Raw genomic sequence first — 144,179 nt, 5'->3', positions numbered from 1 at the left:
GCTCCAGTTTGGTGTCATCTACAGCAACAACATACTCCTGTCCGTAGTGCTTGACCGGCAGTAGCTGGTCATACACAGTGTACTTGTAGGCATATTCCATACCACTATAGACGGCTATGCTGTGTTCACTGTTAATGACCGTTCCATTCAGATCATGTGGAGTGAAAATCTTCAACGTTTGATACGGAATAAGTTTAAGGGATAATACATCGCCGTCACTGTAAACGTACCTGTCAAAGTAAATATCGTGCCAGTAGTCAGAACTGGAAAAGTAAATACTTCCTCTGTTAATTCGAAAGAATATCTCAACAGTAGTGCTCATGTTGTGTGCAGCTATCAGTAAAAAAGACTGATAAATGCTGCCAGGCGCGAGGCTTGATGGTAAAATGTACTTGGTATCAAGGGCAGATATAGGAAGCGGAGAGAATATACCGTCAGCATCTACTATAAAGTTTACATCTTCGTCACTTCCGCTCACAACAATAGCTGCATTTTCTAAACCACTCGTGATTTTCATCTTATCGTCGACACGGAGTGATCCATAATAAAAGGGGCCCATTACATGAATTCTTCTGTAGGCAAAGCGTGGATACTGTATCTCCGCCAGGCCCCCGGTTTCTCCTGCTGAGTACCTGATGTACGAGTATTTGCCTCTATATGCCACCGCCACCAAGTAGTTTTCACCTGTAAAGTCAATTCAACACAACATTACATCAATGCATTATGTTCTAAATCCTGTCATTGTTAGGCCAAGATAAAAAGAAGCCAAGGTAAACGTGCAGCACCAGAGACAGTCAGTAGGACAATGTGCAAAACATTATTACCTGTGCCCCGAATAAAGCTGAAAGTGGCGTAAAACTCACTCACTGACTCTGATCAACAACGCCCGTGTCACAACTTCAATCTCAGTCAGTGTTCAAAGTATTTCCAAAGGGACAGTAGCTCACCTCTCAGGGCTGTTTGTACTACAATAAGGATGTCAGAATCACTTTCACTTCAATCTCTGGATATTCAGCGAGAGTGTTATCTGACAGAGACAGTGGCGGTGCTTCTAAACTCGTCAGTGACCAGATGTAATATATTTGTGTGTGTATGTGTAAATCAGGTTTCTCAAACGATGATACACTTTTGGTATACCAAAGGGAGGCAACTCCACACAACGTAATGTGACGACCGAACAACTATACGTGTAAATGCAGGTTAGTATCCCGTTGCCTGAATATACACGGACGACAAAGGGCCACTGCACCGTGCCACACCTCAGAACATACTCGAAAGAGATAACATTGCTCTATTGACCGGTATATCTTTTGTGAACGCCATTATCACTGTGGTTTTCAACGTTCTTTATTGTGTGTGCTTCCCTTGAATATGAGCTACTCAAAAACTAACAGCTATGCTATGCTACGCTATGCTATGCTGAACCCGTGAAGATCCGGGTTAGAATTGATCTTCAGTAACCCATGCTTGTCAAAAGAGGCGACTAGCGGATCGGGTGGTCAGGCTTGCTGACATGGTTGACACATGTCATCGGTTCACAAATGCGTAGATCGATGTTCCTGCTGTTGATCACTGGATTGTCTGGTCCAGATTGCCACCATATAGCTGGAACATTGCTGAGTTCGGCGTAAAACTAAACTCACACACACACATATGCTATGCTCTGCTATTGGTTATATTTGTGCGGGGCTTCTGATGAAATATAAGTAGGTCCCAAGCAAGCTATGCCGGCCGTGGGATGTGACAAAATGGGGCTGGAGGTGTTCTGTGTCTAGGTTGTATGTGGTATCCCGATTGCGTTCCACATACACAAAACCTGACAGCATAATACAGTCCCACTTTAATATTTCTATCACCAACTATTCCCTTCTTTAATCTACACAGGGAACATGTACTTTATGTCGTTTTAGTTATGTTGTTCTGATTCCAAACAGCACCAGTTATTACTTGGGAAACACAATATACACACATGCGAAAATGTATTGCAACACCTATGACTTTAAACCTCACATAGCCGTTTATATTCATATCATGAATATGTTTGTGAGTATGATTGTCTTCGCTCTTCGGGCGCACCATACGCTAACTTTAGATATACACGTGCTGCAATAAAAGGGGATATGACGTGCAATTTTTCTCTCACAGCTGGATAATCAATTGATGTCGTTTTTGGTACGCAAATTTTGGTTCTCTTCAACTAACAGCTGTTATAAGATGGCACGTCATTGGTATGTCATTGGTATGCCAGAGATGTTGGTTGCCATCAATCGACAATCAACCGATTGGTCAGAAAACATAATCAAACTAATTCGCTCGTGCCAATTCAAAATTTAAAAACAGGCTCGCTTCCACATCGTCGTATGTCCAACAGAAAGGTGCGAAATCGTCCCAAATCGGTCTTGCATTGAACCAGACGACCATTGTTATCCCAAATAGTCCAAAGCAGGACCAGGGACTTATGGTACCGCAGAAGTAATGCATATGCTGAACTGAATATGCTGGAGCCTCGCATATGAAATCGCCAGACCAGTATGTTCAGTATGTTCAATGTTGTTATTATTTGTTCTTAGATTTGATATTTAATTATTCCCTAAGTGTCAGTTCCTGTATGGTTAATGGTAACATGTACTATGAAGAACATGGGGTGTTTAAACTATATTCAATGTATATATGAATTTTTGCTTTTACCTTATTCTTATAACGTGTACAAAGAAGTATCATTTTGAATTCAAATCAATGATTTCAGAATTAGTGGTCAAACACCGAATGGAGATATACCCACATGATATGATATAAGGACCATTTGATTCAAGTGATGCATTTGAGAACTCTCTGGTATTTTCAAGTGTTTATATTGTGCCTAAAGTGTTGAACATAAAATATTCATTGATAATCCGACAAAAGAGCTGACGAGATATGTTCAATGCACTGCAAAGGCACATTGCTCAGCGTGCTGTGTGCATCGCCCAATGTAAACATTATAAACACAAACCAAAAAGGATCTGGTTTACGTTCCATTTACCTTTAAAGTCTGTTTTTATCAAAGTCTGAAAATATATCATGCGTTTAGAAATTAGGGGTGTCTTTGAGGACAGAGAACCTACTCCTATATGTGAATGTTGCTGTTAGATCCTTAACAGCAAGCTTTACATGTTCTTTATCCCCTCCGTTGAATTTCTAAACAGGAATTTTCATGAATATTAAAAACAAATAATCAAGTGAGTGTGAAACCGACGGGTAACTGGCCAGGATTTCAAGTGTCATTTCATATTATGTGTCAGATAAAGTACAAGGGTTCGTTTTTCTTTAAAAAATCTTATTTCATAGTATGAGTCAGAAAAAGTACAAAAATACGTTTCTCTATTCCAACACAGCGACAACGTAGGTGTCTTACATCCCCAAAGTTAATTCACTAGGTCATTATACGTGAAACGCAATGTTGAAGGAAAAACTGATCAGACCCTACGTCGTTAATATTCATAACAACTGAGTGAGTAGATAATTTTCTAAACAGATGTATACTTTGTGAAAGAGTCATTACTTGGCTGCTGATACAGTGTAGAATCGTTGATATTTGGGCAATAAGAAGAGTTACTTACCCTTGCCGCTTTGCAGGATCGTCAACAGAACAACCAAACAGAAGCCCTTGCAAATCATCCTCTCCGTGGACAGTTCTCGTTTCCTGTCAGAACAAAGGATGAAAATCTGATAATCAGAACTACTCAAAAGGTAAGGTAAAACAAATTCCTGAGCTTTATCCATAAATACGTTGTGCATTAATATGATCCAATTCTCCTGCACCCAAATGTCAGCCGCCTTTTCAAAATTTAAGAAAATACTGTTCAACATCACATTCAGAGAAAGGAGGAACAAGTGTAATCTTGCTTCAAAATATCAAACGATATATCAGGACAGGTCGTACTGACAGAGACAGTTCTGTGAATCACTTGTTTCAGCTTAATTTCTTAGTCAGTTTGATCAAATTTGCTTTATCTTTTTCCATAACCGACCCGTGATGATCCGGGGTAGAATAGGTCTTCAGCAACCTATGCTTGCCACAAAAGGCGACTATGCTTGTCGTAAGAGGCGACTAACAGGATCGGGTGGTCAGGCTCGCTGAGTTTGTTGACACATGTCATCGGTTCCCAATTGCGCAGATCGATGCTCATGCTGTTGATCACTGGATTGTCTGGTCCAGACTCGAGTATACAGACCGCCGCCATATAGCTGGAATATTGCTGAGTGTGGCGTAAAACTAAACTCACTCACTCACTTTTCCATAACCAGATTTTCCCATTCAGAATTTATTAGAAACTATATCATCAAAATGTTTCATATATATAATCCAAAGTATCACCAGCCACATTTCTACCTCAACCAGGTAACTCATCACTACTTTCATGGCATCGGCCATACCTGATCTGATATCAAACGTGTAATATTTGGCCGGTATTAATTTGTGGTGTCGTTAGAGACTTACTTCAATAAGCTTCTTTGTCTCCTGAAACGAGACATAAGTAATGTGTTCATATATGCCTTGTATACTAACGGGAAAATGTACCTGTGCATAACATAAAATGCATAAAATAAAAGTTCTTTGAAAAGTTTTCAAATAACCTAAATAAACATGCAGGAAATTGATATCACGTATCGAGAGTGGCACGTGCACTTTGTGCACAACGAACATACTTTTTTTCATGCTTTTAACGCCTGAAATTAACTCCTGATATTGAAAATTAAGAAGGGGTGATTGGACTGTTGCCTCTGAATGTTGTGGAAGACGCGTTAATTTCAACCTAAACTGCGTGTACGTCATGCCACGGCTTACAGAAAATCAACGTCTCCGCACCGTGGATATGAGACTTGTTGTGATACGAAATGATTGAAGCCAGTAGACAAAGGGTGGGCTATTCTTGATTAGGCTTGATTAGTTGACCGTAAGCCATGGGGATGTAAAAAACCTTGATCTCTGTTGATTGCCGGGTTGAGTCTTTTGATGGTGATTGCATCTAAGAGGTTTCTTTTCTTGTAGTCTGACCGGTTGGCTTCTAGAATGCTTATTTTGTTCCAAAGTATGGTATGGTTCGGCTGGGCTTGGGTGTGGTCGGAAATGGCTGATGGCGCGACATTTACGTCAAATTAACCATTGACAGTAGCTGAATTGGCTCAAGCGTTTGTTCAGACACTCAACAACATTCCCCAAGCTTTCTTCATTCGCTAAGTGTCGTCTATCCGCCATCGTTGTCAAGCCTGCATCCACACCAATCGCTGACTCCTCTTATAATGAATTTGTGAACTGACTTTTGACACCACATCTCTTCAAGGGTGTGTCGCGATTCCTAGTGTCAAATCATACAAATTTCTATATTTCCCTGTCAAAAGTTAAACAGTGATTAAGGAAAACACGATAAATCATGTTATTATATTTTTGCATTTAAAAATTGCATTACACCAAATAATGCGCAGTTCAAGTAGTATATATACTTTGCGTTCGGTAAAGTGCTTCTGTGACATGGACGTTTTTCATTGGTAAACTTGTGAATGATTTTTTTTATTTGAACCAGAGAAGGAGTGTGTTAAATGGTCTAAGAAACGCAGCCAAACGTTTGCTGTTCGAACTGTTCGAAATGCAAGAAGCATGACCTATTCGAGAATAATGACCAGCAATGTTTACTTTAAAGGCACAATGTCACACAATTACGACAGTAGTTTGGCCTATATTATACATACTGGGGCATGTGCACTCACTTTAGTTTCCTTTCGAGGCGTATAGCTTCCAAAAAGAGGACATTTTCGCCGGAAATAATGTTCGGCCGGTAGAAGGGGTGAGAGTAATCTTATTTGGAATAAGTTATATGGTAGCTTCCATGAGGGCTGATAGTAAGTGTTATTGGGGGAAATGCATTACTTTTTTTTCAGAGAAATGTGGTGTGGCGCCTTTAAAAGTCTAGACAACCAGATTTACTTTCTTCAGAGGTCACAAAACACGTCAATTCAGCGTTCTGGAACAAATTGGACATAGCCTAGGGAAAACGACAGATGGAGCCCTGCCATCTAGTGCCTCCCTGTGTGTTTTATTTTTGTTCAAGAAATGAATCGTAAATGAAATATTGTGTAAAGGCTTTAATACTCGAAAAAAAAACCCACACGAATGTGTCATTTAAAAACACCCAGAACCGTCGATGTGTAGAGCCATTTTCCTTTCGATATTGCAGGATTCCCAGATACTAAGATTTCACCCAGTGAGATTGCAGTTCTCCCTTAGTTTTAGCTGTCTGACATTTTTGTGTTTAGGGAGTAGCATTCAACATTGAAATACAAGTAGCAGCACTTGAGCATGACGGGCAACTGGCGATTAAGTGTCGCATAAATACAAACATATAGTCTGTCAGGTAGATCAGGAAGTAGCTGATCTATGACGTATTCTGTGAACACTGTGGAGTTCATCTCTGTGTGGTAGTCACGACCATCAGTAGATTTGGGTCTGAACACCAAGTCACATGTTGTTAGGAAACCTAGATGAGAACCCGCGTGTTCAATGATAAGTCTCTCACCCTTGCCTGGAGGAATCCTCCTGTTTTCGTTAGGGTCAGAGTGCTGCCACTGATATGAAGGGGTGAAGTTAACATTAATCCACGTTTCATCCAAACAGACTACTTAAAAGCCGTTTTGTCTTTTCTTCTGATATTGTTCTCAGATAACTGACCCTAAGTCTCACGAGATCACCGCTTTCACAGAGTAAAACTTTGTGCTGGATATTCATTAATAATAAAATTCGAATTTCACTAATAATTTATGTATTCTAAATCTGGAAATGCAGATGCCTTGCTCATCTTCAAGAACTTTCTTCTGTTTTCTTGACGAGAAGTTGGTTTCTCTGACATAAACGGCGAATTATGTCCCCGGTAAGTCTCAAATTAAAAGTGTCCAACTTTACTGAAGTCTTTGATTTTGAGACGGTCCCTAAATGACTACTGTCAATTACCTGATCGGGGAGATAACAAGATAAAGTGCTGAACGCGTAATTTTTAATGCTGCCACTGTTCTTCCTGTAAACTTGGTGATAGATTGTAAGGTATATCCTCTTTCGGCTTCATTCTTGAAAACAAATATACACATTCTTAAACAAAGTTTGCATATCTTTGCTTAACATGGGGAAATTATCCTGAGGGTAACAACTCTATCCTTGCCAGTCACTTGTTATCATGATCCCGGGGTCATGCACGTGAATTGCGCGCTGACATAACCCGTAAGCTGTTACGTTTACTGCGACTACACCCCGTCTCTTGACACCAAAAACTAACAGAAATTTTAATGATAGTTACTTAAGTAACCTTTTCCCCAAGTAACCAACAAAGTTAAAACTATTTTTTCTTATTACGTCAGGGGGTCTCATTAAGATATACGTGAATGGCATGTGGTCAGTTGGTGTCATTTGGAAGACATTTGACAAAAGCCCATTTCTGGTATCCCCCGCCGTGATGTTGCTGGAATATTGCTAAAAGCGGCGTAAAACCAAACTCAGTGAGTGAGCAGTGTGTCCTCACGCTCAGCCAACCAGTATATGTGAACCGTCTAACAAACGCACACGATGTGGTCGGTTAAATCTGAAAGAGCAGATATCAGTATGGAAAAGAAGACTATTCACATCATTTAAGACGAGCATTTTGTCCGTTAGACTGACTGAGTTTGGTTTTACGCCGCTTTTAGCAATATTCCAGCAACATCACGGCGGGATACACCAGAAATGGGCTTCACACATTGTACCCATGTGGGGATTCGAACCCGGGTCTTCGGCGTGACGAGCCAACGCTTTAACCATTAGGCTACCCAACCGCCCCTGTCAGTTAGAGGTATATGAATCAATACTGTTTTGATGATTTTGGAACACCAGGGAAGTGCTATTAAAGATATATCATCTATGCTAATTTTATAAAAAGATTGCTATATGTTAGATAGGCATAATGCGAATAATTCAACTTTTCATGAGTTACTTATCTAGACTGCATCATGTGTCACACAGTGTTGCCACATGAATGAACCAGGTAGTCTTTTCCCAAACGAGTCAAGGGGCGTCGACGGGGTCTAGCTATCTAGGCAAACGAGCACAAGACAGCCCTGTCTCTCCCGGAACGTTTAACGCATACATGTACATTGAAAGAAATACACAGCATGTGACCAGACTAGATTCACTTAACGACTTGTGACTCCATGTTGTGTACAAGTAATATAGTCGAGAAGCTTTTTGTTAATACGTTGTCAAAAGAGAGTGGTATTAATTCACTTTGCGACAAATGTAATCAAATTTAACCATGCAAAGTCTATACAGGAGAAGAAGCAACGTATAATTTTCTATTATCTAATAATGTATGTGAACTAATTAGTCACAATAAGTGACGATGAATTGTCCCAATTGTTTCCGGCCATTTTTCATTAAAGGAATGTGGAATACAGACAAATTAGCCTTTTCAAATGAAGGGTAGCGATCTTAAATCCACAACCAGCATAGCTGTGGGAAGTAATAGCACAATGTATCAATGTCCTCCTGTCAGTAAATGATGATCTCGTGTCTTATAAAGTGATCTCTCTTGTTATGGACGATCACGATTGTGTCAACATAACTAGATTATATTATTGACAGTTGATAGCAAGCAAACTCAATATTCCTAATGATAAACACATCACAGTGCAGATGTCACCCATTTAAGGACTAAGCCAAAATATAAATATTAAATAATTTTTTTATATTATTTTGTTATCACATGCTGAGGCATACATATGAATAACAGACATGAATAACAGATAATTTTTGCCACCTTTGCTAAAAGCGGCGTACAACCATATTCACTCATTTGCTGATTTAAAGAAAATCAAAGTTGTTGATCTAGATGCTAGATTTAATTGTCTGTTAGTCCTGAGTTAAATCCTGATAAGCATATTTATGCTACTTTAGATTGCCAGAAAGAGGAGCTTTAAAGAATTTCAAGATGGAATTTAAAGACTTTGCAACTCTCTCTCTCTCTCTCTCTCTCTCTCTCTCTCTCTCTCTCTCTCTCTCTCTCTCTCTCTCTCTCTCTCTCTCTCTCTCTCTCTCTCTCTCTCTCTCTCTCTCTCTCTCTCTCTCTCTCTCTCCGTCAACGAAGGACAGTAAAATAACAAGAGGATCGATCACAGATATAGATATAATACTAGTATGAATAACTAAACTTACATGGGACTTACAGTACATTTGCTTCCTGCATGGGCCCCGCGAAGTGAGAAAGGAGTTTAGTTACATATGTCACTTTGACTTAACAATGTAATGTAACATGTATGACAGCTTTAACAAATGAAAAGAGTTTATCTAATTTCTTCACATATTTCTGAGAGTTATCAAGTTACTAAAACGGATACTTACATGCCTCGACTGTGATGGCTGTGATATCAGAGCCAAGGAAGATGTCAGCGGCACAAATGCGTTCGGCGTAATGCCCGCTTACTGGCCGTTATGCAGCTAGTCCTGCAGCTACTACAAATCTTGCCTTGTTACAAGGTTCTCTGTTCCAACTGGTGATATATTTAAGTTTGTTAACGCTCACGCACCTCCCATTCAAATGACATTTGATCTCACGTAAAGTGATCTCACGTATGTTTACTCGTCGCGCGCAAATGCGTGTCGCCTCAGTGAGCCTTAATGCTGCGCAATGTATAGACGTCACGTTTATGTACTGCAGTTAGCACTACTGTTAGTTAAGAAGACAAACGCTTTTACAACAAGTGTGTACATGCCGTTGTCAGTAATATCCATTACAACTCCTATCAAATTCCTTTGAAACTGTTGTTACAACAAGCAGAGTTACATGACCAAGATGTAAAAACATAACGAGTATTGTAAACTTCCTTATATTCTTTATGTTTGGTTACTGTATACACAAGTGGGGAGGGGATCAATCTACGCTCTTGCATCTATATAGACTAATGGTCCGCTCGAAGCTTGATTATGGCTCCATTGTGTATGGTGGGGCCTGCAAAGGCAAACTAAAACTACTTGGTTCTGTCCACCAACAAGGCTTAAGACTTTGTCTTGGGTCTTTTAGAACTTCTCCTGTTGACAGTCTCTACGTGGAGGCAGATGAGCCACCTCTTGCACAACGGCGTATCAAACTGTCTTTACAGTAAATTACCAAACTGTACTCTAACAAATCTAACCCTGCATATACCTGTGTCTTTAATCACCAAGAAACCTTCTCTTGTGCCACCTCTTTGGCTCACAATTAAACCATTCATTTCTGCTGCCAGCATTGAGATGGAAAATATAGCTCCTTCCCGTCTTCTTTTTTCTCCTCCTTGCAATTGGTTAGGCCACACGTTGACCTAGCATTAACCACTTATAAAAGTCAGAAACTAATGAATTACAGTATAAACAATAATTTAGTCAATTTAGAAACACATATGATACTTACAAATCCTTATTTACAGATGGGTCCAAGGATGGTGGCGCAGTTGCTTGTGCCACTGTCATTTGACCCAGAACAGTCTCTTCTAGATTACCAAATAACAGCTCTATTTTCACAGCAGAAGCTACCGCCACATTAACAGCGCTTAAATATTTTTCAAAAACACCCTAAATATAAACAATATATAATATTTTCTGACTCTCTTTCGTGCCTTCAGGCTATCAACAGTCTTTCTTGAAAACATCCACTTTTAATAAAAATAATAGAATTATACAATGATCTTGCTACTGGCCAATATGACATCGTCCTTTGTTGGTTACCCAGCCATGGCGGAATTTCTGGTAACCGATTTTGCTGCCAAGGCAGCACTCAACAAATTTCTGACACCACTTCTTATTCCATACTCTCATTACCGAGCTAGCATTAAAACTTACATCCGTGATCTGATTCAAAAGAAATGGGACACCCAAGTAGGTATTAATAAATTACATGAAATAAAACCCTATACTGGTAACACCTACTTATGTTGTCAGTCCAGATTTGAAGAGGTCATCATGCGACGATTTTGCATTCGCCATAAAGGGTATATTCATGAATATCTGTCAAAAGGTGAGGATCCTCCGTTTTGTATCCTTTGTGATGAAAGAATGACAGGCAATCATATTTTGCTTGACAGTATTGATTTTGCCATCACAAGGGATAACTTTTTTAATGTCAAAACAGTGAAGGATCTTTTTAATGTTAATCATCATTTAATCATTGAAATTTTTAAAGAAATAGAATTGCTAGATAAATTTTGATGAAGAGGAGCATGAATATATATGTTATAATTGGTATTTAGATTAGTAACTTAGATTGTTAGTGGTTGTGCCCTCAAAGGGGGTTAAAGTACTGTAAAATTATTGTCCTCCTGAGAAGGTACGTAAGTCCCAAAACTTTCAAAGTAAAATGTAAATTTACCACCTTTTAATCGTAGTATTTTTGTTCTTTTAACTGCCGGCTGAATTTTCTTACAATTGATTTTGGTGACACCACCGAGTGAATCAGGAATTTTATACAAAATCGCCGATTTAACATCCCGTGCTGGGATTCGAACCAAGGACCTCTTGATCCAAAATCGGTCTCCTTGTCCACATGACCAAAGAGGTTAACCCCGTGAGCAAGCTGACAAGGTAAGGATGTCATCTGTGACTCCAGGCCCTGCTACATTAGTGATGTGCCGAAGGAAGGAGAACGGGATGTAGAACACCTTTCATTGATCAGTTTATATAGAATTCGCCGCTCTTTTTCTTTTTCTTTAGACCGTTGATATCAATTAGGACAACTGAATATGAAATATTGTTTTCCATTATTACAGTTACATTTGTTTGGCACTTCTGAACTCATGTTTCATTTGTGTTATATAACATCTAAACCGAAATAAATGGCAAAACGCTAAATACAGTAAACATCCATCATTTAGTTTGTTATACACATGTCTACTAAACTATCCAGTAAGTGTTCATGACCTAAACATGGTTCGTTATATCTGTCAGTTTGTTATAAGCGTGTTCATTAAATGTAGTTTGTTGTATACATGCGATGTTCGTGCTGAAAACAATGTACTCAAATATTATATGTTAATACAAATTCACATGTATTGCACAGATTTTAGATAATTAGGTTCGCAAAGTATTACAGATGGTTGAAATGGATATCATGCCATCCAGTTAGATTCTTATCGAAAGGGGGAAAATAACAATAAATCACGTGTTGGATCGGACTGGGGAACATTGTGGTTAAGGAAATTCAGTACATCTACTTTGCCCTTTGTTAAAGTTCAGAAGTTGAATAAATAACCATAGAAATAGCGATTGGACTAGGTATATATGCTGCACTGGAATGAAAGCAGAAGAACCTCAAATTCAACTCAATTCAATTCAAAACACAGCATGTGTAAAGGACCTGTTCTGTGCAAGTAACATGCTTAATTAATTCTTGAGTACACTCAGACAGACAGGACTAGATATCCAATGCTTTTTCAGTACCAGCCTAGATGTAGCTTAGGTGTTTCAGAGAAATAATCTCCTTGGTTTGTGGAACCCATACAGGCGTCCATGATTTTCACCTTCTTGGTTATTATCTTCATGCATAACGTAGGACTTTCGTAACAAATCAATATTGTTTGCAGTTTAAGGGCGTACAGAGCAATAGTTCATCATTGACGTCTGTGTTAAAATATTTCGAAATGATGGAGGCATGCCGATCTCAGAAGATGCGGACATTGGTGTTTTGGAGACGCTTGGCCTTTTGGGTGTATTTTCAGATTGATGTAAGGTCTATTCTGTTCAATGGTTCATTTCAAAATAGGTCCACCAGCACAGCGCTATTCAGAAATTATGTTGTTATTAAAATATGTATCAGAATGAACAAACAGATTTGTTTCATTCCATGAATATTCAAAGGGCAAATACTACATGATGAAACAAGCAAGATAGGAATCTACTACAACTTGAGCAAAGTACAGGCATAACATACCCTTCTAAAGAAAACATGTGGATCTTTTGAAAGCTTTTATCAGAAAACCTAGCAATACTTATCAAAACATCAACCTTACATGACACAAGTCTAACAAAACTATCCTTACACGGGTTACCAATATATTGGTATGGTGGAAAACATTCAATCTTTTAAACATTTCGTTAGAAGGTTATATTATGCCTGTACATTGTGCAAAAATGTTTCCATAGTTTTCAAAGGCAATAATGTATGACTGTTACTGGTTTTACCAGCATCAAATAAAATGTAAAATTATTCTGTAATGTGGGTCATGGCCTTATATACTGAAATAAAAACTGTCTGTCTTTAAAAACATAAACATGTGTTTATAAATCAGTAAAAACTCCTTATAATACAAGGCCCGTCCGATGTCACAAACACATGCAGTCATGTCATGTTTTCACCTAACAAACACATGAACATGTTTTAAAGTCAGAGAACAATCAATCTCCAATATCTATCGGATTCCATCAGGCGTGAAAGGCAAAATAGTTGTGAAAATTAATAGATCATTTGAATAGATCACTCAAAGATAAAGTTGTTTGCAAGTTGGGTTGTCCGCCTACGGATGACTGACTGACTGAGTGAGTTTGGTTTTACGCAGCTTTTAGCAATATTCTAGCAACATCAGAAATAGGCTTCACACATTGTACCCATGTGGGGATTCGAACCCAGGTATTCGGCGTGACGAGCCAACGCTTTAACCACTTGGCTACCCCACCGCCCCCTATGGATGAAGCATTATGTTTTTCAATAAATATATTTGGTACTCGGTCAACGCACTCTATGACAACACAACTTTTAACAAAAATATTTACATACTGGCACAGTACCAAATAAATTCTAGGAACAATTAAATCATACACTCATTATATAAAACCATCAATATATATATTCACACTTCTCACGTTTCACGTCCTTTATACACACCCCACCCTTACAGTTGGAACATGCATATAAAGAATTAAATTTCTTTGTGAATTCTGCTACATGCAGTATTTTTCAAAACCCCTGAATATTTGTATGACGATTTCTTTTCGGTGAATTAAAACAAAACGCACACAGATCAGTGTTGTATCAGCAGAGTACTGCAAATATGCATGTACTATAAGTAGTCTCAACGCTAATAGCATTGTGCACACGCTTTGATGGCGTCATCTGTGACATCATTACTTATCAGGTCACTTTTGCCGGGGAACCAACATGGCCGTTGTCTGTATAATCAAGGTCACATGAAATCATATATCAACTGATAAACCTGCCTCCATCATCAATCTAACATGGTGTCATAATTGTGAAATGAATCTACAACAGCTGAGTAAGCCATTTATTGACATTTGAATGACATAAATGACCAATATTTGTTAGATTTTTCATGTGTATTGCAAGTGATAGTGCAAGTTTGAATCTCATCTACGAATTTGTGTGAGAGAACTGTGGACTTAGTTTTTACCCATCATAAAAGCAGTCACAATTGCTGAAGTTTATGCCTGTGTTTATGTCTCAGTGAACTTTGTCATCAGATAAATATGGCTACATTCCAAGTAAACCCTCCAGATCGCTTTAATTTCAAGCAACCTGATGAGTGGCCTAAATGGGTCAGAAGATTTGAACGTTTTAGAGTTGCATCTAAACTCAGTACTAAAGATGAAAACCTGCAAGTTTCAAACCCTATTTTATTCTAAGGTGGACGAAACAGATGATATTTTGTCAACTTTCAATTTGAGTGAAAAGCAGTTAAAATTGTATGACACTGTGAAAGAAAGTTTTGACAATTATTTCACTGTAAGAAGAAATGTGATCTTTGAAAGGGCAAAATTCAATATATAAGAATTCAGAGATCCAACGAACCAGTCGATAGTTTCGTCACTGGATTATACACGTTAGCTGAACACTGTGGCTACGGTACTCTACATGTCGATGTCATCCGTGATAGAATAGTAGTTGGAATCCATGACAGATGCTTGTCGGAAAGATTGCAATTAGACAGTGATTTAACAAAGCAATCAAATTGGTTAGAAACAGCGAAGAAACAGCAGACAATAGTTCGAGGTTTCGGACATACTGCAGACAGTGTTGATCATGTGAAACGTCACAAAGGTAGGAACATTAAGTCTGGGCAGAAGTGGATAAATCCACACAAGGCACAACGATGCCACAGATGTGGCAAAAACCAGCACAGTAAAATGGATTGCCCGGCTTTATCTTCAACTTGTAGGAAATGTAAGAAGGGACACTGGGTTGTTGTATGCCAAAACTGTGACAAGACTGGCCGAAAACAGTACAGTAACAGTTCAGTGAGGATCATAGACGAGTCTGTCGTGGAAGAAGAAGTATCTTACGCTTTTCTTGGTGCCGTTGAAAGAGATAGTTCACATCAAAGCTTTACTAATGATCCACAGTCCATTGTTTTGTTTGTCGACAAGTATGGAGTCATTTTCAAGATAGATATAGGAGCAGATGTAACTGTGATTCCAGAGACTGTGTAGAGAGAAATAAAGTCTCTACTTCTCAGAAAATCCAATCGCATTCTGCGTAGTGCAGGTAAAACAAGACTGACAGTGCTAGGGAGATTCTCAGCGACACTCAAGTCATCAGATAGATCAACACAGCAAGAAGTGTATGTCGTGAAAGGACTTTCTTTTTCCTTTACTCGGAAAACCAGCAATCAGCGATGTTACTCTAATTCGACGTGTCGAGCTGATTGTTAGTACAGTATCGCCAGGTGAATTTTGTAGAGCTAAATTTCCTACATTGTTCACAGGTCTAGGCAGGATAGAAGGACCAGCGTACGACATCAAGTTAAAAGAACACTTCACGGCACATACCACTTCCACTTCTTCCTTACTGTCAATTTTACTCTCCAAAATGTTTACATTTTTTATTGTATAAATTGTTTTCGTCACGATATGGCTGAGATCTTGCCGATGTGACGTTAAATATTAACTCACTCACTCACTCCACTTCTTCCTAAAGTGAAACAAGAACTGGAAAAGATTGAGAAAAGCGCTGTGATATCAACAGTTGATCAACCAACTGACTGGTGTACAGGAATAGTCGTTGTACCAGAAACTTCGGGTTCTATGAGAACCTGCGTGGACTTGACGAAGTTAAATGAGTCAGTTCGTCGGGAACCTCATACAATGCCGGCGGTGGAGCAAACGATAAGTCATCTAAGTGGGGCCAAATTCTTCACAAAGTTGGATGCCAATTCCGGCTTCCATCAGATACAACTCACAGATGAATGCTCTCTCCTCAATATATTCATCAGTCCATTTGGACGGTTTGCATTCAAGCGATTACCATTTGGAATATCATCAGCTCCTGAACATTTCCAGAAACGCATGAATCAAGTCTTAGAAGGCTCAGATGACACGCCGTGTCATATGGACGACATACTTGTGTATGCTTCAACTCAAGCTGAACATGATGCCAGACAAGAGGCAACATTGTAGAGACTAATGCATGCTGGAATAACTTTGAATGAGAAATGTGTTTTCTCCAAAACTTCAATTAAATGCCTGGGCTACGTCATTGACTCTAACGGCATTCAAGTGGATCCAAGCAAAGAGAATGCAATTAAAGAAATGGTTGAACCTACCAACGTTTCTGAGGTACGCAGATTTATGGGGAAGGTCAGCCAGTTAGCGAAATTCCTTCCCAATCTCGCCGAAGATCAACTATGGGTTTGGGATGACCCCCAGCAATCAGCATTCGATCGCACCAAACAGAAACTTTGCTCAGGTCCAGTGTTAGCTCACTACAGTCCAAGCGCTAACATCATCATCTCTACTGACTCATCATCCTACGGTCCTCAAGCCAGTGGCTTATGCATCACGTGCTCTCTCTCCTACTGAGCAAAGATGTGCTCAGATCTGAAAAAGAAGCTATAGGAATCACATGGAGTTGTGAACGAATTCGAGACTTTCTGATTGGTTTGAATTTCACTGTGGAAAACGATCATAAACCGCTGATTCCACTCCTAGATTCTAAAAACTTGGACGAACTCCCTTCAGGAATTCAGCGACTATGTATGTGCGATTGATGGCATACCAGTTTTCCATTGTACATGTTCCTGGTAAAAACATGTATTCTCTCGACACTCTATCCAGAGCACCACTGACATATGTGCACTTAAGTGACACGAAACTGACAGAAGATGTAAATATGTATGCTGACGCCGTTATCACAGGCCTTCTAGCATCACAACACAAGCTGTCAGAAATCAAGAGAAATCAGCTACAAGACAGGGTTTGTAATCTACGCATGCAACACTGCACTGACGAGTGGAACACTATTCACCAAATTTCATACTCTACACGATTGTATCGGCCTTATCAAGGTGATCTCACAGTCATCGATGGTCTTCTTATGTATGGACAAGGTAGTCATTTCCCATACAATGCGGTCTAGTGTCCAAGTTGTCGAGTACGACCTCCGAGACTTGCATGAATCAACTTAAATCTATTGTTGCCCGACACGGCATACCAGGAATACTGGTGTCAGATAATGGGCCACAATATGCCTCTGAAAGTTTCAAGACATTCGCAGAATCATATGGTTTCATCCATATTATCAGAAGTCCTCACTACCCTCAGTGTAATGGTGAGGCAAAACGTGCTGTGCAGACTATCAAAAACTTGCTGAAAAAAGCATCCTCTCGCAAGTGGATACAGTCCGTCCGAACTCCTGATGGAGTGTTGATTCAGGTGTACCGTACCTACACATCCTTCTCAGCTGGAACCAAAGCAGCCAAACTTCTACAAATTCCATGATGAGGAACAGATGAGAAAAGAAAAAACGGAAAGATCTTTTCAACTCAAGACATCGAACTAGAGAAATGAAACCACTCCAGCCTGGTGATCATGTGTACATCAATGATACTGATGGTACAAAGTCAGGCATTATACAGATTCAGGCTAACACTCCACGCTCTTACAAAGTTGAGACAGAAGGAAGAGTGATCCGGAGAAATCGACATCTCATTCCATCACCTGACAACTCAGCATCTCCCCTGTCGAGTCACCCAAGTCTTCTCATAAAATTAATCATCACGTTTATACTGTCTTAAAGTTTGAGCGGCATTGTGTTTAACTATAGTCCTAAATCAGCAGTTCAGTTTCTCATATATCATAGACTCTAAAAGTTAACAAGCTGAACTCATCACCGGCTTTATCTTTGAACATCTCAAAAGGACTTTTCAAAGGGAGATGTTGTATCAGCAGAGTACTGTTGACGATGTTGTTGTTGATTGGTGTAGATTAAAATCTCAGTCCCTTGACCTCAATTGCTGCACCTCCAGTGACACTGTCAGGCACCGTGTAAATGGCCATTGAGGTTGAGATAGCATCGGCACCTTCTTCTGTAGCTCACGTAAATGAGATCTTCTTCCTTCGGCTACTGTACTATTGAGAAACACATAAAATTATTTTAGCTGGCCGAATAGTTAGCCCATATTCGAATTTACATCAATCTTAAACTACAATAAAACATCGAAAAAAAGTAGTTCGCAATGTCTAAGATCTGCATTCCTTAATATCCTCTGAATGTTGCTAAAAGCGGCCTACAACTAAACTCACACACTTGACGTTATGCATGGATGCGTTTCCCACAAAGGAGAAATCCATGGACAGGTGTATAGGTATCACAGACAAAAGATATTCTCTCTGTAACACATCCTTAGTCTACGACCGCCATAGCACTGCGTGTTTTCTCCTGTATGAGTGTACCCCACACTCAATTAAACATGAAACCTGACAAGGGCAAGATCACTCTTTAAGTTGTGTGAGTGGCCTTGAATTTGCGTTTAATGCTTCATTGCTTTTCAGGCGCAGTGTACATACTTAAGACGCCCTGTCCAAGCAGTGAGTGAGTGAGTTAATATCTAACGTCACACCGGCAATGTCTCAGCCATATCGTGACGAAAACAATTTATACAATAAAAAGTGAAAACATTTTGAAGATTAAAACCTGTCGACGATTGACAGTAAAAGTACTAGAAAATCACAGATATGAATATAAAACTAGTGAGCAAAGCTAAAACATTCCAATGAAAGAAGACAATACAATATAAAACAACTGAAGGTAGATCACCATACTAGGAACCATGGGGACTTACAGCACTTTTGCTATTTGCATGGACCCTAGTTGGATTTACACCATCCCTTCAGCCGCTGGTGATGGTAGGAAGGTTAAGCCGAAATTTAAAATCACAAAAATACTACGATTAAAAAGTATGGTTGAGCAAAATTGACTTGGAAGGTTTTGGGACTTACGTACCCTCTCAGGAGGAAAATAATTTTACGCTACTTCAACCCCCTTGAGGATACAGCCACAAACAATCGAAGTTGATAATCTGAACAACCAATTATAAAACTTTCTCTATTTACAAAACATATATCAAAATCCATTTAACAAATCTATCTCTTTTAAAAAATCAATGATTAAATGATAATTATTAAATAGGTCCTTTACTGTTTTGACATTGAAATATTTATCTCTTATGATTGTCCAAGCAGCCAACAATCATGATGATCTGATGGTTACAATAACCTGAGTGAGTGAGTTAAGATTTATCGTCACATCGGCAATATTTCGACCATATTATGACGAGAACAGTTTATAATTATATTATAGATCAATAAAGTAGGACATTAAAAACCTGTTGACGAAGAACAGTAAAACTACTAGTGTATCACATATATCCATTTAAAACTAGCATTTAAATCTAAAATATTTGAACTATAAATGACAATACAATATAAAAACATGCTATAGATTGCCAACAACTGAAGGTAGATCACCATACTAGGGACCATGGGGACTTACAGTACATTTGCTTCCTGCATGGGCCCTAGCTGGATTTACGTCATCCCCTCAGCTGTTAGCAATTTAGATATATCTAGCCATACATTAAAATTACACATATTCTACGATTAAAACGGAAAGTTGAAATTTGCTTTGAATGTTTTGGGACTTACGTACCCTCTCAGGAGGACAATAATTTTACAGTACTTTAACCCCCTTCGAGGATACAGCAACTAACAATCTGTGTTACTATTTCAAACTTCCAATCATAAAATATTTAGCTATTTACAAATCTGTGAACAAATTTAATTCTTTTAAAAATGCAATAATTAAATGAGGACTTATATTAGTAAAAGGATCCTTCATAGTTCGGGATTTGAAATAGATATCCCTTGTGATGGAGTACTCAACACAGTCAAGCAAGACATGCTTGACCGTGATTCGTTCATCACAAGGGATACAAAAAGGTACTCATGCGTATATCTTGTGTGGCCAATACGACATCGTCGCATGATGACCTCTTCAAATCTGGAATGACAACCCAAGTAGGTGTAACCGATAGTTGGTTTTATTGCATATAATTTATTGATGCCTATTTGGGTGTCCCACTTCTTCTGCATCAGATCACGGATGTAAGTTCTAATGCAAGCTTTGTAATCAGAGTATGGGATAAGAAGTGGTGTCACAGATTTGTTGAGTGCTGCGTTGGCAGCAAGATCGGCCATTGTGTTCCAGAAATGCCAACGTGGCTGGGTAACCAACAAAAGACGATGTCGCATTGGCTAGTAGCAAGCTCATTATACAATTCAATAATTTCTAATAAAAGTGGATGTTTACAAGAAAGATTTTTAATAGCCTGAAGACACGAAAGAGAATCGGAAAAGATGATGTATTGTTTATATTCACGGTGTTTATTAATATATTTAAGAGCTGTTAATATTGCGTTAGCTTCTGCTGTGAAAATAGAGCTGGTGTTTGGTAGTCGAGAAGATATTCTTCGGGATCCAATGACAGTGGAACATGTCACCGCGCCACCATCCCTGGACCACCATATACGATAGAACCGTAATCAAGTTTCGAGCGGACGAATGATCGATATAGGCGGAGGAGGGTAGTTTGATCCCCTCCCCACTTTGATTTGGAAACAACTTTCAACAAATCGAGTGCCTTCAGGCATTTGGCTTTAAGTGATTTAATATGCGGCAAGAAAGTTAAATGGGAGTAAAAAATTAGGCCCAAGAACTTGGCCTCCTTTACAACTTTGATTGGAGTGCCATTTAAAGATAGTTTTGGATCCTTATGAGGATTATATTTTCTACAAATGTGTAGACAATTAGTTTTTTAATTTGAAAATTTAAAGCCGTTTTCAAGACACCATTTATTTATTTTATTTAAACACATCTGCCGTTGCCGTTCAATAGTATGCATATTCTTACCGCGACAAGAAATATTTAAATCATCCACAAAATGTGATCCATCGATTGAATCGTTTAAAACCTTGGATAAACTGTTGATCTTGATACTATATAAAGTGACAGACAAAATACTGCCTTGAGGGGCATCCTGATTGTAATGATCAGACAGGGTTGAACCCACTCGGACTTGAAATTCCCTGTCTTTTAAAAACTGTGATATAAAAAGAGGCAAACGGCCTCTCAAACCAAAATCATGTAAATCCTTCAAAATGCCATGCTTCCAGGTCGGATCATAAGCTTTCTCAAGATCAAAGAAAATTGATACAGCATGCTGTTTATTTACTATAGCATTCTTAACAAAGGATTCTTAGCGTACCAAATGATCAATGGTACTACGATTTTTCCTGAAACCACATTGAATATTTGTTATAAGGTGATTGGTTTCATGATACCAAGTTAATCTATCATTCACCATACGTTCCATGGTTTTACAGACACAGTTAGTTAGAGATATTGGTCTGTAATTCGACGGATCTGTATGATCCTTGCCAGGTTTTGGAATTGGGACTACAATGGCATTACGCCACGAGGGAGGAAAATTTCCGGACGTCCATATTATATCTAAATATTATATCAAATATATCTAAAAGTGTGACCAGACATGGCTCAGGCAAGTGTTTCAGTAGCTGATAATCAATGTTGTCATCGCCCGCTGCAGTGTCATGAGCTTTCTCAAGAGCTGTATATAGCTCATGTAATGAAAACAGTTCATTATAGTCTTCACCATTATTTGATTCAAAATTAACTTTTGTCTTTTCCTGTTGTTTCTGATATCTCTGAAACACAGAGACATAATTTGCCGATGAAGAATTTTTGGCAAGAGTTTTGCCAATTTTATCTGCAATTTGAGACTTGTCAGTAATTAAATTTTCACCATCTTTAAGATGGTGAACAGCAGATGTTGACCCTTTGCCCTTAATTCTTTGAACCATGTTCCATACCTTGGACATTGGCGTACGTGAGTTAATTTTGGAGACATAGTTCCTCCAAGATTGCCGTTGATTTTGTTTGAAGGTGCGACGCATTGAGTATTTTAAATTTATTTAAGTTGTGGACAGTTGGGTGATGGCGGAAATATTTCTCTGCCTTTTTCCTCGCTTAGCATTTTTACAGTCTGCATTAAACCATGGCTTTCGTACATGTGGAGTTGTAGAGGACTTTGGTATACACTCATCAGCTATAACATTTAAAACGCCAGAAAATGCCTGAATAGGATCAGCAATATCACTGAAACATTCGGGTCTTAGTGCATAATGTGCATAATGTTTGAAATAAGGGCCAGTCTGCCTTCGAAAAATTCCATCTTGAAATAGATGGAGGATCAGTTGGATAAGTTTCTGATAGTATCGTGGGAAAGTGATCATTGTGTACATTAAGTAGATTTGAGTCTGAAAGAGACAAATCCAGAGAAGAGTAGGTGCCTGTTGCAGGATGCAGATACGTGCTTGAATCATCATTGAATATGCACAATTCATTATTTGAGATAAAATCTTCCAGGATTTTGCCTTTAGTGTTAGTATTTGTACCACCCGAGAGCGGATTATGGCCATTAAGATCACCCATTATCATGCAGGGTTTCGGAAGTTGATCATAGAGAGCTTGAAGATCAGTCAGGTGAAGTGTTGAAGAAGGCAGAATATACAATGAGCATAATGTAAAGACAACATGACGTGTAAGTCTCACTGCAATCGCTTGAAGATTAGTTGTAAGTGGGACAGGGCTGTGACTAACATTCTGCTTAACAAGGATTGATGATCAACCAGTGGCTCTATCAACCGGAGGTGAGAAGGAATGCTATGTAACGTACTGACGTAGATCTGTCTGTTTCAGATATGATTCCTGCAGACAGAATGCTCGTGGTGCAAAATCTTGGACTAAAAGCTGCGATTCATTAAAATTAGTCCTTAACCCTCTACAATTCCACTGTGCTATATTTTGTGAATGATTCATGATTTGGGTGCACTTATTGGTGATCTACCACGCCTTGACTTAGAAGGTGATGAACTCCCTGACCGATGATGGATAAGTTCGGATGTATCCATATCTTCGAGAGACCCATACTTGTTAAAAAGCTGGATCTCATCTTTTGAACCTTTAGCGAGTCTATCGCTTTGGTTGATTCTATTTAGTTTTTGATTTCCTTTCACAGTTTGTGTAACTTGAATTCCATGAACAGATATTGATGGACACGAATCTGATTTGGATTTGAATGAACGGTTGTACCGGAGGACTTCCCTTTATCTGGTTGAGTCTTTGGACATGCAGAATCCTTCTGTGAAGAAGGCATAGACTGAGGTTGAGATGACGTCACTGTAGCTTGTAACACGTCTGCAGTCTGGGTAGCAGATTCTCCTCGTGTCAACAATTCTTGATTTGGGATGGGTTCAGGAGAAGTAGATTTTTATCCATGTCAGCTCTGTCTGACATTCAACTGAGGCTGTGGTCGTGAGTGTTTTTTTAATAACAGAAGTATAACAGTTATTTGGGTAAACAGATGGAACAAGTTTCTTAGCTTCAGCATAGCTGATGTTTTGAGAATGTTTTATTTTATTGACTTCCACTTCCCTTCTTTGATGAGGAGGAATGTTGACCTGAACAATTGACACATTTTTTAAAGTTGTTTGTACAGTCTTCTGTGACATGAGATTGCTCCCGACAATGAGCACAAGTTATAGGGTTTGAGCAAGAATTTATCCCATGACCAAATTTCTGGCATTTAAAGCACCTCAAGGGATTTGGGATATACAATTCAACTTAAAGATTGCAATACCCGGCTTTGATGGATTTTGGTGCCGTTGGAGAGACAAATGAGAACAAATATGTGTTTGTTGGAACCTTTCTGAATTCTGACGCCTCGTAAAACGTTTCAAGTACGTAACGCCTTGATCTTTGAGTTCAAGCATGATGTCAAGCTCCGTCATGTCCTCCAAAAGATGATCTCGATCCCTGACTATGCCTTTACTTGAATTCAGTGTACGATGGATGGGCACTGAAAATGGGAATCCAGCTAACGTATCAATTGACTGCAGGTTAGTTGCTTGTTGTCGTTTACTACATTCTATGAGTAACGACCCAGATCTCATTCGCTTCATATTTTTAACATCTCCTGCTATACCATACACTGCTTTAGAAACAGCAAACAGATTCAGTTTAATTGGTTTTTTATCTGGAGATTCTATCACTGGAAATCTTGGCCAGTAGTCTACCTGTTTCAATGGTCTAAAACTATCATTTGTGCTTTGATCATTATCAAGCTGACGTTTTTTTTCTCAGGGGGTTTTCAAGTTCCATGTTAATGTATAAAAGATTCATCAACCCAGCTCCCCACCCACCACGGAGTGTCATAAAGACGATGCTATATACAAGTGGATCTTCGACTTGCAGCACCAAGGATACTGGGATGATATACTCCAGCAGAAAGATTAAACAAGTAATCAATCTACCAGATTGGCCCATGAGCCATCGCCTTCTGGGCATAAGACTCTAGGCAATATAAAAAGTACATATTTCAAAATCAAGTGATGTTTAATAAACAAAATTGAGCCAAGACCTAAAGTAAAAAATGTAGTACATAATATAACTTTTGTGCAAATACAAATAATGCACAGGGCTCGACATGACCAGCCGATTGGTAGAACCGGGCCCATTCTACCACCCATCTAGGTGAAGTTAGGGTCGAAGTGGTGTGTTGGGCAAAGGAACACTGTTCCTGGAACCAGTGCCCTCAACCACCAGACTCCCTTCCTCCACCGACACAGGGGCGCAACCCACGGCAAACGGGTTGGTGGACCAAATATAGCCCCGGGTCCACAACGGGGGCTTGAAGAGCGCTTAGCGCTACCCAGCACCCACCACGAGGAGGTGGCTCTTCACGGGTGCCTACAATAACCTGAATGATTCTTGCTCATACTCTCAACCAGGATGACTGACCATGTCTTTATATTAAATTGCTATGGTAAATTGCTCCTAGCTCTAAGTACAAAAGCATTCGTCTAATTTTGTTTGCAATCTTACGTATTTCTTGCTCGCTGATTGTTCTCAACAATCCCTTGCATTAACTGTTACCAGTTCACCCTTGAAATAATGGTTAAATGTTACTACGAATTGAATTTTAGAGGTTATGAACATATTCAAGAACTAAGAATTATGTATATACAGTCACCTTTTCACCAGGCTTGACAAAGCTCACAGTACCAAGGAAGGGACCATAACTTCATTGCCTACTTGCGCGTAAAAGAGTGAAAATGATAACAAAAGTGAAGAAAGGGATAATACAAGATGGTACAATTGGTTGAATGGTTGGTTGGTTTATTGTTTAACGCCTCACTCAGCAATATTCACAGCACAAGAAACTATGATTGTTGGTTTCCTGTAGTTTTCTGTTGCTGAAACTAACAAGGTTAGTTTCAGTGACTGGAAACTGCCGGAAACCAACAAGGTTAGTTTCCAGAAATGGAAACTGACAGTAAAGTATCATTGTTAGTTTCCATTGCATAAAGCAACTGGAAAACATCACTGATGGTGTCCATTAATGAGAACTTGAATGAACCGATTGTAGAAAAATAAATTTGATTCCATATGCATATTTCCAGAAACCTACATTAAGCTCCATATGCATATATCAAGAAAACTGCCTATGTATTACATTGGTTTCAGCTTAGTGATGTTAGTGTTTCAGTACACCAGAATCCAAATAAAAGATATTGTCATATGAAATAAGATTAATTTCAGTACAACGGAAACCTAATTGAAAGAGAATGGAAATTTAAGATTCTGCTCAGTCTCCTTTACGTTTTGTTTGGTAAACTAACGGATGCTGTATAGGGGTTTGATTCGTCCTAAATCCGCCATTTTGATTTTATGACGTCATCACCACCTGTGTGAACTCATTAGGCATAGCCTAGAAGCATGACCTCACAATGACCTTGGAGAACACAGTCCCAAATCCACAATGTTGTGACCTAATTGAACACCTGGCTGACACCGCGACCGTGGGTAAGCGGATGGGGGCAATGACCTTGTACTGAGCTGACCGTGGGAAACGGATCTGGCGTCACATCATACCATCACACCATGACATCTCACCATTACTTTGGACCAATTAGCGTAGAGCAACTATCGAATTCAATGGACCACTGACCACAAACTAGTTTCATCCGGTTTAAATTTCAACTATGAAAACCCCCTCTGAGAATGAGTTGAGGTTATCACTCGCTACATGTCTTTTTACAAAATGTTTACATTTTCCACACTTTCTAACATTTCCTGTCGCGTGTAGAGAAAATCTGTTATCTCAAATGTCAAAGTGAGCACCCGTTACCACAGTATCAATTACCACACCATCCCTGGTTAAACGCATCCCAAACCTCCCACCCCACCCCACCCTAGTCTCGCCTCACTCAGCCGAGATGTAATGGTGTAACGTGATACCACCTCAGCTCTGAATCACTGGCCTAACAACAGTCATGTGCAACATTTGTTGAATGCATCAGGTCCATTAAGTTCAGTTCACAGGTTTTATGACACATTTGTTAAAATGCGACATAGATCAACGTTCAGTTTACCGTATCACTAAATATAACTAAACTATTGAAATGTGAAATTCAAATGTATACAACGTCCTACCTTCAGTCCATGAAACACACATGGTAAAATCCACATGAAATCCGAAGCACATTAAGCTTATACTATAACCTCATGCTTTTGTGATTAAGTTAATTGATTAACCAACAAATAAGCATGAGATTAAAATGTAAGCGTTTATTGTGTGACCCACATTTTCTCCCGTCTCGCCTCACAGCCGTTGTTGCAAGTTTTAACATTGCTGACCTACATTTCATTGCGTCTGTGTGTAAAATAGCCTGGAGAGGCGACACACTGAGATTCAAAGCATTACCATCGCTTTGGGAATGTGGACAACCTATGTTAATATGATGGAATTATCAGCCCATGAATTATTCCCTACTCTCAAACTAAATAGTATGATTTTGTATTGAATGAATGCATCATGATTCGACAATTCTTGATGTATTTTAAAATAAAAGCATGCATAAATGAAGGCTACAGTATGCTCGAGTCAACATTAAGACTTGCTGCTCAGTGGGGGAGTATCATGTTTCGGCTTAGGGTGAAGTAATGTATTAGGGACAGTGAGGGAATGCCGGCGTTTGAGTGTAGAAAAGACTAATGGGGGTGAGTTCACATCTCCAAGGGATAAACTTTTATTTTTTAAATTCCTATTAGTGATATATTTTATTGGTTTACTATGAGTTATGTCACCCATTCAGTGTATATGATATATTTGAACATTCACAAAATGAAAACTTGATATAAATAATAGTTTACTTGCCGATATTAAAGGGTGTACATGGTTTAATTGTCTTTCACTGGATAACACTATTGTATATCTAGTGTCAGCATTAAGGTAACATTAACATCTAACTTAGTCAATAGGGTTTTGCCTTATTGTCAATCATCATGTATCCGCTTGAACAGAATTGCAAACACATAAACCGGACAATAACAACTCATTCACATTAAGTCTTGGTGTGTATACATTATAGCACAAATCTGTAGACATTCTGCCACAAACAAGCAAGAGAGATACTGATTTCATTTTTTTATTAGCTCTGTTTCAAATGAGTAGAACTACGGGATAGGAGCATGCCCAAAGTCTACTGTACATTGTCTTTATCGCTATCCTGTCCTTCATTCTCTTCATCATATGTTATGTCTTCATCATTATCTTCAGTCAAGCCTTCCACCCACGATTTATATTGGTATAGTTTTTAAAACACGTCATGATACAGATTATTTGTGTCTCCTGCTTGTTTCAGTATTCCTTGTGTCTTTGGTGAGGTGAGGTGAGGTGAAATTGGGTTCAACGTCGTACTTGAGAACATTTCGCTCATATGACGACGTGCATGCGTGTGTATGTGTATGTGCGGCTGCTTGTACTAGCCCAGACTGAAGCTGGTTTTATAGTACTAGCCCACTGAGATACCATGCCGCAGTGAAGCAGGAATACCACATTCAGATACATTATACTGATTCAGAGCCGACCAGTCCTTGTTGTACTCAGTAATGCCAAGCGCCAGGCAGGGACCAACAAGTACCATATTTTAACGTCTTTTGGTATGACGCGGTCGGGGATCGAACCCGCGACCTTCCGCTCTCTGGTCGGACGCTCTAACCACTACACCACGGAGGCGGTCCTTGTGCCTTTGGACCCCACTGCATATGATACAGATAAGCATTAAATCGGGCATACCTCTCTATAAACGTGCTCCAGATAATTTGTTCAGTTTGGCTTGAATCATGTCTTCGTTTAAACCTCTTTTCATGTACAGCTGTCGTTTCTCATCCAAAAGGTTCAGCTCACGTGTACGTGAATACATTTGTCTTATACGTTGCTCTTCGAGATCAGCCATCTTTTTTTCCTGTTTTTTTGTGTGACATCACTTAATGATTCATCATGGTCATCATCGTCCATTTCTGTAAGTTGTGGTTATCGTTAAACTTGTCCACAAAAATCACAGTCTACCAGAGGACGGTGTGCTTTCACAGTGTCTTCATCCAACTTCCTTTTGACCCCCACTTGGGGCATCCCCGGTGGACCCACTGAAGCCTTTACGGGACACCAGTTTCTTCTGTGTTTTTGCAAATCATGCACGTCTTGAAACATGAGACCACAAACAAACTGAATGTTTGTCAGACAGCTGAACATGCTCCTGTGGAAACACCTGAGAGGAGTTCCTTTATTCCATTATTTCCTTCAGTGTCTTCTATATGATAGATTTAGATTTAATATGTAAGAAACCAGCTCTTCAGGATAACACTGCTGGTAGGGGTGAGGACATTTTATTTCTTGGGGTAGTCAGCGGTTCACAATCCACAAGATTTCACAAACATAATCACCCTGAAACATTTGACCCATTATTAAATGGACAGGAAAATCAATCATTCTAGAGACCCATGAAGATCCGGGGTAGAATAGGTTTTCAGCAACCCATGCTTGCCACAAAAGGCGACTATGCTTGTCGTAAGAGGCGACTAATGGGATCGGGTGGTCAGGCTCGCTGACTTGGTTGACACATGTCATCGATTCCCCATTGCGCAGATCGATGCTGATGCTGTTGATCACTGGATTGTCTGGTCCAGACTCGAACATTTACAGACCGCTGCCATATAGCTGGAATATTGCTGAATGCGGCGTAAAACTAAACTCACTCACTCACTTAATCATTCTAGAAGAATGTTCCATGTTACAAATGTGTGTCAATATGTTACAGGTTGCATTAATTAAATAACAAAATATTCATGTTACACAAATACACACACAAGTCAAAAGATTCACACAATGTATTGAGGAAAATAAACAGTGTACTGAAGGAAAATAAACCTTACCCATCTGTGGAATGGAGTTTACAATTTCTACCCTGTTTGGCACCTGCAGACACCATTTGCCAATTTTACACCACTGCAAAAGCATACACAAGTGTATACACTACAGTTACCAGTTATGCTAGAAATAATTTGCTAATTATTTATTTGTAATATTTTCTAAGTTTTATTCAAACATAATATAAATAACAATTTCCAACTTTAGTGTATTTCAACAAAAAGAATATCAATAAAAACTAACCTTCTGTGGCAATTAACCGTGCTGCTGCTGTGCAAGGCCGGATGCTAAGTGCCATGTGCTTGGACGCTCAGGGTATTTAATATGCCTAAAAAAACTTGTACCCAATCAGAGACCTTATCTCTGGTCACATTACACACAATATGAAATTGAGGCCACCTCACTTCCTTAGTGATGTAAATATTCCACAAAGGGGCATAATTCAGATGCACCTCGACCACATAGAATTTTACAAACAAACCCCAACAAAACCTTTTATGAGGTTTGTTAATTCGATTTCATACTACCACAATGTGTATTAAATAACCCTTCACCAAAGAAAGTTAAACATATTTTGGGAGTTTAGCAGTTTATACTTTTTAATTGCATAATTTTCTAACTACAAAGAACACCTTCACCTGATAACAATAAAATCTGATATGTCTCAATTGACAACATATCCTGCTTTACACTTCCTCCTTTCACAAAATAGACGTCTTCGTCTCATAGAAGAATCCGCAACTAACCTCAAAATGGCTGTCCTTACCTCTGCAGCCAACTCGTGGAAAGCTTCTGACAATGTCAGAGCGTGAAAACACTGTGATGTCTAACCACTTTGGAACTGGTGTAGTGTGAGATAGCATGAAATCACCATCTCTCATCCATTGTGATTTTTTTCTGAGGCGACCTGAACGTCGAACATCTGTATCCTGTTTATCAGATTCCACAACCAACCAATACTTACTGTGGAAATATCTTCATGTAAATCACTGGCGGCACCTGATTCGTCAATTTCTTGCTGGGAAGTATCACTCACTTCTTCAGTATCTTCTTTGGCATTCGATTCGGTGCCATTTACTGAAAGAACTTCATCCATAGCAAGAGTTTCAGAAACCGACACAATGATTTCAGAGTCACTATCATCCTGATTTGGTTCAGATGATGACTTCATTTCCACCAGTTCAGTTGGAATTGAATAATCCTTATACGTTTCAGGTTTACTGGATATGTTACTAACAGGCAAAAGATGATTTCTGTGCAGTGTTCTAGTTCGTCCAATTCCTGATTCTGGTTTCACCACAAATGCTGGAATTTCCCAATTGGGTTGATCTATTCACATCATGGGTTTCATTTTCTAAGGGATCAGCTATTTTGTGCTTTCCAAAAAGCGAACTAACACTCTGTCACCTATCTCTAAGCTTGATCCTCTTGCCTTATAATCAAATCCCCGTTTCTGCTTACCTTGAGCCTTTTTCATAGCCATTGAAGCAAGCTCATATGATTGCTGTAGACGGTCTTTCAGATTCCGCGTGTTAGACCGTAGAGAAATCTCACCATTCTCCAGGTTTACACCAAAGGCAAGATCAATGGGAAGGTGGGGGTGCCGACCAAATATGAGAAAATGAGGTGAGTATCCGGTGGTTTCATGTTTTGTGCAATTGTACGCATGGTCTAAAGTAGCTACATGTGATTTCCAATCCACTTTCTGACCCGGGTGCAATGTACCTAACATATCAAGTAAAGTCCTATTGAAACGTTCACACTGACCATTACCCATAGGCTGACATGGTGTTGTCCTAGACTTCTTGATTCCGGTGATGGTACACAACTCATTAATGAGACGACTCTCAAAGTTTGCTCCCTGATCAGAATGTATATATATTCTGGATGGGAACCCATAATGTACAACAAAGTAGTTGTAGAAAGTGAGTGAGTGAGTTAAGATTTTAAGTCACATCGGCAATATTTCAGCCATATCGTGACTATAAACAAGTTATGAATTCACCATAAATACATATAAATTAAAAAAACATGCCGACGAAGGGCAGTAAAATCAACTAGAATATCACAGTATCAAGGAATAAAACTAGCAACTCTCTCTAAATTGGATTTCAAATTAGGACAACACAGTATAAAAATGTGCTATATATCGCCAACAACTGAAGGTAGATCACCATACTAGGACCCATGGGGACCTACATTACTTTTGCTACCTGCATGGAGCCTAGCTGGATTTAAACCATCCCTTCGAAATCAGCTGCTGGCGATTGTAGGGCAATTCAGCCGAAATTTAAAAGAACAATACCACGTTTAAAAACTTGGTACGTTGAAATTTTACTTCGAATGTTTTTGGGACTTACATACCCTCTCAGGAGGACAATGATTTTACAATACTTCAAAGCCCTTTGAGGGTACAGCCACGAACAATCTAAGTTACTAATCTAAACTACCGATAATAAAATATGTATCTATACTGGCCACATAAAGAAACTGTGCACACAGAAAATATAAAGATAGGCAGACAGCGTCTTTATGCATAAATAAAGGTGTGAACATAGCAAGTATTGGAGACAATCAAACGCTCATGCAGGTGCCAGGCGACGTGACGTCATTGATGGTGGCATATGGACTTGCAATGTGTTACTGCACGTACAGCCTGTGCAGCTGCACACAACATGTGAAACTCAGAATTTGATGTCACTGTCGAATGCTTGATCTTTGGTCATTCACACGTTCACAAATTCACATGAAAAGTCACATGCACATCATGCCAAGATTAACATCTGCTCAACGTCATGAAGCCATTGGAATGGTTCGAGCAGGCATGAGCCAAAAACAGGTGGCAGCACATTTCCAATTCCGTTGTAACACGATATCTGCATTGGTCAGGCGTTAGGGAAACAGTAATGACGTCGCCGACCACCCACGTTCTGGGCGTCCCCGAGTAACGACGCCAAGACAGGACAGATGGATTCGGGTGACTCATATCAGACACAGGTTCCAGACTGCAATGCCACGTCCCAAACCATTCCCCAGGCCTTCATTTGGAAAATTTGGTTGCCTCTATGCGTCGCCGATGCACTGCTGTGCTTCACGCGCATGATGGTCATACCCGTTATTGACTTTGTGACTTCGACTTGTGACCCCCGACTCAATTTTGAACTTCTGACGTCATCGTTACGGATATTGTTCATGTTCTTTTGTCAACCTGTGGCCTTACAAACTGCCAAGGAGGAGAAGAAAGAAGGCGGGAAGATATATTTTCCAGCTGAATGCCGGCAGCAGAAATGAAAGTTTTGACTCGTAATCCAAGAGGTGGAACAAGAGAAGACTTTTTGTTGTACAGGTTCTCATAAAGAGGATTAAAACACAGTTAAATGCAAGATTTGACTTATTTGAATATAGTTTTGTTACATACTGTAAGGATAATCTTATACGGCGATGGTTTAGAGATGGCCCATCGGCTTCGACGTAGAGACTGTCAACAGAAGTTCTAAAGGATCCAAGACAATGCCTTAGACCTTGGTGATGAATAGAATCTAATATTTTTACGGTTGCTCTTACAGGCTCCACCATATATGATGTAACCATAATCACGTTTGGAACGGACCAATGATCGGTAGAGGTGTAGGTGGGGAGCCTGATCTCCTATCCACTTAGAATTGGAAAAAACTTTTAACAAGTCAAGTGCCTTCAGGCATTTAGATTTAAGGGATTCAATATGAGGCAGATACGTTAAATGGGAGTCAAAAATTAAACCCACGAACTTGGCCTCCTTGACAACTTTGATGGGAGTGATATTGAGAAACAGTTCAGGGTCTTTATGCGGTTTATATTTTCTACAAACATGTATACAATTAGTTTTGGATTTAGAAATTTAAAGCCGTTTTCGAGACATCATTTGTTTATCGTGTTTAAACACAACTGCATTTGCCGTTCAATAGTTGCATATTTTTGCCACGACATGTAATATTAAAATCATCCACGAAAAGCGACACATCAATTGAATCGATTAAAACCTTCGATAAACTGTTGATCTTAATGCTAAACAATGTGACAGACAAAATACTGCCTTGTGGGACACCTGATCCGGATTATAATAGTCAGACAGGGAAGAACCCACTCGGACTTGAAATTGCCTGTCTGTTAAAGACCGTGAAGTAAAAAGAGGTAAACGACCCCTCAAACCAAAATCATGTAAATCCTGAAAGGTGCCGTGCTTCCAGGTGGTATCTCGAGATCAAAGAATATCGATACGGCATGTTGTTTACTTACTATTGCATTTTTAACAAAGGATTCTAGTCGTACCAAATGATCTAAGGTACTACGATTTTTCCTGAAACCACATTGACGATGGTTATAAGGTCATTGGTTTAAGATACCATGTTAATCTATTGTTTACCATACGTTCCATGGTTTTACAGATTCAGCTAGTTAGAGATATTGGTCTGTAATTCGACGGATCAGTATGATCCCGCCCAGGTTTTGGAATAGGGACGACAATGGCATTACCCCATGAAGTTGGGAAATTCCCTGAAGTCCATATTGAATCAAAAATATTTAGCAACGTTTCCAAGACATGATTCGGGCAAATGCTTCAGGAGCTGATAGTGGATATCATCAGCCCCTGTTGCTGTATCATGAGCTTGCTCAAGGGAGGTATGTAGCTCATGTAGTGAAAATAATTGATTATAATCTTCACCATTGTCTGAGTTAAAATTTAATCTTTTTTTCTCTTGTTGTTTCTGAAACTTTTGAAACTCAGAGACATAATTGGATGAAGATGAATGCTTGACGAGAGTTTCACCAAGTTTATTTGCAATGTCAGTTTTATTAGTTAATAAAGCATCACCATCCTTCAGATGGTGAACAGTAGATTTAGAACCTTTGCCCTTTATTCTTTGAATCATGTTCCACACCTCTGGCATAGGTGTGCGTGAATTTATTTTAGAAACATAATTTCGCCAAGGCTGACACTTATTTTGTTTAAACGCACATCTAGCCTTAGCATTTAAAATTTGTACTTTGTCTAGATTATGTACGGCAGGATGTCGGCGAAAATACTTTTCAGGTTTCTTCTTACACTTTCTGGCCTGTTTACATTCATTATTGAACCATGGCTTACAAATGTGTGGAATTATAGAGGACTTTGGTACAGTTTGGTTAGCAATGTTGTTCAGTATATCTGAAAATAACTGTATAGGATCTTCGCTGTTCGCAAAAATGTCATGTTTTATGTGATCAGTACATAGTGTCTGATATAATGACCAGTCAGTCCTGGCAAAGTTCCGTCGGGATAAAGGTGGATCATCACCAGGGTGGACTGTTTTGAGAATGGTGGCAAAGTGATCACTCTCACATAGGTCATCATCTACACACATTCACATACATTACCACCCCCACCCCCATAAAATTATATAGCTGATTTAGCATTGAGAATACATAGATTATTATCAGCATTGAGAATACATAGATTGTTCAGAGAAATGAATTCTTTAAGGTTTTTACCTTTAGTATTAGTATGGTCACTTCCCCAAAGCGAGTTGTGACCGTTCAGGTCGCCTATGATGAGGCATGGCTTTGGAAGCTGGTCATATAGATTTTTAAGATCCGACTGTCTAATACCAGAAGAGAGAGAAAAATGTATACAATGCACATAGTCAATGCAATATGCAGCGTGATACGAACAGCAACAGTTTGAAGATTTGTACTAAGATGGACAGGGTTGTGTATTATACCTTGCCGTACTAAAATGGAAGCACCTCCAGTTGCTCTATCTCCTGGAGGGGAAAAAAGTGATAATCACTATACCGTCTCAGATTAAAGTTATCTGTATTTTTTAGATATGTCTCTTGGATACATAAAGCTGACGGTTGAAATTCCAACGTTAGTAATTGAATCTCGTTGAAACTATTTTTGAGTCCTCTCCAATTCCATTGAATTATAGTGGACAATTGAGTCATGGTGCCTCAATTGGTGATCTTCCGCGTGAATGTGAGGAAGTGAAGCTCCTCCGTTTGTCCTGAGAGGACAATGACACCTCCATATCTAAAGGTTCAAGGGGTTCTCAAAAGAAACCTCTGAAGGTACTGGGGCAGTTGGTAATTGTTTCTTGGTGATTTTTTTCCTTTCTGTTTTGGTGTGAGACTGTTTAGCTGACGTTTGTGATGTCTCTGGTTGAGTCTTCGTCTGAGAGTCTGATGAGGACTGAGAGGCAGATGAAGTCTGAGATCCAGATGAATCCTGAGAGGCAGATGGAGACTGAGTGGCTCGGGATGTCGATGGTAAGACTGAGGCAGAAGTCATGGGCTTCTCTGACTTGACCCACGTCAGATCTGTTTGACAGGTAACAGAGGATGTCACTACAGTCCGAGTTACTGCAGCAGAGTATGACACATGTAATGGAGTCGAATCCTCACTTTTAAAGAGCTTTTTCGCGTCAAGGTATGGGATATTCTTTTCGCATTTCAGCTTCATTATTTTTTATTCCGTTTGCCAAACGGGACATGATTTGGATGAAGAATCATGTGGACCAGAACAGTTTGCACATGTAAACTTGTTGTAACAGTCTGTGTTTTCATGATTGCCACCACAGCGATGACACACCACAGAGCCACGACAAGAGATGGACCCATGACCAAAGTTCTGGCATTTATAACATCAGAGTGGACTGGGGACATACACGTCCGATATTAAAGTAGCCTCCTTTCATTGACTGTGGTAAAGATGCACGGGCAAACGGCAGGAGATAGGTATTAGTTTTCACAAGGGTACCCTCTCTCTTGACGGTGAAACGTTTGACAGCGGTTACACCTTGATCTACAATCTCTGCAGCAATGTCGTCCTCTGACATGTCGAACAGACAGCGAGCTTTGTTGCGAATGATTCCTCGACATGAATTTAATGTTTTGTGCACAGACACAGAACCTCAATGTTGGCAAATGTTTTGATAGACAAAAGATTGAGAGATTGCTGTCTCCGTGGACATTCCACGAGAAGTGAACCACTATGGAGACGGGTGACGTTCTTAACATCTCCACAAATTCCAGAAACATCCTTTGATATCGCAAAAGGATTTAGGTTTACAGGCAGAAAATCAGTTGCCTCAATCACAAGAAAGCGAGCGCATGAGTCAGAATTCGAAGAAACTGTTTTTGAAGAGTCATCAATATTTTCGAAACGTCGCTTTTTTTCATTTCGAAATGAACCAGATGGAGTGGGGTCCATGACAAGTGTAAATAGATTCAGCACCCCTGCTCCCCACCCACCATGGGGTGTCAACAAGGACTCTAGGTATAAGACTCTAGGCAATTTAAATTAATCAAAAGTTTTAGTACATTGTAAGTGAAAATAAACAAGACCCAATGATAATGAATTGTGCAAATATAGTCACTATGCACAGGGCTTGGCGTGACCAGCCGATTGATTGAACCGGGCCAGTTCTATCACCCGTCTAGGTGAAGTAAGGTGTGTTGGGCAAAAGGAACACGGTTCCAGGCTCTCAGTGCCCTCAACCACCACACTCCCGTCCTCCAACGACACAGGGGCGCAACCCACGGCAAACAGGTTGGTGGACCAAATATTGCCCCTGGTACACACGGGGGATTGAAGAGCTCTTAGCGTTACCCAGCATCCACCACAAAGAGGTGGTTCTTCACTCGGTGCCACCCAAAGATCTAATTTAGAGTTGGTTCAGGGGAATGTGACAGCAAATCGGTACATCAACAAATTCCTTGCACGTCGCATGTTTCAGATTATTGACCGACAGGGGTGGTTTTCCAGCAGGATAACGCTACTTCACATACAGAACGCGTCATAGTACCTTGCCAATTCTAACGTCAATGCTTTGCCAAGGCCTTCCCGATCATCAGATCTAAACCCGATAAAACATCTATGGGATGAACTCGATCGACGCCTATGTCAACGTCAACACACGCTTCAGACACTTCCACAACTGGCCATCGCATTGAAGGAAGCCTGAACCACGGATTCCTGCTTTCTACCACCTTCCTCGCAAGACTGTGCATGCTGGGTACACTTTAAAACGCTTGACGTAATTCTCAAAACAACAAACTCACTGGTCATAAAAATCACTTCGATTTTGAAGGATTCAAAGTCGACAGTCACTCAAGTATCCTTCATTGTTACTTCAGATTTCAATCTTATACAACACGTAAACTTTGGCAGGTCAACCTTCTTCAATCAGCCATGTAACCGTCAACAACTACTTCCAAGAAAATAAGTAGGTCAGGACATTCAATGTAGTGTTGGCAGGTAGTAGAGTACCACAGCACACAATACAGTACAGTGGTGTCTGTCGTGTTGCGAAACACTTATTTACATTGCATTGAACAACTACAGTCTGTTTGATTTCATTTGAGGCCGATGAATTGCTCACTAACACAAAATGTAATAACTGCAACAAAACCAAATTTTGCACAGCCACATGAAATTGACAGACCATCTCTGATGATTTGTCTCATAATTTTGGACACCCGAATAACAAAGTTGTTTAACAAACAATCATTATTTTGGTGTCATTTTTCACTATTTATTACGAGGGGGTACCACTTACTGGTAGAACAGCAGGTGTGCGAGTTGCACGTTTGAAATTGAAATTTCACTGCACACGCGTGTTGATTATCCGGCTGTTCTACCAGCAAGAGGTCCCCCCTCGTAAAAAATGTAATGACAGACTATAGTTGTTTGTTTTATTACGTCACAATGTTATGAAAATCCACTAATTAAGACACCTACTGCCCCTTTCACAGACGAGTTCGTTTTTAAAACGGCCATGGTTAAATGGGCATAAATGTAATGTGTTTTAAAACTGGCATTTGCACAAAATGTGAAAACGGGCAGGTCCTCCTCTTTCCCAATTTCAGACTGTTGCGTTACCGCCAACTTCTTCCAAGAAGGGGCGATAGGGTAGCTTAGTGGTTGAAGCGTTCGCCGAAGACTCGGGGTCGATTCCCCACATGGGCACGATGTCTGAAGCTCATTTCTGGCGTCCCCCGCCGCGATATTTCTGGAATATTGCTAAAAGCGGCGTAAAACCATAGTCACTCACTACAAGAAGACACTTGGAGACACTTACATCTCACTGTCATAATGAGTTTACGTACATTTATTCATCGCAAACAGAATTGTGTCGTGCCGTTCACCATTGACAACCTTGGCCTTAACCTGCCCCGCACTGAAAAGAGTCAGCGATTTGATGGGACATATTTTATTTTTAACCAATGAGCTCCCTTGCTCTTTTAAGTGCGGGGCAGGTTAAGGTGTATGTCGTATGTGTATTCTGTGAAATAAACAAGAAAATGGGTGAGTTACCCCTACAAATTCTGAGCAGGGATTTTGGCTCGGAATCGAGAAATCACGATTTTTCGAGCCTCCGAAGACCCTAGCTCCCAAAGTACCGCTTCGATTCTTGTGCTGTATGTCTCATTTTGTAGGTAAATCTATTAGCTTGAAATGGGTGCATACTTCAAATGGGATAAATACAGTGAGCATTGATGAATTCGCCCTGAAACGAACTTGGTGTGTTGACCTCGTTTCATCCATTTCCTTTTATATAGTACTAAGACCCCGTCTGTGACAGTATATACCCTGATGGCAGTGTTTAGCGTTACAAGCCCCTGTGGAAGGAGCAAGCATACACTCCGAAAAGTCACAATAAAGAAGTTGACTTCCATAAATCTTGCTTTTCTTGTTTACAGTGAAGCTGCACGGTAAACGATTCTCCGTGAATGGTAAGCGTTTCCCTGAAAATGGTATTTTTCGATCTTTGTTAAATAAACTTCAATTATGAGAGGTATAGATAATAAATAATTCTAACAATAATTCTAATATCCTCTGCAATATTATTTTCTCACATTGTAGTAGATTCTATTTTCTTTTTATCTCGTTTCATCCCATATGATGTAATTGTCCTCTGAATATGCATGAAATGAATCAGATCTGTCTGTGTATTCTGATACATATTTAAATGACACCATAACATCTAAATAGCCACCTGCTGGTAGATCTCTTTTCGGGAAAATGAATCATAAAGTTAGCACAAAATCTGCCTGACATCCATCTAAAGAATCTACGGATTTATTTGTCCGAAGTGATATCAGTGGTCTAAATGAAAAAGGAAAAAGAGCGGCGATGAATGAACGGTGTTCCCGAACAAGAACGTAACCTTGCAATTTTACTCCCCGTTCGCCTTCCTTCGGCACATCGCTAATGTACTGCCTCAATACTACCAGATGTATACACGCTGTTGTCTTCACAACTAGTGCAGTACATAAACGTGACGTCTACACATTACGCAACATTTAGGCTCACTGAGGCGAGACGCATGTGCGAGCGACGAGTCAACATCATATCACTTTATGTGACACCAAATGTCATTTGAATGGGAGGTGCTGTTAGCGTCAAGGAATTTTAATATTTCACCAGTGGTAATGCTGTGACAAGGCAAGATGGGTAGGAGCCGGACAAGCTGCATAACTGCAGGTATTACGCCGAACGCATTTCGCCGAACCTTCCTGGGCTCTGATATCGCAGCCATGGAAGCCTTGACATGTAAGTTTCCGTTTTCGTTTTAATAACTCTCATAAATATGTGAAGAAATTAGAAGTTTCAAATGAGGGACACTTCACTGTCATTTACGATAAACTCGTCTCATCTTGTTAAAGCTACCACGTCACAGTACATTGTTAAAGTAGTCACTATACTCCTTTCTCACTTCGCGGCTATTAAAACGTTAAAGCCAGTCTCGCTATACGGCTCCCGCTGAAGCGGAACAAGCTAGTTAACCGCGATGTCAACACAACCAATACAAAGAAGTCTACAGTCAGAAGTCGCGCCCCGTCCCTGCATCAGTAGTCGAGAAGTCACTGGGTAATTTTGTCCTCTCTCTGCCTCTGAATCTTGACACCATCTTGCCATGATCTCCACTGTAATGCTAATTGTTAATAGCAATAAAGCTTCCACATTTCCTGTGTAAAATTGAATCATGCCAGGATCCTTGGTAAATATCTCGATACAAAACTTCCAGAGTGAAGACAGCAACGATGGCTTCCAATTATTTTGTGTATTTCTTTAGAGTGAGTGAGTGATCCAAAACACTTGCAGGTGTTTCACTATAGTCATAAACTGCTGTTGCTGCAAAAACTGGAAGACACATCACCCTTGTGTAAGAATCTGACACCAGCTAATATCTTTTTAAACTTAGTTTGAGTGTACAGACATGAGATGTATTAATGATCCGAATTGAGGAATAGGCTCATTTAATTCAGAAATAAGTCAAAGTGTGACACGTCAAATGTAGTATCATACACTGACCGAAATGTCTAAAATATACCATCTTTCAAGAAATCACAAAATCATGTAAGTGATCTGGCCTGGCACCATTGTTTCATGATCCTGTTATAGTGACTAATTTAGGACAGCCATCGTCCAAATATTTAAAAAGTCCAAAACTATGTACTCAAGACATGTGAGACTTTATTGTAATATATAAATGACGCTAAGCTGTATTTTTAATCACTACTGTACATCCTTATCACTACCGCATTGTAAATTGACTTGTCAGCCCATTAATTATTGTATAAGACATTTATAACCTCCATTGGTAATCCCCCTTGGCCGTGTCTGCCATCACATCTACTGGTCAAGGAAGTACTATTGTTTTTCTTTCTGTCCATTGATGAGTCGTCGCCTGACCATTGTTGTCAAAAGCTGTATATATATATACTAGGTATGCTCACATCTAGACAGCGAAGGAGTACGAGTCCGGTATTTGGACTGTCTGTTGAACGACCACGAGCAGGATAAGCCGCTCGTTGGAAACGCCCTGTGGTTGAGCAGGTACTCCGCTCTCCCACATGTATTTCTTGTGCATTTGTTTGTCATGTACTAAAAAGTTTGAACTCAACTATGCCTTCGTCTTCATCAACGCACACTTCATCTTAAAATATGAGCTAATACCCCAGTCGACGCGTACACCACGCGTTGACAATCCCATAATTCACGTCTGAATGGGAGAATTGTTCCTCTCTCGTGTTTCTGTAGTCTTGTCGGACGAACGGACCTTTATGAGACATGGAGATCGGTAAACCAGCTCTGTACATGTCGAGTTGCTTCGTAATAGGACTTCGTGAGAGGGCGATCTCTAGCTCGTTCCAGGTCTGTCCTGACATTGCAAGTCAGCACATTGATTACACAACAGTCTCGTTTCCTGCTGACTGGGTTCCGTCCTACTGCGCAACTTAGTCCAATAACCAGTCCAGAATTCTATTCTGAGATCAATTCATTCAACTGGATATATACATATTAATCAGTATTATTCGATACATCTAAGCACTTGTATATTGCAACGCTACGCTCCTTCTAATCCTTGCAAGACACGTCGTGCAGCGTGCTAATTCGTACAGCGTGCTGTGACAAACGGAGATCTGGAAATCGTCGAAATCTCTAAAACGAGGCTCGGCCGCTAGAAAAAAAAGTTTGGCGTTCTGGTACGGACTTCATATTATATCAATCACATTGTGCGTTACACTAATACATTGAACAAGCGCAAAAAACACAAAACAGGTGTAACCAGTGAGCCAGATGGATTGTGAATCATTTTACGACCTCATCAAACAGCGGCAGTCTGTGACGTCTTAGTTAAGGTCATGCTGCCTAAACCTCGCCATAAAATATAGAAATACGATTTTATTTAAGTTTAAAATCAAAATTCATTTATAAATACCATTTCCTTATGAAAAAAGGAATTGGAATTCAGTGTAACAATAGGTGTTTGTAGTGTCTCTTTTCACTTTCACTCGAGAAAATTCGGATCGGCTAGACCCTAGTATGGTGATCTACTTTCAGTTGTTGGCGATCTATATAGCCCGTGTTTTATATTGTATTGTCTTCTTTAATTACAATGTTTTAGTTTTACAAGCTAGTTTTATGTTCATATCTGTGATACTCTAGTATTTTTACTGTGCTTCGTCGACAGGTTTAACTCTTCACATTGTTTTCATTTTTGTATTGTATAAATTGTTTTCGTCACGATATGGCTGAGATATTGCCGATGTGACGTTAAATATTAACTCACTCACTCGGATCGGCTTATTATGAGATTCATGTTTCGGTTTGTGACCCGCGTTAGAACATGGAGATCGGTTCTTCCAGCTCTACCACTTCGGATCGAGATTGAGCCTCCTCCAGAGCCACCTGTATGTCGGTAGGTAGGCGAATTAGGGGTGGGTATTGCAGAGAATTTTCATATTGCGATATATTGCGATGCGAAAGCATATATTGCGATATGTATTGCAATATATTGCAAGAAGTATTTTTAACCAAAAAACTACGTATAATCAAGTTTATGCTTGATTTATAAAGCATGAACACAACAAAATCACAATGTTTGATTAAGCTTTAATAAAAACTTTTAATCATGACAAAATAAAAATGAAACTAATATTTGGCACAAATGAAAGAAGGAAATATCCGAAGATTTCCGAGCGTTACGAAGTTTTCCGAATGCAAGTTAAAATACCGGTTTTCGATCAGCGTATCGCAATACGTATCGTTTTCATGTCTGAAACAGTAAATTCTGATTATATAAACGACCCAAACGTCTGGTATTGTTATAAGGTAAAATGCATCCCTAAAACCATGAGAGAATTACATCACATTCCGTATTAAGATTTGCAGTTTTGCTCATGAGTCATAACGGTTAGACACGGTATGGAGACAGAAAGTCTCTATAGAATGGCGTTTAGCCGTTGGCTATGGAAACAGAGACAGAACACATTCGTCGTGAAATACATAACAGATTAATCTTCCATTGAAACAATAACAAATCAATTAAAAGAGGTGAGTCACCGAACGGTGCTGCCCGATATTCATCCAATCAAGAGGGGCGGTGGGGTAGCCTAGTGGTTAAAGTGTTGGCTCGTCACGCCGAAGACCCGGGTTCGATTCCTCACATGGGTACAATGTGTGAAGCCCATTTTGGTGTTCCCCGACGTGATGTTGCTGGAATATTGCTAAAAGCGGCGTAAAACCTAACTCAGTCAGTCATTCAATCAAGACACACGATATTCATCGAATCACAATACACAATACTCATCCAATCACGACATACACGAGTGCAAGGTAGGATTGAGGATTAACTAATTAAAACGATTAGTGGAAACATGTGACCAAAAATCAGGCTAGTTTCGCCCCATTGAATTTAAAAAGACATGTTTGGCACTACGAGCTCAGTGTGCGGGTTGTTCGAGCTCAACATGTAGGAAGCTAATCAACGCCACTCAGTTGCCCGTGTGGTACGAACCTGCCCTGTCTGTTGTTGAAGTTGTATTTAGAGATGGACTGAGACAGAGTAAAAACCATGTGAGTATAACCTTGGTGTTGCGTTTATTTTCGAATGTATGTGTGCCAGTACATGAATGTTACGTGGCTAGTTAGGAGTCACGGTCGTCCGACCTCTCACTCCGTGACTTAGCATCCTGCAAAGGACCAAGCGAGTGGAGCGCCAGAGCTACTATCTCCCCTAACAATATCGAACGACCATACTTAGTAGGTAACTGGGGTAGGGTTTACTGAAGCCCAATCGCCACTTACGACAGTATCATGCCATGCTCTGTTGAACACCAAAGACGTTTGCAGCGAGACTTTGTGTTGACCCAGTTTCAAGTATACCGATGCATTAACCCACTTGTTAGGTCGTCAATCGACTTCTGTGTCGCTGAGGGAACAACTGTTACAATCCCAAAAATGAAATGTCACTGTTACAATAGATTCAAACACAGTTATATGAAAAAAATTCAATATTCACAGGGTGACCCCTCCGTTGTCTATAACGATCACGTGAACGCACGTGCAAGTTGCGACATTTAAGGTGAATATGATTCTGCATGCAGATGTTTGTCCCTTTGGAGGACAATGCGTTCAACATGTTTTTGCAATAACACTTTAAATGTGGCGGTGCAATACTTTTGACGATGTGTATATTCAGATAGTAGGTAGCAATCATGATCCGTTAGTCATATGTATACCGGCATGTGATCGAAAATGATGTGCATGTTTCTAAACTGTTCAATATGTTTCTTTTGAATATGCCAGCTTTCACTTTGACTCAGTCGTTAAATGGTTGGCAGCTGTACTGTGATCTGTTTATTGGGAGGATCTCTCCTTCCCGCTTGCTTTCATCTCCTCCTTGGCAATTAGTGAGGCCACAAGTTGACCTTACATTGACCACATTAAAAAAAAAAACTAATGAGTTACAATATAGACAAGTATTTAATCAATTAGGAAGTAAATATTATACATACAAATCGATGGCTGATGTCAACGAATGTGTGATACCACTTCCTATTCCATACTCTGATTACAAATCTATCATTAGATCTTACATCCGTGATCTGGTGCGGAAGAAGTGGGACACCCAAGGAGGCATCAACAAGTTATATGAAATAAAGCCAACTATCGGTTACAACTACTTGGGCTGTTAGTCCAGACGTCATTATGAGACGATGTCGCATTGACCAAACAAGATGTACTCACGAATACGTATTAAAAGGTGCGGATCGTCCGTTTTGTATTCCTTGTGATGAGAAAATAACGGTGAAGCATGTCCTGCTTGACTGTGTTGATTTTTCCATCACAAGGGATAAATATTTCAATGTAAAATATGTTAGTGATCTTTTTAGTGTAAATGGGCGATCTTTTTGTTGCGAGGGGCGATAACTCTCCTTTTGAAATGATATGAGCGACGGTCCAACTTCTCGTTTCTGGTCTGGTTCCAGACTCAATGTGCGCTGCGACAACTTGCTACATGTTACTTAATGTACCATCCGCACCTATTATCCAGGTAGTTGTTTGCAGCAGAAATACCAGTCATAATAGTTTGAAATAAACGATTTACCCCTTATAAAATGTGTCCATCAGTCAGTGCTGTGAGTCATTTTATATGTTAATTTATTGATCCATTTCTTACAAACGTTTAACTCCATTTAAAGCTCTTAGAATAAGTAGTCATTTACAGAGATTTGTCTCAACAAACAACAGATCATTCTGGCCACCCAAGAGGATGTGTAGGATAGAATTACATGGCATATGTATCATCTTGTTTTGGTAACGTTATATTGACAAAATATTTCATGTGGCAGACCATATACTATCTAGCTATAGCTGTATACTCTAATTTTCATTCAACAGTTCTCAAAGAAACATTTACAGTTATGTCTGTTTGTTAGGACTTAACATACAAAGTGAGTTTAAAATCAAATATGTTTTTGATGAATTTAACCCTACAATCGTTCCATGTAGATATGTTTATGCATTTATAAATATTTTTACAAATGTAACAGATAATACTTATGTACATTGACTGAATAAAGTCATGCATGTGTAATGTAATACACACGCACCATCAGACAAAAATATCAGATAAAATTACAGCATTGTACAGTGCAGATGTCTATTGATGTAAAGAGAAAAAATATACTGACTTTATTAATTTAATTGTGTTAGAATTTGAAAAATCAGTTTACTCCAATGAAACAAAACACTAGGTCTGTAAAATATAATAATATGCGCTTTTTCATGACTATTATAATCATCTGATTATTGTGAAGGCAAGCTGTATCTACACACTTCAGCAAAATGTAAACCATTTGATGTTGACAACACTTCACAGTGCCACTTATTGTAAAGATTTAAACAAAGGATATAATCTACCACATTCATTCCTTCGTTTGCTGTACACGTGATCATCCCGATTCCATCACTGTCAAACAGTCTACCATTACCTATGCGTATCCCGTTTGGAAAGGAACTACAATCGCCAGCGGCTGAAGGAATGGTGTAAATCCAACTAGGGTCCATGCAGGGAGCCAAAGTAATGTAGTATGGTGATCTACCTTCAGTTGTTGGCGATCTATAGTCGTTTTTAATTGTATTGTCCGAATTAGAAATCCAGTTTTAGAGATAGATACTAATTATATTTTTGTGTCTGTGATAGTGTAGTTGTTTTACTGTCCTTTGACGACAGATTTTATAATATATACATGTTGTTTATATATGTCCAATTTATTCTCGTCACGATATGGCTGAAAAATTGCCGATGTGACGTTAAATCTTAACTCACTCACTCACTTTTGGAAAGGATTTTGAAAAGTGCCCTTAAATATGTAATTATCCTAGTATAGCTTCTACTGTGTCTGGAATATTATATTTTATGAATGAATATTTTAATATTATTTCCTTCTATTCAAAATTATAAGACAAACATTTTAGTATATATGTTTAATTAAAAAGCAGTCATTGTATAAAATTTGCAATATATATACACCATTTATCTATACAGTCATTTTGTATATCATGCACCATAAACCCTTACAAAAATAAAAAAATAGATTTCAGTTATGCCCATGTTTAACATTCTATCCATCGTATTTGAACATTGGCTGCATGTTACCGTTAGTTTACAATTACTCGAAAATTGTTTCTCACTTCTCTATATACCTGCTAAATATTTGTGTTGTTAAATTTTCCATTATGTACGATCCGACGAAATTCACATGTAGCATAACATTAATAAGACTTTCACATTCGCGCACCGCATCAGCTCCCCGCCGTACTGAATTACCTGAATGCTGCCCAATCGGCGTAATACTATATAGATTTGAGTACATGCAAAACTACACTGCAGGCTTAAAAGTATGATATTCAGACATCTAGTGCCAGATTTGATTTACCGATTGCAAAACGTCAACAAAACGACAAAATATGACCTGAAAACGATCAGCTGATTCCACCACCGCCTTTCTTCGAATGGCCATTTTGCTATTCATTAATGCAATATAAGCAGTCATGGCTATTCCCGGTGTATCATGGAATCACATAACAGATATTTCAGGATATCACGCTTGATATATCATTGGTCAAGGGAAAAGATATACAGTCCATATGCACCAGCGTGAACGTTACCGGTGAAGGTGAAGGCAATAATGGTTAACAGTCTCTAAGTGTAATAGTAACTCGTAAAGCTCCCATCGCGTATAGGACATGCGATGGACCGTCCGATTCAGCGCACCTAGCGGATTAGTGAAGGGAAGATAAATTCAAAAAGAACAGAACAGATCACTTTATCAGGCACGAGTTCACCGTTAACTGACAGGAACACATTGACATATATTATACTATTACTTCCCAGTGCTATGTCGAATGTAAATTTAAGATCACTACGTACCCTTTATTTGACCAGAGACATTTGCAGGTTTAATTTTCTGATTCATCATCACTATTTTGAGTAATTAGTTCACAGCAATTCAATATTAAACAACAGAAAATGTTCCAATGTTTCTTCTACTGGTGAAATTTGTTCACAAGATGGCGTACTACCACTCTCTCTTGACAACGTATTAAGTTTGTGACAAATAGCTTCTCGGTTGTATTACTTGTCACATGTCGTTAAGTGATTCTTGTCTGTTCACATTCTGTACATTCCGCTCATTGTGCATATGTGGGTTAAACGTTCAGGAACAGAGAAGGCTTGTGCTAGTTTCCTCAGACAGCAAATCCCCCGTTGACATATACAAATTGACTCGTGTTGAAAAAGACTTCCTGGTCTTTTGTGCTTTGTGTTCACTGCATTCATGTGACAACACAGTGTAATACATGATGGGGTCTTGATAATTAAAGCATGAAAGGTTTAACTGCTTTCAATTCATCGTAATATGCCCATCCAACATATAGCAATCTTTTGAATATATGTTATATCTGGAGTAGCAGCTCCTTAGTTTTCTGAAATCATCAAAACAGCATTGATTCATATACCCCAACCAGACGAAATGCTCGTCTTAAATGATATGAATAATATTTTCGATACTGATCTCAGCTTTTTCAGTTTTAGCCACTGACTGTAATTCGTACACTTTTGTTAGATGGATCACATATACTGGTTGGTTGATCGTGATCCAATCCAGCTATCCGGAGACAGCTATTTACGTGTCAAGAAGCGAGAGAAGGAGGAAGTGAGTTGTTTTTGCAGACGATCAACAATATCTGAAAAGACCCTGTAGAATCACACAATTCGTGAATCATTTCAAACATCACTTGTAGGTCCCTCATTTGTATTTTTTCAAGTATTCTAACTATAATTACTGTTGTAACGTAATCACACTCATGCAGGCATCCTGGTCTTTCTCAACTTATGGAATCCTAAAATAGCTAACGTTGGGCAATCAGTTGCCATGGGTATTCGCCCTGCAGCGTTGGTTGGTTGGTTGATGTGTTGTTTAACGCCGCACGCAGCAACATTCCAGCTATATGGCGGTGATCTGTAAATAATTGAGTCTGGACCAGACAATCCAGTGATCAACAGAATGGGCATCAATCTACGTAATTGGGATACTGTGACTTGTGTCAACCAAGCCAGCGAGCCTGACCCACTTCATCCATTTAGTCACCTCTTACAAGAAGCATGGGTTGCTGAAGACCAATCATAGTCTACATTTGGGTCGGCAGCGGTAGTTGCCAGTTTTCTAGCCGCACAATATAGCGAAAACACTAGTCTGTCTGTAAATCGCCAGTTGCTGGTAATGCTGTAGTGCTGCTGTGTCATTGGTGACAGTGTTAAAAACTGTGCAATATCATAGGATGAGATCCTTGTATCTGAGAATCCTGCAATATCGAAAGGGTAAAGGGCCCTTGTTGTTTTAAAATGACACATTTGGGTATGTTTTCTAATGTTACAGATTTACACTATATCTTATACACGATTAATTTCTGAAAGAAAAACAAAACACACTGCGAGGTACCAGACGGTAGCTCTCCATCGGCCATTTCCCCTAAGACATGTCCAACTTGTTCCTGAACGATGAATAGAGTTTTTTTCTGACTTCTGCACTAATTATAAGCATCTGGTTGTCTGACCTTTTAAGTAAACACTGATGAAAATTCTTCTCGAATAGGTCATCCTTCTTTTTTTTGTTCGAACAACACACGCTTTTCTGCGTTTCTTCGATCATTTTACACACTCCTTCTCTGGTTCAAATCCAGAAAAGCATTCACAACCAACAAAAAACATCAATGATATACAGAAGTACTATAAACATATCACTTGTAGAAATCTCGTTTCAGGAGGCAAAGAAGCTTACTGAAAGGACGACTCTAACAACTCCACTGACTAATATCGGGCAAATAATACACTTTTGACATCAAATAAGATATTATTAAGGTCGATGCCAAGAACGTTGAGATGATTATATTATTATATGGGTATTTATATAGCGCCATAGTCCACCCCATCTACACGCATGCTCAAAGCGCTTTGTTTTTATTCCCTCGAGTACTTGATGTCAATCTCAACGACACATCGTATTTCAATCTCAACTCCCGGGGGACCATACAACTCGTATAGCGCACAACTAGGCGCACCAAGTTAATGTGGCTTTCCCATTTTTTAGAGGTACCCATTCACAGCTGGACGGACAGGTACACATAGTCAAAGTACTTTGTCTACGTTTTACTGCACGTTGCTGTACCCGCATTGCCGTACTAGGTGTTTGCACGTATTCAAGTATTCATTTGGCCACCATCTGGTCATTTACCAGTGTGTGTGTGTGTGTGTGTGTGTGTGTGTGTGTGTGTGTGTGTGTGTGTGTGTGTGTGTGTGTGTGTGTGTGTGTGTGTGTGTGTGTGTGTGTGTGTGTGTGTGTGTGTGTGTGTGTGTGTGTGTGTGTGTGTGTGTGTGTGTGTGTGTGTGTGTGTGTGTGTGTGTGCTTGCGCGCGCGCAGCGTTGTGTACTGTGGGGTTGTGACAACACTGAAAGAGTCTGCACTCCAAAGATTTTACTCCCGGTGACATGTTGGCTCGATCCCGGCACCTCAAAGCTCGCTGGACCACTTAAGCCTGGCGCCTTAGACAGCTCGCCCATCATGCCCATCGCGCCAACTACGGCCCCGTGGTTGAGGAAGAAATTGTGGCTGGTGATACTTTTGAATAAATTTATGAAAAATCATGATGATATGGCTTCAAAGACATTCTGAAAGAGAAAATCTGGTTATGGAAAATGATTAAGCAATCAGTAATCAAATTGACAAAGAAACTCAGAAGACACTGTCTATGTCAGTGCAACTGCTGATATATCGTTTGATATTTCGAAGCAGATTACACTTATTCCGCCTTTCTCTGAACCAGTTTTTCTTTAATTTTGAAAAAATGACTGAAAGATGGGTACAGGAGCATTGGATCATATTATTGCACAACGTATTTAAGGATAAAGCTCAGGAAGTTCTTTTACCTTATCTGTTGACTTGATTTGATTATTAGATTGCGTTTTTGAAGGCTTATGAATTAGTTCCTGAAGTTTATAGGCACAACTTATAGTGTCAATGTTAGACAGACCGAGGTTTCGGCCAGGCATGCTCGGGTTTATAAATCAGGAAAGGGTAGTTTAAACCACTTACGCACGAGTCGATTCCCCAATGCTAAAGGATATTGGTTCTCTTCAAACTCTGCTTTTGTGTTCTATTTTGCCACTTACTTGTTGGAGGTTTTATGTGATGTTAATAGTGCGCCTTTCCTATTTGTGAATTTGAAGACAGATTTGGTGTCTGGGATAGTTACGCTTTAGGTTGTTTGGTTTATCCTGATGTTTGTCAGAAGATTACCACTTCGAAAAATACTGAAAATCTAGAAAAAGAAATTCAAGGTGGTTTTCCTTTATGTGTTGGTGCTCGTGCGAAGGCTTACCAAAGTAATTACCAATTACGTAATTCTCTTGATCATTCTCTTGACCTGTCTAAACTTTCAAGGAATAGCACAGTTTATGCACCAAGTCTGGGTGGGAACCTGCTGGTTAATTTCAAAGGAGAAGACCAAGAACTCAAAACCTTTGCCAATAGGGCAAACAATTGACATGGTTCTAGTTTGCTACTAATTCAACGAAGGCAGTTCCTGTTGATACTGAATAGAAGTGTCCTTTTAAATCTATATGCTTTGAGGCTAGCATTTGTTAGATAGATAGTTAGATCATTTGGGTGTGAACAAAGCTTGTAACGAAATTCAAACTCATTCCAGCCTTTGACGAACCTTTCAGCAGAGTCCTTTGCCCTCAACTGGATCAGGAAACCAGTGGACATGATCCAGCTTGTGTGCGTCTACGAAGTGGCAAGAAACTAGTCCTTCAGTGTCATTTCAAGACTCATTGATATGTGATTTATTTTAAGTGACATAAGGAGTCCCCTGTGAAAAAGGATGTAAAATTATGGTGTTTGTAGAGAGCCATTGAGTCGATAATTCAGGCGATGATTTTCGCCAACAGACATCTCAGCAAACATCTGGGAACTTCATTTTTTGTTCTGGCAGGAAACTGGAACAGTCCATGGAGAGGATGGTTTACAAGGGCTTCAGTTTGGTGGTTCTTTTGACGGTGCTGCAGACCGGCAAGGGTAAGTAACACTTGTTATTCTCCCAGGATCTACGTTTAAACACTTTATCATAAAATGGAGGTGAAGTACAAATTCTAGTTCTTTTTGAGTTGAGTCCCTTTCGGGATTCGAACCCACACCCTCAGAGTCAGGCACCTATTCGCCAGCACACAAAGTTAGCCGCCTAGCCCGCTCAGCCACTGCGACTTCCACAAAAATGGAAGTCGGACAACTGGTAGTCTAGACTGTGGACTTTGTGTACCCCTCTGATAAGTGTTAATTGGCACGGCTCCCACGGCCGAAAGCTATGATTACATAATGCCAATGCCCTATGCAATCAACAAGGTGATTGAACTGATGTCTCCTGTAATGAGCCTTGAATGACTGGATAATTCCAGCGTCTAGGGGCTGCAGGTGACTTGTTGTTGTAGGTGGCAGGAAGTGTATTATCACATGTGTTATCCCAAGACTACTTAAAGCTTTCATGAGTTTGGTCAATTAATGTCATGTCAATTAACCAATTAAGGTATGTATCCTACATGCAGTCAGTGTAATTGGCATTATAACCTGGGGAAAATGACTTTGAAAATGACTTTTGTTCTAAAACCCTTTGGCAACTGGCTTTATATCCAATTTGGCATTATAACCAGGGTATTATATAGGCAGGAAATCCGTTATGGCAAAAACATGGCATTATAGCCAGGGGGCATTATAACCAGGGGCATTGTAACCAGGGATGCACTGTATAAGTACAATTTTTATTCCTATCATATGATATCAATGATATGGAAACACACTCGGTTAATAATCTCTGTGTATCATCAATATGATAACAAAGTAAATATGTTTTTGAAATTTTCACTGTTAGCAACGAAGACCAAAGACTCATGAATTGATCAGTTTTACATTAGTGAGTGAGTGAGTCAGTAAAGGTTATTTCGTAAAATCTGTCAAAAAAGGTTATCACAGATAGAAAGTTAAAACTAACATGTAACCATTAAAACAATAATTACAATACTGGACAATGCAATATAAAAACAACCGTAGGCAGATCACTTTACTTTGGACCATGAGTTTTACATTAAACATCGAGTTCCACACATAACAAACTCCATGAATCTGATGACACTGGAGACGCAGACACATATGTTAATATTGTTTTTTATAAGAATGAAAAAGACATACTCGTCCTTGTAAATTTTCTGACACATAATAGAAGATGAAACTTGAAATCTTCGCACAAAACCCGTCAGCATCACAATCACTTGATTAACTGTAACTAATATTTATTAACAATCACCTTTAAAACATATCTTATAATTATAATTGTTAAAAGTGTACCCTGTTAGAAAATTTACCACAGGCAAGACTTGTTTAAGATACGATTTAGCGGATTTTATCTGAATACGTTTAAAATCAATATGCACCTACAGTGCTAGAATTTCTTAATTACCCACATGGGTACAATGTGTGAAGCCCATGTCTGGTGACCCCGCCGTGATATTGCTGGAATATTGCTAAAAGCGGCATAAAACCCGACTCACTAGAATGTCACATCACTTCTCCGCAATCAAGCGATTAAAATACATCAAACCTTCTTTAACATTTATAGGACTTTAATAAAGGGACCCGGCCGAGTCATACCAAAAGACGTTAAAATATGGTACTTGTTGGTCCCTGCTTGGCGCTCGGCAGTAATGGGTACAACAAGGACTGATCGGCTTAGTATACTGTCAGTATACTGTGTCTGAGTGGGGTATTCATGCATAACTGCGGCATGGTATCTCAGTGAGCTAGCACTATAAAACCAGCTTCACTCTGGACTAGTACAGGCAGCCACACATACACACGCATGCACGTCGTCATATATGAGCGAAATAATCTTAAGTGCGACGTTAAACCCCATTTCTCCTCACCTCACCTCAATAAAAGGGACAAGAAAAATGTTTGAAAGTTTGTGTGAAGAATCGAAAAAACAACATTAGCATTAAGAAGATCATAGCATTGACATGCCTGCTGTCCGTCTTAAAACTCATTATAGATAAGATACTTTAGGAATGAGTTGGTTGTTGTTAACCGTCGCACTCAGCAAGGTTCTAGCTATATGGGTGGTGGTCTGTGAATAATCGAGTCTGAACCAGACAATCCAGTGATCAACAGCATGCACATCGATCTACTCAATTGGGATACGATGACATGTTCAGCCATGTCAGCGAGCCTGTCCACCCGATCCCGCTTGTCGCTACTTACGACAAGCATGGGTTGATGAAGATAAGTCTAAACCGGATCTTCACGGGTTGATACTTTAGGATAAAACAGACATTCGAGTTTAATGAAATGTAAACCAGACCCCTTCATATTTTGTGTCAACATTGGGTTATTTTGCACAGAGTGCTGAGCAATCGTTGATTTGAATTTCAAAAGCTTCCTCCTGAGGTGCACCTAAAGTCATGATCATTAAGATCCCTGATTCAAAAAGACTATTTGTTGCCTATTAGACGAATCATTGTAGCTTGATTACTAGGACAATAACCAGAGTATTATTGTCTTGTCCTGAAAATTGATTTTATTACAGTTTACATGTTTTACTATCACGCATCCACATACAGCTCCGTGCAGCTATTGAAGGAATGTAACAACCATTGGCTATTACGTTAATTAACTTACAGTCAGAAATTCAAAAATGGGTTATAGCAACACGACAATGATTCACTAAACACGTCAATCCACCAAGATCTATTACACATATTTCTGGTGTACATAAAACATATAGGGACCAGAAAGCACTTGAAAATGCCAAAGGTTCAAGTGGTCTGACTAAGCAAGTTGTCTCCACTAGATTTCCACTTTCTTACTCCCTTGCTGACTATACAGAGGTTGAAGCGGAAGTGTTAGGGACGTATTGAGTAGCTTAGTGCAGTATCTGCAGCCCTGAGATGTAAGCTGGAGCCTGGTGGATATTATCAGGAACACTAAGATTACAGCAGTGACAAAGGCGCTGTGGTTTAGAGCAATGGGTAACATGATTATTTGACTGGCACTGCCACTGACACTTTCTGGATTCTTGCCAGAGACAGATGATATTCAAGCTGTGTCATTATTGACCCCGTTAATGTTGGGAGACATAGTCGTTTGTGTTTTGTGCATCGAGTTGATCATAGTCCAGCAATAACACGATCAAGACCATAGTGCGTGGATGTAATATCGTGTTGAATTGACTTTACAGGTGAAGACTACTTGGTGGCAGTGGCATATAGAGGAAACGACTCGTACATCAGCTACAGAGCAGGAGAAACTGGGGGCCTTGTGGAGATCAAGTATCCACACTTCGCTTATAGAACATCACGTCAATTAGGTCCTTTCTTGAATGGATCACACCTGATAGGTGATAAAATGCAAATCACGAGTGCTGTAGAAAATGCAGTTATCGTTGTTAGCGCAAGTGACGAAGAGATAGACATTGTAGTAGATGCTGACGGTGTATTTGTTCCACTTCCAGTATCTGCCCTTGGGACGAAGTACATTTTACCTTCAGGTCTCGCCCCAGTCAGTGGTTATCGATCCCTGTTACTAATAGCTACACACAAGATGAGCACTACTGTTGATATATTCTTTCGAATGAACAGAGGAAGTATTGACTTTACCAATCACCGTTACAGTGACGGCGATGTATTATCCCTTAAACTCAATCCGTATCAAACTTTGAGGATGTCCACTCCATATGATCTGAATGGAACGGTGATTAACAGCGAACACAGCGTAGCTGTCTATAGTGGTATTGAATATGCCTCTGACTACACGGTGTATGACCAACTACTGCCCATCAAGCACTACGGACAGGAGTATGTTGTTGCTGTAGATGACACCAAACTGGAGCTGCAGATCATCAGTGAACACAGCCACGTGCAGATCACCTTCAGTTCTGGAGCCACAGTCTCTACTGGCGATCGTCGTGTCTATAACCGCTCACTTGAACGGGGAGAGAGTCTTCACTTCACCGCCACAAGCCCGATACTGGTGACACTCAGTCGAGCAGATGGTTACAGTAGTTCCTTCACAACTGTACCACCTGTACACTCGTACGTCACACACAGATCACTCTGGTTATATCGTAACGGTCTAAGACTAAACCTGAAGATACTAACTGACACTAGAGCGACCGTGAACGATCGTCTGACATGGAGAGGTATAGCGGGCAGCAATTACAAAGTTGGCACACTGGTACAGTCACAGTCACGACATTCATTTACATTCATATCCAGCGACTTCCCCTTCACTGTTCTGTCCTTCTATAACGGATCGGTCTATAACAGCGGCTACAAAGTGTCTGTAGATGAACCAGTACATTATACAGGTATGTGGAAGTTTCCTTAATTATGTTATGGTTATTAGCTCATAATGTCTTGAATATAATTTCACACCCAGTTGATTCTGTAGTTTGTACATGTGTGCCATGTTTTCCTGGTCGATCCAGATATCTGAAGCACCGCTGTGGGAAGTATACTGGACAAAAATAGTGAGGGATATATGTAAATTTAAAACAATTATGAATAATGATCTATTTATTCATTGACATACTGATAAAATGATAATGATAAAAATACCAATATCCCTAACTTATTTTGCCAGCATGATAATGACGCATCTTTGTCAGTACCATATCTCCGCGTATGGGTTGAATTCAACTTGGATACATCTAAAACCTGTAACACTTTGAAATTGCTTCCAACAATTTGCTTACATGCCATGGCGTTACTAAACTAATTTTCAAAAGGTTATAAGACATTCACTGTTCTTTCGACGTTGATAATGGCTTCACTGACCTATGTCAAAGACATGCTCTCTGTTTCTATTGTCTGTTAGTGAGTTTTACTTTGAATTAACCGGCCCAATCATTCTTATGTGTCAGAGAAAGATATTGTGATAACCTTGTTAAATTTAGTTATCAGGATATCAAGTACATGAATATTACTATGACTCACAGGTCCAACGTACTTGGTGGCACTGGCTAAGGGCAAACACGGATTAAATCCTCTGATACTCGCCAGTGCTTGGGAGAATGGAGGTCAATGGCGGATACAGGATCCAAACTCTAGGTTCCGGGTCTGGTCCCGGTGCTTTAATCCATACAACACAGACTACTTTTACCCCATTGTCCAAGCTTACGCAGTAATTCTTGTGCTTGTGTTGGTCAGAGATGATGCTGTTCAGATCAAAGGTAACCTGGACTTTTACGCCTGGTTCTCTCCCCTTCCTGTGACGGCACTAGGCACGAAATACATCATGTCTTCCTGTCGCACACCGAATTACATGTCCGTCTTGCTGATAGCCACACACAGCAAATGGGCGGGTATTGACATCATCTTTAGACTGGAAGGCTACGTTGCCTATAAAGGCAGGGAGTACACCAACGGGGACACTCTCAGAATCACCTTATATAGCTATCAGACTTTCTCCTTAAACAGTAAATCTGATATGACAGGAACCATCGTTATGTCAACGGAGACACTAGCGGTCTATAGTGGAACATACACTGAGAGGTATGACGTATTTAATACTTTCGAGCAATTACTGCCTGTGAAACATTATGGAAATGAATATATTTTCTCTATCCATGATTATGACTCTCGAAGATACTCAAGGACCTCTTCTTACCAACTTCAAGTTGTTACTGACCACAGTGACACCAGCATCATGTTTGATGACGGTGATATCATATCAGTGGGTGAAGTTGGAGTGTATCGCAAAGAATATGGACATTTGGAATCGTTCTACTTCAACACCACAAGACCAGCCATGGCCACATTGTGTGCTAATAAACGCCTTGGCAGTGCTGCTGGGTTAGTTGTAGTGCCCCCTGTAAGCCTCTACTCCAAGTTAACAACGCAAGAAGCCCCAGGTACCATGCAGATTTTGACAGACCAAGAAAACAACAATGTGGACGTTCAACAAATCCATGACACTGGCTCTACAGTTTTCATCCCTCCGGTGACATGGAAGAATCTGTCAGGTACAAGATACAAAGTGGGAACATTGAGAGGTAGTAGTTACACAACAACAACCATCCGTTCTAATTCTACCTTTGCTGTCCTTGGATACTATTACAAGACCATATACAACGGAGGGTACAGTTTTAGGACATATCGAGATACAGGTTTGTCTGATGTACATATATATGTAGAGATTAACATCCTACATTTCAGTGTTGCATTTATCTCAATTATAGGTGGACACTTGATTTCTCTTCCTTCTGTCTATAATCTACCCATGTACATGTCCCCATAGATATATAAAGATGATTCTTTAAAGCAAAAGAACAACAACTGAATTAGCGTGTCGATAAGCTTTTACTTCCTATCCAAATTGAAAGTTCAGTTTCCGCTACTTTTTGTAACAGCATATATCTATGTGAGAAACTGTAAAGTGAAAAATTGCCAAAATTGGCATAAAACAACTCCATCTTCTGTACTATGAGAATATATGTATTACTTGGTATACTGTAATGCCTCGTTCGTCTCAAGATAAGCTTTACCGAATGATTCCAGAAAACTCTGCACCAGATGAAATTGGCAACTTAAATACCAGTGGAATGTTTCAAGGTGAGGAATTAATGTGATTTTCTTGTTTGTTTGATCACAGCTCTATCACAGATTTAACTAACAAAAGCAAATTGATGGGTGATATGTTTTCACTCTGTGAAGGTTCAGGTTCCACTACTTTTTAAAGATTATATATCTATGTGAGTAGGCAACTGAAAAGTGAAATAATGCCAAAAATTGGCATAAAAACAACTTCATCTTCTGTACTGTGCGAATATATGTACTACTTGTAAAGACTCGTTCATATCAAGACAAGCTTTACCGAATCATTCCAGAGAACTCTGCACCAGATGGAAATGGAAGCAACTTAAATACCAGTGGAATGTTTCAAGGTGAGGAATCAGTTTGATATTCTTGTTTGATTGATCAGCTCTGTCACAGATTAAGCTAACCAAAGCAACTTCACGGGTGATATGCTTTCACTCTCTGTCTTTTCGCCCATCCTAGCGGTGTTTATACTGGTAGTATATCTGTGTACGATTACCACTCTTGATACTGCAAAGACGTCTATGTTGTTTAAGATGAAGGAAAGGAATTTGCATCAGTATACAAGTAGAACTTTTTCAATAATATACCAATCATGCAAAGGTTTATATTTATTTCCCGCTGTGAAATTATGATTACTGAGATTATATTTGCTAAACGAAACCTAGTCTCGTGTACGTTAGAATATACTAATATCCTACCGAGACAACAAATTCTGATCGTCATGGTCCTACGTCTCCTTTGTGAAACTTGTCAAGGACTAATCATATATGTGAAAGATGAGAATACGTTATAGGCCTGTATCAAAAGGAATGTGTAGAATATTCTCTCACTACATGTTAAACAATGCATTTCTATAGTACTCTACTAGTTTTACTGTCCATCGTCGACAGGCCTTAATCTTCAAAATATATTCATCGTTATTTTATAAAATGTCCTCGTCACGATATGGCTGAAATATTAACTTACTCACTCATTTCTATAGTGCCTAAAATCGATCACTAAGGTGCTCAGTGGCGCTGTACAAAGTTAAAAGAAACACGTTGTAAAGACAGAAACACAGATATAGTCAGTTTCTGTATACTTTAGAGCTGATTTGAAGTTTGTGTTGCCAGTGCTGATCTGAGAGATAGGGGAAGACTGTTCCAGATGTGGGGAGCTGCGGAAGAGAAAACTCTGTCATACTACTATATGTTACCGCTCTCCAATGCTCAGTGCCATTTCATGCTTTGATTTGTGACCGTGTGAACGACGTGAAAGAATATATTTCCACTTAAATGCTAGAATGGACATTGCTGTCCTTAATGTACAAAACATGTTTATGCTGTTTGTGGTGACAATACCTTTACACGGACGTAACAGAAGGCAATAATGTAATTTCCCTCTTGGTCACCATAAATATCCCCATGTCAAACCTGGCCAGAAAGTTACTGTATATGTTAGAGATAGGCATACATCCCAGGCTGTCATTCTTTGACTATATGTTGCCTCTGCTGTGCCATTTATGCCCTTATAACCATGTATAAGACGTGAGAAAATATGTTTCTATTCGAAATGCATGACTCATAGACATTCTTAATCTTAAAGTGAGTGAGTATGGTTTTCGCCTAATCTTAAAGAAGCAACTACGTCAATGTATATTTTGTGATGCACTTGACGTTGACATCACTCAGTAATGACTGCCAAACGTTTGCTAGCACGGCAGTGTGTCTGTATATCTTGACGTGTGAATTCTACAGAAATATCACAGTCCTTCGTACGTAATATATCTCTTTCTTTCCTAAAACAAATGTGTAAATTTCAGCTGACAGTCCAAACAACGCTGCAGTGATTGTGGGTGTAGTCTGTGGGATTGTCATTGTGGCTCTCCTGGTCGCCTTTGCGGCATATGTGTTCTACACGTAAGTATTTGTCTGCTTACAGTAAATGACAGTTCTTAAAAAAATGACTTGATAACACTTTCTGCAAGCATCGCTGATAGCAACCTTACAGACACATAATACAGTTACTACTGCAAGCAAAACTAGGTGCTGCCAATGGCAACATTCTAACTAAATGTACCTTCACGGACATGGAAGTAGTGATTGGATGCATGAGCAAGATAATCTGTTTAATCTCACCATCCGGTCCTCATTTTTTTTGAGAATCCTTGACAAACAGCGTGGCATAAGGACATACATTGCGCTTGGAAAATTTCAGAAGAATCTTAAATTCTAGATCTCTGACACAGTCCTAGTCCTGATCTAGTCCTGTCCAAGTAACACGCTTCAGTTGTTGAGGATTACACTCACACAGGACTAGATATATGGCACTATTGCGGTACTCGGCAACATTATACTATTTGGCGGCGATCTGGAAAAATCATGGATCAGACAATCCAGTCATCAACAGCAAGGACATCGAACTATGCAACTGGGATACGATGACATGTGTCAACCAAGTCAGCGAACCTGACCACTCGATTCTGTTAGTCGTGTCTTCCGGCAAGCAAGAAGACCAATTCTACCCTGGACCTTCACGAGTGAAGTCTGTGGACCCCATACACGTGTCCAATGGTTTCGCTTTCTCGGTAAGCGTCTTCATGCATAACGCAGGACTTCATTACACATCAACATTGTTTGTTGTTTGACGGCGTTCTGAGCAATATTGCATCGAAACGACTCATTATCCTAAATAAATCATCATGTCTTGCCCAACAAGGAAGATGCAGACTGGGTATATTTTTAGAATATGTGCTGTTTGGATGTATTTTCAGATTGACGTAAGGCTAACTATGGTCATTACAATGTGTTTCAATATATTATTGTAGGCGGAGGAAGATGAAGCCAGTTGCAGAACAAGGAGCTGATGCTCCTTCAATCTCCAGGAACATCTACGCGGAGCCTGATATTGTCGCTGGAGGTGCAGCAGGTGAAGACACGTGCATGGAGACTTACATTTAACTCCACACCTTGCGACATCAACATCAACGACATTACTGCCAATATGTCAATTTCGAATGTTAATCAAATTAAGCATGAATCGGAAGTTTTAAGAAAACATTGAGACATTATCGTGTCGTATTGTAAAAATCGTCATATTCCAACACTTTGAAAATTCATGTTGTACTGATTTGCCGGCGTGGTTATGGTTCATTTCACCCAAACTACTTTAAATAACCAGCACGTGAACATCCAAAGGATATGTGCAACTGCTATATATATCAGAATACAAACAGATTTGATTCATCACATGCACATCCAAATGACTGTCGTATATCGATGTTGAAACTAGAGATTTACTAAATAGAATCTGCTACAGTTTGAGCAAAACATAAAGCATTGCACAGAATATTAGAATGGCTTTCTTCACTTACATATCTGTTATATATGAATTTGTTTAGACTAAAAAAACATCGTTGTTTTCTGAAAAGCCTAAAGAACAGGAAGAATCATTTACCATGCCCCTTCTCTGTATATCTTTTTCAGGTGTGGTAGTATATATAGACACGGGAGTACAATTCATTCCATAGATTGTACTCGTGTGTCAGGGCGTTTGTATCCTTATTACAAATACATGTGGTGGGTGCTACCATTGGGGAAACATGCATACCTTTCGGTGTCATTGCTTATTTTTAGTGATCCTGCTATTTTGCACGTTCACACTGGAATCCATAACTTCAGATAACCTAGACTGGTTCAAGTCTGAATTTGACGTTGTGTATCTATCTATGTGAATGAATCGGGAAAGACGAGAGTATGTGAGTAGAGATTTAACTCATTTGTGTTCTATTTCTTGTGAACTTTATTTGTCGTTTTATTTTTGTTACAAATATATTGTTTATTGTTCCGTTTATTAAGTACACAGATGCATATGTGATTGGAGGTTTCAAATGTATTTTATCTTATGTTCATAGTTAATAAATGATTGAACATGCTGTACTATTCTGAATGGTCACTGTATATATGATTAAGTTTGTCAATATTAACAGATTATACAAGGGCTTTAATACAGAATCTACATATATTCCATTTCAATGTCAAATACGTTCTCGTCACGATATGGCTGAAATATTGCCGATGTGACGTTAAATCTTTACTCACTCACCCACTCACTTTCATACAGACCTTTTCAGACTGCACAAACGGTGTTCCTCAAAATAACAAAACAACATCCATAAATTATCCTCTTTATGTGTACCACTTCCAAATACCATTGAAACGCTTTATTTTTTTTATTGTTCCATTTATTAAGTTTGGTTTGGTTTGGTTTGGTTATTTTTCAACGCCGTAGCTATATGACAGCGGTCTGTAAATAATTTCGTCTGGGCCAGACAATCCAGTGATCAACAGCATGAGCATCGTTCCACGCAAACGGGATCCCATGACATGACTCCACTGGAGTCTGGAATATTTATGAATAGCTGCTATGGAGCCTGCAAACGCAATTTAGAAAAAAAACTTGATTCTGGCAACCACCAAGGCCTGAGGCTCTGCCTTTGAGCTTTTATGACCTCTCCGGTAGACAGTCTGTATCAGTAGGCTAACTAACCTTCCCTTGAACAACGCCGCATTAAACTTTCACTGCAGTATGTAACTAAATTACGTTCCAATTAGTCGAATCCAGCATACAATTGTGTTTTCAACCCTCTCTATGAAAATCTGTTTCCTAATTTGCCAAACCTGGTTCCACCACTCAGAGTCAGAATTGAACCACATATATATGCAGCTAAAATTGATCTCGATGTCATAGCACCTTATCGACTTCTATCTTCGCCACCGTGACAGATGGTGAAACCACAGGTCGACCTTACCTTCTCCAAATTTAAAAAGTCTAAAAAATGCTTTGGCGTTCCTACAGTAATACAACCAGTTATGTTCCAAGTATAACACCCATAGATCCATTTTCAAAGACGGGCCCAAGATGATGACCAGTGCTACAGTCATTGGATCCAAGAGTGTCTCCTCCAGAATTCCCGACAATAGTTCCATTTTCACTGCTGAGACCGAAGCTATCTTCACAGCTTTGACCTATATTAAACAACAGAACCGTTCTAAAAACGTCATTGTGTTTACAGACTCATTATCTTGCCTTCAAACACTTCAAAATGTTACTTCAAGTCACCCTATCATCCTAGACATTTTGGAACTTTACAACAATCTTTCTACTGGCCAATGCGACATCATCCTCTGCTGGTTACCGAGTCACGTAGGCATAACAGGTAACACAAATGCCGATGCTGCAGCTAAAGCAGCTCTTGATAAGCCCTTATTTCAACTGCTAACCCCGTACAGTGATTTCAGACCCACTATCAAAAGTTATACTCGGGACCTTATGTAAAAAAGGTGGGACACTCAAGTAGGAAGAAATAAACTTCATGACTTGAAGCCAACAATTGGCTATACCTACTTGGGTTGTCAGTCAAGACGAGATGAGGCAATTTTACGACGATGTCGTATTGGTCACAGTCGCTTTACTCATGACCATCTGCATAAAACTGATGGGGATGGACCTCCCAAGTGTGTATCTTGCGGTGAAGTGTTCACCATCAAACATATTCTGCTTGATTGTGCGGACTTCTGAAAGATCTGTTTTCTCGCGTGAGCGGGCATCTCATTGTTAACTACCTGAGGGAGGTTGACCTTTATCATAAATTGTAGTTATGTAATGTGGATAACGAACTGCTTGCGTTCGAATTTGGTCCTATAACAATGTTAATAATATGTATGCTTTTGAATAACAACTCATGTGTACTTAAAACGTTTATTAATTCGCACTTGATCTCGACACTATATGGCTAGAATAGTGCCGATGTGACGTAAAACACAACTCAACTCAACACAGCAACATTAGACAGTCTTACAAGAGTTAGTGAGGGGTTTGATAGGCATACAATTATGTCACATGCCCTTATGAGTGAGTGAGTGAGTTAACATATTTAACGTCACATCGGCAATATCTCGGCCATATCGTGGCGAAAACAATTTATACAATATAAAGTGAAAACATTTTGAAGATTAAAACCTGTCGACGACACATGCCCTAATGTATGAGGGTACTTATCAGAGAAAGTGGAAGAGATTTAACATTTCACTCATGTAGCTCATTGTGTTTGTATCTGTCACATGTTGTTTCTTATGATTGTAAAGTTCACTGTTCACTGACATCTTTTTAAAAAACTTTGTTATAGTTATCGTGTTGTATGTCCAAATGTTTATATCTTTATATTGGTTGCACTGGGTATCTCTCTTGATTGCCTTACGTTGTTACTTAATTTTAAGAATTCCTGTTAAAAGTTATTGTGTTGTTTTCGTAATAACGGTGTTGCTTTTCAGGTGATATTTGGTAGGAGATATAACACATCTATATACGTGATTTCAGTAAATTTCAATAAAGTAATAAATTGCTGATGACGTGATGTTTCATTGAAGATATCTAAATATTTATTGTACTACCTATCGCTACCTGCATACACCTTACCCTTTTAACATTTTGTCTTTTTTAATAATTACGTTGTTAGCATCATTCAATAAATGTCTTCACACGGCTTGAGGGTTTGATGTCCTTTTACGCCACTTGTAATAGTGTTCGAAGTATACCTTTGCATGACAGATTTACGTTGAGGAAAGCCCGCAGTGATGTAGGTCTCTGGCGTTTACCAGTTTGGGTCACTCCCAGGACAGGAGCTGAGAACACTTGAAACATTATCCCAGGGAACAAGCATTTCAACCCACGATAACGAGTGTCTGGCGCTCCACAGGGACGAAACTCAGCACAGCAAATTGCGTCAGGTAAAGGGGACTGGGTCACCTTTGACTCCACAGATATAAAATAGTTTTGGCGCTTATATTTTATGGTTGAAAGATTAGGGATGACACTGTGCAATATATAGTTCAACGTGTGACGTGGTTGATTCAGTAAGCGTCCTACAGTTGAGTCTGTCAATCCTAAGTTTGTTGTTTCGAAATCCTGCTTGTGTAAGCAAATGCATCCTGTTCTGGTCAAAGTTGACCAATGCTAACCTTCACTGGCTCAAAATACACATTTGAACACAAAAACAGCTAACCAATTGATAGCACGATCAGGGTTATATCATAAAACATATATAAAAACACGTTCGGTGACCATTTCGTGTGAAATTGATAAAGTCCTGAAAACATTTTAAAGACAAACCTAACGACTTCCCCCTTTTGTGTGAGTGAGTTAAAATTTACAGTCACATCGGCAATATTTCAGCCATATCGTGACTTAAACAAGTTTTAAATTCACCATCAGTTCATATAAATAATAAAAATTCGATAATAAAATGATAATTAACATTATGAAAAAGATCCTTAATAGCTGTAACGCTGAAATATTCATCCCTTGTGATGGAAAATCTTCCCATTGTGATCACAAAGCATATTTCCAACGGTTCTAAGGTGTATTACGCGAGTGCGTGAGTGATTTTAACGCCACTTCTAACAATAAAACTGTTATATTACCCCATGTCGGCTTCATGCGAGAGGAAAGATCCAAGTGAAGCTGATCTCAGATGTGAACCATTTGTGAACACACGAACACTCGTTCAGGTTCACAAGGATTTGAAATATTCATAATTACTGGAAGGTGAAAGGTTTTGTTTTGCCGTTTACTTACATCCATTTTGGTATCGTTTCTGTATCAAGGGTAAGTATTTGAACAGTGTTAACATGTTTACGTGGCCTTTACTAGAGAAAAATATGTGATATGTTCCTTTTGGTTTTATTTATTCTCAAGCATGTTGTTCTTCAAAATATTGTTTATGCGTTCGGAAACAAATACATGGATTTAGGTATGTGCTTTCTTTGCGGATTAAGGTATTTTGATTCATTTGCAGAAAACACAAACGGAAAATTGACATGTGGTGAATTAAGGTTGCAATATGCTTCACTTTCGAGTGATTGTAATTCGACAGTACTTGACAGTACTTGGGAGTGATCACATTCCAACGCTGCCGACATCATCAACTCTAACCTTGCGATTCCAGGTTCTATATGAACTGTCAAAAAAGCCGTCGGATGTGTAGATGACCATATCATATTGACTCATTTTAAAAGGATCTCATAAATATGTCCATTGCAACTATGCATAAATATTCCAGATGAGTCATGTCATCAGATCCCATTTGCGTAGATCGATGCTCATGCTGTTGATCACTGGATAGTTTGGCCAAGACTAGATTATTAACAGATCGCCGTCATATAGCTACGGCGTTGAACAACAACCAAACCAAACCAAACTTAATAAATGGAACAATAAAAAAACATAAAATCTTTCAACGGCATTTGGCAGTGATGCACATAAAGAAAACAATTTATGGATGTTAATTTTTTATTTTGAGGAACACCTTTTGTACAGTCTGAAAAGGTCTGTATAAATCTCCTGTATAATCTGTTGATATTGACAAACTTAATCATATGTACATTGACCATTCAGAATAATACAGTATGTTCAATCATTTATCAACTATGAACAGTATATGAAATACATTTGAAACATATGCATCTGTGTACTTAATAAAAGGAACAATAAACAATATATTTGTAAGAAAAACATAACGACAAATAAAATTCACAAGAAATAGAAAACTAAAATGTATCAAAACTCTACTCACATGCTCTCGTTTTGACAAAATTTATCATATGTACATTGAATAATACAGCATGTTCAATCATTTGTTAACTATGAACACAATATAAATACATTTGAAACTTCCAATAGCATATACATCTGTGTACTTAATAAACGGAACAATAAACAATATATTTGTAAGAAAAACAAAACGACAAATAAACTTCATAAGAAATAGAAAACAAATGAGTTAAATCTCTACTCACATACTCTCGTTTTACCCTATTCATTCACATAGATAGATACACAACGTCAAATTCAGATTAGAGTGAGTGAGTTAAGATTTAAAGTCACAGAGGCAAAATTGCAGCCATATCGTGACTAAAACTAGTGAGAGAGTTAAAAAAAAAAATACATAATAAATAAAACCCTGCCATCGATGGACAGTAAAATTACTAGAGTATCACAAACTTAGGTAAAACTAGCTACCATATATCTTTAAACAACTATTTCTGACAATACAATGTACAAATGGGCTATTTATCGCCAACAACTGAAGGTAGATCACCACACTAGGGTCCATGGGGACTTGCATTACTTTTGCTACCTGCATGAACCTTAGTTGGATTTACACCATCCCTTCAGCCGCTGGCCATTGTAGGAAAGTTAAGCCATAGTTTAATACAACGAAGATGCTATGATTAAAAGTTCGGTAGAGCGAAATTGACCTTGAAAGTTGGGGACTTACGTACCCTCTCAGGAGGACAATAATTTTACTGTTCTACAACCCCCCTTTGAGGATACAGCCTCTAACAATCTTAAGTTGATAATCTGAACTTCCATTATAAACGTCTCTATTAACAAGACATAGACAAATTCAGATTAGAACCAGTCTCGGTTATCTGACGTTATGGACTCGATTGTGTATGAAAATGCAAAATAGCAGTTAAAAAATACAAAGATTACGAGGATAAGCAATGACTCTAAAAGGGTAAGCATGTTTACCCTAAAGGTAGGAACCACCACATGTATTTGTAATAAGGATGCAAACGCCCTGACACACGAGTACAATCTATGGAGTGAATTGGAAAACTGTGTCAATATATACTACCACACCTGAAAAAGATATACAGAGGAGGGGCATGGTAAATGATTCTTCCTGTATTTTAAGCTTTTCAGAAAACAACGATGTTTTTTAGTCTAAACAAATTCATATATAACAGATATGTAAGTGAAGAAAGTAAATCTAATATCCAGTGCGATGTTTTATGCTTCGCTCAAAACGTAGTTGATTCTGTTTAGCAAATCTCTGGGTTTAACATCTGTATACTACAGTCATTTGGCTGTGCATGTGATAAATCATATCTGTTTGTATTCTGATATATATATATACACATCAGCAGTTACACATATTCTCTGAATGTTCACGTGCTTGTTATTTAAGATATTTTTAGGTATTTTGGGTATAATGAACCATAATCACGCCGACAATTAAGTACAACATGAATTTTCAAAGTGTTCGAATATGTACGAATTTACAATACGACACGATAATGTCTCAGAATGTTTTCCTAAAACTTCTGATTCATGTTTACTTGGATTAACATTCGAAATTGAAATATTGGGCAGAAATGTCGTTGATATTGATGTCGCAAGGTGTGGAGTTAATGTAAGTCTCCATGCACGTGTCTTCACCTGCTGCACCTCCAGCGACAATATCAGGCTCCACGTAGATGTTCCTGGAGATTGAAGGAGCATCAGCTCCTTGTTCTGCAACTGGCTTCATCTTCCTCCGGCTACAATAATATATTGAAACACATTGTAATGACCATAGTTAGCCTTACGTCAATCTGAAAATACATCCAAACAGCACATATTCTTAAAAATACCCAGTCTGCATCTTCCTTGTTGGGCAAGACATGATGATTTATTTAGGATAATGAGTCGTTTCGATGCAATATTGCTCAGAACGCCGTCAAACAACAAACACTGTTGATGTGTTATGAAGTCCTGCGTTACGCATGAAGACGCTTACCGAGAAAGCGAAACCATTGGACACGTGTATGGGGTCCACAGACTCGTGAAGGTCCAGGATAGATTTGGTCTTCTTGCTTGCCGTAAGACACCACTAACAGAATCGAGTGGTCAGGTTCGCTGACTTGGTTGACACATGTCATCGTATCCCAGTTGCATAGTTCGATGTCCTTGCTGTTGATGACTGGATTGTCTGATCCATGATTTTTCCAGATCGCCGCCAAATAGTATAATGTTGTCGAGTACCGCAATATAGTGCCATATATCTAGTCATGTGTGAGTGTAATCCTCAACAACTGAAGCGTGTTACATGGACAGGACTAGATCAGGACTAGGACCGTGTCTGTGATCTAAAACTTTTCTTCCGAAATTTTCAAAGCGCAATGTATGTCCTTATGCCACGCTGTTTGTCAAGGATTCTCAAAAATAGGGGACCGGATGGTGAGATTAAACAGATTATCTTGCTCATGCATCCAATCACTACTTCCATGTCCGTGAAGGTACATTTAGTTAGAATGTTGCCATTGGCAGCACCTAGTTATACTTGCAGTAGTAACTATATTATGTGTCTGTAACGTTGCTATCAGCGCTGCTTGCAGAAAGTGTTATCATGTCATTTTTGAAGAACTGCCATTTACTGTAAGCAGACAAATACTTACGTGTAGAATACATATGCCGCAAAGGCGACCAGGAGAGCCACAATAACAATCCCACAGACTACACCCACAATCACTGCAGCGTTGTTTGGACTGTCAGCTGAAATTTACACATTTGGTTTAGGAAACAAAGAGATATATTACGTACGAAGGACTGTGATATTTCTGTAGAATTCACACGTCAAGATATACAGACACACTGCCGTGCTAGCAAACGTTTGGCAGTCATTACTGACTGATGTCAACGTCAAGTGCATCACAAAATATACATTGACGTAGTTGCTTCTTTAAGATTAGGCGAAAACCATACTCACTCACTTTAAGATTAAGAATGTCATTTCCATGAGTCATGCATTTCGAATAGAAATATTTTTCTCACGTCTTATACACTTTATGAGATTTTGAACAACGCTTTGACATGAACGATGTCAAGGCGTTGTTCATTTCGAGAGTTTGAACAATGCACAAACATCGTTCACAGTTCCTATAAAGACATTCAATTCCTATAATTTCGCACTTTGATGTTTACACATACGTTTTTTCCACCCACTTCTACATGATCATTGTTTACAGTGATGTGTTTTAATACCTGTAATATGTTGTAATGCCATTCTGTTCAAGACCGTATTGTAGCGGATGTTTGTATACTTGGCGATTTTTTTTACACATGTATCCCAACCCTTGAAGAAATATTTCTAAAAAGTATTCCTTAATATATTACAACAAATTCGTCAATAGGTTTGAAACTGCTTTAATATGCATAACATCAATAAAATTATCAAGCAGAAACAAATATCAATAACAATATCAGTTTAACAAACTGTGATTGTACCTATAAAACTATGACGGATTCGTTTGACCGCGTAATAATACACTGACCGACTTCGAAGTTGTGCAGCGTTTAATAGGAAGCAGTTGGTGTATTCTATTTATTTGTGATTGTTTATTGTGAAATTTAATGAGCGGTTTTAAACAGATCACGGGGCATAACCCGCAAACCGCGAGAGATTAAACTCTTGTGATAAGGAACAATGCTCGGCAATTGGAAATCCGTTTGGTCGTGAAGAAGCGACATTGCCAAAATTTGGGTGACTTGAAACAGGATCGCTCGCTAAATTGTCATCACGAGATACAGCAAGATCATTGGGGTTCCGGAAATTTGAAAATTAGGTCGCACTGGCTGGGACTTGTTGTCGGACTTGCTGTCGGACGCGTTGTCGGTCAGATTTTTGCAAAGCTGTGCTCAGTTGGTGCTTTTTGTTACATACAAAAACAATTAAGTGATATGTATAAATTAAAAGGAGTATGAATGCAAATGATTTATTTTGTTTACGTCAAGCTGGACAGCGAGTATCCTGGGGAAAAAAACGGAAAGTAGTTCCGGCGAAAGTTCACATGACCAAGATCGGCTCGAAAAGTTCACACATTAGAACGATGTTTATGAACGATTTGAAGGGTTCAAGGGAAATGAACCTTGAAATTTAGATCACATGACCGCTCTCTCAGCCCACCAACATGTCGGGAACCTGTGTAAACTTCAAAGTACGAAATTACATGGTTATAAAGGCATAAATAGCACAGCAGAGGCAACATATAGTACAAGAATGACAGCCTGGGATGTATGCCTATCTGCAACATATACAGTAGTTTCTGGTCAGGTTTGACAACGGTTACATAGGGATATGTATGGTGACCAAGAGGGAAATTACATTATTGCCTTCTGTTACGTCCGTGTAAAGGTATTGTCACCACAAACAGCATAAACATTTTTTCTACATTAAGGACAGCAATGTCCATTCTAGCATTTAAGTGGAATGGCACTAAGCATTGGAGAGCGGTAACATATTGTAGTGTGACAGAGTTTTCTCTTCCGCAGCTCCCCACCTCTGGAACAGTCTTCCCCTATATCTCAGATCAGCACTGGCAACACAAACTTCAAATCAGCTCTAAAGTATACAGAAACTGACTATATATGTGTTTCTGTCTTTACAACGTGTTTCAAGGATATTAAAACTCCAACTTTAACACCAAATGTTTTCCAACATAGACTTCCCATAGTAGCCTATATATTTTTATATTTTTTAAAATAATCCAGGCTATCAACAGCCATTCCATGTGCACATGGGTACACTCTGGCCTTTAAACTACCATAAAACACACTATCTGGCCAACTTGTCCGGCTCGTTTTATGAGCACAGGAAGCGGAACACATCAACCCCAGATCCGCACCAAATGTCACCTACTGGAAAATATCTGTACACACAATAAGCATAAGTCATGGTGATGGAAATCACAGCACTGAATACTTAAAATTGTGGTCAGTTTTAATTACTGGTTGGATATGCTTTTAAAAACATAAACATCTTACACTATTTCATCCAATCACAGCTGTCACATGTCTTTATCTCTTCATTTGTTTACATACGCATCTCGCTCAGTGAGCAAGCGATTCTCATTTAGTGTAGTATAACCTGTAGGAAAATTTAGAAACATTTGCCCTAGGCAAATCTGTGACTTATGTACTGTATATACATGTAACTTCTCAGAAAAAAATATAAAACTGCATGAAGCTTCAATACTTTTTCCTGTCCAACATATCTATATGGCACAAGAATATATGGATTTGCTGCACTGACAGAGCTGTAAGAGTTATATCATGTCTATTTCACCAAAGCTATACAAAATGCACTTCTGCATTAATAGAGAAAGTTTTAAATCATACATATACCATGGGAGTTTACTCTTATTTCACAAAAAAGGGGGGCCATGGGTTAATTCCATGCATGACTGGGACTGCCTTGATCATATCAATCCAAACTATATTTTGAACGACAAAAATCATTGAATTCAGGCCAGAAATTGGACAGGTTTAACATTAAGCAGCTTTAACATCCTGACATATGTAAGGCTGGATGATGAACTTTGCCAGAATGTAATAAGTGAGGGGTTGGATTATGCCTAGCAGTCTGAAACACTGACCACAGTACCCCTGCCGCCTGTTAGTCGATCAAGGCAAATGACCCTTTCAACAGATGAAATCACTTTTAGACCACAGCATGATAAGAACTTACATTTGAATCTATTGATTCATCAAGCTAAGACTTTGAAATACTTCCAGAAATTCAAAACTATTGACTGTGTATTGTTTTGAGGCTGTTACACTTGCCAATTTCATGTATAAGCCAGTTTAGAGGGAACAAAGTGAAAAATCCACATAACTTTGGAAATTTATTGGTTACCCTGCCCTAAACTGAATATTTTTAATTACAATTAACAGTATTTGACAATATCAGCTAAAAACAGAGCTTCTCTGCAGTAATTTATGGGTTACTGGGTTAGAGAAAGACACAATGTATTTGGGTAAACAGGGGAGATAATTTTAAGATATCGAACACTCTCATGTCAATAAAATGTGAATTCAGACCCATAATATTACATTCCACAAGGGTCAGTTGTTATTATTTACATCTAAGCAGCTTCTGGGATTGATGTACAGCCCTTATTTCATGTCTGGGAAGCTGAAATACTACACACTGAGGCATTAAGGGGACACTGTCAGAAATTTCTAATGTATGAGGATGACCGAGTGATGGAATTTGGTAGTGAGACATTTTGGTGCCTTAACTGGACTGGGACACTTAAATGTACTATATGTACCTACATGTCCAAGTACTGCAACTTCTACAAGGCGGTGAAGCATATCGAAGCAAAGGGAGTATGCTTGATTAGACACTGCCAACAACAGACTTCGGCCGGCATGTCGAAATACCACATTGGATGTGAAGGCTTCTTTTTCTGCTGTATTTGTGAAGATACACCTCCCCATTCACCAACAGGCATTCTACAAGCTGAAAATAGTGTTGAGATTACATTAAATGTCAAATCATAAAATCTATAACAGCAATGAGACAGTTGTTAATAAAACAGAAATTCATTTTGAAAGTCCTATGGGTGAAAAAAGGGGTATATTTTTAAAAAAGGAAAAGAAAATTAGGTCGTTGCATATTCAAAAGGGGACAGGCAGAAAGAATTGATCATATGCTACACTGTTTGCATTTAAAACAAGGGTTTGTGACATGTTCTGCTGTCAGCAGTGAACAAATTTCATGATATTCTTATCATTTGACTTCAAATTGACCCTCAGGAGATTAACTTAGACACTCACATTGTTGTGGCAGTGGTGATTTTAACCTAATTTGTTGTCAAATTCATCAGTTCCAACAAATTTAGAAGCCAGGGAACCACTACTTGATGGTAAGACTCACCGTGAGGGTCTTTTCCCACTGTTCGACCACAAAACGAAGCAACGTTCATATTCTGGACACTAAAACAATCTATTCCACTCAAAACAGCCCTATCTTTACTCCCAGTACCTTTAAATTTGCCTCTACATTAATGCTAACATGTTTCCATGGTGAAATAAACACAGGAAATCATGTAAAGTATGAATTACTGAAAAGTGCTCGAACCCTACAGGTTACACAACACCAAATGTTTTCCCATAGACTTCTATAGTAGCCTTATATTTTTTTTTAAAAAATAATCCAGGCTATCAACAGCCATTCCATGTGCACATGGGTACACTCTGGCCTTTAAACTACCATAAAACACACTATCTGGCCAACTTGTCCGGCTCTGTTTTGCGAGCACAGGAAGCGGAACACATCAACCCCAGATCCGCACCAAATGTCACCTACTGGAAAATATCTGTACACACAATAAGCATAAGTCATGGTGATGGAAATCACAGCACTGAATACTTAAAATTGTGGTCAGTTTTAATTACTGGTTGGATATGCTTTTAAAAACATAAACATCTTACACTATTTCATCCAATCACAGCTGTCACATGTCTTTATCTCTTCATTTGTTTACATACGCATCTCGCTCAGTGAGCAAGCGATTCTCATTTAGTGTAGTATAACCTAATAGCAAGTTACTCATTTAGTGTAGTATAACCTTTGACACTGTTTCAAAAGATTTTATCAACCTGGTTTTGCATAAACTTGAATTTGGCCCTGAAATGATAAGATGGATAAATATATTAACCTATGAAACAACATCTTGTGTTATCCAGCATGGTAATCTATCCGAGTTCTTTGCAAATGAAAGGAGATGTAGACAGGGAGACCCACTATCCCCATATCTTTTCCTTTTTGTGGCTGAGATTCTCGGTTGCATGATAAGAAATAATGAAAACATCAAAGGTATTGTCATCAATGATAATGAATATAAACTGGATCAATATGCCGATGATACTGAACTATTTCTTGATGGAACTGAAGAGAGTTTGTACTCTGCTATTGACACAATTAATAAGTTTTACAAAATGTCAGGCTTGAAAATTAATTTAGACAAATCAAAAGCAATCTGGATTGGATCCAAAGCTAAATCTATGGATAAAATATGTAATGATCTGAAAATTGAATGGGTAATTGGTGAATTTGATGTACTAGGTATTAAATTTACACCAGATCTTAAAGACTTATGGGTAATCAACACAAGAAAGAGACTGGAGGGAATTAATAGACTCTTAGCATCTTGGAGAAAAAGAAATTTAACACTTATTGGTAAAATAACAGTAATAAAAACTCTAGCAATCTCCAAATTGGTCCATATTTTCAATTCCTTGCCAAACCCACCAGCAGAATTTATCACGTCCCTTGACAAAATGTTTTTTAAATTTATTTGGAATGACAAGAATGATAAAATAAAAAGGAATGTAATTAAAAACAACTATGAAGAAGGAGGTTTGAGAATGATTGATGCAAAAACATTTATAGACGCTTTGAAATTATCTACTTTAAGACAGTATTTCAAAAGAGGTGATAAGAATAATCCATGCAATATACCTTTTAAAGACATATTTAATTTTGGAGCAAATTCTGAAACTTACTTTAAGATTGAAAATCCTTTTTGGCGTGATGTGCTAAAAGCATGGCAACTATTCCACAAAAAACATTATATTGACCCTAATAACATTAATGAAATTCTATCCCAACCATTATGGTTTAATCATAATTTTAAAAATTCATTAAACTTCATAAAGAACTGGGCAGATAAAGGGATTATAAATATTAGGGATATTTGTGATGAAACTGGATTATTGTCAATAGAATCTTTAAAAGAAATATATGGTATCAAAGGCACTTTTTTAGATTATGAATATTTACTACATGTATTACCTGACTCTTGGAAAAATACTCTTAACCACTGTCATTTAATACCAGTCAGGGATTTAAATATTAACCAATGTCAGATATATCTAGTAAAAACATCTAAAGACTGCAGGACTTTTTATGATAAACTTCTTTCCAATGATATACACCCAAATATGTGTAATAAATGGCAGCTGTTATTTCCTGAAATAGACTTTGATTGGAAAAATATATTTACAGCAGATTTACAGAAAAGGATTGCAAGACACAAAACTTTTAGATTTTCAATATCGATTTCTACAAGGAGTTATTTATACAAAAAAAGAGTTGCTTAAGATGAAGAAGGTTGATAGCAGTCTATGTTGTTTCTGCAATGATCTAAATGAGAGTGTTTGTCATGTGTACTGGGAATGTCAGGAGACACAAACTTTTTGGAAAAACCTACAAATTTGGCTTTACAATTTATACCCTCATCCACTGCTATTATCAAAACATATGGTTTGGTTTGGTACTCTACATCATAATATATTACTAAATCACATCATCATTGCAGCAAAAAGACACATTTACGTATGCAGTATTAAAAATACGCATCCAAACATAGCTCTATTTATAAAAACTTTGAAAGAAATATTCTTTGTGGAAAACCATATATGCAAAAGAAATAATAAAATAGAAGATTTCAATCATAAATGGGGTCTTCTCTTCCCAGTACTTTGATGAATTTAAAATGTATCCAATTTACCTGAGGTCATATTTCTCTTTTATTGACTTATATATGTGTATTAACATGATATTGACATAATACCTGTACATCATCCATCTGTCTGTACATCACTGTTCTACATATCATGACATTGTAATCCTGGGAACCAATAAAAAAAAATAAATAAAAAAAAAAAAAAGTTAAAATCACATATATGATTAGTCCTTGACAATGTCCTTTACATGATTGGTATATTATTGACAAAGTTCTACTTGTATACTGATCCAATTCTTTTCCTTCATCTTAAACAACATAGACGTCTTTGCAGTATCAAGAGTGGTAATCGTACACAGATATACTACCAGTATAAAAACCGCTAGGATGGGCGAAAAGACAGAGAGTGAAAGCATATCAACCATGAAATTGCTTTGGTTAGCTTAATCTGTGACAGAGCTGATCAATCAAACAAGAATGTCAAACTGATTCCTCACCTTGAAACTTTCCACTGGTATTTAAGTTGCTTCCATTTCCATCTGGTGCAGAGTTCTCTGGAATGATTCGGTAAAGCTTGTCTTGATATGAACGAGTCTTTACAAGTAGTACATATATTCGCACAGTACAGAAGATGAAGTTGTTTTTATGCCAATTTTTGGCATTATTTCACTTTTCAGTTGCCTACTCACATAGATATATAATCTTTAAAAAGTAGTGGAACCTAAACTTTCACAGAGTGAAAACATATCACCCATCAATTTGCTTTTGTTAGTTAAATCTGTGATAGAGCTGTGATCAATCAAACAAGAAAATCACATTAACTCCTCACCTTGAAACATTCCACTGGTATTTAAGTTGCCAATTTCATCTGGTGCAGAGTTTTCTGGAATGATTCGGTAAAGCTTATCTTGATACGAACGAGGCATTACAGTATACTAAGTAATACATATATTCCCACAGTACAGAAGATGGAGTTGTTTTATGCCAATTTTGGCAATTTTTCACTTTACAGTTTATCACATAGATAGATGTTGTTACAAAAAGTAGCGGAACCTGAACTTTCAATTTGGATAGGAAGTAAAAGCTTATCGACACGCTAATTCAGTTGCTGCTTTTTTTGCTTTAAAGAATCATCTTTATATATCTATGGGGACATGTACATGGATAGATTATAGACAAAAGGAAGAGAAATCAAGCGTCCACCTATAATTGAGATAAATGCAACATTGAAATGCAGGATGTTAATCTCTACATATAACTTGTTTGAGTGGCATTTTTACAAGTTGATACGTACAATATAGAACAAGTTTTTATGGATAACAATTTCTTTATTTCGTGAGTGCAACGTTTCTATACAGTGTCACTCTTGCTTGACAACGGTACAAGAATCTGTATCGAAACGTCTCACTCACGAAATAAAGAGTGTCACTCTTGTTCTATATTGTACGTATCAACTTCGACGTTTCGATACAGATTCTTGTACCGTTGACAAGCAAGAGTGTCACTCTTGCTTGACAACGGTACAAGAATCTGTACCGAAACGTCGCACTCACGAAATAAAGAAGTTGTTATCCATAAAAACGTGTTCTATATTCTCTAGATATATATGTACATTAGACAAACCTGTATCTCGATATGTCCTAAAACTGTATCCTCCGTTGTATAGGGTCTTTTTATAGTATCCAAGGACAGCAAAGGTAGAATTAGAACGGATGGTTGTTGTTGTGTATCTACTACCTCTCAATGTTCCCACTTTGTATCTTGTACCTGACAGATTCTTCCATGTCACCGGAGGGATGAAGACTGTAGAGGCAGTGTAATGGGTTCGTTGAACGTCCACATTGTTGTTTTCTTGGTCTGTCAATATCTGCATGGTACCTGGGGCTTCTTGCGTTGTTAACTTGGAGTAGAGGCTAACAGGGGGCACTACAACTAACGCAGCATCACCGCCAAGGTATTTATTAGCACACAATGTGGCCATGGCTGGTCTTGTGGTGTTGAAGTAGAACGATTCCAAATGTCCATATTCTTTGAGATACACTCCAACTTCACCCACTGATATGATATCACCGTCATCAAACATGATGCTGGTGTCACTGTGGTCAGTAACAACTTGAAGTTGGTATGGAGAGGCCGCTAAGTATCGTTGAAGGTAATAATCATAGATAGAGAAAATATATTCATTTCCATAATGCTTCACAGGCAGTAATTGCTCGAAAGTTTTAAATCGGTCATACATGTATGTTCCACTATAGACAGCTATTGTCTCCGTTGACATAACGATGGTTCCTGTCATATCAGATGTACTGTTTAAGGATAAAGTCTCATACCCAAATAATCTGATACTGAGAGTGTCCCCGTTGGTGTACTTCTTGCCATTATAGGCAACGTAGCCTTCCAGTCTAAAGATGATGGCAATCTCCGCCCTCTTGCTGTATGTGGCTATCAGCAAGACGGACATGGAATTCGGTGTGCGACAGGAAGACATGATGTATTTCGTGCCTAGAGCCGTCACAGGAAGGGGAGAGAACGAGGTTTCATAGTTCAGTTTACCTTTGATCTGAACAGCATCATCCCTGACCAACACAAGCACAAGAATTACTGTGTAAGCTTGGACAATGGGGTAAAAGTAGTCTGTGTTGTATGGATTAAAGCACCGGGACCAGACCCGGAACCTAGAGTTTAGATCCTGTATCTGCCATTGACCTCCATTCTCCCAAGCACTGGCGAGTATCCGAGGATCTAATCTGTGGTTGCCCTTAGCCAGTGCCATCAAGTACGTTGGACCTGTAAGTCACAGTAATATTTATGTACTTGATATCCTGATAACTAAATTTAACAAGGTTATCACAATATCTTTCTCTGACACATAAGAATGATTGGGCGGGTTAATTCAAAGCAAAACTCACTAACACACAATAGAAACAGAGAGCATGTCTTTGACATAGGTCAGTGAAGCCATTATCAACATCGAAAGTACAGTGAATGACTTATAACCTTTTGAAAATTAGTTTAGTAACGCCATGGCATGTAAGCAAATTGTTGGAAGCAATTTCAAAGTGATACAGGTTTAAGATGTATGGATTCAACAAATACGCGGAGATGTGGTACTGACAAAGATGCGTCATTATCATGCTGAATCTTTACTTGACAAAATAAGTTAGGGATATTGGTATTTTTATCATTATCATTTTATCTGTATGTCAATTAATTACGGAAGCGTAGTAGTGCCACGGTGAAATTTGTTTTTGGGTCTCACTATCTCCTACGTAGTACTTAATATCTCTTACGTAGGACTTAATATCTCCTACGTAGGACTTAGTATCTCCTACGTAGGAGTTAGTATCTCCTAAGTTGGTATCTCCTACGTAGGACATAGTATATCCTACGTAGGACTTACTATCTCCCACGTAGGACTTAGTATTTCCTACGTAGGACTTAATATGTCCTACGTAGGACTTAATATCTCTTACGTATGACTTAGTATTCGCCACGTAGGACTTACTATCTCCCACGTATGACTTAGTATTTGCCACGTAGGACTTAGTATCTCCTATGTAGGACTTAGTATCTCCTACGTAGGAGTTAGTATCTCCTAAGTGGGTATATCCTACGTAAGACTTAGTATCTCCTACGTAGGACTTAGTATCTCCTACGTAGGACATAGTATCTCCTACGTAGTACTTAATATTTCCTGTAGGAGATGATCGATATACGTTTATATGGATTAATCTGAAACGGTCGACTTAAAGCCCCAGACACGCACACAATCTCCTGTTTTACTGTTTAAGTCACTGTAAGAGTCTACAGTCATTCGTTTCATTGACTATTAGAGTCTACAGTTATGTGTTTCATTTACTGTTAGAGTCTACTATCATGTGTTTCAATTTAGTATTAGAGTCTACTGTTTCCTCACTATTAGAATCATGTGTTCAACTAATTGTTGCACATTAGTACTGTGTTGGACCGACTGTTATACTTTACTGCCTTGCTTTCAGTTTGCTCTACTATTACGCGTTGCAGTTAGTTCACTGTTATATGTTGCACTTTGTTACACTTTACTATTATGCATTGGGTATTTCAGAGGTCGTTGCACATGAATCATAATCTGCGTGTACAGACGTGTCTTAGACTATAGGTGGCAATCTGTGTGCACGTATCCCCTTATATTTATACAAATAACTATAGTGACAATTCTTTCCCTTTTTCAATTTCGTATTGTTTTACGCCGCAGTCAACACTTGTCCAGTCAAGTCAACCTGTAAACAATTACGAATAAAACCCAAACGAGCGTTGCATCCGATCCAGCCTAGCCTTATAAAGACAAGAAACAACTTGCAGAGGTCGTGTTATAACCCGAGTTTCATATCACACCCCAACCATCCCACCCACCTCTGTCTCTGTGTGTGTGTGTGTGTGTGTGTGTGTGTGTTTGTGTGTGAATAGATGTATGTATGTTAGATTAAACATAACCATACCCAAACCTCCATAACTGCAATTAGAACAGGGTCCACGTCACCCTAACGTAATACACACACAATAACACTGTACAGTAACACTGCGTTAGTGTCATGAATATTCACTGACTCTCATTTCGACTATCTAACGTCCTGCATAGCCAAACATATCTCAACTTAATAAGTCCTACGTAGGAGAAAGTAAGTACGTAGGAGAAAGTAAGTCCTACGTAGGAGATACTAAGTCCTACGTAGAAGATACGTAGAAGATACTAAGTCCTACGTAGGAGATGCTAAGTCCTACGTAGGAGATGCTAAGTCCTACGTAGGACTTAGTATCTTCTACGTATTTTCCTACGTAGGAGATGCTAAGTCCTACGTAGGAGATACTAAGTCCTATGTAGGACATATTATCTTCTACGTAGGACTTAGTATCTCCTACATAGGAGATAGTGACCCCCCCAAAAAATTTCACCGTGGCCCTACTACGCTTCCGTAATTAATAAATAGATCATTATTCATAATTCTTTTTAATTTACATGTATCCCTCACTATGTTTGTCCAGTATACCTCCCACAGCGGTGCTTCAGACATCTGGATCGACCAGGAAAACATAACACACATGTACAAACTACAGAATCAACTGGGTGAGAACTTATATTCAAGACATTATGAGCTAATAACCATAACATAATTAAGGAAACTTCCACATACCTGTATAATGTACTGGTTCATCTACAGACACTTTGTAGCCGCTGTTATAGACCGATCCGTTATAGAAGGACAGAACAGTGAAGGGGAAGTCGCTGGATATGAATGTAAATGAAAGTCCGGACAGTGGCTGTGACTGTGACGGTACCAGTGTGCCAACTTTGTATCTGCTGCCCCTCATATCCAACCATGTCAGACCATCGTTTACCTCCTTAATCAACACCGTTGCTCTCGTGTCAGTTAGTATCTTTAGTTTTACACGAAGATTGTTATGATATAACCAAACTCCTTTGTGAGTGACGTACGAGTGTACAGGTGGTACGGTTGTGAAGGAACTGCTGTAACCATCTGCTCGACTGAGTGTCACCAGTACCGGGCTTGTGGCGGTGAAGTGAAGGCTCTCTCCCGTTCAAGTGAGCGGTTATGGAGACGACGCTCGCCAGTAGAGACTGTGGCTCCAGAACTGAAGGCTACCTGCACGTGTCTGTGTTCACTGACGATCTGCAGGTCCAGTTTGGTGTCCTCTACAGCAACAACATACTCCTGTCCGTAGTGCTTGACCGGCAGTAGTTGGTCATACACCGTGTACTTAGAGGCATATTCAATACCACTATAAACGGCTACGCTGTGTTCGCTGTTAATGACCGTTCCGTTCAAATCATATGGTGTAGATATCCTAAAAGTTTGATACGGATTGAGTTTAAGCGATAATACATCGCCGTCACTGTAGCGGTGATTAGTAAAGTCAATGCTTCCTCTATCCATTCGAAAGAATATATCAACTGTAGTGCTCTTCTTGTGTGTGTAGCTATTAGTAACAAGGATCGATAACCACTGATTGGGAGAGACCTGAAGGTAAAATGTACTTCGTCCCAAGGGCAGATACTGGAAGTGGAACGAATACACCGTCAGCATCTACCACAATGTCTATCTCTTCGTCACTTGCGCTAACAACGATAACTGCATTTTCTACATCACTCGTGATTTGCATTTTATTACCTATCAGTTGTGACCCATCCCAGAAAGGACGAAGTGCAAGTGATGTTCTATAAGCGAAGTGTGGATACTTGATCTCCACAAGGCCCCCAGTTGTTCCTGATGTGTACAAGATGTTGGAGTAGTTTCCTCTATATGCCACTGCCACCAAGTAGTCTTCACCTGTAAAGTCAATTCAACATGATATTACATCCACGCATTATGGTCTTGATCGTGTAATTGATGGACTATGATCAACTCGATGCACAAAACACAAACGACTATGTCTCCCAACATTAACGGGGTCAATAATGACACAGCTTGAATATCATCTGTCTCTGCAAGAATCCACAAAGTATCAGTGTCAGTGCCAGTCAAATAATCATGTTACCCATTGCTCTAAACCACAGCGCCTTTGTCACTGCTGTAATCTTAGTGATATCCACCAGGCACCAGCTTACATCTCAGGGCTGCAGATACTGCATTACGCTACTCAATACGTCCCCAACACTTCCGCTTCAACCTCTGTATAGTTAGCAAGGGGAGTAAGCAAGTGGAAATCTAGTGGAGACAACTTGCTTGGTCAGACCACTTGAACCTTTGGCATTTTCAAGTGCTTTCTGGTCCCTTTATGTAATAAATCTTGGTGGATTGACGTGTTAAGTAAATCATTATCTTGTGGCTATAACCCATTTTTGAATTTCTGACTGTAAGTTAATTAACGTAATAACCAATGGTTGTTACATTCCTTCAATAGCTGCACGGAGCTGTATGTGGATGCGAGATAGTAAAACATGTATACTGTAATAAAATCAATTACAGGACAAGACAATAATACTCTTGTTATTGTCCTGGCAATCAAACTAAAATGATTCGTCTAATAGGCAATAAATAGTCCTTTTGAATCAGGGATCTTAATGATCATGACGCGCACCTAAGGAGGAAGCTTTTGAAATTTAAATCAATGATTGATCAGTACTCTCTGTACATAGCCCAATGCTAACACAAATTATAAAGGGGTCTCGTTTACATTTCATTGAACTTGAATATCTGTTTTAGTATCTACCCGTGAAGATCTGGTTTAGACTTATCTTTTTCGTAAGAAGCGACAAGCGGGATCGGGTGGACAGGCTCGCTGACTTTGTTGAACATGTCATCGTATCCCAATGAAGTAGATCGATGTTCATGCTGTTGATCACTGGATTGTCTAGTTCAGACTCGATTATTCACAGACCACTGCCATATAGCTGGAACCTTGCTGAGTGCGACGATTAGCAACAACCAATCCAATCCTAAAGTATCTAGTACCTAAAGTATCTAGGTATGCGTTTTAAGACAGACAATGGACACGTCAGTGCTATCGTCTCCTTAATGTGAATGTTGTTTTTTCGATTCTTCACACAAACCTTTAAACTAACTTTTCCTTGTCTCCTTTATTGCGGTCCTGCAGATTTTAAAGAAGGGTTGATGTATTTTAAGTGGTTGATTTGAGGTGAAGTGATGTGAAATTCTAGTGAGTCGGGTTTTACGCCGCTTTTAGCAATATTCCAGCAATATAACGGCGAGGGTCACCAGAAATGGGCTTCACACATTGTACCCATGTGGGTAATCGACCCCGAGTCTTCGGCAAAAGCTTCAACGACTAAGCTACCCAATCACCCATTCTTGGAAGAAGTTGGCGGTCACGCAACAGTCTGATATTGGGAAAGAGGAGGACCTGCCCGTCTTTACATTTTGTGCAAATGCCAGTTTTGAAACACATGACATTTATCCCCATTTAACCATGGCCGTTTTAAAAACGAACTCGTCTGTGAAAGGGGCGGTAGGTGTCTTAATTAGTGGATTTTCATAACATTGTGACGAAATAAAACAAACAACTATAGTCTGTCATTACATTTTTTACGAGGGGGACCTCTTGCTGGTAGAACACCAATATTTTAAAGAAGGGTTGATGTATTTTAAGTGGTTGATTTGAGGTGAAGTGATGTGAAATTCTAGTGAGTCGGGTTTTACGCCGCTTTTAGCAATATTCCAGCAATATAACGGTGAGGGTCACCAGAAATGGGCTTCACACATTGTACTCATGTGGGTAATTATAAAATTCTAGCACGGTGGGTGCACATCGATTTTGAACGTATTCAGATAAAATCCGCTAAATCTTATCGATATATAATGGTTAATGTAAAACCGATCAACTGATAGTCTTTGATCTTCGTAGCTACACCTTGAGTAAATGATTTTCAAAAACATATTTACTTTGTTAAAGCGTCACTATCATATTGATGATACATAGAGAGTATTAACCGAGTGTGTTTCCGTATCATTGATATCATATGTTAGGAATAGAAATTGTACTTATACATATCTTCTGTTCCTTAAGTATGATATTAACACACGAGGTTAATAACCTCTTTATCATATAATGTTATTCCTAAAATAACTTAAATTAATATGAGGAGAATCGAGCATTCGTGTAAGAGTACTAAGTGGTACACTAAGGTGAAGTTCGTTTGTGACGGCGGCATATTGTTGTGACTCGTCGCTAACATAGTGCAAACATAACTCTTGCTTAAAATAAGATCTTTCCGTCTAAAAAATCAAACTCGGGCAGTTCACAACAGAAAATATGAAATTCCATTCTAAATAGTAAGTAGTTTGTGTACTGGCCTAATTTGCATATTTATCAGATTTGGATACCAAGTTTACCAGATTGCTTTATTGCACCGATAACACCCTCCATTATATGATAAAGTGTATAAACGTAGATCCTGGGAGAATAACAAGTGTTACTTACCCTTGCCGGTCTGCAGCACCGTCAAAAGAAACACCAAACTGAAGCCCTTGTAAACCATCCTCTCCATGGACTGTTCCAGTTTCCTGACAGAACCAAAAATGAAGTTCCCAGATTTTTGCTGAAATGTCTGGTGGCTAAAATCAAATCATCGCCAGAATTATCGACACAAGGGCTCTTTACAAACACCATGATTTTACATCCTATTTTACAGGGGACTCCTTTTGTCAGCTAAAATATATCACATATCAATAAGTCTTGAAATGACGCTAAAGGATTAGTTTCTTGCCACTTCGTGGACGCACACAAGCTGGTTAACATCCACTGGTTTCCTGGCTTAGTTGAAGACAAATGACTCTGCTTACAGGCTCTTCAAAGGCTGGAATGAGTTTGAATTTCGATACAAGTTTTGTTCACACGTGCACCCAAATGATCTTACTAAGGAGTATCACATGCTAACCTCAAAGCATATAGATTTAAAAGAACAATTTGATGAAAACACTTCCATTCAGTATCAACAGGAATGGCCTTCGTTGAAATGGTAGCAAACTAGAACATTGTCAACTTCTTGGAAAGGAAGCGCCATACTGCCAAAGGTTTTGAGTTCTTGGTCCTTTGAAATTAATCAGCAGGTTCCCACCCAGACTTGTTCAGAGAAAGGTTGAACAAGTGTAATCTGCTTCGAAATATCAAACAATATATCAGTCGTTATACTGAGATAGACACTGTCTTCTTAATTTCTTTGTCAGTTTGATTACTAATTGCTTAATGCTTTCCCATAATCAAGTTTGCTCTTTCAGAATTTCTTTGAAGCCATATCATCATGGTTTTTCATCGTGCAGCTCCTCGACAACGCCACATACAGGAAACCGGGCCATTTGGCGGAGGCTCTGTCATGGTATGGATATGCTGTTCATGTGACCGCAAGCTTGACTTGGTCACACTTCGGGGTGCATGTAATGGACAAAATGACCAAAATACTATTCTGGTCGATATGTTGTGTCACTTATGGAAATCACCCACTGGTTGTGTGCCTGTGTTCAACAGAATCTTCATGACCCGATTCATGTCAACTCCCCCAGTTGAATATTAGTTGTCGGATCTGGAGCACAAGGAGGCCACTTGTTATTGTGATCCGTATAGGGGAAAGCTATTCCTGGTGTTGACAGGAGCTGGTGACACTGACTCTGTGATGTGAAGTCATTAAGACACTTCACTCCACTATAGTCCGTTTGGCTCCAAATCGGACCGATGAATCGCAATCTAACTCGAAAACGACTAAACATATAATACTCAATGACACACTGATCACAATCAAAACATCAGACCAACTCTGTGATTTCCTTTCAGAATTTATGTCCTGGAAATAATAAAGTTGTTTAACAAACTATCATGACAATCTTGACACAGTTCATTATTTGTTACGAGGGAGGGGTGCAAAGAGAGGAACAGCCAGGTGTGCGAGAAAGGACGGAGCTGGCACAGCACAGGTTAATGAACCAATGACTTTGTCGGCACTTGTGCAGGTGCTTCGCGTACACCTGGCTGTCAACTTGTTTGGGTGGCATTTAGACATTGGTGTGATGAACAACGAGGAGAGTTCTATGGATAGACAACTTCTTTAATACCATATGAGCGACTTTTCGGTGTAGCTACTAACACCGTTACCAAGCAAATGATGTACAATACTGGATGCAAGGTGTATTTATATACATAGTAAAGTTGAACAGTAAGTGATTGATGTTTACACAATTAATGAGGTTGATGTACAAGGTTGGAGGATGTTTACAGAAGCCAATAGTTATACATTAACAGAGTAGCTATGGGGGATTATTGGGAGGAAGTCGATTGTTCCTCCCCCTTGCAGTCCTCCCTCATAACAAATAGTGAACTGTATCAAACTTTTAATGATGGTTTTATAAACTGCTTTTTTATGTTTAGATCATAAATTCTGCAAAAAAATGACAGAGTTAGTCTGATGTTATGATTATGATTCGTGTTTCATTGAGTATTCTATGTTTAGTTGTTTTCGAGTCCGATTTGGAGCCAAACGTACTATAAGACACTATCCTTCTCATCACTGCCAGCTAACTTAGATATTTTACCCACATATATTCTTCTTTAACAATCCGGGGCGGTGGGGTAGTATAGTGGTTAAAGCGTTGGCTCGTCGCGCCGAAGACCCGGGTTCGAGTCCCCACATGAGTACAATGAGTGAAGCCCATTTCTGGTGTCCCCAGCTGGATATTGCTGGAATATTGCTAAAAGCGGCGTAAAACCAAACTCAGTCAGTCAGTCAGTCTTTAACAATCCTCGACGTCATTAATACATGTATATTCTTACATGTATCTCATCTCAAATTGTTTTAACAAATTCCACGTCCTCTACAACTAGGCATATGAATGGTACCATTTACTCCCGACAAAACAACATACCTATTATCAGTGAGGCTAAGGTGAGTTACTCTAAAACAATACCCACTTTATGAAGATCCGGGCTCGCTGACTTATAACACAGGTCACCGTACCCCGATGCTTAGGCTTTTGATCACTCAGTAGTCAGGTTCAGATTCGATTATTTATAACAGACCGCCGCCATATACCTAGAATATTGCTGAGTGCGGTGTTAAACAACAAACTACTACTACTACTACGACTACTACTACTACTACTACTACTACTACTACTACTACTACTCACTGCGCGTAAGGTCGAGGGTTCTTTTGTAATCACAGGTTCTTGGAGTTGTCTATTGCAAATATATGGCTTGTAACCCAGTAGTGAAGGCCGCCATTGGTCAGACCTTACCTGGGTCAAGGTTGAAGCGTAGCACAGTAATCAAAGGGAGCCAGGCTGTAGTATCAGTACATAATTGCTTCAGCTCTGTGAATATATCCTGCACTACCGTAAGACACACGCAAAGACAAATACACACACATAAGGAGACTGACAGACACACACACACACACATACAGAGACTCGAACACACACAAAGGCACATACACAGACAGACAAACACACACACACACACACACACAGAGACGCAAGCACACATAATTATCCTGCAAGAATAAAAAAGTATGACTATTCCTTTCAATAGTTAAAAACTGATCCACGTTATCAATATACTGTAACATGTCTGTCACCTCTAACAGGTCAAAACAGTTTTCGCACATGACCGTACAATGTCCCCGTCGATCATTCCAACCTTTACATTTCTTCCTATATTCCCGAGAGTTGCGAGTTACGAAAGCGGATACTTACATGTCTCGGCTGCGATGGCTGCAATATCAGAGCCAAGGCATGTGTCACAGCACAGATTGCGTTCGGCTTAGTACATGTGTATTAGCTGTTATGCAGTTATTCTGGTTACCACCAGTCTTTCATTGTGGCAGCGTAATCTGTCCCCACCCGTTAAGTATTTCAATTGTTAACCCTGATCTCACCTCCTATTCAAATGTCTATTGATCTTACATAAAGAAATATGACCAATGCGCCTCGCCTCAGTGAGCCTTAATGTTGGGTACTGTAGAAGTCACGGTGCATGTTAGTTGTGAACACAATAGGCGCATGCATACAGATGTCGTAAAATATTCAGACACAAATAAGCAAGATATCGTTTTTGTTCGTGAACACTTTCATTGATCAGTTTGTATACTTTTGAAGTGCTTGACAGCCGGTACAAATGGTGATTTGATAGAATCCAATCCAGAAATGGATATGTTTCAAACTTCGTGACCTCAGTGGTGGCCCAGTCCTCTAATGCGACACAATTTGTCGTGCAGAGTTGCATCCCTTGGGCGCGCCAGGCACAAGTGAATACCTGGTCGTTGTATATCGAGGTGGTTCAGCACCATGCCCGTGCTTCGGACCGTCCCAAAAGTGGTAAACCTGTGAGATCTACATCACTGTGGGTTTTCCTCAAAGTAGAACTGATATGCAGAGGCACAATTGGAATACTCAAACACTAAAAGAGCCTCAAACACTCAAATGAAGACGTTCATTGATCAGTTTGTATACAATTCGCCACTCTTTTGAGTACCTGACAGTTGTCACAAATGGTGGCTTTACAAAATTCGATACAGAACATGTTTCAAACTTTGTGATCACAGAGGTGGCCAAGTCCTCTAATGCGACACCATTTGTCGTGCAGAGTTCCGTCCATTGGGCGCATCAGGAACAAGTGAATAGTTGGCCGTGGGTTCAAATGCCTGGTCACTGGGATTGTATATCGAGGTGTTTCAGCACCATGCCTCTACTTGGGAGTGTCCCAAAGTGGTAATGTGTGATATCTACATCACTGTCACAACAAAGTTTATTAAAACCCGTAGTCCAGGCGAGAGCGAGCGAACAAGTGTGTATGAGCATGGGCTTGCGCGCGGGAAAAGCATGCAGCACGTGCGCGTGTCCTACATAGGCTGGTTAGGCGGTTGTCTGGGTGCACAGCAAGTTTAGAGAGCGTCCACGTCGGACCTGCTGTGTGTTTCTCGTCATATTTGGTCGTTTGGACGTGAGTACATTTATGTATACTGAGTCAAAAAAAGAAACTTCACATTCTTTCTTCAGGGCACTATAGAAGAACAAGAGATGGTAAGATGGTTAAATTGTTATTATTTCATTGCTGAATCTGTGTGATGTACTCGATACACTGACAGTGCCATAATCAGTTCCATTAGGCTACACCGCCGTTCCAAAACATGGGTATACAGAATGTCAAGTCACAAGAATAAAAATGCGAAATGTCTCAGTTCAATATCGTGTATGGCCGCCGCGCGCATTCACCACTGCCAAACACCGTCTCCTCATCGACTGCCTGATGTTTGTGAACACGTGTTTGTGGATTCTGCGCCATTGCCCTTGCAAGGCAGCGCCAAGTTCCTGCAAATTCTGAGGTTGGTTCCTAAGACCACGAAGCCTTCTCCAAAGTGCATCCCAAACGTACTCTATTGGATTAAGGTCAGGGGACCTCGATGGCCAGTCCATGAACTTGATTCCAGCGTTCTGAAGGAAATTTCGTGTCAACATCGCGGTATGCGGCCGAGCATTATCATGCTGGAACCGTAGACCTGGGCCATGAGCCGCCATGAAAGGAACGAGTGAGCACCTGGTCGCGGTAAGCAGCAACTGTGAGGTTTCCATGGATGACCAGAAGTCGGGAACGGTTGTTCCCACAGAAAGCACCCCAATCCATGCAACTACCGCCCCCGAATCTGTCGACTTCCTGTACACAACATGGGGCATACCGTTCACGACGTCGTCTCCAGACTCTATGCCTGCCGTCCGCGAATCTGAGGGTAAACCTGGATTCATCGCTAAAGACGACTCGATTCCAGTCTCTCTGGGTCAATCGGAGGTGACGTTGGGCCCACAGCAGACGTTGACGTTGATGAAACGGCGTCAATATTGGCCCACGATATGGACGTCGAGAATGGAGATTGGCAGCCCGCAACCGATTTCGATTAGTCTGTGAGGACAGTCGCCTCTAAACATCTCAGCCCTGGTTTGTGTAGCCGGCAGAAATCTGTCACGTAGATGACGTAGGACGATTCGACGGTCTTCTGCTCGTGACGTCACACGTGACGACCCCACCTTTGGCGATCAGAAGTCGTGCCAGTTTGTTGTAGACGACCTCGCAAGTCATACACAGTACGACGGCTGCATCCCATTGCTTCTGCGACAGATCTTCCCGCTTGCAACATGCCAACGGCACGTTCACGTTGCACATTTGACAATCGTGGCATTTCAAGTACCGTTAGAACTGTGGTTTAAAAGTGTTTTTTTCAATTCTTGAGGCCAATGCAAACACGTGCATATGAGGAAAACTTCGACGCCAAGATCACGTGATCGACTGCACGTGCAAAACCTGATTTGGCACTAACGTTATTTGCACGACGAATGGATGGGTTTGAGTGGGGTTTTGCTGACGTTTTTCTAGAGTCGAAAGATAGGGATCCCATTTCGGATACATAGATCTATCATCAGAGAAAAATTATTCATTATTTTTTAAAATTACATTTTGTGAAGTTTCTTTTTTGACTCAGTATATTATCATTAGAATTAATATTGCTTAGTTTCTATATTTGTGCAACATTTCTTGGTCACTTGGGCGTAATATGGAAGTGGTAGAGTAGTGTGTATGGTTTCTGTTATTTGGTTAGAATGTTTAATTTTGTCATTCTTTGCAGTGAACGTGAGTACAATTTTTGTGAATGATTTTTTTATGTGAATGCAATGCAGGCTTTGTGAATGAATTTTTGAGTATTCGTGGACATTGTGTGATTTGCATTGTGTGAATGGAATGACAGCGTTATACTACAATTCGTGGAATTTGTAGTTATCGTGAATGTTAAGGAAGTGTTTGTAATAGTCAATTACTTAATATCACCATAAGAATGTTGAAGGCATACATGTATTGGTAAAGTGTCGGAGTGGAAGCACTATAGTGTAGTAATATAGTGAAATGTAGTGCTGTGTATTTAGTATTCACTCCAAATGTTACAGCAAAAGCCTACGGATGGGCGCGTATGTGCAAAGTCGCCACAACGACTCCGTAGAGGGCGCTTCGTACATGAGCAGACCTAGCCTGTAATAGGAGCATGATGGCGATGTGAAAAAGTAAAGGGTGCTTAGTTACGGCGTGAAGACGATGTCCCACGGGAGTCTTGACCTTGGCCAGGTCGTGTGTTCGTAACCCTGTGATGTTGAAGCCGGTTGCTGCTTGAATCAAATACCCTTCTTACGCTTGAGTGTGTACCGAACCTGGAGAGGATCCAGAGGCATAGATGACGACGCATCTGACTCCTGTGTGACCTTCATGTGTATGACATGGACGGGCATTTAATAGTACCATCCTTAACTGAACCTTGTAATCAGTCTGATATTCATGCATTGGCACAGATACTGTGAATATGGTTATACGAATCATATAATTCCTGTATGATCTGTTGTCATTGAATTGAATAATAATATGTAATTAGAAGTGTAGATATGTTGGTTTAGTTTCTTATATCAAGTAACTTGTGTGTTTGTATACACATAGAAGCATAGGCATATAAAGTAATTGATTGTGCGGATGTGTAAAGTAACTGGTTGACCGTGTGAGATGGTGTTATGAAATGAGTGTTGAGAAAGTGTTAAGAGATGGGTGAAACCTATACTGTAGTAGGTGTGAATGCGTAGGCTTATTTGAAGGGTTATCCAATGTGTGCATGGTGAGTGTGAATATGGGTGTTTCATGTGTGAAGATGTGTGTGTTGTAATAACTTTTGAATAAACTTATGTTGTTAATTTTCATACTGCGTTGTGATGTTGATGACGCTATAGGGCTATTCCGTGACAATCACTGTGGGCGTTCCTCAAAGTAAATCTCATGTGGCATAACTGGAATACTCAAACACTAAAAGAGCCTCAAATACTCAAGCTGTGAAGACGTTTATTGAATGATGCAAAAAGAAACACCTAATTCTAAAATGACAAAATATTAAAACCGAACGGCGAAAATAGGAAGTACAATAAATGTTTAGATATCTTCAATGAAACATTACTTCATCAACATTTTATGAATTGCTTGAACTTTATTGAAAATATCTATATAGATATATTATATGGCCAACCAAATATCACTTTAAAAGAAACAGGTTCTTCCTAGCTAGGATCTTTTCGCTGTATGGGTGTATCTTGAGATGGATGTACATGTAAGAGGAATTCCTAAATTTAAGTAACAACGTAAGACAAACAAATGAGATACTCAATGTAACAAATATAAAGATATAAACATGTGAACATTGGATACGACGATAAATGTAAAAGGTTGAAAAATGTCGGTCAACAGTAAACTTTAAAATCATGAGAAACAATGTGTAACGAATGCAAACAAAATGAGCTACACAAAGAGTCAAATGTTCAATCTCTTCCACTATCACTCATAAGGATCCTCCCACATTAGGGCATGTGATGTAACCGTATGCCTATCAAACTCCCTCACTAACACAACAGTTAGAGCTGGTAGAAGAATCATTTGGCTCAATTCTGACATATCGTATTTGAACGATGCAACGAGGCACGAGGAAGTACGACAGAAGCATATTCGGTATTTTGCGTAACCATTATCTCGCAAGTCCAATGGATGATCCTTGGTGTGATAAACACCATTTGTAAGGAAGTTGTCTTAAAGCTTGTTATCGGCCATGTTGGTCAAACGGAATTAAGGTGTCAGTGTTGTATTATTTCTCAGTGAAGTGGTAATAAAATCAGACGTACTTTTCAAACCGTATTGATCATGTCCAATTTTACTGATTTAAACTAAATAATTACAAGTAGAAAGTAAATAAAAATAAATAAAATATATCAAAAGGGTGTCACTAAAACTCTAAGCAGCCTCACTTCAACAAGAGATAAAGCAGATATATACATATGCATAAATCTACAAAACTGACACATCAAAAACATAGTAGTTACAACAAAAGGAAAACAATAGAGTTCAATCTATCTCGGTTTGCCATATTCACAAAACGACACAGAAAATTACATGAATGTGTTACTGATAAATTAGTGATGAATCTGACATAATGAATCTGAATATATATATACTGCTTCAAATGGTGTATAAGGACTTCAAACACTGAAGTTGTGTGAAGACGCATACTAGCCACATAAAGAAACTGTGCACACAGAAAATTCCTTCAGAATTGGAATACAACACAGAAAAGACGAAATGATGTGGACACTTTATAAGTTGCAGTATCGGACCACAAGAAAATGTGGAAAGAGCAAGAACAATATCCGTAACGATGACGTCAGAAGTTCAAAATCGAGTACGGCGTCACACGACGAAGTCACAAAGTCAATAACGGGTATGACCATGTGCGTGAAGCACAGCAGTGCATCGACGACGCATAGAGGCTACTGAATGAGCATTGAAGGCCTGGGGAATGGTCTTGGACGTGGTCACTGCCGTCTTGAACCTGAGATGAGTCACCCGAATCCATCTGTCCTGTCTCGGCGTCGTTACGTCGGGGACGCCCATACCATGGGTGGTCGGCGACGTCATTAGTGTTACAATGGCTTTTGAAATGTGCTGCCACCTGTTGTTGGCTCATTCCTGCTCGAACCATTTCATTGGCTTCATTACGTTGAGCAGATATTAATCTTGGCATGATGTGCATGTGACTTCTCATGTGAATTTGTGAACATTTGAATGACCAAAGGTCACGCTTTCGACAGTGACTGCAATTTCTGAGTTTCACATGTTGTGTGCAGCTGCACGTGCTGCACTTGCAGTAACCCATTGCAAGTCCAAAGGCCACTATCAATGACGTCACGTCGCCTGACACGTGCATGAGCGTTTGATTGTTTCCAATACTTGCCATGTTCACACCTGTATTTATGTTTTAAGACGCTGCGTGCCTATATCTACATTTTCTGTGTGCAGTTTCTTTATTTGGCCAGTATATATTGAATGATGCTAGCAACTTAATTCTAAAAATGGCAAAATATTAAAAAAACGTAAAGTTTATGCAAGTGAGAACAAAAAACACAATATAAATTTAGATATCTTCAATGAAACATCAATTCGTCAAACGTTTATGCATCTCTTGAATATTACAGAGAAATGCGTATTGATATATCACATCTTCAAAAGAAATTATCCTTTAAAACATCCAAAGTTATTACAAAAACAAAACAATAACATCTTACATGAATTATTAAAATTAAGTAACAACGTTAGACAAACAAAAAAGAAAAACGTTACCAAAAGAGTGTAACAAATGTAAAGATATAAACATATGAACATATGACATGACGATAAATATAACAAAAGTTCAAAGATGTCAGTCAACAGTAAACTTTGAAATCATCAGAAACTGTATGTGACGAATACAAACAAAATGAGCTACATGAATCAAATGTTAAATCTCTTCCACTATCACTAATAAGTACCATCCAACATGAGGGCCTGTGAAATAAGTGTATGCCTATCAAACTCCCTCACTAACTCTTGTAAAACTTACTTGAGATTGTCTAATGTTCCTCTCCTCTATGTGTTATCAATAAAGTCACAGACACCGTTAGTTTGTTGAACATCATGAAGTCAACAGCTAAACTGACCTTTTGTAATCTAGTCGGTTTGCGCCTGCTGAAAGGATCTATATTTACAAGGTTAACATGATGTGTTTGAAAAAACAGATTAATTCCAATTTTAAAACACATTCAGTTTGTTTCCATTCTACCATAACCGATGTAAAAACGATCTCGTCCTGAAAGAGGCGGTAGGTGTCTTTCTTAGTGGGTTGTATAAGATTGTAACGCAAAAGGTATTCGTCAAAAGAAAACAAGCCAGTAGTTGTTCAATGCAACTATTGTACACAAGGAACAGTTTGGTTATATAAACCCCGCATGCACGACAGACACCAGTGTACTGTATTGTCTGAAGTAGTACTGTACCCCCTGCCAACACTACATGGAATGACCTGACCTACTTATTTTCTTGTAAGTAGTTGTTGACGGTCACGTGACTGTTTGTCAAAAGTAAATTGTGACAGTGTTGTATTATTTCTCAGTCAAGCGGTCATAAAATGAAACATATTTTTCAAACCAAATTGATTTTGTCCAATTTTACTGTGTTTATATAAATAAATATATGTAGAAAGTAAATAAAAACGAATAAAACAAATTCATGGGTTGTCATTGAAATTATAAACAATACTCCAACAATAAGAGCAATAGTAAACACTATTTTTACGAGAAATAAGAAAAATAATATGACGCATGAAATACATTGTAGCTACAACAAATAGAAAACAAAATTGTTAAATCTCTGCATCGGTTAAATGTCTACAAATTGATCACTAAAAACATAGTGATGGCACCAGATATTGGAAACAGGGTAAGCAGTTTCTGAATATGGGTATCACCCATCTCTCAATCAATTTGGAAAAAGCATTATGTTTTTCAATAAAAGTAACTGACACTCGACTCTCTATTACAACAACCTTAAATAAAGTATTCACATATTGGCACAAGTACCAACTGAAGATACATTCGGGGAACACTAACATCATATGAATACTGGTCATATAAGAACAACACTATAGATTCAACACGTTTCACGTCCTTAATACGACACCAACCATATCGTTTAAACATGCATGTAATAAATAAAATTTATTTGTGAATTCTGATACAGACAGTTACATGTAACATTGCGTTCGGATGAATGTTAAAGAGATCACAGATTTGTACAAAAAAGACAAAGTAATGAGCTAGAATATATTACCTGTCCTCATGAGAGAACTTGTGTTAAATGTCCACCTCCGTGGTGTAGTGATTAGAGCGTCCGACCGCGTCATACCAAAAGACGTTAAAATATGGTACTTGTTGGTCCCTGCCTGGCGCTCGGCATTAATGGGTACAACAAGGACTGGTCGGCTCGGAGTCAGTATACTGTGTCTGAGTGGGGTATTCATGCTTCACTGCAACATGGTATCTCAGTGAGGTAGCACTACAAAACTGGCTTAATTCTGTGCTAGTACAAGCAGCCGCACATACACATACACATGCATGCACGTCGTCATATGAGCGAAATATTCTCAAGCACGACGTTAAACCAAATTTCACCTCAACTCACCTCACTTGTGTTAAATTTCGAACTATTTCACGCCTTCGAAATATGCGTCAGCACTCTCGTTGATGTCGATGGGTCTGGGGTTAAATATCAGCAATGTGTACGTGCTCTCACCTGCTGCACCACCAGCGACACTGTCAGGCACCGTGCAGTTTGCCTTGGAGTTTGATGTAGCATCGGCACCTGGCACCTTCTTCCTTCGGCTACAAGGGTACAGTGAAACACATAAAATTACTATAGTTGGCCCAACTGTTAGCACATATTCGAACTTGCATGTACATCCATCTTAAGATACACCCGTACAGCGACAAATTCTAGTTAGAAACGTCTACGATTTGCATTGCACAATAACTTCTGAGCACGAACAACGAACTACATTGACATGTTTCCGAAACTTTAACTCATGCAAGAAGACGTTTTAACACCAAGGAGAACCCTATGGGCTTGGCAAACTGAAGAGATTCTCTTTCTGATACGTCCTGAAGCTACCACTGGTACTGCCATAGGACTGCCCGTCTACTCGGCGCGGTGGGCGAACTGGCTAAAGCGCCAGGCTAGTGATCCAGCGAGTTTGAGGTGATGGGATCGAGCCCAACTGTGACCGGGTCTAAAAACCTTGGAGTCAACTTTGTGTGCACTCTTTCAGTGTTGTCACAACCCCTAGTGCACAGTACACAACCCTGTGCACTTAAAACAACCCACGAATCCGTTGGTATATGACCAGATGGTGGCCTCATGAATACGTGCAAACACCCAGTTGAGGGTACAGCAACGTGCAGTCAACTTGGACAAAGTGTGTGTGTGTGTGTGTGTGCGTGCGTGTGCGTTCGCGGGTACGTACGTACTCTGAGTGTACCCCGCAATCAAATAAAGCATGTTACTGAGGCAGGGCAACATCACTCTTTTTCACGAGTTGTGGCCCTGATCGTGAATTGTGGGAGACACCCTGCTTGTCAAAGTGTGTTTGTGAAAGTACACTCTTAAAAAAGAAACGCATAAGCCATATTGCGTTAGTTTCAGAACAATTATTTAATGTAATGTCAATAGTAAAAAGGTGACAATTCACACGTCTGTAGATTTCCCTACAATCGCCTGTGGCGGAAGGGATGGTGTAAATTCAACTAGGGTCCATGCAGGTGGGAAAGTACTGTAAGTCACCATGGTCCGTAGTATGGTGATCTACCTTCAGTTAAGTTGGTGATCTGTAGTCTACTTTTATATTATGTATTGTGCAAATTCTGCTATTTGTTTTAACTTCACATGCAAATTTTATATTCGAACTGTGATAGTCTAGTTGTTTTGCTGTCCTTTGACGACGGGATTTATAATACATACATCGTCAAATTTGTTCTCGTCACGATGTGGCTGAAATATTGCCGATGTGACGTCACTCACTCACTCACTCACTCACTCACTCGATCACTCGATCACTCACTCACTCACTCACTCACTCACTCACTCACTCACTCACTCACTGGTCTATAGACAAAGAGTACTTTGTATGGTCACCACTGGCAGCAATTACTGTTCGGCACCATCTCGACACCGTCTCGGCACAGACAAAGTCGCTCGTGTGGAATTCTTCCCCACTCTTCCTGCAATGGGATGACACACTCGTCGATCCAGTTCATCCCATGGGTGATCGTGTAGGCCACAGCAAGACATTGACGTTAGAATTGGCATGGTAGCAGACCGCGACGCGAGCTGTATGTGAACTAGCGTTGTCATGCTGGAACAATTCACTCTGTCGGTCCATAAACAGAAGCATGCGACTTGCAAGGACTGCGTTGATGTATATTTGCTGTCAAATTCCCCTCAACCTTCACTAAATCAGATCTTTGTGTGCTGGATATCGCACCCCACATGATACACCGAATCTGGCGACCTGTCCAACCATTTTCTGAGGATATCCAGTTCCAAAGAAACAATTGTATTCATCACTGACCATTTTCAACCTTGCGCTCTTAAAACAAAGGCAACAACTGGCCTTCTTGATCGAATCCCCTCTTCACGCAAGCGATTCCTGACAGTTTGGTTGGCAAGACGATGACGCAAGTAAGCAGCCCGGATGTAGCAGTCCTGGGCTTGGGTGGCAACTCTTGATCGGCGATCTTGGGCGGCACTGGCCTGCAGGAAACGATACCAAAGGCGAGGTATGGTGTTCTGATGAAAGTTGAAATGTCGGGCAACTGCAGACTGCGACTCCCCAACTTCAAGGCGGCCTATGTCGATGTTTCGATTGAAGGCACTCAGTCGTGGCATGATGATTTCCTCTTTTCAAGGCAAAAACGACAAAATTAAACACAACGTTTGCCTTTTTGTAGTGATAGACGTGGCATGCTTTCCCGCTTATTTGCACGTGTATTTTGCTTTGCATGTCGGGTGTGTGTGTGTGTTTGTTGTTTGTTTTGTTGTTGTTTGTTGGGTTTGTTTTTTTGGTGGGGTGGGGGGTGACGTTTTGGCGAATATTTCTTCAAAATCTTGTAAAACAAAGGGACAAGTTAAACTTGCCGCGTGTTGGCACTGAAGCTGTTTACAATCACACAAAGATGCCGTTTTGGAAAGAAAAAGTATATTTGCATTGTTATGACACAGCTACATATTCTCAAAATCACCTATACGTTTCTTACTTTTGGAAAGTGTAGCTGACAAACATGATGATCAGATGGTTCCTGACTGCAGATGCCTGCTCCTACTCTAACCAGGATGACTGACCATGTCTTTGTGTTAACATGCAGCACTCAGATAGTTCTTCATTATGTTTGCAGTTTGCAGTATTTCTCTATTGCCGGTAGGTTGATCTCAACGGTCCTTTGTATTAATTGTTACCATTTCACCGTTGACGAAATGGTTATATGTTACCACAAGTTGAACGTTAGAGGTTATCAACATATGAAGACTAAATCAAGATGTATGAAAACTAAAGTTTATATGAGTGATATATTTCAGTTTCTATAAGCACATATATACTCACATGTACAACACATACGCCACAGAGGCGACCAGGGCAGCCATAATGACAATTCCAGTGTTGTTATAACTGCCACCTGAAACGAGTGCATTCGTCTCAAAAAACTTTAATGCATTTTCTGAAATGGTGATACATTAGGAAACATTTATGTTCGAAGACGTCTGACATTTCGGAACAATTTACAGAAAGCTTATGTGAACGGCAACAGATAGTGAACGAATGACAATGTCTTTGGTGTCAGAACTGGTCTTCAGCAACCCATGCTTGTCGTAAGAGGCGACTGACGCGGGACTGACTTGGTGGGACTCTAACTTGGTGGGCACATGTCGTCGTATGTCGATGGTCATGATGTTGATGTTGATCACTGGGTTGTCTGGCCCAGACTCGATTATTTACAGACCGCCGTCATATAGCTGGAATATTGCTGAGTGCGGTGAACAAAGAAACCTGTGATGTGTGCATATCTTTTACATATGCAGTCACTTGTTAGCCAGGTTTCACAAAGCTTATGTAGGGCTTCTTATTGTGGCCGAGTGGGGATATCGTAAATATCGCCTACAGTTACATCCGCTTAAAGCGTGATAGTGATAACAAGAGGTAAATAAAACATGAGAAAGCAATCATACAAGGCGATATATAGCTATATTTTGATGCTGTACATTGTTTTTATTGCCATTAGCTCTCGATGGAAGGTTTATAATCCATGGACGGACTATTCATTTGGAGGATTGGGGATATTATGTTTGGCCGTTCGGGGTTGTTTTTTTGTTTTTGTTGATAAAACATAAACGTAGTGCTGTCCAGATGATGTGAACTTGTTTAAAAAATACACGATTTTAGCGAATATTAATTGATTGTTTCATGGCCCCAGTTAGGATATAAAGGGAGTTTCACAACGTCAGTGCTGGGCTGGTCATGGACACACTCTCCATACAGATCAGGTTCAAGCCTGAATATATACTACTCAAAAGAATTTAAAGAACACACATCTCAATTAAATTGTGTTTTTGGACATATAGCCATGACAAATACAACTCCGTTAGGGCAGCTTTTGATATTAACGGTAGTAGGGTTTCACGTAAATATATATGAACCACTGAAAATGTATATTTCATAAATATAAATACAGTTGACATTATTGCCACTGAACATTAAACCAAACTAAATACAAATACACATCACATTATAGCCTTCTCGCGGCCGTAATTGAAGACAAAAACAGCGATGACTCCACTAAGCCACCCCATTGTTCAATTAAGAGTTGCTATATAATGATTGTGGTAAAGCTATGGTTCCCATCGGAACAAGTTTCATAACAAAGCAGAATATTAATAAATATGGCAGATGGCAGGACGGCAGCCGAGAAAAAGGGAAACACTCACTTTGGAAGGAACCACCACTATTTGACTTGATACCGCTTCCATCTGGTGTAGAGGTCTCTGGAACGATTTAGTGAAACCATTCAGTATCTAGATTGCCTTGGATTTAAAGTGAGCCCTACATATAGTCAAACATATAGAACACATGGCCTGTTTCATTAAACGTCGATCAGAGAGAACAGGAGAAAAACTCACCTGTATTTAGATAATGACAACACTTTATATATGAACAACTTCTTTATTCGGATGAGGCGACGTTTCGATACAGATTCTTGTATCGTTGTCAAGCAAAATGAATGAGGCTGAGGCAGGGTGAAATATATATACAGTAAAATAGTTAACAAGAACAACAAGAAGATAATAGGGGAGTACACTAACAATAAAGTTTTGTCCTTATCGGATCATCCAACTTCTAAACATGCCACTTAAAGAAGTCACCTGTATTTAACTTGATAGCCCTTCCATCTGGTGTCGAGGTCTCTGGAACAAATTAGTGAAGCCATTCAGTATCCACCTTGTCTTGGAAGTAAAGTGAACCGTGCATGTAGTCAAACATACAGAAGACATGGCCTGTTTTGTTGAACGTCGGTCAGAACATTATCTAAGTATTCAGTATTTCACGACCTGAGGTAAATATCATCAATAGGTACATTATTTGTAACACTACTAGTTGGGAAATACTAGTATTTCAGTCTAAACGTCTTTTCTCAGAAGCAAATATTTAGTGTTTGTAACATTAAGAGCACAAGTCTGGCACAGAAATAATAGGATTTGGACACAATACTTCAACTGTCTATCACTCATTTTGTGGCTGTCTAACATTGTCCTTTTGATAAATGACTTTGATTTAACTTGTTATGAAGCTGGACAGAGATGTACAATCACTGCTTGGCGACGTTTCCCAGAGCAATCGTAAACAGATAAGTAGCCAGTAAATAGAGCAGACAAATGAGAGAATGACTGAATCTAAGCGCCAACCATCAATTTGATTATTGTCACATATTGAGAAAGTTTCGTTTGGAGGGATATTTTGATATTGTTCATCTCAATCAGCAATATGCCAGTTACAACGAGGCAGCGTGTAAGTAATCACGATTGGAGCAGACAAACCAGTGATTGGATGTGAGAGCAATGGTCTCCTTCGTCGGGAAGCAGTGAGAATGAACTAAGTCACATGTCCCGACTACACATACTTTGTTTCTTTGCTGCGTTATGACGACCACAGCAACGTTCCAGCTTTATAACGGCCTGGACATAATGTAGTCTCAACCAGACAAGCCGCGTGTTGACATTATGAACAACAGATTAGGCATTTGAGACCCGGAATCCCAACATGGCATTGAAAATATTGCAACATTTTTAATGTCAGATTCTGTTTACGCTTGTTTTATATAGTTATAGGACATTCACATGTCGGGTAGATTGTAGACGCCGAGTGGAGACTTTAAGGGACTACCTTCAATACAGATTCATTCATCTGTGGAATGTAGGATGCTAATATCTACATTTATATGTACATCAGACCAACCTGTATCCGGATATGTTCTAAAACTGTATCCTCCGTTGAACGTGCTATACAATCTGCATCCAAGGAGAGCAAAGGTGGAATTAGAACGGATGGTTGTTGTGTAGCTGTCACTTATCCAAGATCCCACTTTGAATCTCGTACCTGGCACATTCTTCCATGTGACCGGAGGGCTGAAGACTGTAGTGTGATGGGTTTGTTGAACGTCCACATTGTTTTCTTGGTCTGTCACTATCTGCACGGTACCTGAGACTTCTTGTGTTGTTAACTTGGAGTAGAGACTTACTGGGGGCACAACAACAAATGCATGATAAATGTAATACCATCCAAAAGCACAGAATGTAACCATAACTGGCCTTGTGGTGTTGAAGTAGAACGTTTCATTATATCCACATTGTTTTCGGTACACTCCATCTTTACCCACTGATATGGAAGAACCGTTATTAAACATGATGCTCGTGTCACTGTGGTCAGTACCAACTTGAAGCTGGTATTGCCGGAAACCGTCGTCTATATCGTAAGGCACATTGAGGGCATGGATAGCAATAATGTGTTCATTTCCATAATGTTTCACAGGCAGAAATGAGGTTTGAAAGTAATGAACAATGTTTGACGCACATCGTATGTTCCACTATAGGCAGCTATTGTGTCCGTAGCATTAACTATGGTTCTGGTCATTTCAGATGTTCTGTCTAAGGAGAAAGTCTAGTACTTCTCTAATCTGATACTGAGAGTGTCCCCGTCGATGTATGTCTTGTTACCATAGATGACGTTGGCGTCCAGTCTGAAGATGATGTCAATATCCACCTTCTTGTTGTGTGTGGCTATCACCAAGACTGACTTTAGGTGCCCGTCAAGGAAATCAGTATGATGAAAACAGGAAGACATGATGTACTTTGTGCCGAGCGCCGACACAGGAAGGGGAGAGAACAAGTTGTAGGAGTTCATTCCCCCTTTGAGCTGAATAGTATCATCTCTGACAAACACCAGCAAAAGAATTACTCTGTAATGTTCATGGACTATTGGATAAAAATAATCTGTGTTGAAAGGACTGAAACGCCGAGACCAGACTCGCCAAGAGCGTGGATCCTGTACCTGCCACTGGCCTCCTGTCTCCCCAGCACTGGCGAGTATCCGAGGAAATTGATTAAAACTGCTGTCGTGCCTGTCGTGCCCAGCTAGTGCCATCAAGTAACTTTGACCTGTAACGCACAGTACGTATTTATGTATTTGATAACCTGATTATTAGTGAGTTAAAACTGAGATTATAGCAATATATTCTCTGACACACATGACCGCATCAGGAGGGATGAGTCCATTCATTCAAATCAAAACACACTAATATACCATAGCCACATAGCGCACGTTCTTGACATTATCAACCATATGCATAGATCAATAAGGCATTTGCCAAAATAAACGTACTACGAATGCTGAATCTTCTTTCCACAGCTGTGCTTCAGATAACCGGATCGACCAGGAAAACATGACACACATGTACTAACTAGATTCAACAGGGTATAAAATTATATTCAAAACATTGCGAGCTAATAAGAAACAATGAGGAAGACATTTCGCTTAACATTTTGGATCAATATTTAAGAATACATTTAGCAGAAAGAAACCACTTTTTTGAAACGGAGAAAAATCTGTTAACCTCAAGGAAGAATCGAATGTTGTTCGAGAACCTGTAACCCAGGACAGTAAACCAGTAAATGCAGCTGAATTAATACTGAACAGTGGACTAACCATTTCTTATTCCTTCACTTCAAGCTCCTATGTCAGCACAAGAAATGACAAGCTACATAAACCATGGGCTTGATGGCATTGCTGCTGAATTTTTAAAGTCCTCAGAAAAACAAATTACTCCAATGACTTTTGATCATCCTTTACAGAAGTTTTGAGACGTTGTAACTTTCCAGATGTATAGGAAAGTAACATTTGTCCTCTGTTTACATCTGGAGATATGAATGATATTAGCAATTACAGAGGTATATCTTTCATTAACATATATCATTGATGGTTCTCAGGCTGGATTAAGCCCCAGGTATTCCGTATTCGTCTATTGTCATAACAGGGTATTATAACAAACAGTGCTTGTAAAAAGAAAATAAGGGTCTACAGTCTATTTGTAGAATACCTTAAAACCAACGCTGTATAACATCAATGTATGATCAACTATGTTCTTGTGTAAGAACATTTGATGGGTTATCGAAATACTTTACATGAATATAGGTACCTGTTAAGAACGCATCCTAGCTTCATAAATAGACTTGTGAATAATATTTAAAACCCTGGAGACCAACCATCTTTATTACTGAAGACTGTCCCGCAATATTTGCACTCACATTTGCTGATCAAATGTCTTTTACTTCTGAATCTACATAAAAACTCTGCTCTTGAACATTTTTGCAGTTTCACAAGCATGAAGGTAACTTCAAAGAAACTGTGGAAGAAAGTGCTGACCCTCTTGAACATCATGGGGCGGTGGGGTAGCTTAGTGGTTATAGTGGGTTCGATTTCCTACATGGGCACAGTATAATAGAATGTAAATTTATTAGTGTGCATAATGAAACTATGTGTTTTATAGTTAGTGAGGTCATGTGTTCACACCTAAACGTATTTGGACTAAGCAGTTCCCACTCTTGCTTTCCAGACACATATATAAATGTACAAATATCAAATTAATGTTGGAAATATACAATGTCAAGATCTAGTTAAGATAGGAGATGCTATGGTTGTTTCTATAGATGTATGGGACTGATTATTTAGCAACTCTACTTTTATTGTTACAAACAAAATTCGTCACTATATGGCTGAAGTCGAGGTGACGTTAAATTCTAACTCATCACTCCTCACTATAGATGTATGGGACATCGCATAATGTAAACGTATTGAAGATGTTCAACATAAATTGTGTAAATGGTTCAGCAAACAATGCTCTGGTGTAGCAGATCTCCTATCAGACTTGTGTTATTACGTATCAATTAGTGTATCTTGATGAACACAGACTGCCTCGCCAATGTTACTCGGGCCGTTCCACTTGAGCTATTTAATTAACAATATTAAGTTTTAGACTTGCATTTGAATATGTGTAGTTAACACAAAATGTTTACGCCTTCAACAACCGTGGAGTAGTTTTATCAACAGTTTATCTGATTCCCTCTTTTATAAGTAGTTAAAATCCATGTTAGATGTAGAAAAATATATTACACTGCTTATGCATGCACATATGTGACTCTGCTTGACTCGTTTCAGATGTAGGTTTAAGCGTGTAGTTGATTTTGGAGATACACAAAGGTCCAATACACTGAACGACTGTTTATGACTTTTATGTATCAATGGAGTATTTGAACGTATTTTCTTAAATATACACCGGAAGTCAAGTTTGAGGAAAACATGAATCGTGGATGTATAGCCTATTTTGCCCGAAAAAGTATTGTTTGAGATTGAAACTAGAAATGTTTTGTTTGTGGAAAGGGAAGAGTTTGCACAAACACAACGTTGAAATCGAGATGCACGTGCATCATGCATGCATTCAGGCTTGAATTGCAATCGTTCACTTAATGAACACAGCAGCTATGGGTAGGTTAACGAGAGATCAACGACAACACTGGGTACAATGAGTGAAGCCCATTTCTGGTGTCCCCCGCCGTGATATTGCTGGAATATTGCTAAAAGCGGCGTAAAAGCAAACTCAGTCAGTCAACGACAACACGCCATTGGACGTCTACACGCTGGTTAACGTGCTCGAGTCATTGCTAATGACTTCATTTGCAGCGTACGAACGATTAAACGTTTTAGACAGCAATACAACGCCACCAACAGCACTGATGACCGTCCACGTAGTGGCCGACCCCGTTTAACAACACGTCGCCAGGACCGTCATCTCGTCAAAACCGATTCGCAAAGGCCACAGAAACAGAAAAAAGTGAACGATTGCCATTCAAGCCGGCAATTATGCCTGAATGTATGCATGATGCACGCGCATCTCGATTTCAATGTTGTGTTTGTGCGATCTCTTTAAACTCTTTAAAAAGATAGGTTCAAATATACTCCATTGATACTTAAATGTCATTTCCAATATTACATTTCTGTTGCCTATCAGTATATAAAAAGCGAAGATCATTTATTGAAGATGAATGTCAGAAATATGTATGGGATCATTTATTGAAGATTAAAGCCCTATGAAATATGTATGTAACATCTAAAACCGTTGATGCTGTATGTAACATAAATTCATATCTATATTTGTATACAGACCAACAGCTAAGAGAAACTGAATCTATTACTTCATTGACATACTCCAATCATGCAGCCAAACGTCAACTCTGTTATGGGCCTTTGGAATTTTTACTGAATTAACTGTCTGTCTGACTGTCTGTCTGTCTATCTGTAATGTAATTATGGAAACCGTGATACATACCTGTATAATGTACTGGTTCATCTACAGACACTTTGTAGCCGCCGTTATAGACTGATCCGTTATAGAAGGACAGAACTGTGAAGGGGAAGTCGCTGGATATCGTGGCAAAATATCGTGACCGTGACTGTGACGGTACCATTGTGACAACTTTGTATCTGCTGCCTGTTACATCCACCCATGTCTCAAGATCGTTGAATTGTTGTTCTTTCATGAACACATTCGCTCTCCTGTCAGTTTGAATCTTTAGGTTTGCAAGCCCGTTTTGATATAATCCGAGAAATAAGTGTGTGACGTACGAGTGTACAGGTGGTACGATTGTGAAAAAACTGTTGTAACCATCTGCTCGACTGAGTGTCACCAGTACCGGGCTTGTGGCGGTGAAATGAAGACTCTCTCCCCGTTCAAGTGAGCGGTTATAGAGACGACGCTCGCCAGTAGAGACTGTGGCTCCAGAACTGAAGGTGATCTGCACGTGGCTGTGTTCACTGACGATCTGCAGGTCCATTTTGGTGTCATCTACAGCAACAACATACTCCTGTCCGTAGTGCTTGATGGGCAGTAGTTGGTCATACACCGTGTACTCAGAGGCATATTCAATACCACTATAGACAGCTATGCTGTGTTGACTGTCAATGACCGTTCCATTCAGATCATATGGAGTGGACATCCTCAACGTTTGATACGGATTAAGTTTAAGGGATAATTTATCGCCGTCGCAGTAATAGTAGTTGAAAAAGCAAACACTTCTTCTGTTCATTCGAAAGAATATATCAACAACAGTGCTCAGGTTGTGTGTAGCTATTAGTAACATGGATTGATAACTAATGTTAGGGGCGAGACTTGAAGGCAAAATGTACTTGGTCCCAAGGGCAGATATTGGAAGCGGAGAGAATACACCGTCAGCTACCATCCAAAGGTTTACATCTTTGTCACTTCCGCTCACAATGATGGCTGCATTTTCTACATCACTCGTGATTTTCATCGTATCGCTTATTTGATGTGATCTACCACAGAAGGGAGCCAATTCCTGAACTGTTCTGTCGCCGAGGTGGGGATACTGTATCTTCACCAGGCCCCTAGTTTCTCCTACTGTGGACTTGATGTATGCGCATTTGCCTTTGTATGTCACAGCCACCAAGTAGTCTTCACCTGGAAAGTCAATTCAACACGACATCTCATCAATGCATTGGGGTTATTAATCTTGGGCCTAGATCAAAGCATGACAAATTTGCCGTACCAAAGACAATCAGTAAGACAATGTGCGAAACATAAATAACTGTGCCCCGGCTATCGAGAGGGCACTATCAATACTGCTTGAATAATATCCGTCAAAGGCCAACAGAATCCTCAAACTGCTGTCGTAGTCTACAAGGCCAGTGCCATTCTTATAGCCATATGACCTAAATAGCACTGGTCAAAAAGGGGCGATGGGGTAGCCTAGTGGCTAAAGCGTTTGCTCGTTACGTCAAGACCCAGGTTCGATTTCCCACAAGGGTACAATGTGTGAAGCCCATTTCTGGTGTCCCCCGACGAGATATTACTGGAATATTGCTAAAATTAAACTCACTCATTATGATCAACAATCGCCGTGTCACAACTTCAATCTCCGTCAGTGTTCCTGGTAATTACCAAGGGACAGTAGTTCACCTCTCAGGGTTGTATGTGCTACATTAATAATGTCAAGAACACCTTTACTTCAATCTCTGTATAGTCAACGGGAGTGTTATCGAACAGAGACAGTGGTAGCGCTTCTCAACTCGTCAGTGAACAGATGTAATAAAGCTTGAAATGTTTACATTTGTGTGTGTGTGTGTGTGTGTGTGTGTGTTTTGTATATTCACGTCATGTCATTTTAACGCCCCAACCCCCACCCCCACCCACACACAATCTTTCATGAATTAATGTGTTCAGTAAATGATTATCTCGTTACGTAAGGCCTAACGGGTATCTTTGACACTGAATGAACTAAACGTTGTAGCCAATACATGTTACAGCTACAGGGTACTGTGGATTTGTAATAGAAATAACGTAAGTTATTGTAAAGTCCATTAAAATCGACAATAATAGATTGAAATGACGTCTTTGCATACTTTATTCCTCAAAGAGTCTGGGAAATCAGGTTTCTCAAACTAAGCTTCTGGGGCACCCAAGGGAGGTAACTCTGCACAACGTAATAATACGATGAGCCACCATACTTCCGTGTATAGTCTGTTTGCAGTGAAAACGTACCGGTGAATTTCACTTTAAACAAAAATGTAAATCAAATACAGTGAAATTAAGATTGCGAATCCTCATAATTCTACCTTGCCAATTTAAAAAATAATTCTTATTCAACTTAGTACGTAACATGAGTTCTGATTGGTCAATGCTATAAATTTCCGACCGTATAATCAGCATATACGGTCGCAATTTGAAAACCGATTCACCAAAACCATTAAATGTATCCCTACACTTTTGGGGTAACGCTGCTTTGCAGGACATTGTCATTTGCAGAAGCCATAGGTCAATTAACTGCCCTATCCAGCTAAAATGGGTGGAATATGTGTTAAAAGCGACAAAATAGTATCATAAATTTAATTTTAAGTTCAAACAACTTACTCGCAACGGGCTGTAGACCCAACACTGATAGATCATGAAACAAGATTATGATGTCATTATGGAGCGTGACGTCACCTGCTGTGACGTCATTTGACAACAGAACTGATAATGGTCCGTAGTTAAGGAATCAGCGGGCCGCTCGTTTCTGTAAGTAGAGGGCGGTTTCATCATAATTCCTTCCATTTTATCTATAATACTATGATTTATTCATCATTGTCAGATTTAGTCTGTGTGCACATATTAAACGTGTGTAGTTTGAAAAGGGAACTACTTTTTCTGGCGATGGTGTAAGTTCAACTTTGACCTGGTTTAAATAATGAATTTCTTTCACGAAAAAACAGCGTGAAACGAGTTGAATTAGAATGGGGAAAAACTGTAATGTGTTTGACGAATTGGGGACGTATACCGGTGGTTATATAGCCGCAAATTTAACGTTATATCGGCTCCGCAAATTTAACGTTATATCGGCTCCGCTTCCGCGTCGCCGATATAACTAAATTTGCGGCTATATAACCACCGGTATACGTCCCCAATTCGTCAAACACAGTACAGTTTCCACTAAATCTTAGATTTTTATTCAACTTAGGAAAAAAGTTGTTTAACAAACGATCATTGTTTCAAATCGCTTATATTGGTTTGTATTACAAGGGGATAAGCGCAGTAGTTGGAACAGTGAAACAAATGCACGTGCGGTACGTGATGAGCGATAACTTAGACCAACCCTCCTTGTTCTCGGTGTTTCATTTAATGTGCATACCCCCTTGTAATACAAACCAGTAATACCAGCACTCGTTTTTCTTTGATATTTGGGGATCAGTTTATCTGGATAGTAAGTTAAATTAAGGCTTGGATATGATCCTTTGTTGTGGTCAATGGTAACATATTAATGCTATGACAAATATGGGGTATTGCGATATTCTTCTTCATGTGTATATGAGTATAACTGCTCAACCAACAATGATTCGCTTTGACCGTATATTCATAAATATACATAGAATTATCTGTTTTCACTCAAATCAATGATCTCAGCATTGGTACTCAAACAACGAGTAGGACACAAAGCTACTCATGTCCAAACGCTGTGAACTTGTAAACAGTTTTAAATTAATATTGTGCATATATGTTTTATAAATAAACTATTCGTACATTCATATAATAGAAAAACTGGAAAGAGATTTGTTCAATGCACTGCAAAGGCACATTGCTCAACTTCCGGTGTGTATCAACCAATGTTGATACAAACATTATATACGCGAACTGCAAGGGGATCTGGTTTATATTTCATACATCTTGAAAATCAAAGTCAAAGGATGTGTTTTAAAACAGAGCATACTCATTAGCGCTATGTTCTTCTGTATGTGAATGATGCTTTTAGAGGGGCTACGGGGTAGCCTAATGGTTAAAGCGTTTGCTCGTCACGCCGAAGACCCGGGTTCGAATCCCCACATGGGCACAATGTGTGATGCCCATTTCTGGTGTCCCCCTCACTGATGTTGCTGGAATATTGCTAACTCAGTCAGTCAGTGATGCTTTAAGAGTCTTAACAAAACCTTAACATCTTCTTTGTCCCTCAAATTGAACATGTTCAAAGGAACTGATTCGTTTCGTCTTGCCTATGGTAAATACCTAGACACCTTTTACAATGTATACTTTAAAAGATGATTTTTCCCTGAATATTAATGACAAATAATAAAGTGACTGTAAAGTCGATGGTGTATTGGCCAGGGTTCCAAGTGTCATTTAAGTGTCAGAAAAAGTACCTGGATACGTTTCACTATCGAAAGACAGTGATAGAGTGTGTGTCTTGCATCCCCAAAGTTAATATATTCATTAGATCCAAATAAGTGAAACAGTTGAACAGTTGAAGGAAAAAACTGACCAACCCCAACGTCTTAATATTCGTAACAACTCAGATGTTTACTTTGTGAAAGAGTCACTATCAGATTGATGATATGGTGTGGAATCGTAGATACTAGGACAATAATAGGAGATACTTACCCTTGCTGCTCTGCAGGATCGCCAACAGAACCACCAAACTGAAGCCCTTGTAAATCATCCTCTCCGTGGACTGTTCCCGTTTCCTGTCAGAACAAAGGATGAGGATCTCAGATGTCTGCTGAGATGTCTGGTGGTGAAAATCAAATCAGCGCCAGAATGACCGACACTAGCCGGGTGGCACACCAGGTGTGTATAGTGATAAGGCCTATGTTCATACGTCGTGATTTTACATTCTTTTTAGAGGCCATTCTTTTTGTTAGTGGCAATACATTGATCAGATAGAAAGTGTCTCCTCCTCAGGAAAGATGGAGTTCAATTTCATCCTTGTGAGTAAGTGATTGTTTTAACGAGCCAGTCAGAATGTTTAAGCTACATGAAACGACAGGTTGGAGCACATCAACAGTGCAGGTGTAAGGTCCAGGTGTTACGTGTTCCTGATGGAATTCCTTACTCTCCTGTAGTTTGTAGACCGTAGTATGGTGATCTACCTACAGTTGTTGGCGATCTATAGCCTGTTTTTTTACTGTATTGTCCAAAACAAATGCTATTTGTTTGAACTTAACATACTAGTTTTAATTCTGACTGTGATAATATAGTTGTTTTACTGTGCTTTGATGACAGATTATGTAATATACACATATTCTTTACTAAGGTCATGGCCCCTAGTATGGTGATCTACCTTCAGTTGTTAGTGATCAATAGCCAATTTTTACATCGTATTGCCTCAAATAGTTATCTACTTTTAAAAATACATGCTAGCTACTTTTAACTCTTTTTGTGATACTCTAGCTATTTTACATTCCGTCAATGACTGTTTTGTACTTACTTGTATTTATTGTGTATCTCCAACATTTTTCTTGTCACTATATGGCTGCAATATTGCCGATGTGACATTAAATTTTAACTCACTCACTCATTCACTAAGGTCAAAATTGTTCTCCTCACGACTGGCTGAAACATTGCTGATGTGACGTTAAATACTAACTAAATCACTCACTCACTGTTGTTTGTACAGCACGATGAAAGAACGTTGCCGAGAGGGGCAATCGCCACATCGCCCTACGATATCACGTGAAAAGACAAAACACACTGACAAAGGGATAAAATAACAGGTCGACACACACTCAGACACACACAGACACTGAGAGACACAGAACACACACAGAAACGCACACACAGAAACACACAATATTATCCGTCTTGCATTAATAAAAACTATGTCTGACTTTATCTTTCAACAGTCTTATACTGATCCAAGTTAACAGTATACTTCAAAATGTCTGCCACCACTAACAGGTCAAAACAGTTTTCGCAAATGACCTTACATGACCTGTCGGTCATTCTAAACTTTTGTTTTCTTGACATATTTCTGAGAGCTGCGAGTTACGAAAACGGATACTTACATGTCTCGGCTGCGATGGCTGCAATATCAGAGCCAAGGAACGTGTCAAAAGCTCAGAATGCGTTCGGCGTAATACCTGCTTATTATATAATATGCAGCTATTCTGGTCACCACCAGTCTGTCCCCAACCGTTAGGTATTTCAATTTGTTAACGCTGATCTAACCTCCCATTCAAATGTTTTTTGATCTGACATAAAGAACTATGACAAATGCGTCTCGCCTCAGTGAGCCTGAACGTTGCGTAATGTCTTGAAGTCAGGTTTAGGTAACACAATTGGTGCTTATCGTAAAGTATTCAGACAGTACAGATTGCAATAGTCATGTGCCGAAAGAAGGAGAACGGGACACAAATGAGCAAGATTACGTAATTGTTCGTGAACACTTTCATTGATCAGTTTGTATAAAATTTGCCTCTCTTTTGAAGTGCTTGACAGCCGGTACAAATGGTGATTTGATAGAATTCAATCCAGAAATGATTATGTGTCAAACTTCGTGATCACAGTGGTGGCCCAGTCCTCTAATGCGACACAATTTGTCGTGCAGAGTTGCATCCCTTGGGCGCGCCAGGCACAAGTAAATACCTGGTCGTATATCGAGGTGTTTCAGCACCATGCCCGTGCTTGGGACCGTCCCAAAAGTGGTAAACCTGTGAGATCTACATCACTGTGGGCTTTCCTCAAAGTAGATCTGATATGCAGAGGCACAATTGGAATACTCAAACACTAAAAGAGCCTCAAACACTCAAGTGAAGACGTTTATTGAATGATGCAAAACAAGCTAATTCTAAAATGAAAAAATGTTAAACACGAAAGGTTTATCCAAGTAAAAATAGGAAGCACAATAAACATGTAGATATTTTCAATATAACATCACTTCATCAACATCTGATGAATTGCTTGAACTTTATTGAAAACATGTTTTATGGATATATTATATCTCCAACCAAATATAACTTTAAAAGCAGCAAGGCTATTACGAAAACAAAGCAATAACTTTAAACACGAATTCTTCAAATTAAGTAACAACGTAAGACAAATAAAAGAGATACCCAGTGTAGCAAATATAAATATAAAAAAATGTGAACATACGATAAGACGATAAATGTAAAAAAACAAATAAAAGATGTCAGTCAACAATAAACTTTAAAATCCTAAGAAACAATATTTGAGGAATGCAAACAAAATGAGCTACACAAAAAGAGTCAAATGTTAAATGTCTTCCACTATCACTTATTCGTACCCTCCCGCATTAGGGCGTGTAATATAACCGTATGCCTGTTAAACTCCCTCACTAACTCAACAGTCATATTTATGCGGGGAGACTGGTAGAAAGCAAGAATTGGGTGGCTCAATTCTGACATCTAGTTTTGGAACAATGCAATGAGGCACGAGGAAGTACGACAGGAACATATTCGGGATTTTGCCTAACCCATATCTCGCATGTCCTGTGGATGATCTTTTGTGGCTTCCGAATGGGCCATTGTGATCAACACCATCTCTAAGTCAGTTGTCTTAATATCAGCTATGTTGGTCAAACGGAAGTGGTGCAACAGTGTTGTATTAGTGCGGAGTGATGCAGTCATAAGATAAAATGTATTTCTCATACCAAATTGATTATGCCAAATTTCATTGATTTAGAATACATAAATATAAGTAGAAAGTAAATAAAAATGAATAAAACTATTAAAAGGGTGTCATCAAAATTATAACAACCTTACTCCAACAGGAGGGATACAGCTGAAATATACATATGCATCAGTCTACTTATTAAGAACATTTGTTTATGAGAAATAAGAAAACCAACATGACACATAAATTCATACATGCAGTAGCTATAGCAAAAGAAAACAAAAGAGTTCAATCTTTACCCCGGTTTGTCCTATGACGACAAAGCCAGAGAAAATTACATGAATGGATTACTGATAAATTAGTGAGAAATCTGACACGTAGATGGTAATTGAAATACTATTAAAAGTGGCGTAAATGTCCTTCAAACACTCAAGTTGTGTGAAGAAGTTTTTTTAATCATGCTGATAGCCTAATTCTAAAAATGACAAAACATTTAAAACCTAAAGTTTATGCAAGTAAAAATATAAGTTTAGATGTCTTCAATGAAACATCATTTCATCAACATTTTATAAGTTTCTTGAAATTTAGTGAAAACAGGTTCCTGCTTTAAACAGGAATCTTAAAACTAAGCAACAAAAGACAAACAAAAGAGATACCCAGGGTAACAAATATAAACATGTGAACATGTGAACATACGAGAAGACGATAATATACGAAACGTTTAAAAATATAATTCCTCAGTAAACGAATGCTAACAAAATGAGCGTTTCCCATAAAAGAGTCAAATGTTAAATCTCTTCCACTATCACTCATAAGTACCCTCTCACATTAGGGCATGTGGCATAATTGTCTGCCTATCAAACTCCCTCACTAACTCTTGTAAAACTTGCTTGAGACTGTCTAATGTTGCTCTGCCCTGTTAGTTATCAATAAAGACACCCAGACATCGTTAGTGTGATGAACATCATAAATTCAACAACTAAACGTTTGTTCTTACGATGTGGTGTTTTTATTATGATTGTGCCGTTTTGTTAACATGATTGTCAATCCAACATAACAGTTATTACCAACATCAGTGTGTTTCTTCCTAGGGAAGATTGCAAGCTGGCCAGACTGCACGGAGGGTAGCCAATCATTGAAATGCACATGTCCAGGACAATCTACCGACTACAGGAGCGCTATCAGTCTTCCAAGACGTCCACACAGTGGACGACCTTCATTAACATCATGACGTCAAGACCGACTGATTCTGTGAACCATCTACAGGATCGCTCCAACAGAGCGAAGGAAGCACCACGTCAGACGATTGAGACTCTATTAGATCTATTAGTACCGATACATTATCGACAATGGGGAACTGTGTTTTTTCTGATGAAAGCCGATATTGTGTTTCGACAGCCGATAGCAGAGTGAGAGTATGGAAAAGGCGTGGGGATACGTTTTCCAATGAGTGTATTGTTGAAAGAGACTCGTGGGGTGGTCTAAGCATCATGGTCTGGGGTGCAATCGGTCTGAACCAAAGAGTTGGCCCCGTGGTGTTCCAGAATCTCGGTCCAGGACGAGGAAATGGCGTGACAGCAGCTCGATATATTGACCAAGTCATAAGACCCCACGTTGTACCATATTTTGGACGTGAAAGAAATCACATCTTACGGCAAGACAACCCTCGTGCCCAAACTACTAGAACAACATTCGACTTTAGAACACTTTTGGGACGAGATTCAAGGAAGACTAAATGACCTCCAACCAAGGCCCACAACTGCGCCTGGAGTACCTATGACCTTCATCATCCGGCTAATCCATTCCATGTACAGATGATGCAACGCCATCACCGATGCCCATGGAGGCCACACACGATGCTGACTTTGAGACATCCTTATGGTACCATTTTTTGTGGTTTTATTTGTCTGAACTAAACGTGCTTCCTGAATTTGTGTTAACCATAAATGCCAAGTTTGAACTCAGCCCTCCGTTTAGATTGTTTTAAGAAACCTCTACAGGTATGGCGTTTCTTTTGCGGTTCAGTATATTTTGTAATCTAGTCAGTTTGCGCGTCTTGAACGGTTTTTTATTTACGAGGTCAACATAAAGTGTTTTAAAATAGATTATTGCCAATTTTAAAACATATTTCGTTCATCTCCATTCAACCATGACCATTCTAAAAACAACCTCGTCTGCGAAAGGGGCGGTCGGTGTCTTTCTTGGTGGGTTTTTATAACATTGTAACGTAAAAGGTATTCACCAAAAGAAAACAAACAACTAGTTGTTGAAGACAATGAATGAATGAGGTAATATTTAACGTCACATCGGCAATATCTCAGCCATATTGTGAGGAAAACAATATATACAATAAAAATTGAAAACATTTTGAAGAGTAACACCTGCCAAAGATGGACAGTAAAAATACTAGAGTATCACATATATGAACATAAAACTAGCATGTAAAACTAAAAGATTCTAATTAAAGAAGACAATACAACATAAAACACAGGCTATAGATCGCCAACAACTGAAGGCAGATCACTATACTAGGAACCATGGGGATTTACATTATTTTGCTACCTGCACGGACCCTAGCTGTATTTACACCATCTCTTCAGCCGCTGGTGATGGTAGGAAGATTTAGCCGAAAGTTAAAATAACAAAAATGCTACGATTAAAAAGTATGGTTGAGCGAAATTGCCTTTGAAAGTTTTTGGGACTTATGTACCCTCTCAGGAGGACAACAATTTTATAATATTTTAACCCCCTTTGAGGATACAGCCACTAACAATCGCAGTTGCTAATTCATACAACCATGTTTAAAATACCATTTATCTATTTACAAAACATACTATTAAAAATGTATGTAATAATTCTATTTCCTTTAAAAAACTGAATTATTAAATGATAATTAACATCATTAAATAGATCCTTAATTGTTTTGACATTAAAATATTTATCCCTTGTGATGGAAAAATCAATGCAGTCGAGCTTGACTGTGATTCATCACAAGGGATACACAACGGAGGATCCTCACCTTTGAGCAAATATTCATGAGTGTATCAAGTAAGGCCAATGCGACATCGTCACATGATGACCTCTTCAAATCTGGACTGACAACCCAAGTAGGTGTAACCAATGTGGAAGTGGTGTCACAGATTTGTTGAGTGCTGCCACAGCAGCATAATCGACCATTGTTACCAGAGATTCCAACATGGCTGGGTAACCAACAGAGGACGATGTCGTATTGGCCAGAAGCAAGGTCATTATATAATTCAGTTATATCGAGTAAAAGTGGATGGTTTCAAGAGAGATTTTTATAGTCTAAAGGCAAGAAAGAGAGTCAGAAAATATGATATATTGCTTATATCTAATATTTGTTCAAGACAAGCATTTTTGTTAATAAGTAACAGTTTGGTTACATAAACCCACAACCACGACACTCACCAGTGTACTGTTTGGAGTGCCGTAGTACTGTACCCCATGCAAATACTACATGGAATGTCCTGACCTACTTATTTTCTTGGAAGTAGTTTTTGACAGTCCCGTGACTGTTTGAAAGAGGCGGACCTGCCAAATTTTCCATTTTGAGCAAGTTTGAAATTTAAAGTAACTGTGAAGTTACTGACTGTCGAATGTGAACCCTTTAAAATCGAAAAATGGTACTTTCTTCTGATGTGCCGTCGAGTTTTATGTCCAGTGAGCTTGATAATTTGAGGAGTATGGCCAAGCGCTCATAAAGTGTACCAAAATAGATCACCAGAAATCACACTTTTGCGGGAAGAAAGCAGGAAACATGTGACAGGAACATATTCGGGATTTTGCCTAACCCTTATCTCGCATTACAATGGAAGATCTTGGTTGATTTCGAATGTGCCCTTGTGATAAATACCATCTCTAACGGTTGTCAGTTGTCTTGATATCAGCCATGTTGGTCAAACGGAAATAGTGTGTCAGTGTTGTATTATTTCTCAGTAAAGCGGTCAGAAAATCGACGTACTTTTCAATCAAAATTGATTATGTACAATTTTACTGATTTAACATAAATAGTGAGTGAGTGAGTGAGTTAATATTTAACGTCACATCGGCAATATTTCAGCCATATCGTGACGAGAACAGTTTACATTGTAATGGAATATGTATATATTATAAAACCTGTCATCGAAGGACAGTAAAACAACTAGAATATCACAATTAGATTTAAAACTAGTGTGGAAGGTTAAAACTAATAGCACTATTAGGACAATACAAGATAAAAACAGGCTATACATCGCCAACAACTGAAGGTAGATCACCATACTAGGGACCATGGGGACTTACAGTACCTTGGCTACCTGCATGGACCCTAGTTGGATTTACACTATCCCTTCAGCTGCTGGCGATTGTAAGAAATGTTAGCTACAATTAAAATGACAAAAATGCTACGTTTAAAAATCCTGGTAATCTTAAATTGACTTTCGAAGTTTTGGGACTTACGTACCCTCTCAGGGGGACAATATTTTTACGATACTTCAACCCCCCTTGAGAGTACAGCCACTAACAATCTAAGTTACTAATCAAACTACCAATTATTAAAACACAGCTATATACAGAACATATTAATCAAAATTCATTAATGAAATCAATTTCTTTTAAAAAACCAAGAATTAAATGAAGATGAACAGAGTTAAAAAGATCCTTAACAGTTTTAACATTGAAATATTTATCCCTTATGATGGAGAATTCAACACAGTCAAGCAGGAGATGCTTGACTGTGACTCTCTCATCACAAGGGATACAAAACGGAGGATCTTCACCATTTAACAAATATTTTAACATAAATAAATAAAAATAGAAAGTAAATAACAATGAATAAAACAATATTAAAGGGTGTCATTAAATTTATGGACAACCTTACTCCATAAATATGAGAAGTCAGAAAAGTAATATGACGCTTGAAATACATAGTGGCTACAACAATTAGAAAACAAAATTGTTCAATCTCTACACCGGTTAAATCTCTACAAAGCCAGATAGAATTATATGAATGGATTGCTAAAAACAAGGTAAGCAGTTTCTGAGTACGGGTATCACCGAAATCTCAAGCAATTTGGATAAAGCATTATGTTTTTTTAATAAAGATAACTGACACTCGTTCAACGCCTCGACACTCTATTACAAAAACCTTGAATAAACGTATTCACATATTGGCACAAGTACCAACTGAAGAGACATTCTGGAACACTTAAATCATCTGAACACTGATCATATAAGAACAACAATATATATTCCCACACGTTTCACGTCCTTGATATGACCACCAATCTGATCTTTTGAACATGCATGTAAACAATCAGTCTGACATTCATTATTTTTTTAAGAGCCCTGAATTTTCGTATGACGGCTTATTTCGGGGAACTAAAACAAAACGCACTCAGATCAGTATGTGTATCATTGTGTTCCACCGAAGTGTGGAGAGATCACTCGTTTTCACAAAATGACATGATAAAGTGCCAGACTATGTTTCCACTACTCTGTCGGTTCATGCTCGAATTTGTGTTAACTTCCGAACTATTTCCCGCCTTCGAAATTCTCATATGCGGCAGTACTGTCGACGATGTTGATGTCGCTTGGTGTGGCTTTGAATCTCAGCCCCGTGTACGTTACCTCACCTCCTGCATCTCCAGCAGCTCTGTCAGGCACCGCGTAGATGGCCATGGAGGCTGAGGGAGCATCAGCACCTTGTTCTCCAGCTCTTGTAACTGGCATCTTCTTCTTTCGGCTACAAGAATATAGAGAAACAAATAAAACCATGGACGTTGGCTCAACGGTTAGCACATTTTGGAACTTACATCCATCTTAAAATACTTCCAAAAAGCGAAAGAGTAATTTCCTAATAAGGTCTGAGCAAGAACAACAACCGATATTGACATGCTACCAAAGTTTTACGTTATGCCTAAAGACCTTTTACACAAAAGAGAAACCTATGAGGCTGACAGGCTAAAGAGATTCCCTTTCTAACACACCCTTAGGCTACAACTAGTACCGGCATAGGAATACATGTCTACTGTCTTGGTGTAATCCACAATCAGTTTAGCATCTTACTTAGACATGAGGTGAGATCGTTATTTCTACTAGTTGTGTCCTTGACCTTGACTGCTTTTCAGGGGCAGTTTACATCCTAAACACACCTTGTTTGTCATAGTAGCCGACAAACATGATGATCAAATAGTTACAATGTCCTGACTGATTTCATATGCTTGCTCATACTCTCAACCAGGATGGCTGACCATGTCTTTATATCAACATATTGTAGAACTAAGAATCATTTGAGAATAATACTTGAGTTACTAAATCCTTACCTGTAGAACACATATGCTACAAAAGCGACGAGGAGAGCCAAGATAACAATCCCAAAGACTACACCCACGATCACAGCAGCGTTGTCAGAACTGCCAGCTGAAATGAATGTTTTTGTCTTAGAAAAAGACTATATATACTTTTCTGAAATGGATACATTAGGAAATGTTTATGTTCGAAAGACTCTAATATTTCTGTACAATTCCCACAGTCGAGAAAGGGAGGAACACTCACCTTGGATGGAACCACCTGTATTTAACTTGACACCGCTTCCATCTGGTGTCGAGGTCTCTGGAACGATTTAGTGAAGCCAGTCAGTATGTACATTGTCTTGGAAGTAAAGTAAGCCCTATATGTAGTCAAACACTCAGAAGATATGTCCTGTTTTGTTAAACGCCGATCTGAACAATATCTAAATAGTCAGTATTTCACGACCTAAGACAAATATCATCAATTGGTACAATGTTTGTAACACTACTAGTTGGGACGTACTAGTATTTTAATGCTAACCCTTTTTCTTCAGAAAAAAATATTAATTAAAGTTTATGTAACATTAAAAATACAAGTCTGTCACAGAAATAATGTCATTTGAGGTTTTGGACACACTACTTTAACTCTCTATGACTCATGGTGTTGCTTTCTGTCTGACATTGCCTTTTGATAAATGTCTTTGATTTAACTTGTAATGGAGCTGGACAGAACTGTACAATCAAACCTTGTACAACCGTTTCACAGAGCAATCGTAAACAGATTAGCAGCCAGTAAATAGAGCAGACAAACCAGTAATTAAATGTAAGAGCAACGATCAATTTGATTATTATTACATACTGAGAAGGTTTCATTTGTGTGGAACTGTACATATTATGATGTTGCTCATCACAACAATCATCCATATGCCAGATACACCACGACAGTCTGTAGATAATCATGGAGCAGACAAACCAGTGACTTGATAAAGGAGCATCGATCTACGTTTTCGGGATGCTATGAGAATGAACCAAGTCACATTTCCTGACTTCACGATCACAGTTCAGTCAACATATATTTTGTTTCTTTGTTATTTAATTACGATCACAGCAACATTCCAGCTACATGATGGCGACCTGGACATCATGTTATCTAACCAGACAAACCAGTGGTTAATAGTATGAGCAACTGTACATGAAACCCGGAATCCCCACATGGCATTGAAAATATTGCGACTGTTTTTATTGTCAGATTCTGTTTACGTTTGCTTCGTATAGCTATAGGGGTAAGCATAGACATATTGGAAAGATGGTTATACTAAGAGTCCTTAAGTGGAGGATTTAAGGATTAACTTTAAATACAGTTAATTGAATGTAGGATCTCAATCTCTTCATATATTAATTTATTACCTACGAGGATAACTCACTCACTCACTATTACAATACGAGGGCAAAATATCGGGGTTGGCATTTTTCATACGATGCCCTAGGGGAACATATCACTTTACGAGGAAGTGTTCCATGTCAAGACTCGATATCAAAGGGAACTACTTTTTGCATTCATGAAATTTTACAATGCTTCACAACGTTCATTCCCAGATTGGCATTTAGGAGATAGCGTCACCTCGAGATTCGCTTACAATATTATTGTTATTAACACAATTAAAATTCATTAATTTTTTACTTACATTACTTTACTTTTCTGGGCCTATTCATAGGGGTGTAATTAACACTAACTTCAACCACGTTAGGAGAAACAACTGGTCGGTAAACACATGTGACGTGAACCAGACCATTCTGTCAGTTGAAAAGTTGCGTCAGTTCCAGCCTCCAAATAAAGTTGACACACTTTGACAGTCATTAGGTACATTCAACTCACTCACTGAGAATGTGTTTCTTCTGCTTGACATTATTTTTTACATTAATTGGTGCTCATAAGACTCACGTTCACTGCCCTTTTCCTATTTGAATATTCCAACTTGCCCCTGGCAGTCTGACTGGTCTTGTGTTGACTTTGCGCTACGTTCTAAAGTTTCTATTTTAAACAAAATGGAATGGAAGATTAACCGTTGTGAATTACATATTTACGACTGAAATATATCTTTCTATTCTTATTTAAACTCAAGGTTGACAAATACCTGTCGATGAAAATGTGTACTTGTTTCATTTCCGCGTACGGTAACTGTGGGTTAGTGGTGCTAAGGCCTTCTCCCCTTTTACAGATGATGCGTCCTTTTATAAGCACTTCGTTGCATGTTTAAATAATACATAATTCTTCGGTAATAAACAGAATATCTTATTCGTGTCGATGTCACACCATGTTTACGACACTCGTGCCTGTACGTCGGTATTTAATACTAACATTTAGGCACTCGTGTCGTAAACATAGTAAGACATGGACACTCACATAATATCCTCTATGTACAGCAATAGACCAACCTGTATCAGAATATGTCCCAAAACTGTATCCTCCGTTGTATATGGCGGCATAGTATCCAAGGACAGCAAAGGTAGAATTAGAACGGATGGTTGTTGTGTATCTACTACCTCTCAATGTTCCCACTTTGTATCTTGTACCTGACAGATTCTTCCATGTCACCGGAGGGCTTAAGACTGTAGAGAGGGTGCCATGGGTTTGTTGAACGTCCACGTTGTTGTTTTCTTGGTCTGTCAATATCTGCACGGTACCTCGGGGTTGTAGTGTTGTTAACGTGGAGTATAGGCTTACGGGGGGCACTACAACAAATGCATCAGAATAGTAATACCTTCCCAAAGTACACAGAGTGGCCATAACTGGCCTTGTGGTGTTCAAGTAGAACGTTTCACGATTCCCACATTGTGTACGATACACTCCATCTTCACCAACTGATATGGAAGAACCGTTATCAAACATGATGCTCGTGTCACTGTGGTCGGTAACAACTTGAAGTTGGTATGGCATGGCACTCACATATGAGCGATCACCGTAATAAGGGTCCTGGATAGCGAGAATATACTCATGTCCATAATGTTTCACAGGCAGTAATTGCTCGAAAGTAATGAAGAGTGTTCTGCTCACATCGTATGTTCCGCTATAGACGGCTATTGTCTCAGTAGCATTAACGATGGTTCTGGTCATATCAGATGAACTGTTTAAGGAGAAGGTCTGATACTTATCTAATCTGACAGTGAGAATGTCCCCGTCGATGTACGTCTTGTTACCATACGTGACGTTTGCGTCCAGTCTGAAGATGACGTCAATATCCGCCTCCTTGCTGTGTGTGGCTATCACCAAGACGAATATGTAAGACGTTGTGTCCAAGTGAATGTTGTCAGTAGGAAGACAGGAAGACATGATGTACTTCGTGCCTAGTGCCGACACAGAAAGGGGAGAGAATAGTGTGTAAAAGTTCATTCCCCCTTTGATCTGAATAGTATCATCTCTGACAAACACCAGTACAAGAATTAATCTGTTTTTGTCATGGACTATTGGGTAAAAATAATCTGTGTTGTGCGGATTGAAGCGCCGAGACCAGACTCGCCCAGAGCGTGGATCCTGTACCTGCCACTGGCCTCCTGTCTCTCCAGCACTGGCGAGTATCCGAGGAATATAATTGTTGTCGCGCCCACTGTACCCAGCTAGTGCCATCAAGTAACTTGGACCTGCAACGCATAGTACATATTTATGTATTTGGTAACCTGATCATTAAAGAGTTAAGCCTCAGATATATATTATCTGACACAGGTGTCTGCCTTAGAATGATTGAGTCTGTTAATTCAAAGTAAAACTAACAGAAAAGCTCATATCCACATAGAGCATGTCCTTGACATGTCGACCATGTGTTCAATGCATGCATAAGTCATGGAAGCCATTTATTAAAATTATAATTACAGTGAATGGCATGTAACTATTTGGAATTAAGGAGTAGAATGAATACAAGTATTTCAGTAATAACCTGGCATGTGAGCATATTTGTGGAAAAGATCCAGAAGTGATACAGGTTTTAAGATTATTAAAGTTTAAGTTGTATTTAATCCATGAGCAAATCTATGGTACTGACAAAGATGAGTGATAACCAAACTGAATCTACTTCACACAGCTGTGCTTCAGACAGCAAGATCAACCATGAAAACATAATTCACGTGTATTTACTACAGAATCAACGGGGTATAAACTTTTATTCAAAAGATTGTGAATTGATTTGAGACAATGGGGAAGGCCTTTCACTTTTTCAAAAAATATTAACTAATACATTTGACAATAACAAAGCATACTTTATAGATTACAACTACTTATTTTTTGCATAAAGCGACGTTTCTGTGTAGATTCATAAACCGTTATAGAGCTAAGAGTGACTACAACCAAGTCATGAGAAGCACATTTACATAGCTGATTGTGACAAACGTGTAAAATGGAATTTTAATGGTGAGTATATTCATACTGTGACATTTTCATGCTTAATGCTATGGTTGTTCCTATAGTGCGTTATGGTGCAGATGCATTGTGATATTCAAGACCTACAGCATTAAATGTTAATGTGTAAATGGTCTCTCAAAATAGGTAAAACAACAAATAATGCTTTTATTTTGGGAAAGTGTGGTAAAACCCCTTTCCGACTCGTGTGTACCGGAGACTTATTAAGTATCGAAGCATTTGCATGATCACAGACTTCCTCGCCAATGCTACTTAATGCTCAAATCAGTGGACGACTGATGAGGGCAATGTGAATATATTCATTCACTGTTATTAATATAGATTATTATACAACCTCTAAAAATCGTGGTGTAGTTCAATCAACAGTTTATCTGTTTCCTTCTCTTTCAAGCCGTTTAAACCCTGTTAAATGTAGAACGGTATCTTAATCCTAGTCCCCGTACATCTTAGACTATGCATCGACTTGTTTCAGATGTAGTAGGTTTATACTTGCAGGTGATTTTGGGAGATACACAAATATCCCCAAAACTTAACGACTGTGTAAACAGTATATAGAAAGTGGAAAATATTTTATTGAAGATAAATGTCAGATATTTCTTGTATGTAAACAATACTCAACCCTAAACAGTATATGAAGTGCCACACGGCAACATCTTTGATGCTGGAAATAACACAGGTCTATATTTATATAAAGTCCAACAGGAACTCCACTGGCATGCGTGATTCATTATGTGTATGTTGCTGACACATACCTGTATAATGTTCTGGTTCCTCTGCAGACAGATTGTAGCCGATGGCATAGACCGATCCGTTATAGAAGGACAGAACTGTGAAGGGGAAGTCGCTGGATATGGACGTAGAATATATATATCGTGACTTTGACTGTACCAGTGTGCCAACTTTGTATCTGCTGCCCGCTATCCACCTCCATGTCAGACGATCGTTTACCTCTTTGTCCTTAATCAACACCGTTGCTCTCGTGTCAGTTAGTACCTTTAGCTTTGTTTGAACATTGTTATAATATAACCAGACTCCTGTGTGTGTGACGTACGAGTGTACAGGTGGTACAGTTGTGAAGGCACTACTGTAACCATCTGCTCGACTGAGTGTCACCAATACAGGGCGTGTGGCGGTGAAGTGAAAACTCTCTCCCCGTTCAAGTGAGCGGTTATAGAGACGACGCTCGCCAGTAGAGGCTGTTGCTCCAGAACTGAAGGTGATCTGCACGTGGCTGTGTTCACTGATGATCTGCAGCTCCAGTTTGGTGTCATCTACAGCAACCACATACTCCTGACCGTAGTGCTTGACCGGCAGAAGTTGGTCATACACCGTGTACTTATAGGCATATTCCATACCACTATGGACGGCTATGCTGTGTTCACTGGTAATGACCGTTCCATTCAGATCATATGGAGTGGACACCCATAACGTTTGATACGGATTAAGTTTAAAGGATAATCTTTCGCCGTCACTGTAATAATAATTGAGAATGTAAATACTTCCTCTGTTCAGTCGAAATAATATATCAACAGTAGTGCTGATGTTGTGTGTAGCTATTAGTAACAAGGATTGATAATAACCGTTAGGGGGGAGACTGGAAGGTAAAACGTACTTGGTCCCAAGGGCAGATATAGGAAGTGGAGAGAATATACCGTCAGCATATACCACAATGTTTACATCTTCGTCACTTCCGCTCACAATGAATGCTGCATTTTCTACATTAGTTGTGATTTTTATCTGATCGTTTACACCGACTAAACTAAGATAGAAGGGACTCAATACATAAACACTTCTGTAGGCGAGGTGAGGATACTGTATCTCCAGCAGGCCCCCAGTTTCTCCTGCTGAGTACATGATGTACCCGTATTTGCCTCTTTTTGACACAGCCACCAAGTAGTCTTCACCTGTAAAGTCAATTCAAAACGACATTAGATCAATGTATTATGTTCTTAACCCTGTTATTTTGGGGCCAAGATCAAAGCACGACAAATGTGCCGCACCAGAGACAATAAGTATTAAAATGCGCAAAACATAAATACCAGTGCCCCGGCTATCGAGAGGTCAATATCAATACTGCTTGAGTAATATCCATCAAAGGCCAAGGGAATCCTTAAAATGCAGTCATATTCTACAAGACCAGCGTCATTCATAATCATGTGACCTCCATAACTCTGATCAACAAGGTGCGGTGGGGGTCGCTCGGTGGTTAAACTCGTCACACCGAAGACTCGTGTGTACAATGTGTGAAGCCTTTTTCTGGTGTCCTCCGCCGTAATATTGATGGAATATTGCTAAAAGCGGCGTAAAGCCCAACGCACTCACTCACTCACTCACTCTGATAAACAACCGCTGGCTGACAACTTCAATGTCCTGGTAATTACCAATGGACAGTAGCTCACCTCTCAGGGCTGTATGCACTACATTCATCATGTCAGAAACACTTTTACTTCAATCTCTGCAGAGTCAGCGAGAGTGTAATTTGGCAGATCCTCCTGAACTCGTCAGTGACAAGTTTTAAAAAGACTTGAAACACTTACATTTCGTGCGTGTTTATATTTTTACCTTCACGTTTTGGTCATTCTTTTAAAAACACGTTCGCTAATGGATTGATATGTTCAATAAATGATTATCTCGTCATCGTATGATACCACACAGGACCACCGCACCGTGCCACACCTCCGAACACACTAGAACGAGATAACATTCTCTATAGATTGGTATATCTTTTGTCAACTTCGTTACTGTGCTTTGCAACATGTGTTTGTATGTGTGTTTCCCTTGAATATCAGCTACTCAAAAAATAACTGCTATGCTATGCAATACTGTCACAATCTACGGACCATCACCTATTGTATCTGTTATATTGTGTAGGGCTTCTGAAATATAAGTAGTTACCCAGCAAGCTATGCCGGTCGTAGGATGTGACAATATGGGGCCGGACGTGTTCCGTGTCTAGGTTGTATGTGGTATCCCAATTGCGTTCCTCATAAACAAAGCCTGGCAGCATGATATAGCCCAACTTTGCTACTGTCACCGTCAACTATTCCTGCCCCCACACAGGGTACATGCACATTATGGTGTTAGTTACGTTGGCCTGATTCCACACTGTAGCAGCAATTATTGCCTGTATAACAACATGTATTCACACAGACATATATATCGCAATACCTATGATTTTAACCCCCCTCTTATTTTCATAGCATGGTAATGTTTGTTTGTATCATTCTTTGAGCTGGGCGCACTATATATTTATTTAAGCTGTGCTCTTTCTGTGCGCGTACCTGGCGCGAAGCATTCATGGTGTGGAGGTACCTCTCTTGTCACAATAAACACGCCCTTGTGACATTCAGACAAAATTTGAATGTACTACTGTACATCACTGAGATCTTAGACAGGGCTGTTGTACCACGTTTCGTTGGTGATTTCTTGTATCAAGAGTCGGTAGCAACGTAGAGCATCAATCCCATAGAACATGTTATGGACAGTATGGGTCACAAAGATCCTCCAATACACAATCCTGATGGATTGGAACAAGCCATCCAAAAATACCTCAACGATAAATTCAAAGTCTGATGCAGTCAGTGATGAGGAGGGTCATCGATGTTAGTGTAGTTGGCGGAGGTTACACCCAATATTGACATTGTGCTCGGTTATTCATACTTATGTGGTCACTTGTCCTAGTTATACGACCATAGTTATCAGCATTATAATGAGTCATTTTTTTACATTTTTGCTATGAATAAACAATTTTTTTTCTTTTTGCTTTGATATCCCCCATTTAATTATTCTTTGGGGATCAGTTTATCTAGACAGTAAGTTATATTTAGGCTTGGATATGTTCCTTAGCTATGGTTACTTGTAACCTATTTACACTATGACAAATATGGTGTCGCGATATTATTTTTCATGTGTATATGTGAATTGCTCAACTAACAATGATCCACTTTGACCGTATCTTCATAAATGTATACATGGAAGTTTTCTTAAACAATGATCTTAGCATTGGTAGTCAAACAACGATTAGGTCACAAACCTACATAATACTGATATATCCTTATGCAATAAAACGCGATGTTGAAGGACAAGCTGATCAACTCCTACGTCTTTAATCTTCATAGCGACTCAGTGAATAGAGAGTTTTCTAAAAAGATGTTTATTTTGTGAAAGTGTCACTATCAGATTGGTGATACAGTGTATAATCTTAGACATTGGGTCAATAACATGAGCTACTTACCATTGCCGCTCTGCAGGATCGTCAACAGAACCACCAAGCTGAAGCCCTTGGAAGTCATCCTATCCACGGAGTGTTCCCGTGTCCTTTCAGAACAAAGGATGAAGATTCCTGATGTCTGCTTAGATATCTGGTGGTGAAAATCAAATCAGAATGACCGACACAGGGTCGGGTGTGGCACATCAGGTGTGTATAGTGATCAGGTCTCTACACACCCACTGCGATTTACATCCTGTTTTAGACATGACTCCATTTGTCCGTGATGATATATCAGATAGCAATAGTGACGAGATAGTGTTGCTTAGCAACGAGGAAGTAAACTTTCACCTCGTGAGTGAGTTTTTGACGAGCCACTTAGCAATGTTACAGCCAGATGAAAAGCCCTTGTTATCGCAAGGTTGGTGCAGAGGGTAGATAGCACGTCACAATATGGCGTTATGATTTGATATGGTTATGAGTGAGTGATATTAGTTTTAGCAATATTCCTGCAATAGCATGTTCTGCAAAAGTTAGCCACATTGTGCCGCAATTTAATCACAACGAAATGGGATAGAATATTCTCACAAGTTTCACACCCAAATGACCTGCCTAGGAGTTCCAGGTACCAAACTCAAAACATTATTTCGGCATGAATTTGTAAGAACAATTAGATGCAAAACCTTTCATTCAACGTCAACAGGAAGGTCTGTAGGCCCAATTTCTTCATCAACAATCCTTGAAAAACAGCAAACTGGAACCATGTCAGCTTCATCTGAAGAGAGTGCCCTATTTGAAGAACTTAACCAACATCTTCCTTGCCAGAACTGGTGCCTAAACATGTATATTCTGAGACGTTTTAATGCTCTTCTATGACTGTTCGACAGTTCAAGAGAAGAATTTCAACTACCATATCGTGATTCAAGGTTTATACACCTGAGGATGCCTGAAATCCTTGACTTCCTACAACTAACCCGTTGGTGACTTAAAGAATTGACATCAGCGAATACCAGACAAAAGCAGAACCATCATTTTTCTTAGCAGAACTATACATTTGTCTGTGAACTCCAGGAAGTGATTTATAAGCCTGCAAAACTGAAATCTACATTATGTGATAATCAGAGCTCATCAACAGATAGAATACGTTTCCTGAGTTTTAACCCTAAATACACTTTTTGAACAACATGATATAATGATTTTAGCCACCTTAAAATGTGCGAAGACTGTTTGTTTCACTCTCATTACTTTATTGTCTTATACGGCCAGTCTATCACGATATCCTATGGATATTTTGGTCACTGTTGCTCTGGGCCCTTATTCTCGAAACGTTAGTAGACCTAAGAATTTTTAACTTTCATCGTAGCCAATGTGTTAAGAATGGGCTTAAGAAGTTCGTTGGGCTACGAACGTTTCGAGAATAGCTAGCCTAGCCTCAAAGTTGTAAATTCTTACATTTATCAACAGGTAAATGTTTCTGTCTGAATTCGAAATATGAACAACTAATATCTCCAGACATAACACGTTACATTTGGCCACTTTCTGAAAGGCCGTGTGAGTTCATATAAACACCCTATATGAACAACTATTATTGCATGAGCTGTAATCCTGTAGCTGAATATTAGCTGAAATATATAGTATCACCCATTCCACCATACATAGAGTTATCAGTTTCCTCTTACACATTCATCATTGACATTGAACATTGTTCCTTGTTGCTGCCGATAGACACCTGTACAATATGTACTTCCTCTCTCTTTATCTGGTTTTCCTCGTCCATGACAAATATGTTTCAAGAGTGATAGTACTCGTGAAGCAACCCATGCTTGTCGTGAGAGGCGAACACTATTTTGCTTCTAGCAGCATATTTCTAGAGTAACATAAACGTCTGCTTGTAAGCTTCGGGAACTGATTCATATACATCCAAACGATGCATAAGGTAAAACATATCTCCGAGCTTAGACCTGCATAAACATTTGCAGATGTTATCCAGTACGCACGTGCCCATTTTATACTGTTAGCCAGAAAACCATCATCATCACGCTTAGTGGAAGGTTGATCAAGTCTGAATATGTAACGCTACATCAGCTGCTGAGAGGGAGGTCATTCTGTGAATTAGTCTGGCTAAATACTAGTTAGCGAATCTGTAGGGTAACAAAAGTAGAACCAACCTTCCCTAAGCAGACTTAATCATGTGTGCATACGATTCAGGAAGTGATATATGTGGCCATGAAGTAGCGTTTTAAGTGTATCAAGATTGAGCGCATGTTGCATACAATGCTAAACACTTTAAACTCCATAACACTTCTCCAGTACAATATGGGTGGTGGGTAGCCTAGCGGTAACAGCGTTTGTTCATCACGATGAAGTCCAGGGTTCCATCCCCATGAGTACAACGTCTGAAGCTCAATTCTCATGTCTCCGTGATTTTGCTGGAAAACTGCTGCACGCGGTGTAAACGCAGTCATTCTTGTACAATCACTGAATATATTCATTCATTTATGATTGTTATCTCTTGACAATAAGAATACGAATGGAAACTGAAAAATGAGCTTTATCACTAACCTGTGATTCTCGGCATTTCGTTTCACAGGTAATTATTAAAAACCCTACATTAAAATTGTATGCAACCTAATAATTTGATCGGCATTCTAGACGCTGGTGAGCCAAAAATGAAACATTCAACATGGATGACAGCTTCTTGAATTTTTGCATAGAGCGACGTTTAAATGGATATTCTTACACCGTTATCAAGATAACTAGTGACTTCTATCTTGATACGGTGTAAGACTCTACATCGAAACGCCGCTTTATGCAATAAACAAGAAGTTGTCATCCATAACGTTGTACGTTTCATTTTTTACCCTAACCAAGATACACTTTGTTTGGTTGCTCACAATTACTATGCACTGGCATGGTTCAGGGTATTTCTTGTATATGTCCACAACGAATTGCGAGTTTAGGTTCGAACAGCCATTCATGATGCATAAAGATGTTCAATAGATAGCACATGGACGATACAACATGCACGCAGAAACAGAAATACATACACGGACTGACAAGCAGACATCATATATGATATTTTTTAATAGTTGTAGAATTAGAAGAACTAGAGTTGTAGAACTGTGTATAGGTTGTTGTAAACTAGAAATCGATTACTTATATAGAATTAATGACAAAACGTGTACCTGTCTTGATAACTAAATAAAAGATTGTATGAAAACAAAATGTACACAGAGCTGGAACACTTCCTCCAGGCATACAAAACATCTATTGATATAGAGACCGCTAGATTATTTGGGATGTCATAGCTTATGGCATATTTTTTGTCATTGTATATTGACCTCTTATCGCGTACATGTGGTTGGTGATCATTTTCCTCTTTATCACATGTACAGAGATACATATATAGTCCAGCGGATAATGGCATGATTTGTATGCAATTGTGCATTTACATGTTACAAGTGAAATTTTAGTTAAATTACTAAGAAAATAATATTCTAACATGTTTCAGATAGGGAGGCACTCAAAAATATGTTTTATTATTTTTGTATGAAGCTCCAAAAAAAATATTGTTAAATATTGAGCCACTGTTATTTGTTGTGTGGAAAGTACTAGAAATGAGGTGAAGTGAGAGTGATCTCCCCTTTGTTATGACTTTGCTATTATGTCATCAGTCAAGGTTACAATGATGTAATCAGTCAAATAGTCCTGTATAATTGGAAAATTTTACATTCATTTTACCAACATGGCAAGAAGAATGTTCATTGTTGCTGAGGAGACATGAATGGTGAGTAAAACTCTTTTCACTGTGTTAGTTATGTGCAAGGGACACCTAGGGGTTTCATCACTAACAAGTTGCAGGGACATTAAATACTTGACAAGACAAATAATGTATATCTTCTTGATTGGTATATAGTTTCAGAATTGTCTAAAACAAACAAATACCCAATTTACATCATTCAGATTACTTGGTATTTTTAAAAATAATGGTATCACAGGCTATGTAGAATTTACGTGTAATAATACTTCCCTTCCACTGATCTTATTTCTTTAGATGGAGGGGACTTCTGTTGAAAATGTTTGTTGAATTACAGTTTTGATGGTATTTCACTACCAATTAAGTAAAAGCCATATGTGGTTTATTTTCTAAAGACAGAATGGTTTATAAACAAAATAATGTCACTGTTATTTGGAAAATTTTAGCTTCAGATTTCAAAATCATCTAGGTGTACAAGTTCAAATCATGTCCATGATAATAACTAATTAGTGTAATATTTCTTTTATCAATATAAATACAGCAGGTTCATAAGTTATTCAAATTCTCAAAATATCAATCATGAGGATTAGGTTATGACAAGGACAGTTCATACTATCATGTCATGAAATTAATTATTATTTTGGTCATTTCTCCAGCTTTAGCTTTATTATTTTCCAGATTCCGTGGATGATGACTAGTCAAACACAATCCACAGATGCTTCCAAGATGGATTGGAGTTTGTGTGTATTTTGCCAGAAATGCACAAAGGATCCTGTTATCTGCCCTGCCAGTGCTAAGAACCAATCAGGAAACGGTTACGCCACAATGGCTAGTAACTTACAAGTCTTTTCTGAACTTGGACAGCTGCCAATGGACATAAATTTGAGTTGTTTTGGAGGTGTTATGAATATTTTCACCACCTTTGAATCTCACAGAGCACGCTGGCACAAGTCATGTAGTCTCAAATTCAACAATAACATGCTGCAGAGGGCAAAGAAAAGACGATTATCCAATGAACTTGAAACTTCAAACAGTAAATGCGGTGACTGCCTTTCCCCATCACAACATTGTGAAAGTAAAGTCGTAAGAAGTTCACCTCATGACAGGAACAAAACTGCAGATAACGGCAACCTTTGCTTTGTTTGTGAGCAGTCAGGACTGCAATCAGAGTTAAGGTGTGTATCAACCTTTCAAGTTGACAAACGTGTACGCGAATGTGCTTTGAAGTTGCAAGATAGTCAGCTGTTAGCTAAGCTCAGTACTAGGGATTTGATGGCACAGGATGCAAAATATCACCCGAGATGTCTTTCCAATTTATACAGAAAAGCAACCCAAAGCGAGGAACTTATACAGTCAGATGATATCAGTCATTCCCAAAGACTTAAAGAAGGTTTAGCTTTCGCTCAGCTTAAACAATATGTTGACGAATGTAGACAAGAAAATCTCCCTGTACTGAAACTGTCAACACTGTCTAAAGTGTATTCAAGCTATTTGAAATATCATGGCCTGAAATATGACATTCACAGCACAAGACTGAAGAACAAGTTACTAGATGAGTTTCCAGATCTCCAAGCTCATTCAAGTGGAAGGGAAACACTTTTGGTCTTCACAGAACATGTAGGGGAAGCTCTGAGAACCGTTCATGATCAGGACTTTGATGATAAAGGTCAGATACTCTGTAAAGCAGCTCAGCTTGTGAGAAAGGACATTTTGGCAATGACACACAAACCTTTTGCAGGAGCGTTTGATGTAAACTGCCAGACAGAGTCTATTCCACACTCTCTACTTTCTCTTGTTGAAATGATTCTGGAAGGAACAACCCCCTAATTCACAGACAACTGCTAGGAAACAAACTGCCTTATCACTTTCTCAGCTACTTGTTTACAACTGTAGTAAACGCGCAAAGGAAGGAACTACATCCCTTCGGCACAACAAGGATCGAGAGACACCACTTCCCTTGTATATTGGAATGACACTTCATGCCAAGACACGGAAAAGAGACTTGATTGACTTCATGTATGACTTTGGAATGTCTGTATCATATGACAGAGTGTTGGAGGTTTCCACAGAGGTGGCTAATGCAGCATGCAGGAGATACATTGAGGAACAAGTTGTCTGCCCATCAAAACTCAAATTCAACCTCTTCACAACATCAGCAATAGACAACATTGATCACAACCCAAGCTCAACAACTGCACAAGGGTCCTTTCATGGTACAGGCATATCCATCTTTCAACATCCAAGTAAAGACAATCAAGGGGTTGACAGAATGAAACCTTTAGATGTGAACTCCAAACCACAGTCAAAATCTGTGAGAGAGCTGCCTGCTTTTTATGAAGAGGTTCCACCAGTTATCCTGAAGAAAGATGTTTCATCCTGTCCAAAGACACCATGCTATCATGCTTCTACAGCTGTGAAACTTGATGACTTCATGCAGCAAGAAAATGAGTAAGTCAAGTTAAGTTCTTTCAGAAAAAAACTAAATTATGTTTCAATTATCATAAGCTTCTTCAACCTTCTAATAATATAAATATCATATAAATACTCCCTGACATCTTAATTGGTAAAAGTAGGAGAAAAACTTCCTTTACTTCTTAACTTGTCACTGTGAAGACTGTAAACTTGATCAAACTTTCACCTTTATATACCGTATATACATATCCACACACAGTATGCATGATAATTGAACATAAAAAAATATTCAAGGCTCATTTCTATTGTTTTCAGGTGGTTAACACATGTGGACACACTAATTAAAGAAAGGCATGCTGATCATCCTGATGTTTCATGGGCTGTTTACCATGCAAAGAAGCAACATTCAGATCAGATCATCAAGTCCATTTCTTCTCTCCTTCCACTTTTCACAGAAAATGCGGACTCTGCTGCAATGTTGAAACATGGCATGGATGTGATTACACAGGCAACATCTTACCTCAATCCCGGACAAACTCCAGTCATAGCTGCAGACCAACCATTGTTTGCCACAATGAAGCAGATACAGTGGCAGTATCCAGCAACACATGGTGAGGACAAGATGATAATAATGATGGGAGGACTGCATATAGAGATGGCGTTTCTGAAAGTGTTGGGAAACTGGCTCATGGACAGTGGATGGACAGATATGATAGTTGCAGCCCAGATTGCATCTTCTGGCAAAGCTGATTCGTTCCTTCGAGGATCACATGTCAGAAGGACTAGACGAGCACATGAAGTCACTGCTTGTGCACTTTATCATCTTCTTCTTGAGGCTCATGGAAAATCTTCAGCAACATTTGAAGACTGGATCAACACCAGATCGAAGATATCCCCAACATTCCACTTCTGGTTGATGGTTCTTAACTTGGAACTATTGCTCTTGTCATTTGTTGGATGTTTAAGAAGCGGAAACTTCTGTGAGTATATCAGACTTCTAGAAGCCATGACACCGTGGATGTTTGCCTTTGACCACACAAACTATGCAAGATGGATGCCAGTGCATATTCGAGACCTAAAGAATCTCAGTCATATTCATCCAAACACAACTGAAGAGTTCAAGAAAGGGAATTTTGTTGTTCACAAGACAGAGAGGGCTTATTCTGCAATCCCATTGGATCATGCTCATGAACAGAATAATGCAAGCGTAAAAGGTGATGGAGGTGCCATCGGTCTTACAGAGAATGCATCTGCCTTGAGAAGATGGACAGTTGGCGGTCCAGAAGTGAACAGAATTCTTGAAGAATTTGATGCCTCTTTGAATGTTCAAAGTATTTCTTCTGTTTCACACCATGAACAGAGTAGAGGAATGTAAGAATCATTTTACACAGATGTTAGTACTCTTACAGATGTAATCAGAGAGTTTGGAAGTCCTTTTCTTGAGCATGGACATGATCTTCTTGTAATATCAACAAGGGACATTGCTGCATCAGCTGTTGTAGAAACTCTGAATAAAATTGAACGCCTTGGGAGAGATCAATATGAAGACTTTGTCAAGGAGCGGTTCATCAAAGGTATTGCACTTTCAGAACCTATCAAGAAGAACAAACTGTCACTTTTGTCATCACCTCAAATAAAATCACAGTCATCCTCAAAGATGCAAGTTGTCAGCCTAAAGAATGACTGTAGTCTGTTCTCTCGCCTTTACATATCCTGTCAAACTAGAGAAGGCAATTTAGATGAGTTTTTCAAGCATGAGAATCAAACTTGTCCACCATCACTCTCACATCTTGGTATGCTTCGATCATCTGTTAAATCACAGCTTCTTCAGTGCCTGGAAGATGTTTCCTGTCCCACAGTGAACAGACCAGACGTTGAGGTAACAATACTAGATGGAGCAGCAGTTGTGAATATGATGAAACCTGGAGAACATAAGACATTTTCATCTTTCAGTGAGGGAGTGTTTACTAAGTATCTGGAAAACCAGCTGCAAAACACAACAAGACTTGATATTGTCTGGGATGTGTACAAGACAGATAGTCTAAAGGCGAGTGCAAGAAGTAGGAGAGGCCATGGACAGAGAAGGCGAGTTGAACCACATTCCTTCATTCCTCACAACTGGAAAGAGTTTCTAGGAAGTGACAACAACAAAACAGAATTGTTCCAGTTTCTTGGAAAAGAAGCCATGAAAACCAATACTGACAAACTGATCATCAGTACTGTGAATGAAACAGCTCTCTCAAATAAGCCATATGATGTTTCAGATCTCTCACCATGCAGCCATGAAGAAGCAGATACCAGGATGATACTGCCCTTGTCAGAAGCCAACAAGAGAGGATTCCTGCGATTTATGATAAGAACAGTGGACACAGATGTTGTTGTGTTAGCCATTTCATCAGCAGCAGTTCTCGATATCTCAGAAGTGTGGCTTGCCTTTGGTACAGGAAAACAGTTCCACTACATACCTGCACATGAAATAGCCGCTTCATTAGGTCCAAGGAAATCACTGTGCCTCCCTCTCTTCCACAGTTTCACAGGATGTGATACTGTATCTTCCTTCAGTGGATGTGGTAAAAAGAAAGCTTGGCAAGTCTGGTTTCATCTCGAGGAGGCAACTGATGCATTTGAATGTCTGTCCAAGCATCCTGATAAAGTTACAGATTCTTTGATCAGCACACTTGAACGTTTCACAATATTGATGTATGAAAGAACAAGTGACCATGTGAATCTGAACGAAGCAAGAAAGTACATGTTCTCTTCGAAGGGTAGAGCAATAGAACATATACCTCCAACATCTGCAGCTTTCAAAGAACATGTTAAGAGAGCAGTTTATCAGGGAGGACATATATGGGGACAGTCAACCATCCGTTGTCCTGATCTGCCTGATCCATCCAAATGGGGTTGGCAACGCAATGCATCCAACATGTGGGAGCCCTTATGGTCAACAATACCAGACGTGTCAAAGACCTGTCAAGAACTGTTGAAGTGTCGCTGCACCAAAGGATGTTGTGGCAGATGCAAGTGTCTCAAAGCTGCCCTCAAGTGCACTGCACTGTGTCTTTGTGGTGGAGACTGTGCCCAATAATGTGGTCATATGTTGCTCTGAGTAGGTAAGTGAAGAAATCCCCAGATGAATATTATTCATGGGAATCTGGATTAGGTTTACGCTGACTCCCAGTCTCATGGAAAATGGTGGCCAATTAAGGTTTTCAATGTTTCGACATGTATCGAATGGTACAAGCAACATACATTTATCTGCCAAATTCCATGTATATTATATGAAAATTGTGGAATTGACATTGAATCTAAGTCTCTGATGGTGTAATTTGAGTGGAAAATGGTGGCCATCTTGAATATTCAATGTCTCCCTCTTATCCCTCTCCCTCTATATTATCTTCATAGTACAAGCAACATAACTGGCAAATTTCATGCATATTGTGTGAAAATTGTGGAATATACATTAAATATAAGTCTCTAACGGTGTAATTTTGAGTGAAAAATGGCGGCCTTCTTGAAATATGGCGGCCATCTTAAATTTTCAATGCCTCCCTCTCTGTATATTATCTTCATGGTACAAGCAACATAACTGCCAAATTTCATGCATATTGTATGAAAATTGTGTAATATACATTGAATCTAAGTCTCTAACGGTGCAATTTTGAGTGGAAAATGGTGGCCATCTTGAAAAATGGTGGCCATCTTGAATTTTCAATGTCTCCCTATCTGTATCTAATTTTTATAGTACAAGCATCATATCTGCCCTAATTCATGCATCTTGTATGAAAAGTCTGGAATTTACATGGAATCTAAGTCACTGACGGTGTAATTTTGAGTGAAAAATGGTGGCCTTCTTGAAATATGGCGGCCATCTTAAATTTTCAATGCCTCCCTCTCTGTATATTATCTTCATGGTACAAGCAACATAACTGCCAAATTTCATGCATATTGTGTGAAAATTGTGTAATATACATTGAATCTAAGTCTCTAACGGTGCAATTTTGAGTGGAAAATGGTGGCCATCTTGAAAAATGGTGGCCATCTTGAATTTTCAATGTCTCCCTATCTGTATCTAATTTTTATAGTACAAGCATCATATCTGCCCTAATTCATGCATCTTGTATGAAAAGTCTGGAATTTACATGGAATCTAAGTCACTGACGGTGTAATTTTGAGTGAAAAATGGTGGCCATCTTGAATTTTCAATGTCTCCCTATCAGTATATTATATTTATAGTACAAGCATCATATCTGCCCTAATTCATGCATCTTGTATGAAAAGTCTGGAATTTACATGGAATCTAAGTCACTGACGGTGTAATTTTGAGTGAAAAATATCTTGAATTTTCAATGTCTCCCTATCAGTATATTATATTTATAGTACAAGCATCATATCTGCCCTAATTCATGCATCTTGTATGAAAAGTCTGGAATTTACATGGATTCTAAGTCACTGACGGTGTAATTTTGAGTGAAAAATGGTGGCCATCTTGAAAAATGGCGGCCATCTTGAATTTTCAATGTCTCCCTATCAGTATATTATATTTATAGTACAATCATCATATCTGCCCTAATTCATGCTTCTTGTATGAAAAGTCTGGAATTTATATGGAATCTTAGTCACTGACGGTGTAATTTTGAGTGAAAAATGGCGGCCATCTTGAATTTTCAATGCCTCCCTATCTGTTTCTTATTTTTATAGTATAAGCAACATATCTGCCAATTTTCATGCTTGTAACATTAAAATGCATAATTATACCATTATCCGCTGGACTATGGTGCAGACCGTCCATAGAAGCATGCCCGAAATATTCAAGCAGTTGATGTTAAACATGCAAAGTTGGGAAACGTAAAAAGCATGGAAGATCAATGAACAGCAACAATGCACAATAGAATGTCCTATTAAGTCAGTGCACTCACAACCCGTGAAGATCCGGCTTAGAATTGGTCTTCAGTAATCCATACTTGTCAGAGCCGACTAACGGGATCGGGTGGTCAGGTTCGTCATTATATTCCAATTGTGTAGATCGATGACCATGCTGTTGATCACTTTATTGTCTGGTCCAGACTCGAATATTTACAGACCCCGCTATAATATCGCGGACTTCGGCGTTATTCAACAAACAAGCAGTGAACTCAGGAATGTCCAGTGTTTGCCTGGGCGGAAATATATTTGGGGTGAGACCAGTCTAACTGTCTAATTTCAAGAAAAAAGTGCATGAAACGAGCAGAAGAGCTTGTGTTTTCCGATAAGTCCCCCAATAACGTGGGGCACATAAGGGAGGTCACTAAAAAGGTCAATATTTTGTACCAGCGCACTCATCAATTGATGCCCGATTACCAGTATCGACTTGTGCAATACGACCTCGGTGTTTACACCTTAAGTTTGACTTGCCATTGCAAGCATATGAGGCGGATATCACTGAAACCCCTTCACAATTCTGGATTGGCTACTGGACCATTAACATAATAAAGTAGCCATTCAAACAAAATGTCGGCCCAACCTTGGTATGTCAGACCATAGTATTTTAATTGATACCAAACAAGTGTAGAAATAGTGATCTTGGATACAGGAATACCTTTGCTACCTCAAACAGCACGTCTGCTACTTTAGATCGTCCAGCGACGTTAAGCTGAAAACATGATGGGCAACCAAACACACTTTTTATCACAGACCTATTTATTCTTTGTCACACGCAGAAAAAACTTCTCTCTCTCTCGCATTTATCGATTTGGATATTGGTTTCTTTCAGATATTCTGTTTGCCTAGAACTTCATACAGGTACGTTAATGTTGACCAATTATGTGTATGTGACTTTGGATAATATAGAACCTCAGTAATGCCATATGGCCTATCGGAGTATTGACAGCAAACCAAACACATTGTCAGCAGATAAACTGAAAGAAAGCAAATAGAGTAGCAGGTGAAATCGAAAATGGTTTGACTAGATTCCTCGTATTATATAACTGTCCATCAGTTCAGTCAAGCCTGTGTGAGAGACAGCACGATATGTTGGTGCAGCTGCTGCTTTCATTGAACTGGAAGTCCGTTCTTGTTTTTCATGATCATGATCTAGGTGAGTTTTAAAATTACGTGACTGTGTTGAGTTTCAGTAATTCTGTGAAAGATGTTAGACACTACATGTTCATACTGGATTATCATACCCAGTGACCGTGTCTTGTCTCGTTTACGAAGTAGATGCACCTTTTCCCATCTGACTATCTGACCATGCAGGGCACCTGTTGCATGTTATTACTGAATGTTCCGGGGCAAGTAAAGAATTCAGTATCCACTCAAGCACAGTTATCAATCACCTAAATTTCACAGAGCTATGTTGGTTCAGCTGCTGCTTTCATTGAACTGGAAGTCCGTTCTTGTTTTTCATGATCATTATCTAGGTGAGTTTGAAAATCGTGTTCAAGAGTGAATTAGTGAGCTGAGTTCATCTCCGCTGTTTAAACAGTTCCAGTTATGACACGGTCCGTCAGCATGATGTCGGGGAAGGGCCGAAGCGAGACAGGTCTCAGGTGTGCTCCGCTTTGTCGTAACCCACGGGTTGGAGTATTTTGTGGTCAACCCTAGAAACCTGATCGGATGAACAGGGATTCCAACCCACATTCATATGTTTCTAGGGAGCCCAGGACACTCAAAACTGCAAATTGTAGCCACTTAATATCTTGAACGTCTTGAATTTCAGCAATAGCTACTTGGCCTTAATTCGAGTTTTGCAGCTAATATTGTCTTGTAAAGGTTCAGTCTGTTCTTCCTTGTTTTACCTTGGTTTGACAGAAATAGGTTTATTTGATTGTCCCCGGTGACAGCAGAGCGCTATGTTGGTGCTACTGCTGCTTTCATTGAACAGAGGTTCTTGTTTTACATGATCATGATCTTTGCGAGTTTCAGCAACTAACTGTACACAGGTACGAATCCCACGAATTGATGTGGCAATGCAAGACACTGCATTTTCATACTAAATTGCCATAACTTAAGACCGTTTCAGCAAACTGCGTTTTGTCTCATTCTTGAGGTAGATTCACCCTTACCTATCTCACCATGCACATTAATTATTCCATGTAGATAATGCATGTTATGAGAGCAAATAAAGAATCCACTCAAGCACAGTGAACAATCATCCCAATTACTTGTTATAATTAATAGAACAAGTATTAAGAAAAGAGTATTTTTCTGGTTGTGGTCATTGTAAAGAAACTTATACAAATGGCCCATTCAGTTATATAGTCCATGTTTTCCATGTCTTCTTCCATAGGAATGTACAAAATCATTACAGGGGGTGCTTAATTAACGTTTAAGAACGTTTATCTTGGTGCCACAGTATAAATATGCCGATGCTAATGCGCATTAAGCACAAACAAAATGTGAGTTGTCAATGGATTATTGCTGTGAATGGGAAACACATATGATTAGTGAGTTTCTTTTGATGCTAAAAATATTGCGAGGATTTATTGCAAATTGTACTCGGCATTTGTTTTTACTTTGGCATTTAGTTGGCTAAGGTTTGTCTAAGCTTCGATGAGGTGTAAGTATTGTGTGATTTAATTATGTTATCTGTCCAAAACTTTGTGACTAATGTTATATTACGACTTACAGAAAACACACTCTCATAATAGTACAGTACAACCAGAAATTATTGAGAATTTAAAGACTGTAATGGGGTTTTTTTTCACTCATTTCTCACGTATTAAATGTGAATGTTAGCAGAACATAACTCCAGATTCAAAGACAGGTGAACAGTTAGTATTTTGTCAAGTCACCATGGGCAGCAATGCAGGCTTCGATGCGGCGGGGCATACTACTGATCAAAGAAGTTAGAAAGTCGTGGTCCATGCTGTCCCAATATCGGACCACCTCTTCTTTCATTTCAGCAATATTTGTCA

At 39.1% G+C, this 144,179-nt stretch overlaps 2 protein-coding genes across 2 annotated transcripts; one reads left to right on the top strand and one right to left on the bottom strand.

The window, feature by feature from the left end:
• The first annotated feature begins 42,796 nt into the window (after positions 1–42,796).
• LOC124283914 lies at positions 42,797–62,525 on the top strand. Its single transcript, XM_046719952.1, has 8 exons — positions 42,797–42,882; positions 52,023–52,105; positions 55,311–56,438; positions 57,069–58,238; positions 58,630–58,683; positions 58,935–59,015; positions 60,473–60,569; positions 61,478–62,525. Exons 2-8 carry the CDS (start codon positions 52,039–52,041, stop codon positions 61,608–61,610), a joined length of 2,730 nt encoding a protein of 909 aa, XP_046575908.1. The 5' UTR covers positions 42,797–42,882; positions 52,023–52,038; the 3' UTR covers positions 61,611–62,525.
• Positions 62,526–68,839: 6,314 nt separating this feature from the next.
• LOC124283924 lies at positions 68,840–130,301 on the bottom strand. The gene is made up of 8 exons (XM_046719962.1): positions 130,146–130,301; positions 126,664–127,815; positions 123,937–125,139; positions 121,766–121,822; positions 102,132–102,173; positions 101,697–101,753; positions 69,933–70,029; positions 68,840–69,035 (listed from the first exon to the last, which is right to left on the bottom strand). Exons 1-8 carry the CDS (start codon positions 130,201–130,203, stop codon positions 68,840–68,842), a joined length of 2,862 nt encoding a protein of 953 aa, XP_046575918.1. The 5' UTR covers positions 130,204–130,301.
• Between the last annotated feature and the right edge of the window lie 13,878 nt (positions 130,302–144,179).

This window comes from Haliotis rubra, unplaced genomic scaffold (assembly GCF_003918875.1).
Source record: "Haliotis rubra isolate DU_JTF1 unplaced genomic scaffold, ASM391887v1 Scf1098, whole genome shotgun sequence".
Lineage (NCBI taxonomy): Eukaryota > Metazoa > Mollusca > Gastropoda > Lepetellida > Haliotidae > Haliotis > Haliotis rubra.
The sequence above is the reverse complement of the archived record's forward strand: the minus strand, read 5'-3'. Positions and strand labels throughout refer to the sequence as shown.

Bases quoted from the DNA above. Each gene is read 5' to 3' on its own strand.
- LOC124283914 (XM_046719952.1), top strand. From the start codon at position 52,039: ATGGAGAGGATGGTTTACAAGGGCTTCAGTTTGGTGGTTCTTTTGACG. The intron at 56,439-57,068 runs GTATGTGGAAGT...TATGACTCACAG, and splicing joins TGAACCAGTACATTATACAG to GTCCAACGTACTTGGTGGCA. The intron at 58,239-58,629 runs GTTTGTCTGATG...GAATGATTCCAG, and splicing joins TAGGACATATCGAGATACAG to AAAACTCTGCACCAGATGAA.
- LOC124283924 (XM_046719962.1), bottom strand. From the start codon at position 130,203: ATGACTTCCAAGGGCTTCAGCTTGGTGGTTCTGTTGACGATCCTGCAG. The intron at 127,816-130,145 runs GTAAGTAGCTCA...TTGACTTTACAG, and splicing joins GATCCTGCAGAGCGGCAATG to GTGAAGACTACTTGGTGGCT. The intron at 121,823-123,936 runs GTTGGTCTATTG...AAATCGTTCCAG, and splicing joins TGGGACATATTCTGATACAG to AGACCTCGACACCAGATGGA.